This window comes from Sceloporus occidentalis, unplaced genomic scaffold (assembly GCF_023333645.1).
Source record: "Sceloporus occidentalis isolate IW3139 unplaced genomic scaffold, rSceOcc1.0.p SCAF_8, whole genome shotgun sequence".
In the NCBI taxonomy this organism is placed as follows: domain Eukaryota; kingdom Metazoa; phylum Chordata; class Lepidosauria; order Squamata; family Phrynosomatidae; genus Sceloporus; species Sceloporus occidentalis.
Window position 1 is genome coordinate 48,318,723 of NW_028316988.1, and position 101,887 is coordinate 48,420,609.

Genomic DNA, 101,887 nt, shown 5'->3' on the forward strand with positions numbered 1-101,887 from the left:
TTTCGTAACCCGGGGTACCACTGTATATAAAGGTTATATATGTGTGTGTATATAGTGATGGTGTTTACATAATGTTTATATAAGGTTATAGATATGAGATTGTATAATAGGTAAGTATAATTGAGAGTTCATTGCTCCATATAACCGTATGGCTATGTGTATCAATGAACCTATTAAGGGGGGAGGTGTGTAACGAGCTGACTGCCAAACAGCCAATCGGAGGGCGGATGGCCTGAGCCAATCAGGTGCTAGATGAGGAATTTGAACATTCCGCTTGGCAGTTGAGCTGGCAGTTGGGGTTTAGAAGGTTGAGGGGAACAGTCAAGTCCAAGAGGGGACTGGGTTCCAGACGTTCCTGAGGGAACAGTTAGATAGGGAACTGTTTTGTCCGGAGAGGGACCGTATTAGTTTTGGGGAGTCTAGAAAAGAGAGACTCAGGGTAGCCAGAATCTAAAAGAGGGGTTCGGTTACATTATATATTGAGAGATATTGTTAGCCTTGGTGGCTGAGGCCGACATAAGAATTGCCTAAAAAGGGACAGGAGAGTCCTGATGTAGTTGAATACAATCTGGGGGAAAGCAAAATAACAGTAGCAAAGTAAAGATGTAACACGTGCCTGAACTAACAGTTATATATTATCATTTAGTTCAAGGAAAATATGTTTAAACCTTTTGTTCAATAAAGTTTATATTTTAGTTTACCTAAAGACATCAATTATTTATGTAGCTACAACATTAATAACTACTCCATTAATTATGAAAATGCAACAGCTAAAGTTGCAAAACTCAAAACTAGCAGAATGGGGAAAGACCAATAATAAAAAGATCGACAGCGGAGGAGCAGCAGCAGCGCAGCCAGGGGTTGTGTTTCTCCCACCCTCCCTTTCCATCCGCTGACGCAGCGGCAACCCCGCTGAGTGAGGCGAGGTGAGGCTTTTTACTTCCACTACCATCAACTGCCTAGGCTCAGCATTGAAACACCTAGAAGGTTTTTGTTTTCTTCTACTTAAAGAAAGCCCACTGCCTTAGGGGTGAATGGCAGAGCGACTTTGCTGAAATTAGAATACAGTATTCCAACTTCAGATCAGAAGTAAGGTCTTTTGTTGGATTTCAAAATAATCCAACTAGTAATTCCATATAGGAATTCAAAGAACCTCTATAATTCCCATATACTACTCTGATCTTTGACAGTTTATTTCACTGGGTTTTTTTTCATCCCTTCTCCCTTTTTTTCTTTTTCTACTACTGGGAAAAGAGGATTGCCAGCCTTACTCCATTTATGCCCCTGGGCAAAAGTGACGCCCACCACTGTTTTAACGCTATCCTTTATATTAACTTCATAAATTCAAAGTTAATCTAAAATAAGTAAGCTGAAGTTTATTTTGACTTTTGAATTCTTGGCAATTTTTCTTTTTTATTCTTTGGCCGATATTCAAATAAGTATATGTCAATACTGTACCTCACTCAGGTTAATCTGTGATATTTAGCCTGGAAGAACCTTCTGTTGTTGGGTATACCCTAAAACTGACTGGTAGCGGCTGACATAAGAGGCAATCTTACCTCTTAATCTGGAATACGCAGACACTATCTAATAAAGGAATTTTGAATATGGCCGCGGAACCAGAAAAACAAGAAAATACTCCCGGGGAAGAAATATTTAAGGAAGAAAACGAAACAAATAAATTAGATAGTCCCAACCAAAATTTACTTATTCTTGAGGAGATCAAAAAGCTAAGTGTGGATATAAGAGCCAAAATCTGGGCCGAAATAAGACAAGAAATAAGGGATGGAAAGAGGAAATTAAAAGCGAAATCCACAAAGAACTGAATGATTTCAAAGAAAAATTGTCTAAAATGACTTTAGAAATGAATTTGACCCACAAGAAAATAACTGAGGTCGAAAAGGAAACAAACAATCTGGAAAAGAAAATTGACTACCTAGAAGAAATAAGAATACAGGAAGAGAAATACAAAACCTTATTAGAATTGAGACTAAAAGACACAAAACACTTAAAATCCGCAGCCTACAAGAAAAATATAATGAAAACATAAATTTACAATTGACACCGGCCTTAGCGCATTTTATAGGCTGGTCTACAGAACAATTAGATTTGGAGATAGATAAAATTTATAGACTCAACAGCCTTAAGAGTGAGCGCCAAGAGTTATGTCTCCTGCTGGGATTTTCTAAGACATTCTTTGGTTGTGCTTCATCCTTTAGATCCTTTACTATATGCCCCTACGTTTTACCCTCAACTTGTCCCTAGGTCATAGCAAAATCCATAATTTTGGCCCAAAACTTGTCCTCGACTTATACATGAGGTCGACTTATAGTCAAGTACACGGTAGTCTCAAAGGTGCTACAAGATCTCTCTCTCTCTCTCTCTCTCTCTCTCCATACTGTCCCTACAGTATCTGTACAGCCTGTACAGTATCTAACCTTTGTTCAGAGGCGGTTTGTCATTGCCTTCCTCTAAGGCTGAGAGTATGTGACTTGCCCAAGGTCACCCAGTGGGTTTCCATGACCAAGCAGGTCTATAAATCTAGTCCCCAGGAGTCCTAGTCCAACACTCAGACTACTATACCACACTGTCTCTAGACTAAGAAAATATTAAGGAGCAGCACAATGAGCTGCATAAAAAGAAAACGTTAGGAACACTTCAACCCAAATGAAACATTAAACATTATCCCACCTTGTCACATGAAAGGAACAGATAGAGCAAGTATGAGGAGCGCCATTTTTGTCTGACGGAAGGAGATCGGGAGTTTATTCTGTGAATATCCCAGAGAAATTTGTCAGGACAATGTGGCACACTTGGCCTGGAAATGACACGGATGTGACCACTAGATGGACCTGGAATAGAGGTAACCGCAGTTCAAGTGGCAAGTGTGCATGAGTCAGCATTTGGGAGCTGTGCATCATGGGGCATCTGATGCAACATGCACAGCTGGTGAAGTCAGTTAAGAGGTGCATCATGGGAAATGGTATGATGCAACCTGCCTTGGGGATGAAACCAGCAAGGTTTCATTGGTGGCAAGACGCCACAGGACTTCACACAAGACCACCAATAAAAGGGAGAGGGTGATTATCTCTGTTGTTGGCTTGTTGTGGTTGGTGACTGGTGGAGCACTTTGTCTATTTGTATATAGAGCTGTGAGTATCCAGACGGCTGTTGGGTACTGTGAGCGATACTGTAAATAGTTTGGAACAAGTGAATTAAAGCCCTCTTCTTTGAGTGAGAGCCTTGCTGTCCAGCAGTGCTTATTTCTGCAAGGCTGGTGAGCCTGCAGCGTGGGAGGAATTGTTCCTTCTCTGCTGAAGCCTTTGCAGACGTCTCTCCAAGAGCCTTCCTTCTCGTGGCGTCCTGCCTGTGTGGATTAACTCTGCACGTGGTCGTACGGACACAGCGCGTCTCTACGCCCCAACAAAATTGCCTAATGACGCGAAACGATTTCACACGACGTCACACAAAACCCGCCATTAAAGTGGTCACAAAGAAGCATTAACACGCATCTTTTTACTTTCGGGACTTCAGGGACAATGCATTTCTGATATCACTTTATTTGTGCAATTGCATGTGACAATCATTCGTGCAATTACTCGCCATTTTCACTTTATTTGCAGGATGCTTTCAATGCGCTTTAATCTCTCTTTAATGCCGAAATTAGCCCCAGTGTGATAAACCCCTATATAAAGCATGGAAATTGCCAATCTATATCTATTCTCCTTCTCTCCACCCAGCCAGTCTTCTTTCTTCTGGTACAAGAGCACTTGGACAGTTTAAGTTCTCCAAGAGGAAGAAAGCAAGCAAGGGATTCCTTGATGTAGTTGTCCAGGGAGATGGGTTCAGGGTGACCAGATGTCCTCCTTTTCCAGGCCATGTCCTACATTTCAACCTTTGATCAGGAGGAATTCCAAAATGTCTTTCATTTTGAGCATGACTGAGAAGTGTGCATTTATATTAGTGTGTTTTTTCCCCTTGATTATCCTACATTTTGCAGTGCCTTGTCCTCCTTTGCAGCACTGACATCTGGTCACCCTGGATGGGTTGCATTGCATTGTGAGAGATGTGGAGCATTCTCAGCCTTGTGTCCTCCGCAGCCCAAACAGAGGAGCGCCACCCACAGCCCCCCCAGGAATCCCAGGAAAGGGTTCTGTGATACATTCTCATGGAGGCCAAAGATGCCTCAGTGCTGAGCTCATTGAATGACTCACCCAGTTTCTGTTCCTTTGGGACCCATTTAGCTTGAGAGCCCATGGACCATTTTTGCCCCCTTCACCCCAAACGACATGCTAAAGATACAGCGATAAAACATGCCAGACTTGGCCCTTATTAGAGTCACTCATAAGTTATCTCTCACCCCCTCCCCATCTCCAGTTCTGATGCAACGTACCAGACTGGCACCAGCAATTGTTCAAGTTAAAGTATTGTCGGGGACAAGGCACTATCGCTATTTACTTACATGAAATCAAAGCAAAGGGTTGTAAAACCTACAAGCCCCACCTGCCTCTAAGTTCTTTAACATTAGCCATTTAGGGTCCCACTAAGCCACCCACATCAGGACTAGAGCAAAGCTGTGGAAGAGGAGGGTCTCAGTATGGAAAGGGGATTGCTGGAATGTAAGGACATATGGACATGATACAGAGGGCCCTTGTTACTGGCTATGGTTTGGTTCCAGGTGGATACCAAAATCCATGGTGCTCAAATCCCATTAAATACAACATTGAAGTAAAATGGTGTCTTTATATAAAATGGCAAAATCATGGGTTGCTTTTTGGTATTTATATTTTTTGAAGGCATACAACAACAACACATGTGGTTTTTAGATTATTTAAGATGTTTTTGTTATAAAGTTTGGCTTAATCTTACTTATAAGATGACCTTAAATCTTTTTTTATGTAAGTTGGGGTAGAAATAGCCAAACAAAACTAAACTTCTCTCCTGACAGCTTCACGTTACAAAAAACTTGTGTGCATACATTTGCATGTACACATGCATTGCCAGGAGAAGCATGGATGGGGACCCTTGATGCTCAGAGATCTGGGACACTTATTCCAGCTGCATCATTGATAAGCCGTTTTTGGTTGCAGGAGCTATACAATCCCATGCATTTTGTTGGTGTTTCTTTAGTGCCAAGCTAACATATTGTATAAAATTACCTTTGGGCTACATGTAAAAGGAGTATATGAAACCTAAATGAATTTTGTGTTTAGATTCGGGTCTCATCTCCAAGAAAGCTGACAAGACGGATCTCTTCCAGCAGACCTTCCCAGAATAGCTCAATATAATTTCTGTACTCTCCCTACTTTATGTAGCCATTGTCTCTACTAGAAAACTGCTGTCTTTTTAACAGGTTGAATTTTTAAACTGTATTGTATTTAATCCTGTTTTAAAAGGGGGGGCTCAATTTATTTATTGAGAATATATATTATCCCAATATATTCTAGTCATGTAAGCCGCCCTGACTGTTGCAGCAGAAAGGCAGGATATAAGAATAAAGTTTATATTGTTATTATTATTTACATATATGTAAATAGAGGTATAGGGGAAACTCATTCTGTGGTACAGACTGCTAGAAAGCAAATGGCTCCACTAGTCCACCTGCTGGTTGATCCACAGCAATATGATGAATGAACCAGCTTGAGAAATTGAATACAAGTCTATTCAGGCTTTGGGAAATGTTGTCTATCCAAGCTTAGACTAGGAGGACCTCTAGTGGGAAGGCATGCAACCTTCACACAGGCCTACTAGCCAAGGCTGCCCATTTGTCGGTATATGTTCCAATAGAGTTCTGTCAGCGGTTGTGGAGTGCAAGAACACAATTTGCCACACTGGTTGGGGGATTCTGGGAGACATTTAAAAGTAATTCTTCGAAGCTTAATGCAAAGGGATCTTGATGTATACCCAACTCTCTTCCATGCCAGCATTCCCTGATGTCAACTGATGTCAGACATCACCAAGCAAAAGGTTCAACCCACCCCAGAATTGCTTCTCTTGCCAATATTTCAACTTGACAATAAATTTCTCCATCATAAAGAAACTATATCCTTTTCAGTTGCTATAGCTAGAGATTAATCATTGCCAGAAACTGGAAAACTGGTCATCTCTCCATGGATCAATGGTGGACGAAGTTCTGGGAAGGATGGTTAATGCAGAAGCTTGCAGTCGATGCCAGGAGAACCTCTGAGGCAAGGAACTGCAACCAGTTCAAGGGAAAGTAGTTACCTCTTACAGAGTATGTTAACTCCAGTTCTCATGCTCATGTTCCACTACAGGAGAGTTTGTTCTGGAGTTTTGAATGAGACTTCAGTTTCATAAATCTGTATTTTAGCTCATGTTTTTAAAGTAGAATGGTGATGTAATTGTGTTTGTCCTTTTGTAAACAATAAATGCTAAATTAAAAAGAAACTGTTTTCTGTCTGTCTGGAGTGACAAGAGGATCTTCCTTTGTCTTTTGCAGGCAAAGCAACAAACCTAAAGGACTCCTACCACCACCCTCTTTGGAGCCAAGAAAGCAGAGTTATCCATCAGGGAGCAGCCATTTTCAGCCAAGGATGGATGCCACTCCCGGCAAGTGCCACCGAGGACATTGTCCAAACAACACCTTTATTGTTTCTGGGAAACATCCAGGAGGCCTCGGACCTCTGGGTCCTGGTGAACTGCCACATTACAACATTAATCAACACTACACGAAACATCCCCAGCAACCACTTCTCTGGGTACCGATACCTCTGGGTCCATACTGAAGATACACTTTGGGTTCCAATTGCTGCCTATTTTGATAAGGTTTCAGATAAGACTGGCATCACCCTTCTGCAATGCATCGCAGGGGTGAGCCCTTCACCCAGCCTAATGAAACATTGCCACATGACCCTCCAGGATGCCTACCATTTTGTTAAGGCCAGAGGCCATGTGGTACAGCTGGATTTTGGAGGAAGCTATGTGACTCTGAAAGGGTCCTAGCGAACTGCCACATTACAACATTAATCAACGCTACAAGAAACATCCCCAGCTGCCACTTCTCTTGCAGATATACCTTGAGTCCTGATTGCTGCCTATTTGGATGAGACCAGAGTGTGACCTCAAATGGTGGCATCACCCTTCTGCACTGTGTGACAGCCCACCCTCATCATAGTATACCTAATTAAGTATTGTCCACATCACCCTCCAGGACCCGTATTGTTAAGGCCAGACGCATGTGGTGGAGCCGAACCCTGGATTTTGGAGGCAGCTGTGTGACTATGAAAGGGTCCTGGAGAACTGCCACATTACAACATTAATAAATGCTACAAGAAACATCCCCAGCTGCGACTTCTCTGGCTACCGATACCTCCAGGTCCCTATTGAAGATATTTTGATGATACCAGAGCGTGGCCTCGAACTGTGCGGCAGGGGTGAGTGTAACGAGCTGACTACAAACCAGCCAATCAGAAGCCAGAGCCCTAAGCCAATCAGGTGCTGGCTTAGGAATTTGAAGATTCCGTTTGGCAGTTGGGTTGAGTCAGTTGGGGTTAGAAGGTTGAGAGATGAAGTTGGGTTTTTAGAATCCTGAGGATTGAAGCGGGAGTTGAGTTGAAGAGACAGTGAGGGGAAGAGTCGGTTCCAGAGGGGAACTTGGTTATAGTCTAGAGAGAGGGGGACTTTTATTCAGTTAGAGACTCTAATTGAAGGAAGGATTATAGTAAGCCTGAGAGGCAATACTGTGGTGTTTAAGCTTAGGAAAGTAGGCAATAAGGACGGTGTCAGTGTCCCTAACAGCTGGTAATAGAAATACTCTGTAGCAAGTTGAACTGTGGTACTGTAGTAACCAGTCAAAAGTAACACATGGTTTAATATCATTTAGTTCAAGAAATATCTGTTCAAACCTTTTGTTAAATAAAGTTCTTATTTTGTTTTATCCAAAGGCTGGTCTGGCATATATATTTTATCCACGCTACTGTATTATATAATACTGTGAAACTGCCACATAAGAAAGGGGGTTCGTTACATTAGTTGGCAGTGGGGTGAGAGTAGAAAACCCCCATAGGACTGCCATAAAGAGAAGGAGTGTGTTCATCACATAAATTGGTGGCAGCGTTGGGATAGTAAAAGTCCCAGGCAACTGCCACAATAGAAAGAAAGGAACTTCGTCACAGGTACAGGAGCTGATAGATAAGGAGGTGGAGGTTATGTTGGAACTGGGGGTAATTGAGCCCTCTAGAAGTCCCTGGCGTAGTCTGCCTATGATGGTCCCCAAGCCCAATGGGACTGTGAGGTTTTGTGTTGATTTCAGGCAAGTGAATAAGGTTTCAAAATTTGATGCTTACTCGATGCCTGGGCAGTAAACTTGTTGGAGCGTTTGGGCCGAGCTAAGTACCTTTCTTCTATTGATTTGACAAAAGGGTATTGGCAGATTAAGCTGCAGCCAGAGGATAAAGAAAAAACGGCGTTCGCCACCCCAAGAGCTTGTTTCAGTTTACTAGGATGCCATTTGGATTGCATGAGATGGCAGCGACTTTTCAGCGGCTGATGGATGTAGTCTTGAGGGATTTATCTTTTTGTGCAGCCGCCTATATAGATGATATCATTATTTTCAGTGATTCATGGGAGGAAAATTGGAACATTTGGGAAGGGTGTTAGTGGCCTTAAGGGAGGCGGGGTTAACGGCGAACCCCAAGAAGTGTGCCATCGCCTGTAGGGAGGTAAAATACCTGGGGCATGCAGTAGGACAGGGTAAGATAAAGCCCTTGGCTGACAAGGTGGTAAAGGTGCAAGATTGGGGCATTCCCCAGACAAAGAAACAAGTGCGCCAGTTCCTGGGGCTAGCGGGATATTATTGATGATTTATACCTCATTTTGCCCATATAGCTTGCCCACTGACGAATCTGACAAAAAAGGGGCAACCGCGGCGGGTCTGATGGAGGGAGGCGGAGCAGAAGGCATTTGAAAATCGAAAAGCATATTTGTACAGCTATCCAGTTTTAAGGGCCCCTGATTTCTCCAAACTCTTTGTGCTGCAGACCAACGCGTCTGAAGTGGGTCTGTGTGCTGTCCTATTGCAGGTTTGGGAGGATGGGGAACATCCTGTGCTGTACTTAAGCAAGATACTAACACTGGCAGAGCAGCGTTATGCAGCTATAGAAAGGGAGGCGTTGGCCATCAAACGGGCAATCACTGAATTGAGGTATTATTTATGGGGAGCACCTTTTCAGTTGGTTACAGATTACACGCCGTTAGTGTGGTTGGCGTCGATGAAAGACGCTAATCCCCACATCACTCGGTGGTATATGCTGTTGCAACCTTATGCTTTTACAATACAACACCGTCAAGGTTTACTACATGCTAATGCTGATTTTTTTTCTCGACAGGCCACCTGGAGCTCATCACATCCTCCAACTCTCTTGGTGGTGGGGGGGGTTATGTAGCAAAGTGGAGTCAGATGAGGGGAGAGTTGGGAGGGGTGAAGGCGGTCAGGTGGAAGAGGAAAAGGAGAAGGCCCGGGGGGAGGGGTTAGAGGAGGAAGAGGTGCGGCCCCAGGGGGGTATAAAAGAGCAGCATGAGAGGTGCGCGGGGAGAGGGGAGAAATGCGGAAGAGGAGGACGTGGAGTGGTGGTCGGACGAGGGTCAGAAAAGGTGACACGCAGCCCACGGAAAGAGGGGATGCCAGTCTCCCTGCAAGCGAGACACGGGGTGCGACGGCTGGGGCCGCACGAGGAGGTAAAGTTAAGAGACCCCAGAGAGGAGGGAGATTTCGCCTACCCTGGGGAAGGGGACTGGAGGCAGAAGGAAGAGGGAAGTTTGGAAGCCGACTGGTGGGACTCCAAGGGATACTGTTGGGAACAAGGTCCCGTACCCCTGTCTTGGGAGAAGGCTGAAAGAGAACCCCTGGAGAAGCACGCCAGGGGAACTCGGGCCCAAAGAAGAGAGCAGCGCCTAGTGGGCCTAAAGAAGGCCTGGGGAAAGAGACTGTTGAGTTGTTTGTGTTAAACTCGGTTTGCCGGGAAAGTTGACTGGTGGTAGGTGTTTGTTTGTTTCTAGTAAACGTTACAGTTACAGCAGTATCGGACTGAGGCAAGTTTGTTACGCATGTGTGTACCCTGGGCGGGTAGGCTAAGGACCAGGATGCAGCTGGCGGCCCAGGCCCCGCCCACAGGGGGTCAAATTATTTATTGAGAATATATATTATTCCAATATATTCTAGTCATGTAAACCGCCTTAACTGCTGCAGCAGAAAGGCGGGGTATAAGAATAAAGTTTATATTATTATTACTATTTACAATATGTAAATAGAGGTATTTCAACATCTGTAACTCCTCTGGTCCCGAGCTTTTCAGACATCACCAAGGAAAAGGTTCAACCCACCCCAGAATTGCTTCTCTTGTCAATATTTCAACTTCACAATAAATTTCTCCATCATAAAGAAATTATACCCTTTCATTTGCTATAGCTAGAGATTAATCATTGCCAGAAATGGGAAAACCGGTCATCTGTCCATGCATCAATGGTGGATGAAGTTCTAGGAAGGATGGTTAATAGAGAAGCTTGCAGTCGATGCCAGGAGAACCTCTGAGGCAAGGAACTGCAACCAGTTCAAGGGAAAGTGGTTACCTCTTACAGAGTATGTTAACTCCAGTTCTCATGCTCATGTTCCTCCACAGGAGATTTGAGTCTGGAGTTTTGAATGAGACTTCAGTTTCGTAAATCTGTATTTTAGCTCATGTTTTTAAAGTCGATTGGTGATGTAATTTTGTTTGTCCTTTTGTAAACAATAAATGCTAAATTAAAAAGAAACTGTTTTCTGTCTATCTGGAGTGACAAGAGGATCTTCCTTTGTCTTTTGCAGGCAAAGCAACAAACCTAAAGGACTCCTACCACCACCCTCTTTGGAGCCAAGAAAGCAGAGTTATCCATCAGGGAGCAGCCATTTTCAGCCAAGGATGGATGCCACTCCCGGCAAGTGCCACCGAGGACATTGTCCAAACAACACCTTTATTGTTTCTGGGAACAAGAGGCCTCGGACCTCTGGGTCCTGGTGAACTGCCACATTACAACATTAATCAACGCTACAAGAAACATCTCCAGCCGCCACTTCTCTGGCTATCAATACCTCCAGGTCGCCATTCAAGATGCATGGGCACCGATACCTCCAGGTCCCTATTGTGATACACCTTGCTGACTATTTTGATCAGGCCAGAGTGTGACCTCGAACGGTGGCATCAGCCCACCCTCGTCATAGTATACCTAATTAAATATCATCCACATGACCCTCCAGGACCCTTATGTTAAGGCCAGACGCCGTGTGGTGGAGCCGAACCGCAGATTTTGGAGGCAGCTGTATGACTATGAAAGACAACTAATCTGCCGGAACACAGGAGAGACCTGGAGTGTTTAGATTCAGGTCTCATCTCCAAGATACCTTCAAAAAAGCTTTAGTATCCTAGAGGTTCTTCTTGCAGTAAACATATATAATCTACACTCTAGATATTCTTGGAGGTTGATCGTTGTATCCATATGTTATTTATGCTATGTGTACATGAACATATTCCTTTGAGCTCTTGGAATACTTTTTATTGTTTTATGCTGGCTGTGTGCCGTAATAAATTTGATTTGATTTGCTTCAAAAAAGATGCCATGACCTGAAAGCGGAGAGACCATGTAGGCAGCAAGCCTTAGTTAGGAGATGCAAACAGCAAGATTCCTTCACACCTATGAGACAGATTTATGACTATGAGATGTTTCACAGATACAAGCCATTCCGGTATCAATAGTGTTCCCATGGCAGAGGATGCCTATGGATCAAGTGATGTGTGAATTTGGTGTTGCTCTGATGTAGGACAACAACCTCTGCTGACTACATGACTAGGAATCCCGCCTATTGACTGTAATCCCACCTCAATCCGTGGGGAGAGGCGGGAAAATACAAATAAATTTTTTATTTTATTATTATTATTATTATTAACCTATTTAAGGTTCAGTTTTTCTTTTGTTCTGGATTCCACATTGTCGGCAGGCAGGCACTCTGTCAGTCTGCTTCTCCTGGCATGGTCCATGCACCCCTTTCCCCATTTCCCTTCACTGTATTGCTGCATCTACCTTGATTCTGAGGGAAATCATCTCAGGCGAGTATCTACCATTAGAAGGCCTTGTGTTCTCTCTCCACTTTTCCTCCCTTTTCTTCTATTAGCCTTGAGTGATTCCATAAGTGAATGTATGTGTGTGTTACCAGCATCGAAGCCTTAAAATCCTAAATGTGGGTGATTTTTCTTCTGATGACCCATGTGGAGTGCCTGATGGGATACATGACATAGAGTTCTCCATCACTGCAAGACGGCCAGGTCACGTATGCTATTGAAACATAGATCAGAGGCCCAGATAGGAGTTGCCAACAGAAAAGAGTCATTCACACCTTTGAGGCAGATTTATGGCCAGGATGCTTTGCCAGGCCATTCTCACCTTGAAGACTTCTATAGATCAAGCAATCTTTAATATGTAGATTTGGCTTTGCTATGAAATGTGGAAACAACTCTTTGCCTGAGGCAAGATTTTGCCTATTTAAGGTCCCTCAAATCTTTTGTCATTGTTCTGTGTTAGAATCCAGACAGGCTTCATGTTGGTCAGATTCTGACATAGTTCCACTTCACTTTCCCTTCTTTCTTTCCTTCCTTCCTTCCTTCCCCTCCATGTTGCTGAGTCTTCATCAATCTGGACCTGGAGCACCGCCAAAACAGGTGACTATTGCCATTAGAAAGCCTCACGTTATCTATCCAACGCTAACTTACTATATTCCTGAGTTCTTGGGTGATTGTGTGAGTGTATGATTGTCTTATGTGCTTATGAATAATAAACAGTATTCGGTTTTCATAAAACTCGTCTCTGTTGACCTATTACCTTGGCTACCTTTGTAGACATAGGATAGAGACCGCGCCTCTGTTTGAGCTAATGATAATTAGCTCAATTATTACATGTGTGAGAGTGTGCCCTCTGTGCATCAATGTGAGATATAAAAATCCACTTTCCAATTTGTTGAGCTAAAGACAAGGACTTAAGAAAACAACCAAACAAATAATCAGGTGAAAGCACAATAAGCCATATTTATTTGAAAAATTCATCAATTCTGCAGAATAGGGTGCAATCAATCTATCAGCAAAATTAAGCAAAGAGAGAGATAGCACGGGTTTACACAGATTTTGCACCTTATTTATACAGTTCTTTATATCATCATTTTTATCATCATATTTTTCATTGGCCAGATCAAGACATGTGATTAGTCTTAAGACCTCCTTTGCATGTATGTAACATCACCACCCATACCATACATCTCATGACCATCTAAATTAGTCATTATAGACTCATAGGTGTGTTCTAATATCCATAACCCCTATTACGCATGGTCAGTTAGATTTTGGTGTGAACTTTAAGTCACCCTTTTATGAAAAATGTATTCTTGTCAATTAGTGAGAATAAAACTCCCTTATCTGTTGATTTATTTCTCCCTTGTAACATTGTCTTTGATTTGCAGGTGCAGATAAAGGTTTCTTTCCTTTGAAGCGTTTTGTCTAATTTAATTGCTATACTGTATTTGTAATGCAAGTCTACCTTATTATTTATTTATTTATTTATTTATTTTCTAAACAAGACACTAGCCATCTTAATAGTCTTGATATAGCCAAAAGTAACTTATTCAGTCTATATTTTATAAAATAACTAATCACAAAATCATAAAATAATAGGGTTGGAAGAGATCCTAAAGGTCATCCAGTCCAACCCCTCCTTCTGTCATGCAGGAACTCTCAATCAAAACATCCCCATTGACAGATGGCCTTCCAGCCTCTGTTTAAAGACCTCTAAGAAATGTGTATCATGTTTATTTATCAAAGATATAAACCCCCTTAATTCTTACAAAACAATTTATTTAATAGATAACAGTGTTCAGGTGTGTTATATATTTAATAACGTGAAGTCCAATATACTTTTATAAAGTGAGCATAATATAAAAAACTTATCTAAAAACTATTTCTTTTACTAACTTATTTTTTTTATAAAATTCCCCTTCAGTAAAAAGGCCTCAGCTGAACTTTATTCAATTCCATTAGATATATTGATTATAATAGTATACATGTATATATGTGGTTCCATACTATCTATATATGTAATCTAATTATAGCATACAATTATGTAATCCTTTCTACTCTAGTCATGTGTTTCTAACTCTCTTGTTAAATCCTATGTGTTTGATTCAAATCCATTTCTCTCAATCAATAAACTCTGCCTTTGCATCAGTTCTTGGAAGCTCTGGTCCGTTGGTATACAGGCTGGCATCTGGTCCCAAAAAGGGTATTTGTAAGGATCCCGATATTGGTGTGTTGAGCTAATTAATATTCCCCAAAATTTGAGCAATCATCCTTACAATGAGCATCAAAACAATGGAGGATTTCAGAACCTCCCAATAATTACAAATGATTTAATATTTGGACAATGGAAAAAAGACATACTCAAATTTATTTGGGCAAACAACAACAAAAAGAGAATAAAATGGAGCTCATTAATAGACAGCAAAGAAAGAGGATTTTTATCCGTACCTGATTTCAAATTATACTACCATGCATGCTGTTTAGATTGGGCTTGGAAGTGGATATACTTGGAGAATCATCATTTATTACATTTGGAGGGATTTAACTTACATATGGTTGGCATGCATATTTATGGTATGGGAAGAACAAAAATTTTAACGATCATATAATTAGGAAAGCATTACTGAGAGTTTGGAAAATGTATAAAGAAAAAATATATCGATCCCTTCTGGATTGTGTATCCCCACATGAGGCCTTGTTAAAAATAATTTGTTTAGAGGTTAGAGATTGGTTACGGTATAAAGAAATTCTAAAAACAGAAAATGGAAAAAGAATAATTAAAACAAAAGAAGAATTAGAAGGGAAAGGAACTGAATTACAATGGTTTTCATACTATCAATTGGCTGAAAGATATGGAGCAGGTAACAAACAACCAGGTTTCAGCAAAAGAAGAGACAGAACTAGGTGAAATCATTGTCAAAGGAAAGAGAAAAGGGCTCATCTCAAAATTATATAAATTTTGTCTTAAATTAGAATTGGAAAAGGAAATAATCAAACTTTGTATGGTTAGCTGGGCAAAAAAATATAGGACATAGAATAAGCTTGGGAAAATGGGAAAGGGCCTGGGGGGAAGACTTAAATTTTTCACTATGTATGGATATAAAAGAAAACCTAATGGAGATGATTCACAGATGGTATTTAAGTAAATAGATTAAGTAAAATATACAATGTTGGAGATATAACGGGAATGTTGGACCTTTTTACCAAAGTCAAAAAATTCTGGAGAGAGATTCATAAGATTATACAAAAGATATTCCAAATTGAATTTAATTTTGAACCTGAATTGTTTTTGCTAAACATGATAGACAGCAAAGAAGCAAGACAGAAATTAAAACCAATACTGTATTTAATAACAATTGCAAGGATCTCTTTAGCAAAATTTTGGAGAAATTCGGAAGTCTACAAGTCTCTGGAAATAGTGGAAATGGAAAAATATGACCATGGCATTAAGAGCTGAAACTGAACTGGGAACAAGTTGTATTGACTGATATAGATAAAATTAAAATTTGGCTACAATAAATTGTTAAAACCAAAAATCCAAATGTAAAAGAACAACAAATGAAAATGATTGGAAAATGGTGTAGGACACCATATCAATTAGCATTCACAAATGGCAAATTTCAATCCAAATGTTGGCATGGATGTGGAGTTAAGGAAATTGCTTAACTCTCCATTTAGGGGAAAATTAAAGATTGAACAATAATCAAAAATATGTAATAAAACAATTTCTAAAAGCTGCTCATGCAGTGACTGCTTATGGCTGGAGAAATAAATCAAACTGGAACAAGGCTTACTTATTTAAATATATAAAAGAATATATACTGGTCTGACTTCCTTAGGGAAAGAAGACTTAAATATATTGGGGAAAGCAATAAAAAAACCATGGGAAGACAAATGGGAAATTGTAATTAAGAATGTGAAAGGTAAAATGGGGTATGAAAAAGTTAATAATATAATCAATTATGTTTATTTAACTGTGTCTCAGCTAAGCACAGACACTCCACTTGAATGTCAAAGTCAGATTAATGATTCCTTACATTTACCACAGACATTTACCTCAGGAATCACTAAGTGTGCTTTTGTTGTTGCTGTTGTACTAGTCTCCTACAACTACCTCAGGATTTTTACCTATCTAGCATGGTCAGTTTCCAAGTAATCTCTTACAAATACCCTTGTATGAATACCTCAGAGATCACTCTACTGACACCATCGCCTAGATTTTAAAATATTGAATTTCCTATTTCCACGTTCACATATAATATTGGGTGTCTGGTAATTCGCACTCAGACCCCTATAAACAAAGCACACTTCTGGCCACTGGATTTGTCAAATCCTAGTGCTCTAAAACTGTAATGTTCCTTCCTACAGTCTCTTACAATTTACCTCAGCAAATTACCTCAGGGACTGATATTAACTCTCTTATCCAGCCTGGTCAGTACCCTTGACCATTACCTCAGAGAATCCCCCACTGACTTATGCCTCTTTGTTTTCACTTAGCTAGAACCTTCCAGATCTGAAACCAAATCCCTATCTCTTTAATAAAACTCTTTCACTTAGAGATTTATACAAGAACTAAGTCCTTATTTTCTGGACTTTTAGCCCTAAGAAACCCTCCAAAATACATCTCTTTCTGGACTCAAACAGACCCCTTTCTGAAGTTATTAACTGCCACAATGGAAATTTCAATCTCTCCTTGCTAGTATCTGATTGGCTGAGGGAAGCTGGCTCCTGATTGGCTGCCACTGTTGCTATGCTAATCCATCTTTTTCTCACAGCTAGTCTGATCACAGCTATGGCAATCCTGACTGAAATAAACTTTATTCAATGATGTTTAGAACCATCTTGTATGTTTGTGGCTTTCTTTTGCATGTATTAGAGCTAACTGGTCACTAAGGGCCTGAACAGATAGGCCAAAATAGATTGGTCTCAAATTTCCCTCCATATAAACAATAGTTTTTTGTGGGTTTTTCAGGGCTATGTGGCCATGTTCTAGAAACTCTTCTAGAACATGGCCAGATAGCCCAAAAAGCCCACAAAAAACTATGGATGCTGGCCACGAAAGCCTTCGTCTTCACATTAAAATAAACATGTTTCCTTTCCAATTGACTCCCTTGGTCTCCTTGCTGAATTCTGGTTAAAATTCTGGGTTTAAGATAATCAATAATCTATAACACTATAGAACCATGCGGTTCTGATCCAAGATATTAAACTTGCGCACTCAAAGGTGCCTGAACAAGGAGGGACCCAAATCATGTACAGGAAGAGAATCAGACAAGGAACATATCTTGTCATTTATAGGGATTGGCATTTTTTTCTTCCTCTTTTTGATTTGCATTTTGAATAGGCATTTTAGACTCCAACTCTTTAAACATTTATGTGGAAATAATTCCTGCTGACTGAAGTTAACAGGATTTGTTTCCCGGTAAACGTCATTGATCACAGTGGGATTTTCTTCTTAAGTAAACATGACCAGAATTAGGCTGCCAGGTTATCAAATGGATGTAAGCCCTAAGAGCTTTTGGACTTCAGCTCCCAGAAGCCTCAGCCATTGTGGTCAATGGTCTGGGATTCTGGGAGTTGAAGTCCAAAATCTTTCAAAGAGCACAGTTTGGGAACCACTGCGCCTAAGTGATTCCCAAACACTCCTTCCAGGTATTCTTTGGACTTCAGCTCCCAGAAGCCTCAGCCATGTTGGCCAATGGTCAGGGATTCTGGGAGATGAAGTACAAATAACCCTGAGGGGACAGTTTGGGCATCACTACTGGAGACGCTCTAGCCATCCATTCTCTATGGTGCCCAGTCCTTCTCGTTCTATGCCTAAAGGTTCGATTAGGATCCGGAAGCCTTTGTGCGTGGCCACTTCCTACTTCCGGAGGCCGCTCTACCATCGGGACTCTATGGTAGCTCTTTCTGCAGGGGAGGGCTGGGCCTCCAGGGAGACCTTTCCAGGTAAGAATGGGGCAAAGCTCTGGCTGCATAATAATAGCAACTATGGGGGATTTAGAGGTATTTGGGGCTTTTGTTATGGGACTTAGGAGGAGCACGTGGGCCTAAAGAAAGGTCCAAGACACACAGCGGAAATAATCTAGTTTGAGACTGCTTTAGCCGCCTTGGCTCAGTGCTAGGGAATCCTGGGAATTGTAGTTTATTGTGGCACCAGAGCTCTCTGACAGAGAAGGCTAAATGTCTCACAAAACTACAGTTCCCAGAGTTCCCCAGCCTTGAGCCAGAGCAGTTAAAGCACTCTCAAGATGGATTATTCCTGCAGTGTGTATTGAGATATAGCAAAAGTACCCAAAATCCACAAAACAGGGCTCTTCTGAACCTCTTTCCCTGAGGAAGAAGCCCAGTGGAGCTTGCAAAGCTTGCATCCTGTGTCTTCTGCATTTTTTGGTGTGCACAGTAAAGGTATCCCTGTTTGGTGGATTTTGGGTGTTGTTGTGCTTTGTAACACAGGGCCATAACATCCAAAATCCACCAAACAGGGCTAACCAGCGATATTCCTAACCCCTCTCTTGTGTAATCTATCATCCCTCATTACTGGCCCCGGTGTCTAGGGCCATTTTATTTGGTGAAAGGAAACCCCTCTTCAATCAACTAGTCTTCTATCATGGAACACAGACAGAGGACAAATTAAGTTTTGCTTGCATTACTATCCACCTCACAAAGAAACAGCTTCCTTGAGTATTTTAGCAGCAGCTTTGCGTTCCCGATCTGAAAGGAAAAGTCCAAACCCTTGGCTGAGCTCCTAGGAAGAGATTAAGATGCTGACCAAAGGGCAGCACTGGGCTTGCCATGAGTTGAGATTTTTTGTTTTTGCTCTGGCTTGGATGTAATGACAAGCAGACGCTAACTCTGCCCATTTTCCCACCATCTTCTTGATCCATAACTTTAACTGTCTTGCTCCCATTTCCTCTCTCAGCAATAGCGTCGTCTGTCCCATGGATGTGGAACAAAGCTGCTCCCTGAAACATTTAATCAAATGGATTTAGACCTCGCTTAAGTGTCAAGAACTGCCTGCTCCCTTTGGCCCAGTAAACCAAGCTTCTGTGTTTTAACAGCAAAGCTTTGCATCATAACCAAAGAAGTTGAGTATTGCAGACAGAACTACCATAATGTCCAGTTGCAAACATAGAGTAAGGAATGCAGCCGCCCTTTTCTCCCATTCCTTCATAAGCCAAAGCATGTTTAACAGCCAGCGTTATCACCTCTTCCAGTTCCAGACCCTTTCAGGCTTCTCACAGGGCTGGCCTTGGAGAATAACATAGCACCATCCTCCCCACACACAGACATCTATTCATCACCCAGCCAGGCAGTTATCCTTCTTTGCACAGGCACTACAATTCCCATCGCCTTTACCACCAAAACCCTTTTACATGTCCATAACAAATTCAGTTTACTGTCACTATGCTTATGTTGAGTTCTAATAATCCTATAAAGCGTAAACATTAGCATTACTCAAAAGAAATAAAATTGCAAACAACAAAATGGTAACCACTTTAATGCAGGATCTCTCAGATTCCTGACATCTAGTGGCTTCATGTCAATATTGAGCAGCATGGAGGGAAAGGTGAAACCCCAGAGCTTAATAGCCATGGGGTTGAACAGAAATCCACAAGCGGAACTGGCCTTATAGAGAGGAACAGAATCACTGTAGAACAGTAAGATATTGCAATCAATGGTATCAAAAGATGCTACCCATGTGTACAGTTCAGTGGCCAATGTAATTCAGCTGGAATAGGAAAATGTGAGTTGAAGAAGAGCAGGCTGGTTTGAGCCTCCAACAGATCATAGTTTCCCAGAGGAAGGCATGGTTGTCTGGTATTCAGAACCAGATATACTGCAATATAGTTGGCCCTCTATATCCATAGATTTTTTATCAATGGAATTAATCATCTATAGTTTGAAAATATTTTCTAAAAAATATTAATTCCAAAAAGCAAAGCTTTATTTTGCCCTTTTATATAAGGGACACCATTGTACCATGCCACTGTATTTAATGGGACTTGAGCATCCATGGATTTGGGTACCCACGGCCTCACTGTATTTTGCTACCAATTCTTCTTACTCAAAGCTGTAGCTGACTCTATGCAATAAGAATAAACTGTTTCCTCCCTGGAGACCTGAAGTCATCAAGACTTTTTCCCTTCGCTCCTTACTGTGCTGTTGGCTCCCACCCAGCCTTTTTTAAAAATAACAAGCCAAGCCAACCCCTTGACTAAAGCAGCAATAAGCTGTTCTGACCTCTGCCTAGCAGCAGGGAAGGAAGAAGTGGTAAGCCAAAGCACTGTTTTCCTCCTTAGCTTTCCACAGCAGTCCTGCTCTATTGCTGAGCAGCAGCCCAGAGGCTCTGGCTTTACTGCATTTCGCCTGTCTGCCTGCCCCTGGGATGACTTGGGGCCTTCTGCTCTTATCTCTGTTTGAGGATCAGATGAACTTCCTAGTTCTTCCCTCTGCTTGTCATATTCAGCCTCTTGTAGTTCCTTCTCTTAAAGACTCTCTTCTTGACACACGCTCCTGATCGTTTTTGAGCTGGTGTTTGGTGGGACTGATCTGCAGACGTTCCTTGCTCCTGTTTGGCTGAAGCTTAGAGGTAATGCTGCTTTCTGTGTCCTCTTTGACAGGTGACTTTTGCAAACCCACGGTAAGAAGAGAGTTCAGGAAAGTTAAGAATAGCAACAAGATACAAGAGGACAAGTTGGGACAGTGTAGACACTTAGGGCTGCTAGCTTTTTCTTCTGTTGTTTTTCTTTTAAGTGGATCTGTTTTTCTATTGTAGTGCTGCCTGATTTGTGGAAACCTCTCTTTAGGGAAACCAGACTGGCTCCATCCTTTTGGCGTTTCCAGTAGAAAGTCAAAACTGTATTAACCTGCTTTTAAATACTCCATGGATTCTTTATCCACAGATGCAAGCATTCATGGCTTGAAAATCTTTTTAAAAAATATAAATTCTCAAAAGCAAACCTTGATTTTGCCATTTTATATAAGGGACACCATTTTACTGTGCTGTTGTGTTTAATGGGACTTGAGCATCCACTGATTTTGGTATCCATGGAGTTGCTGGAACCAAACCCCAGCGGATACTAAAGGCCCACTGTAATGTTTTCTAATGTATTTTATAGTACAATGGAGCATAGGGAGTCTTGAAGATGTCTCATCTACAGGGTTGCCATGGGTCGAGATTGACTCAAGGTGGATAACAACAACAACAACAACAACAACAACAACAACAACAACACAGTGCATTGCTTTGGGGGCTGTAGTGGGCAGAAGAGTGAAGTTATAAATGCCACTTAGTACTGTATATATGTTTCATCTTTGGATCCTTAAATGTCTTGAATTAATATAAAAGTTAAAGGCACACAGAGAGATGCTATTTGGGTGGGATCTAAGATTGAAACAGGCATGCAGAATTGTCTTGATTAGACCAAAAGCTATGGTCCCTTTAACTGTGAAGTGTGCTCAGTTTCTCTCTGGCAACCTTTGATATTGGGAAGGGAAGGGAGGTAGAGTCCATGTGTGGGGAAGGAGATAACAGCTTAACACCTCCAGGACTCAGTAACAAGGAACCACTCCTGGCAGGTTTTTTGGAACACACAACTTCTTTCCTCTCAGTTTTTGCCTACAGAGTGATATCCATGAATTCTGGGAATCAGAATCGCTCAAGTTTCTCATGAATGCTTGGAAGAAAGTGTGCAGAAATTAATTCTGCTGCTCTTTATTTTGTGGGTTTGTTTGTTTGTTTATGTTTTGTTTTCTGAGCCATTGATCTAAGTTCTTTGACCATGGGATGAGATGCCTGAGAAGGTGGTAATTTGTTTTTTAGCCAGTGGATATATGGCCACCTCTCAGATGCGAATTCCTCACATTGCACTTGAGTTGGACTATATGACATCAGGAATTCTGGAAGCTGAAGTCCAAAACATCTGGAGGACCAAAGATTGGGAATCACTGGTTTAGATCATCTCAGTGTTTCTGCTGACGCTGAAGGTTGTTTGCAACTCCATTATCTTATGATCCTAAGGATGTACAGTCATCTTGGTTTCACAGTGTTCCTAGCTAAACTGAACAAAACAAAAATAGAGGGAATAAAAAGCAAGTGGTTGACAATATTGTGCATCTCCACTGCCAACAAGGTAATAGGAGGGGAACGCTGTGTCTCTGAGTGATTTGCAACAAGTTAAAGAATTTCTGTCTGTATTATTTAACAGTTTGCCAGAACAAAATTACTTTCTTCCACCCTATGTTATTTTCCTGACATTTTAAAAAATGTTGGCCTAAGTAGAGGTAGATTTTGATGCAGTCCATTTAATTCCCCTGTTCAAATTCCTGGACTCAACATTGTTTAATTTTAAGCATATGTACCAGCATGAAGTTTGTCCCTGCCTTATGAGTATAGAGGGGCCATCGTGAAATAAGTACATATGTGCACATCTTGATGTCTGTTTAATTCAGTCATTGACCAATATAAATTGGTCAGTGACTGAATAAACAGATTGATTGATTGATGTCTGTTTAATTTGTGAAGAGAGGTCTGTATGTTCATTATGATATAATTTTATGACATTGCAGTATTGCTGTACCTAATAGAATTTGCAGCCTCATCCTACATTTGTGGTGGAAATTGCAGTCTCAGATAAACTGATATCATAGTCCATACTGAGCCTTATTTTTCACTGATGTGCTTTACAACAGCCAGTCAAAAAAAAATGCTGCGTATGTGGCTGAAATCATTATCTGACTCTGTGTTCTGAGTCGCTTCACTGTTGTGAGCAACTTTACATGGCCAACCCTAACTCTTGAAGAACCTGAAATCCTTAAACAAATTGACAGGCTTCTTCTGTGCTTTGCTTGAATTGCTGCCATTCCATCTCTGGTTTTTCCATAAGCGGGACCCGTCAGTTGGGGCTTTGTGAAAATGCCTTAGGGATTAGAATGACCTCTCACCATCTCTGCTGTGCAAAGAAATTGTACACAAGTTAGATGGTTCGTGGTCTTGAGAAATCCACACTATTATTCCTGGGATTTGGGAAGAACCAGAGTGTTGCCTTTCCAAAAAGGAATTCCAAATCTGGGAACTGGAGTCAAAATGTCTGACAGAGCCATTGCATCAGCTGTTCCCCTTCCATGATAATTGAACTTAATTCTCTTCCTTTTTAAAAAAAGAAAAAAGAAAAGAAAAGGTCTCAAGGCTCATTTTTAAACAAGTGAATATGAGTTTAAAGTCATCATCCTTTCCTCCGGTTCTTAATTACTTTGCATTTGTTTATATTCATCTGGAATCTTAGGCACAGATAGTTTTTGACAAAGAACTATATTATATAAATTTCATCATCTTTAAGACAGTGGTTCAAGACTTGGGCTTCAGATGTTAGACTATTCCCTGCCACCTCCTGTTGGACATGCTGTCTGGGGATAATGGAATTTGTAATACAGCAGCTGCTAAGGATCCACGGTTAGGAACCACCATTGGACTCCGCATAAGTGATTATTAGGGCTGTTTTATAATTACAAAAGGCCTAGATTGAGCCATTAAATGGGTTTTAATGTATTGATAGATTACATTGCAGCGCTGCTCCCTGTCAGACTGTCCAAGGCTAGATCTACCCATCATCTGGCCTGATCTTGAGACAACTGCCCAACTCCCTTAATCCCATTTGTTAACTCTCTTTTTGCATCTGCTCCTGTTCTGTTCAGTCTCTTAGCCCAGCAACAATTTATCTGTAGCCTTACCTGGCTCTTCCACTCTGTACTTTGCGACAGATTGCCAGATGCATGGACTGATTGATGATGGCACTAGACAGTTTACGTGACTGTTGCCTGCGCTTGTCACAGAACCAGGGTATAAGTCTCTTTTCTGCTTCCTGCTCAACTGAGACCCAGAGGTGCTGTTTCTTGTTAGGAACAACAGACCATCAGACTCTGAATTGCACATTGGCTAAACAAGCATCTCCCTCTTTTGCTGCAAATGACTCTCATAAGTTCTAAACCAAGGTGGGAAAAGTGTGTATGCTGCAGGTAGCCTCCAGGGCTGCTTTTGTAGCCCCAGGTCCAAAAGTATTCTTGTCCCCAAATGCCCTCTAAGGGGTGTCCGAGTAACTTCACCATGTTTTGGGGCCCTAGGCCATTTTAGCCCCAAAGGCTGCATCCACACTGCAGAAAGAATCCAGTTTGATGCTACTTCAATGGCCATGGCACAATGCTATGGAATTCTGGGAACTGTAGACTCTGTCAGAGAGCTCTAGTATCACAACAAACTGCAGTTTTCAGGATTCCAAAGCATTGAGCTGGATTATTTCTGCAGTGCAGATGCAGCCAACGAGACTTTTTTCCTAACAGGAAGGGAACTGACAGGGCATTTGGAGGCAAAACATTGAATTTTTGTGTGTGGAAGTGGCTCTTTTCCACGTTCTTTTGGAAGCCAGTGTGCCCACCAATTCCTGACAGTTGCCCAGTCCTGTTCTAAAGGAAGCTCTTGAGATGAATGCAGTTAAACCTGCCTATTTAAGGGGTGGCTGAAACCTTATCTACAAGAATTATTTCCCCATTCAGACCAGACCACCTGTGTGGGAGGCAAAGATTGGTTTATTGTTTTAAGTTATTGAAGGTTTTTTCCCCCCATTAATTGGTTTGATTGCCTTTTGTTGGCATTGTAAACCACCAAAGGATTTTTTTAAAATGAAAAGTAATTCTCAGGGTCTGAGCCCCTAGATCTCCCTCCATGATGTAATAATGCTTTGCTGGCTTGTAGTGTTTTAATACTGTAATAATTAAGTACTGAATGTTGGGACGTATTGTTACAAATGATTGATGGTGTTGGGTGTCTACATTCCTTGGTTAAGGAGCAGGTTTATGAGGAGATGAGATTGGGAGCTTCAAGGCAGTCCCATGAAAAAGACTGGTTATAGGGTTTCTTGGCAGGTTTCTTCAGAGGGGGTTTGTCATTGCCATCCTCTGATGCTGAGAAAGTGTGACTTGCCCAAGATCACTCAGTGGGTTTTTATGCTCAAGCAGGGATTTAAACCCTAGTCTCCACAGCGTAGTCCAATGCTCAAATCACTACACAATGCTGGGCCTTATGAGGCCTTAAAGTTTAAATGGCTTCACACTTTAATTACACTGTCTAACCACACATGCTTCAGTCCTGACAACTTGAATTGTCTGCATACATCTTTGGTTTCTGAATCAAGTTTTCTTGGTTTTATTACTGGAGCTTGGATTTCTGAACTGAAGTGATCCTGTACATGACAGTAGTATAAAAATATACTTGAATAAAAATAAAAAGCTAATGCTTGAGAGAAATGACAGATCACATTCCAAGTAGCAGCCACAATGTTCTTTGGCGCTCTCTCAGGCTCAGAAGTTCTCCCTTTTCAGATGAAGATTACTCCAAGTGGTAATCCACAACCTGGTGCTCTCCCAATGTGTTGGGCTAGAATCCCACTATCTCCAGCCATGGCCATTGTCAGTGAGTACTCTTTTTCCCTCTCCCTTACAGGCTCCTTTTCCTAGAATGTGGGGTCATCAGCTGCTGAACCTGTTCTCTGGCTCCCAACGCCTACTGAAAAAGGGATCAAATTGCTGGATTCCGTGGCAGTTCAGATTGAGGAAAGTCTGCCCAGTTTTCACCCGCTGGCATCACACAGTTCCAGAGTCACAAAACTGTGCCTGGCAGTTAAATGATGATCACTTAGGTAAGAAGCCTGGGGCAAGGTACTTCGGAGGAACACATAGCTTTCTTTCTGCAGAAAAGCCTTGTTTTTGTGATACACTGATTGTACTTATATGTATGTATAGTAAAATCTCTGAGCCACAGCTGGGTAACCTCAGGCCTTCTGGCCAAATCCTGAGATCTCAGCCTTGTTCCCTGGAGTTCCCCAGACAAGCTGTGTCCTCTTACCTCTGATACTATATTCCAGTGGCTTCCTAATTTTTAATGGGACCTTTCCCCCAAAAGGTTAAATGCCTTTCCTAGAATTTAGAGCTTTTAGCTAAAATATGCTAGTATTTTTTTATCTCTTCCCAACCCCATCACTGAAACATAAAGCCTAAGAACAAAGAAGCTTAGATTTCTGAACTGAAGTGATCCTGTACATAACAGTAGTATAAAAATATACTTACATAAATAAATAAATAAATAAGGTAATGCTTGAGAGATGACAGATCATATTGCAAGCTACCATGTTCTTTGGAGCATGTTCTTTGATTCCAGCCCTGAGACTAAAAAGAGGTTCCTTGCCCTTTGCTCTAAAGCAGTTTACAGTAAAATACACACCCAGTCCAATGTCAGTATAACAGTTCATTAAGCTATTTAAACGATCCTGGCTCTGTTATTCTGTTCAACGATAAGTCAAGGAAGCTGTCTTGATCCTAAACCGGTGTCTGGCATCAGTAATGGACTGGATGAGGGTGAACAAATTGAAACTTAATCCAGACAAGATAGAGGTTCTCCTGGCCAGTCAGAAGGCAGATTGGGTAATAGGGATTCAGGCTGTGCTAGATAGGGTCACAGTCCCTCTGAAGATGCAGGTCTGCAGCTTGGGTGTGCTCCTGGATTCAACTCAGAGCCATGATGGTGAACCTAAGGCATGTGTGCCACAGGTGGCATGCGATGCCATTTTGTCAGTCACAGCAGCAGAGAAGAGGAGGAACAGGTGGGTGCACACGCGCCTCTGGCTCTTCCACCTGGCGTTTCCTGGCCTCCAGCTGTCTGTCTTGAGGCAGCTAGAGGCCAGGAAATGGGCTCCAAGGGCAGGAGCCAGGCACGTGCGTCTCTGGCTCCTCTCCCTGGCATTTCCGGCCGCCAGCTGTCTCCCTTGAGGCAGCTAGTGGACAGGAAAGAGGGGAAGAAGTGCTGCCCCCTGGAGAGTGGAAGTCCCAACCCCTAAAGGACGGAAACCCCACCTCCTAAAGAGCGGAGGTCCCTCACCCCAGATGACGGAAGTCTTGCCCCTGGCACCGGGCAGAGCCCAGTGCCGCAAAAAAATTCAGTTGGGACATGCGGCCCAAGTTCACCATCACTGACTCAGAACCTGGAAGCTCAAGTTTCAGCAGTGGCTAGGAGTGTATTTGCACAGTTAAAGCTTGTGCACCAGCTATGCCCATTCCTTTAGATCTGGCCACAGTGGTTCATGCTTTAATTATAACCCGTTTGCATTACTGTAGCATGCACTCTGTAGGGCTGCTTCTGAAGAGTGTTCTGTCCAAATAGCTGCAGCCAGATTGTTAAAGCTCTGGCTAAAGGGAACACTTAACTCCCTTGTTGCCAGTTCATTTCCAGGTGTAATTCTGAGTGCTGATTTTGACCAATAAAGCCCTATTTGGCCTTCTAGTAAAACATTTAAACAAATGCAAAAAAGAAAAGAAAAGTGAAGATAGCATTAAAAAGGAAAGGAAATCCCATGGACTTTCAGTTCAGCATAGCGATCCACTGCTCCATGGTTCTTTTTGCTGCTTTTTCCTTTTGCTGCTTGTTCTCATCCCAGTGGTGTGTGTTCCTTGTCTAGAGCTGAAATTTGAGGACACCCTCATGCGTTTTGATTATGTCTGGCTACGTGATCACTGTCGCTCAGCATCCTGCTACAACACTAAGACCAACCAGCGCAGCCTGGACACAGCCAGCGTGGATCTCGGCATCAGGCCTAAGTCTATCCGAGTGGATGAGACCACACTCTTTCTCACCTGTAAGTTACCGAAGTATTCTTGCTGTGTGAAGATAGCATGGAAGGATGTAGTTCTATGGGGAATACCACATTTCTGAAATCAGTACAGTGGGCCCTCTCCTTACACGGGGGATCCGTTCCGGATCCCGCCGCGTAAGGGAAAATCCACCTATGCTCGAGCTCCATAGGAAATAATTGTTTCCCTCCCCAAGCGGATTCTGCCTAAGCTGGAACCTGCGTAAAATGCATCCGTGCAAGGCGCGGGCGCGCTGTACTCTTTGAAATGGAGTAGAGATATTTTTGTGTTCCCAAGAACTGTGTTGTTGTTTTTTACCAGTGACTTGAATGGAAATTTTGTAGACTGTTTTTACTAAAATTGTTGATAATAATAATAATAATAAAAAACTACCTCCTTTTTTCATTGTATGCTTCCCCCCCCCACCCCCCAGGCTCTCTGTATGACATATATTGCTACCCATGTTATTGTATACCTTTAAATTGTTTCCAACCTACAGTAAATCTGTCATAAGGTTTTCTTGGCAATATTTGTTCAGAAGAAGTTTGCCACTGCCTTCCTCTAAGACTAAGAAAATGTGACTTGCCCAAACTACTCAGTAGGTTTCTGTGGCCAAGCATGAATTTGGATTGTAGTCTTCCAGAGTCCAGCACTTAAACCACCACCTCTCATTTGTTCTCATATTGCTAGCCATTTAGCCTCTTTAAACCTAGGCACATAGTGTATGATTCTTTGAGGGATGAGCAGAGAGCTTAATGACCGAGTGAGGATTTGAACCTTGGTCTCTATGATTCTAATGCAGTATGCTGTCCTAAGCCACACTAAATCTTTTTATCACAGGATATGTCCTGACTTAAATAGGTTTGATGCAGCCACTTTGACCTAAGAACCTCTAGTCCTCATCGCTGTTGCACCCAGGAGTAAAAAGAATGACTGCACTACTGAAAAGCATCCATCTTTCTCATAAGGGATCTGAAAAAGAACCCTGAGTTATTTAGACCAGAGAAGAGAAGGTTAAGGGGTGAAGTGATAGCCATGGTTAAATATTTCAAGGGATGTCATATTGAGGATGAAGCAAGCTTGTTTTCTGCTGCTCCAGAGACTAGGACATGGAACAGTGGATTCAAACTACAGGGAAAGAAATTCCACCTAAACATTAGGAAGAGCTTTGTGATGGCAAGAGCTATTCAACAGTGGAACATGGTGCCTTGGAGAGCGGTGTAATCTCCTTATTTGAAGGTTTTTAAACAGAGGTTGGCCATGTGTCGGGAATGCTTTGATTGTGTATTCCTACACAGCAGAGGATTGGACTAAATGGCCCTTGTGATCCATTCCAATTCTATGATTAACACAGTCTTCAGACAGGATCATGTGGTTGAAAGCAGTTTACTAGGTTAGATTGCTCTGTTTTTCACCTAAAACAAAAGTGTGCACCAAAGGCTGCTTGAAATAAAAAGGACATACACACACTCTTTCTGTGCCATCCATTGAAAATATAAAAGGTACAATATAGTTGAGACCTGTCTGATATTTTCAAGAACCTTTGCACTAATCCTGTCTCTCCTTCACTGTCCCCAGGGCCCGATGGCCATGTGACCAGATATGGCCTGGAATGGCTCCTGAAGAACAGCTACGAGGGACAGAAGCAACAGGTTATGCATCCACGCATCCTCTGGAATGCCCAGATTTACCAGGAGGCCCAGGTGCCTTCTGTGGATTGTCAGAGCTTCCTAGAAACTAATGAAGGCCTGAAGGAGTTCCTACAGAACTTCTTGCTCTATGGGATTGCTTTTGTGGAAAATGTTCCCCCAACGAAAGAAGACACTGAGATCTTAGCAGAGAGGATAAGCTTGATAAGGTAAATCTATGCTTGTTTTGGTGATAGCATTAACCTTCCCATCCCTTTTAAAAACCTTTTATCAGTTATATCAGTTGTATTTATAATTCACTTTTTTCTCCAGTAAATTCATGGTGTCTCTGCCAGAGATGTCTGGCTGATGGACAGTTCAGTGAGTTTCATAGCTCAGTTAGGATCGCCATAAGTCAAGAAACAACTTGAAGGCACACAACAGCAACAAATACCTTAAAGGTACCCAGTGCCATCTGATCTTGGAATCTAAGCTGGGTCTGCCCAGGTTAGTACTTGGGTTGGAGATCTCCAAGTGCTCAACAAATACCAAGTTCTGTAGGCTATATTTTAGAGAAAGGAATTCGCAAAATCACCTCTGAGTATTCCTTGCCTAAGAAAACTCTATAAAATTCATGAGGGTCACCATAAGTTGACCGACAACTTGAAGGCACATACGCACAAAACATCAATAGAAAGTGGGTTTGCTTGTTTTGTTATAAGAATAGCCCTTTTATTCAGGGATGGAAAATCCTTGGCCATCCAGCTGTTTTGATCTTCAGCTCCTATAATCCCTTACCATTAGCTATTCTGCATGAGGTGTATGGGTGTTAAAATCTGTACACTTGTCCCTCCATATTCACTAAGGTTAAGGCCACAAGACCCCCGTGAATATGGGAAAAATGCAGATAACAAAAACACTGTTTTTAGCTGAGAGCACACCTCTCTAGGAATCTCTAGGTCCTCCAGTGCAACTTTGTGGTCAATGTCCAACATACACTGAAACTTGTCTTTCAGTGCAAGTTTTAGTTAAAGTTGACCACAGAGTTGCATCCGTGAATAATCAAATCCGCAAATATGGAGGGATGACTGTATATATTGTACCAGTTCCTCAGAATTATTTACTGAACATTTGCACCACAGGGAGAATATAACCCATATCTACCAATAAAATTGCACACTAGTTTTACAAATCTAATGGAGACTTAATAGTATCAAATACCATTTGGTTCAGTAACTTTGACTGCATTTTCTCTAACTAATATGGACAGAGTTGTCAATGCTCTTGGCCTGGATTGCAGGCCAGGAGATTTTAGGTATCTTGCTTGCTAAACCTTTCGTTTTCTGATTGGAAAAGAGTGAAAAGTTGTTCAGATTGGTCAAATTATTGCTGTCTGTAGTGCCCTTCAGCAAACAAAAGATGTAGCACTCTGAAGTCTAGTTTCTGCAGTTCCAGTTGTTCCCTTGTTTTATGTGTGTTACCACAGAGGCTTTGGGGCAGACAAATATTTTCTTTTAGAAAGAATAATGTTAAGTGCCTTTTCAAGAAGCATCTAGAGCCAAGCAAAGAATGAGAGTGAGTTCTTTCAGCAGCCTGGGAATGTTTTAGAGTTCACAGAGAGCAATATTTCCTGTTTTGACAAGAACATTCAGGAGGGCAGCCTTGGTCTTGGGAGAATAAAAGATCAAACAGTGCAGGCAGCTCCAGAGGAAAGGGCAAGGGGATTCATTTTCCACCCAATTAAAATGAAATTGCCATGCTGACCTTGGTTTATCCTTGGGGATTAGGAAAGAAGGGATTTGCACCAGTTGTTTGCCTACTTCCTTTAAAAGTGGCCTGTTTAAATAGGTTCTGGGCAGTCTCCTTGGCCTGGGATTGTCTACTCCTTGTCACTGTTGCATCCAACTACAATCTGCTTCACTTCCTCTTAAGTGTGGCTTTTTAAAAATTACACTTGGGTTCTTTCCTTCTCTAGGTTTCTGACTAGTTTCTTCCCCAATTCAGACAAATGTTCTAAAATTTATAAATAGTTTTATTTCTGCAAAATCTACAAATAGATAAAAGTTGCAGTTCCTTTCTTTTAATCCCTGAACAGATGTATAGAGCTGAATTAAGAAGAGTGGCCTAAATAGGAAGGGGGCCAGTTTGATGGTAGAGTGTAAGCCCCATGTTCAATCTCTGACCTCACCATTTGTTGGGGTGCCCACTTACAATTTACCAGTGAGAAGAAATACAGTTGGCCCTTGGTATCGACTGGGGTTTGGTTCCAGGACCCCCATCTGTGGATGCTCAAGTCTCATTCAGTATAATAGGATAGTAAAATGATGTCCCTTACATAAAATGGCAAAATCAAGGTTTGCTGTTTGGAATTTACATTTCAAACCGTAAATAGTTGATCTATAGATATGGAATCTGTGGCTATGGAGAACTGATATCACCAAAAAGGACATGGATTTGGCCATGCCGGCTAAAGGATTCTGTGTTGATTTTCATTTATTTAGTTAGATTTTTATGTATCACATTTCCTCTAATGAGCAAGTGGGAAACATTCCTGCTTTCTCCTCCCTGATTTGTCCTCACAGCAACCCTGTCTAGAATTTTTAGTCAAAACATTGTACCAAAAAAACTGGATCAATTTATTCATGGCCCAATGTAACTGCTGAACTGTAACTTATCATAACAGAAACTATCTCATTCTCTGAATAGGGTGGCAAAAAGTGAGAGCTTAGTCCATCCAGGAAACACCTAAAAGAAGCACCAACCCCCTCTACCCTCTCTATTGCAGGGCCTCTTCTGGGCTTTTTGAATGACTAGGTGGGAAGATAGTGACATTCTTTGGCATCATTTTTCTTTGCTTTATCCTTTACATCCATTGTTGCATGCTTCTAAGTTTTATTCTCGGCTTATACACAGGTTATATCAAAATCCATAATTTTGACCCCAAAACCTGCCCTCGACTTATATATGAGGTTGACTTATAGTCAGGTATATACAGTATTTTTTAAAAGTGTCAGGAACTTGTGTTCCCATTGGCTCTAACTATTTCCTTCTTTCCTGGAAACTCTGCAGAGCAGGCTCTGATGGCTCACTGACCAGCATCATTTCAGAGACCATCCTCTGAGTAGCACTGCTCCAGCCATTACTGTGTAGTCTTGATAGATCATATTATTTTCAGTTATACCGTATAAGCTAATTTAGGAAATTTTTTGAAGGGGGATATATACTGATGTACTGTTACTTACAAATATAAATAGAATAAATAAATGTATTTGTGTGACCTGTCTGATATTCAGTTGATGCAGTTCTATGCACACTTCAGTTTAATTTTGTGGGCCCTACTTTTGAGCAAGCATCCAACAGTGTTCGGGGTATCTGGGTATTCTGGGGCATGATGAACTGGGATTGTATCATTGGGGCATTCATGTGAACAGTCATTACACCCATCTACTTGGCTTCATGAGTCAGGTATGATTTTGAATAGGTTTGAAACGTTGTTTTTTAGACTACAATTCCCAGAATCACCTAGCCAACATGATCAAAAAAGTTAACTCCTCCATGTGGATCCAGTACAGGCAAGCCTGTGTACAAATAGTGGTTTATGCCAGATCATTGGCATTTGTTATTTTTTTTCTTCTTGTAGAGAAACAATCTATGGCAGGATGTGGCATTTCACCTCTGACTTCTCTCGAGGAGATACTGCCTATACCAAGCTGGCTTTGGATCGTCACACAGACACCACTTACTTTCAGGAGCCCTGTGGGTATGTGCTAGTTTCCTAAAAAGCAGTAGAAAAGCTGTAATTCATATGTGCTCTACTATGCTTTGCTCCTTTTTGTCAGAATATTGATGGAATGAGCAGATTAGCAATATGATGATCATAGAGTTGGAAGAGACCTCAAGGACCATCCAGTCCAACCCCTTGCCATGCAGGAACACACAGCAGATGATCATCCCCAATCTCTGTTTAACAACCTCAGAAGAAGGAGACTCCAACACACTCCGAGGAAGTGTGTTCCACTGTCACACACTGTTAGGAAGTTCTTCCTAATGTTTATGTGGAATCTCTTTTCCTGTAGTTTGCATCTGTTGCTCTGGGTCCTAGTGTATGGAACAGCAGAAAACAAACTTACCCCATCCTCAACATAATATCCCTTCAAATATTTAAACAGGACTATCATATCACCCGTTAACCTTCTCTTCTCCAGGCTAAACATACCCATCTCCCTAAATCGCTGCTCTGGTCCTAATCTCCCTCCTCCTTTGGCCTTCCAGTCTTACTGAATCTCCTGGAGGAAGAACCATCCACTCTAATGAACTTTTAACATTCTTAAAATTAATCACTTTGTTAAAGTATGGGATTAACCTCCACATTAATCAGGAAACTCCGGCCATGTGCACTGCAGGAATTTTGTAATCTTGCTGTTGTGAAACATTTCCTGTATTGCCATGTGTTTTATATGTATTATCCTACTAGAGAGGCCCCTTCCCCACCACCACTCCCTTCTCCTTTTGTGTCGTGTCTTTTTAGATTGTAAGCCTGAGGGCAGGGAACTGTCCAATTAAAAAGATTGTATGTACAGCGCTGTGTAAATTTACAGCGCTTTATAAATAAAGGTTAATAATAATAATAATAATAATAATAATAATAATAATAATCCATTAAATAGGAGGCTCTGGGTAGACTGCAGCATCAACTCATCTCAGTTTGCAAGCCTAGGTACATCTATTAGCAAGTAGTTCAAACAGATTGTGATCAACACTTGGACGAGTTACATTTTTTGGATCGTAGCATGACCAGTGGTTTTGCCAGCCAGAAAGATCCTGGGAACACTGGTCCAAAAAGTAACTCTTCCAAATTCTGATTTTGATCCATATAGTACCTGTACTCTTACAGAGTTAAGCAGGCAATAAAAGCAAAAGCAATCAACCAGATGCCATCATTAATCTATAGACATTCAGTGGCTTTGTAAACAATATAAGGTAACTTGCTGTCTTTCTAATATAGTAAACTGCTTTATAGAAGATAAAAATTACTGCCCTGTTTAAGTCCTCATGGTCTACTCTGAGTAGCAGTAGCTTTCCAGTATTTTTCACTTCACCTGCTATCTTATCCTTTACGGGGGAAAGGAGGGTGGGTAATAGTCAAAGGACAGGATATTATAAGACATAAAGACAATTATCAGCCATGGATATCATTCTCATCTTTCAGAACAACATCAATAGGAAAGTTATGTGACCCTGCCCTTACAATGATGGGTTTGATGTTTTTCTGGTGATATTATATAAAATTTTAACAACTGGCCAAGATCCTAACATAACCATGTTCCAAAGAGCTCCAGTTTAGTTTGTTAATTCCAGTCACCCCAGCCCTGCTCAAAAAGCACACTCTAAACAATTGTCAGGCCTTAAATAACATTGACCTTGGACAAGAACATGGTACCAGGGGAAGAATCAGTTAACAAGTTGCATAGGAGAGGGATATTGCTCCAGTGTATTCAGAACTTCATGTGTTCTGTTATGTAAAATAAAAGCAAGTTTCTAGGCCTTAAGCCTATAACAGAGACATGAATAGAAATTTTGGTAGGGCCATGTATATGTTACATTTTCTGGTTAAGAACTGAACCAACATACAGTTTGTTATATGTAGTGCTTAGTGTTCTGAGCAAAAACCCCCAGAGTTTGGAAATAAGGTGTTAAACATAAATATTTGTTCTGCAAGGAGAAGGTTCTAGATTCAATCCCCAGCATATCCAACCAAGAAGGATCTCTAGTAGGAGGCTGGAGAAAATGCCCAGCCATGAAACTTCAATATGTGTAACTAAGCCAAACACACACTGTTGGAGGAGGGACTATAGCTCAGTAAAGGCTATTTGATTCACATACAAAAAGTCCCAGATCCAATCAGTTTCATAACTATCTAGTGGCAGAATCAAAGCAGAAAGAAATCTGGTGCAATTTTGCCTAAGCTGCCTTCTGCTGGTAGGTAAGGAGTAACAGTTGAGTGGATGCTTTACTTTCTACCACTTTACTCCCAAGGGCAGGGCAGAGCAGGGCAGGCCCAGAACAATAGGCTGATTGAGATATAGAACAAAGCATTACTCCTTTCCATTGCCAGTACAAAATTGGACTGGCGGATTAATCTTTCTTAGACCCAGATGATGGGGATTTGAAAGTAGCTAAGTAGTTAAGAGACACAGAGCAGGCCCTATGACACATGGGTCTTTTCTTTTTTGTTGCCATCTCTCAGCTTCTCCTACCATCCATCCATGCTCAGAAGCCAGGGAAATTTGAAAATAGCAGGAACCAAAACAGTGAAAAGAGAAGCCTCACCTAGATTACTATGTAGATCAAAGATGGACAAATTCCAAGTTCTCAGGGTCCAGTTTTTGGTCCCTGACACCATGCCAGCTCCAAAAAGCAAAACAAAACCAGAAGCGGACAGAAGTCTACTCCTGATTTTATATAAACTTCTTTGGAGAGAGCTTGGATTAAATGAAGGGGGCTGCATATTGTTTTAAAGGGAAATTGCAGCCTGAGAAGATTCCTATAGTTTGTGTTATGTTTTTATCAGGTGAGGTGTTGTTGGGGAGAGGTGATCCAAGGGGTGCAAAAATGGTTCTGAGGATTCATAGGATCCACAAATTGCATGATTCCAACTTCTGACCTAAAGCAAGCCCATGGTAAAGAATAAATTAGAGAAACCTTCCTAGACCTGTTAACTTCCCAGTAATTTATACTAGAACTCCCATCAGCCTTAGTAAGCATTGTCAGAGGGCAAGAGAAATGGGAACTAAAGCTGAAAACATCTCAAGAGTACAATTCTGGAGAAAGCTCAGATAATTTGGTCAACTCATTCTCCATCAGAGCTGCTCATAGACACTGTTAAGAGTGGTTTCTATATTCTTTCCCTTTCTTCCATTGGCCTAGTTTCCCTCTCTGCAGTTGACTCACTGGCTTCTCTCTTGCCTTCCACAGTATCCAGGTTTTCCACTGCCTGCGGCATGAAGGGACAGGTGGGCGGACACTGCTAGTGGATGGCTTCTTTGCAGCCGAACAGGTGCACCAGCAAGCTCCAAATGACTTTGAGCTCCTCACTAAGGTGCCGCTGAAACACGAATACATTGAAAATGTAGGGGGCTGCCACAACCACATGATTGGGGTTGGACCAGTTCTGAATATCTACCCTTGGAATAATGAACTCTATTTGATCAGGTGAGGAGCTCAGTATCCATCTAAACCATTTGCATTCACACTGAAAAGAAACAAGCCTTGGGAAAGTTACTTTTGGATTATGGAACAACTGCCCCTGGGATCTGAACCTCAGGCCTTTCTTCTTGGCAGCTAGCAGACATTCTCAATTTGATTTTAAAAAATATATCCCCCAGCTTCACTTGCAAAGAAAAAGGTTCACACTAGTTCAGTTTTTAAAAATAAGAATCTCATCCTTACTTATGCACACACATAGACTTTGTATTTAGCATAAATGTAATACTGTACTTTATTCTTGGTACATTTTTACCTGCCCTCCCCACAAGATGCTCACATTCACACACATGTGCACTCCATTTTATCCTTAAATTGACTCTATGTTAGATGTGGGGGAGAAGGAGACTGTCCACAGGTCAGAAGATAAGCATCAGGACCCAGGATCTGATGTACAAGCCACTTCAGCATGCTGGAGTTCGCTAGATACATTTATACAAGTGCCCAGATAATGGTGAATTCGAAATTGCTTGCTGTTAGATTTGCTTACAACTTTATGACAGAACTGAAGTAGCCATTGGGGAGTAGGAGGTATCTGATACTTCAAAATCCCCCCCCCCCACCCTGCCATGTGAGTAGAATGACTCCAGAATACATGCTGGCCACAGCTTCTTCCAAAAGATGCAAATGCATAACCATGGTAGCTACTACTGGTGGTATTATCATTTCTGTCCCACTTTTTTTCCAGTTCAGGACTCAAAGAGGCCGACAACATTTTAAAAAAAATATAAATCAGTTAAAAATTCACAAGGTTAAAAAGAGATTGAACTATCAAAATAATTAAAATCAGATTATAACATCTATCATTAGACACACATGTATGCAAACCAGCCCAACAGTTAGCAAGATTCAGCACATTGTTTAGGTGAGACAATCCAAACAATCACCAAATATCTATCTGCAAAAAGAAAGCAGAGAGGGTGCTTTGGGAATTTCTTTGGGGAGTTCCAGAGCAGCCACTCAAAAGGCCCTCTCCTTGTTCACACATGTATTTGTGAGGGTGTTGGGACAGTGAGAATGGCCTCCCCATCTTAAAGCACAGACTGGTTCATAAAAGAGAATAGGCCCTTCAAATAACCTGGGCCTGAGTCATATAGGTCAAAACCAGTACTTGGAATTGTGCCCGGAAATGGACCAGCAGCCAATGGAGGTTTTGCAACAAGGGAGTTATATATTCCCTGCAGCCAGCCTCAGTTATCAATCTGGCTCCAATTCACTGGACCAATTGAAGTTTCCAAACATGCTTCAAAGGCAGCACCACATAGAGTGCATTACAGTAATGCCTGTATGTGTCACCATGGCCACATTTGGTGTTCCAAGGAATGGGCACAGCTGGTGCAGAAGATTTACCGTAACTCTGCAAATGCACTCCTAGCCACTGCTGAAATCTGGGCGGAATCCCAGATGTACCCAAGCTGTGAACATGTGTCTTCAGGGAGAGTGTAACCCCATCCAACACAACCTGAATCCTTGTTTCCTGATCTGCCTTTTGACTGACCAGGAGCACCTCCTTCTTTTCTAGATTAAGTTTCAATTTGGTCACCCTATTACTGATGATAGGCTCCAATTTAGGGCCAAAACAGCATCCTTGGCTTCTGGTGAAAAGGATTAATAGAGCTGTGTGTCATCCACAAAGTATCAAAGAGATGGAAAAGACCACAAGGGTCATGTAGAGACATACTGATGGCACTGAACCCCAAATCTCCAGACAAGCTTCCCAGTGATTCCATGTATGTATGAGCCCTGAGGGACTCTACAGGCCAACAGCCAAAGCATCATGCAGGAATCTCCCTATACAACCTTCTGGATTTGCCCCTCCAGGAACCTTCCTTGGGCCACATTAACTTGGCTGTTGAAAGTCTTTGTTCTAATGTACCTGAAGCTTCTGCACTTCTTGATAGTTAGATTCTTGATAATAGACAGCACTACGTACTAGTAGTTTTTCCCTAGCAAAAGAAGGACATTATAAGAATAATAGAGATGAGCTTAAGCAGCCATGCTTTCCTGTGCATACCAATGAAATTTCTTCTTCCGCTTTCAGATACAACAACTATGACAGAGCCGTCATTAATACAGTGCCGTATGACACTGTGCGCCGCTGGTACATTGCACACCGCACTCTCACCTCTGAGCTGCGGAGGCCAGAAAATGAACTCTGGGTCAAACTGAAACCAGGCAAGGTAAAAACACAGTATGATCCATTGTTATTGATGTGATTAAGTTGTGCATTCATTCCATCCTCTACAGCTCTTCCCCTGAGGGTCTCAGGACAGGCCTACACAGTGCTACCTCTTTACTGAGATGCTCTCTCTTATGTCATTCCCCTCTCTTATTTCCTTTATTTCCCTGAAGGGCTGCAAAGTTTTTTGGGTATTTCTGCCAACCTTAAAAATTCACCTCAAATTACTGTGTTCTGTTACTGCTGTTCTGTAACGTATTGAGCTTGAAATACACACCATAGTAGCTGTTGGAAGTAGAAAAAGATGAAAGTGCATCCTGCTGCCATGGCCCCATATACTAGTTCTGAAAAGCAGGAAAAGATTTTTTGGCTGGTGTTTTGAGTGGAGGAGTTGCACAAAACTAGGCCTTGGAAATGTTACATTTTAAACTGCTGCACCAGACATCATGACTAGGTGGGGAGTCTGAGAGTTGTAGCCCAAATAGTGACTTTTCCAAACTCTGCACGAAACTGACAAGTGTGCAAACTTCTATCTCTTTGCTGCTGCTAGCCACCTTATTTAATTTCATGTAATGCCTGGGATCCAAGCGAACTGAGATAGCACAGTGAGCCCTTGGTATTTGCTTGGTATTGGGTTCAGGACTGCACATGGATACCAACATCTGTGAATGCTTAAGCCCCTTTAAACGCAGTGGCATAGTGAATTGGTGTCTCTTGTATAAAATGGTAAATCAATGTTTGTTTTTTGGAATTTTTTTATATCTTTAATATTTTCAAGCTGTGGGTGGTTGAATCCAGGGATAAAGAATCCATGAATCCAGTGGGATGACTGTACTGAACTAGGTGACCATATAGTTTGGCCTGGTATAGTTCTGCTTCCTATATTCCCCTCTTGTTTTGAAAATATGTTACCTGGCAGAGGGTTATATAACTGTCCCTCCCAATTTCATTTAACTGGTTCCAGTGGCATCAAAACATTTCTGAAGTATAGTTTTATGTAGACACTTTCTTCACATCTCTCTCTGGCTGCAGGCTCTGTTTGTGGACAACTGGCGAGTCTTGCACGGACGGGAGTCTTTCACGGGTTACCGGCAGCTCTGCGGCTGTTACCTGACAAGGGATGATGTACTAAACACAGCTCGTTTCCTGGGGCTGCAAGCTTAATGTGGTCTGAACCTCCAATGGTGGTTTCTGCTTCAGAAACAGGAAAGCATTTGGTTTACCTCACAGACCTGGCCTCTCTTTGCAAGAGGAGGAGAGGTCTCCACAGCGTTACTTGATTGTCAGTCAGCTGGGACAGTTCATTGCCTTTTCCTTGTTCCCACAGCTCCGTCCTCCCAAAATGCCTTACTCCCTTGGCTTTAAAAGCCCAACTGCTGGGCTCAGTGTGAGCATGGTTGAATTGGGAGCTGTGTACAGGCCTACCACAGCACTCCAGAGGCCAGATCTTGTGCCTTTTCCTGTTGAAAGCAGTCGTAAAGCTGTCCTCAGTTAATCGCTGTTCTGTACACAGATATTTGAGAGCACATTGGACATAGTGCAAGTGAGGTGTTCTTGGAAATGGGGGAACTGTGTTCATCTTTAAGGATGTGAAACTTCAGCAAAACCAGCAAGCAGGACTCATTTCAATTGTAGCTCTCTTCTTTCTACAAAAATACACAAGTGCCCACTGCTAAAAGCTAAGTTTGGCCTCTCAGCATCTTTTGCTCTCCACTGTCTGCTTTTTGCCTAAACTTGCCATGCTGGTGGAAAAACACTCCTCTAGGAAGCTTTATGGGAAAGAGAATGAGGAGAACTGCTGAACTGGAGAGGGAAGATGGTGCTACAAGTTCTTCCCCAGTTCTTCAAAGAGCAGTTTTGCAACTACAATACTTCTTTCCAATTTTTCTCCATTGTATGCCTTCTTTTCAACATCCCACAAGCAACACCTCAACTTCTCTTTCTGTGTTTTGTGGAGAAGGCACAGCAATTGAATCATGTCCCATGCTGTAACCTTTCCTTGTACTTGCTTTCTCTTTCCAAGGAATTACGCCTATGTTTTTCTACTGCCAATGCAAGACAAAGTGTCTGTACCTTTCCAGACTGAGAGGTGTTTTGGGTGGCCTGAAGTGGCTGGACTTCATTCTGGAAAATAGAATAGACAAGAAAGGAAGCAAGAACATTTCACTGAATTTTCTGCAAAGATCTGGATATCTACTGAATCAACTAAAAATTGTGGTGTTTTGACCTACCGCAGGGCGAGCAATTTCTCCAGATGTCATTGATTCGTCTGTCCCATCATCCCTTATCTTTGCTGTGCTTAAAGTTGATGAAAGTTTGAGTCCAACAACATTGGGAGGGCAAAAGGTTGTCCACTTCTAACTTGGTCTTCCCATAGTCAGTGACAACCTTGGTACCAGGCACTTACCAGGAAAAGCAGAACAGTTTGATTGGGACAGAGTTAGTGTCATGGACTCTGAAGTGACAAAACTGACTCTGATGGCCATTCTCATGGCAGCCTTGCTGCACTCCTAGGAAGGAGCACTGGGGATTGCTAACAGCAAGTCCTCCATAGGCCTCAATTACTTTGGATTATGTGCTGACATTCACCTGGAATACCTTTGCAAGAATCTAGCCAGCAAAATAGAGTCCTCAGTGCTGTCTCACCAAATAGACATGTCAATTGTTGTTGCTTGCATGGAAATGGGAAGCCATTTGCTATCATTCCTTGCAAGAAAGAGTCCTATGAGCAGCAACCAGGGACCCCTTTTCAGTCCTAGATTTGGACTAGATGCCTTATCTCCCTGTGTTAGGTTTATAAATAACCCAGTGGCCCCTTGGTTCCACTGGATTTAGTTCCAGAACCTTATGGGGGTACCAAAATTCATGGTAAAATGGTGTCACTTATTTTTAAAAAAAGGCAAAATCAAAGTTTGCTTTTTAGATTTTTTTTAAATATATATTTTCAAGCTGTGGATGGTGGAATCTGTGTATGCAGAATCTGTGGATAATGAGGGCCGATGGTAATAGTAAAACCCTTTCAGTAGAACTTGGAATGGTGGCTATTTGCCTACATCCTTGGTTCACGCAGTCTTAAAAATGGCTACATATGTGTATGTTTTTGCATTTACTGCCATAATGTATGCCATGCTCCAAAAGTGTTCTAAAATCTTTTAATTTTGTAAGCAAAAGGATGTAGTAGCATCACCAACTTAACTCCTACCCCCTCTGAAAATTACGCACTTGTCCCTCTGTATGGGAGTTTCTTGTTTTAACCATGACTGGGCTCTGTAACTTACTTTTCTGCACCATTCTCTTCCTGCCAATAATAAAAAGATCAGTGGCATTTCTTTTCAGAATAGCTGTCTTGTGGCTTAGTTACTGATGTGTGTATGGTTTTATGAAAACCATGGACTTAACTTTCTCATGTCCAGCAAACATGTTGGAAAAGAAAAGGATATTTTGAACACAAATTGCAACTCTGTGTCTGTAAAAGGGGGGAGAACTTGGGGTAAGGAATGTTTCTGTGCCTTGCATAGCATTTTGCCTGTCTCCCAACCAAATGCAAAAATAAAATGAATTTAAATTAGAGAAATTAGCTTTGGTTCTACTACAGGCAGAGGAATTCTACTTTTCTTGGCCAAAGACTTGGATTACTGCAATGCAGAGTCCCGTTGGGAGAATGTGTGGAGGGCTTAAGACTTGCTGGCTCAAACCAAAGTCCAGACCTTCCCAACCCAAGCTTGGGACCCTCCACATATTTTGGACTTCCATTCTCATGAGCCCCAGCCAGAGTTACTAGTGCACAGGGTAGTGGGAATTACAACTCCTTATCCTCTGGTGAATAAGAGAGCCAGCGTGGCATAATGGTTTGAGTGTTAAACTATAACTTTGGAAACCAGGATTTAATTCCCAACTTGGCCATGAAACCCACTGGGTGACCTTGGGCAAGTCACATGCTCTCAGCCTCTGGGGAAGACCATGCCAAACCTCTGACCAAATCTTGCCAAGAAAACCTCATGTCAGACATGTCTTGAAGGCACACAACAAAAACAACAAATTTTTTGGGAAAGCACCAATGGAAAGCTCACAAGGGGATAATGACATCTCTTTAGTTTGCCTTCCGGATCTGTTACCTGATCTACCTTTTGGCATGGAATGTCCATTAAGCCAATTTTCTCCATCCTGGTGTCCTCAAAAGATGCTAGACTGCAATGTCCATCAATTTCAGCTGTTACTTACCCGACTTGCAGTCTAACATATCTTGATGGTCCCAGGTTGAGAATGACTGTGTTAAGCTGTCATGGCTAATATCCAGAGCCTGGGAAAGAGTTATACATGCATCAAAAAGTAACTTTTTCAAGCTATCTGTCCTTTCACAGAAGTGTCTTCCCTACATTTATCTTATCCAGTTTAGAAGCCATCTAAATTTGTTGCCACCGTGCATTATCTTGATCCATGCCAAAACCACAATGAACAACTGTCATAGTGGACATCTTAGAACACCCTGGAGATGAATTTCCTTATCTTAAACCTCCAACAGTACATTTAGAAATGAGAAGGATGAAATCTTTGAAAGAGACTGCGTATAGCAAAGGACAGCTCATCTTTACTTCTCATATAAACATTTGGTCTTTTTTATCCTGTTTCTCTCCACTCAGCACCTTTGTCTGAATCAGAATGAGGAATATTTAGCCCTTCAGCTGTTTTGGACCACAGTCCCAGCAATCTCCTATCACTGAAAATAAGCATGAGGTGAGAATCCTGCACCCTCCAGATTTCAGGTCCCAGCAGCCCTAGTAGTCAATGGTGAGGAATGCTGGGAGTTTCAGTCTGACATCTTGAGAGCCTCCAGATTCCCACTCCAACTTAGAATAAGGACTAGCAACTGGTATTTATTCTAGTGTTTTGCAGCTGATGGGATTTAGTGTTACTTAGTCATTGCTCTTTGTTGTAGGCTACATGTAAAATTTTGACTGTTCCATACTTCAGGTGTAGGGCATATTGTGCCTTTATGTACATCCTGCTGTGTTCCATCCACAGTAGGCAATGCAACATTGCTGTGTGTAGTAGAAGAGCCATGTTATCAGCTCTCCATTTTCATAAGAAAAACAAACCCATTAAAATGTTAAAGCCACATCTCCAGATTGCCATGTGCAGAGACTTTTGTCTTTCAACTTCCCTTCCTCATCCATGGAATTTTTCAGCAGACTCCATCTGACATTTGTTTAAAGCTGTCCTTTGCTTTTGACTTTAGAATTTAATCTTAGTGTAAAAAATTGCCTGGGTTTAGAAACTTTAGAATTGAGAAGAAAAGGCAAGCTGCCATCAGCCAAGCAAGGAACAGCTACAGAAGCAAGCAAACCTCTCCCCATAGCCACCCACCAGATTGTCCTTAGCTTGCTGTTGTCTTTATGCATGGAAAAGTAACCACATCTTAGTGACATCTGAGTAATACTTTAAAGCTACTTAAGCTTGTGGCTGTTTTCACATCCTGTGACTGTAAGGTCTAAAACTGTGCCTTTGTGCTAACATTTTCTGTTCTTTCTGAACCTACTTCCAAATCAACTTTATTAAGGCGTTTTCAAAGAGTCAGTTTCACCTTAAAAGGTGCAGAAAATGGAGGGAGGGGAAGGAAATGGACAATGAATCTAGCATCATCTTTGAAACAGGTGTATCCAGACTGATTAAAAAGATGAGAAAGTCCCAAATTTTGTTCCTGTTCTTTCTGATTTTATTTTGGAGATTAATATACATTTGGTTTAGCCCAGAATATACAGTATGTCAGCTCCTACAACAATTGATGGAAATCCACAGTCTCATCCATCCAGCCTTAAGAGAGCGCAAAGAGTTGTGTCTCCTGGAACTTTCCAAGTTCTTTGTCTTATGTCTGCTGGAATTTTCTAAGACATTCTTTGGCTGTGCTTCATCCTTTAGATCCTTTGCTATATGGCCCTACATTTTACCCTCGACTTATCCATAGGTCATAGCAATATCCATAATTTTGGCCCTCAAACCTGCCCTCGACTTATACATGAGATCAACTTATAGTCAAGTATATACGGTAGTCTCAAAGATGCTACAAGATCTCTCTCTCTACATACTGTCCTTACCCATGAGTTACGCAGCACATAAGTATCTAGCCTGTACATTCAATTGCAATGCTGTATATAACTTACAGTGGAAAAGCATGACCAGGTAGCACTAAAAGACCCTTACTTTTCATTTCCCCCAGTGTTTTCCCAGGAATATATCCCATCTGGGGGGGCTCAAATGTAAAAGTTCACCAGTAATTACAGTCTTCACTGCATAGCCACTGTCTCCCAGTTGTATTTGTATCTTCATTGTATATCTTCCATAGACTCCGAGACTCAAGTTTCCTGTACATCATCTTGCACCTCAAGTTCCCTGGATCCTAGAATCTGAATTAGATTTCCTAGGATTTAAGACTCCCTGATTTTTCTGAATTGCTCCTTTCAGTTTTCCACGGGTGGGAGCCAACATTGCTCTCTTGAAACTGCTGGACAGAAAGAAGAACATCACAGGGTCAAAGCAGCAGTTGAGAGCAGAGATGCAAAGGACCAGTTCGTTCGCAAAATGAAGGGCCTGTCTGCTCCATGTGTTGGAAATGACCCCCACCTGGGCAAGGATATACGGCACTCGGACTACATGGTAAGGGGTGAAACACGTTATGAAGATGACCAGGACAACAAAGGTCTTCAGCATGGGTCTGGTGCTAGTCCTCTTGCTCTGCAGCTTAGTTTTCTTGAAGGAGACTGTGTGGAGCTTACGGGAAATTTTGCCGTAAGAATAGAGGAAAAATAGCAAGAGGAAGAAGAAGGTGGCGACTGCCACCATGTTGAATACTGCCCCCACTATGCTCCTCATCTTGAAATGGAAGCATTTGTGGCTGCAGGGCTCCCTCTCGCCATTCTCAAAAAGGAAAGGCAGCATTGCTACAGCGCAAAGCAACCACACAGCCCTAGATGCAGTTGTGCTGTGAGACACAGTGTGGATTCGGTATTTTTGGAAGGGCCTGATGATTTTGAGGTAGCGATCCAAGCTGATCAGGCTAAGAAGGAAGATGCTGACATACACGGTGACATAGAAGATGATGCCAACCACTTTGCAGAGGATCAAGGGACCACTCCGGTTTTGATAAGCTGCCCTGAAGGGCAGGCAAAGGGCAAGCAGGAGGTCAGAAGCGGCAAGGTTCTTCAAGTAAACTGTGATGGAGTTCATCTTCTGGGTGCCAAAATAGAATACCCAGAGGGCCAAGGTGTTGGTAAAGAAACCAATGATGGAGATGATGGAGTATGTTATGGGCAGAGTCTCTGCTAAGAAGCCATCCTTGATTTCACATTCTGATCCATTAGATCCATTTCTTAGGAACTCAACAGTAGAGGAAAGGGTAACCATAGCTCTGGAAAATAGAAAAGTAGAAAAGAGGGAGTGAGTTGCGTACGTCTCTTTCTCTCTTCAAGTCATCTCTTGAGCTATGGTTAATTTTCACAGGGTTTTTTAAGGCAATGAATACTCAGGCTTTTTTCCTGATTCCTTCCTCTGAAATATACCCTTCTGCCTTAGCATTCCATGGTGGTCTCCTATCTAATTACTAAGCAGTTAACCCTACTTAGCTTCCAAGATGAACCAAGAGCTGATGCCTTCACTGTATTAAGGCCCTGGTTAGTTAGCTTGTTACCATTATGTTTATCAGGTGAGGATGATCCTAGTCCCTGAGATTTGAGCACATAATCTGAGAACTAGTATGAGCCCTTACGGGTGCCACAGGAAGCAGACCCAGGTGGTATTACAAGACACAAACTGAGACATGGGAGAAATAGATATATACACACTTTTCAAAGAAGAGCTCTCACCTTGATAGTCCCACAAGACCAGAGAAGATAATCCAGGCCGTGAGGTCTTTAAGCCTGAGCTATGTACCAGCTTCCACCCAATGAGTTCATGGCAGCAAATAAGGCTTTGTTCCTCCCCTCCGTTGTCACAACAGTCTTGTGAAGTAGGTTAAACTGAGAAAAGGAGACTGAGCCAAGATCATCCAATGAATTTCCCGGCTGAATTAGATTGCCTACTTTAATCTTGTGCTTTTGAATGTTGAAGCATGCAAACTTTAGGGCTAATGTCCAGCAGAGTTTGGAGGGAGAGAGAGACTAACATGCAGGCAGGTATATTCCGATTTTGGCTATATGTCACACTCTGTATATGGGGGAAATATGATATAAATATATTCCTTACTGAAACAAACACAGTGGTAGAATTCAAAGATATAGCCATGTTAGTCTGTACAATCAGTATGTTGAGAGATCATATAGCTCCTCCAAGACTCACTGAAAGAAAGAAGTTGATAACATGAGCTTTTGTAGACTTAAGTTTAGTTCCTCAGGTGCATGTCTGCTTCCTCCAAATGCATCTGAGGATGTAGACTGAAGTCTAAGAAAGCTCATGCTGCCAACTTCTTTCTTTCAGTTAGTCTCAAAGGTGCTACAAGATTTCCCTACATACTGAAAAACACAAGAAGACTCAAAGCAGTTTTATCATTCACGATGTCTGAAACCTGATTTCTTCCCACTATAAATGTGTGCGTACTGCTCAGTGTCTGCGATTGAGAGCTACCCCACTCAAACCTACTCCGACTATACACCTGGTTTAGGGTCATATGGTTTTTCAGTTTGTCGCTAAATTAATAATTGAAACCAAGACTTTGCCAAACCAAAGCCCATCCATCATAATCTAGAACAGCCTTTCTCAGCCGTTTTACCCTGGAGGAACCATTTAAATAATTCTGTTATATGAGAACGTCTGCATAAAATTATTACATCTGCTCCTTTTAAAATAGCATCCCCCCTTTATCATGGAACTGCAAGGAACTTCTTGCAGAACCCTACGGTTCCAGGGGACTCTGGCTGGGAAACCCTAATCTAAAAAATACAGTACTGGTTTTCTGATATGTACCATGAAGCTCTTTCACCTACCTCACCAGTTCCTCAGCGGTCAACTCACCAGGGGCTGAATTCGGTACTTGGCTTCGCCACCCCTTTTAAAACCTTATGCCCGGATTTCCTGAAGCACACTTCACTTCCTTTCTCAAATGTCAAATTACCACTCTGTCACCAAAAATGTGGCTTGATACGTGGAACTTCTCACAACAATAAAGCTTCTGCTGTTGCTGTGGGAAAAGAACAGAAATGAAACTGGCTTCTTTCTGCTTACTTTAAAACAGAAGTAGCTCAGGGGCTGGACATATGGATTTGGGAGTGTGGGCTGTGAAATGAAGGCAACAGAATGCAACTTAGAATATATATAGTATCTGAAAAACCCCTTTCTGTTACTCTTTGCTTGCTCAGCCAGTCTCACCTCATTTTGAGATTTTATTTTCTTTACACTATTCCTGCAAGCCTGAGTTACGTATCTGTATTCTTCTTGGTGATTTGTCTTTCCTTCCATTCTTTATGCGTGCTCTTTTTTTCTTTACACTTCCACCTCGAGTTTACTGTGGAGCCACATCGACTTTTTCAGCTCTTTCCCATTTTTCTTCTTCCATTGATTTCTTGGTTGTTGTTGTTGTTTCAAAAATATCTAAACATTTAATATAACTGGGTAGAAATACATATATACAATACATGGTTGCATATTCAGCTACATACTCTTATCCACACTATTCCAATATCTATTATTCCTTTTTCCATATTTCATCTTCCCATATTTCTCCAATATTTTGCACATCATATATTTTCCTCTTCCTTATATCTTATATCTATTTCATTATGATTACATATTTCCCCCTACTACCTTCTATTTCGTATATCTTTCCTTTCTCCATTATCCTTTCCTTAGCCTTCTTCCTTTCTCTTTCCAACTACTCTATCCACTCATTCCTTATGTTTTTACCTATCAACATGTTTGTGTATCTTCCTATCTTGACCTGTTTTCTCAACACTTTCACAGACCTTCTTGTCACCTTCTCACACCATCTAAACACTTTCCTGTTCCTTCCTAACTTCTCACTAGTTTTCTTTCTTATCTTCGATTGACTTTTTTGTGATTGTGCTTTTAGCAGTTCCTTCATCTTAAGAAACCGCATCCGTTCTGGTTGTCTTTTAGTCATCAGATCCCTTGTGGTTTTTCACAACTAGATCAGGTTAGTAGATTAAATGTCTCTAGATCATGACAGGAAAGTGACTTTGGTCACAGTAATAAAGAACCGTTTCTTGAATTTCGTTGTCAGGAAACGGATAGACCCATTTAGGTGCATCTTCAATGCTGTTGTCAATCGTGGGATTGAATAGTGGGATAATCCTTGTCTTTCCGAATTAATACTTTGGTTCCCATAACAAATTCTAAAATGTTTCCAATTTTACACCAGTATTAAATTATAACTATTTCTTCTATGAACCAGACCTACATCCAAAAGCTAGACTTTCCAACAGGAAGCCACCTCTCTGCTTCTTTCACAGCAGCGTAAATGTCCCTCACTCTGGGCAGAGCATTAGTACAATTCCTGACACTTGCCTCCATTACAGCCAACACTGTTAACCCATGCGACTGGCTTCATGTCACTATGGCTTGTGCTGATCTATGACTGTAAGAAAGATGAACTGAACACATTGTATGGCCAGTAAACAGGATACATTATGTGGGAGCAACAACTATCTCACATCTACCCAAACTAGGGAGCTGTCACCTTGCATCTTGCAAAGAGGAAGGCAGAAGAGTAGTGACCAAACCGCTTTCCAAGACAGCAGATAGTGCATGGCTACCATGGTCAATGGCATCTGTCCCTTTTCTCTGCCTCCAATATTGCCAAACTGCTCAGATGAGTTTTTCTTTTCGACCCATTACCACTTTGGGATCACCCTGACTTCACACTGGGCCAAAAGAACCCCAATTACCATAATCTGTTTTTGGGGAGAAGGGTCCCTTTTATCTGTGCCCAGTGCTTTTAATGCTGTCATGATTTACTGCCTCCTATTTCTTGCATGTTTGGTTTTGTTTGCCATCCAGTTAGCAGAGGCACAAATGGTTTTCACTTGGTCTCTACCAAGATGTGCTGACACTCCTTTCCGAGAAGAATAAACACACTCCTCCATTGCAGAGGAGAGTGATAACTCATGAGAACTTCCCCAAGCCATTTCCGTAACGATGATCATCTGGAAGATTTGAGGTTGAAGGAGGAATGGTGAAAGGAAGGAAGCATCTATGCACATGGCTCACAACATCAAAGATATGAGAAGCACCTGCAAATTTTATCCACATACATCTATTTGTTGCACACATCACTGGAGACTCTGGGCCACAGAGAATGGGACAGTCAGAGACAAAGCAAAGGAAGAAGATACCATTACAAAATGCATTCACTAAGGAGAGAGAAAGGGAGGAGGTTGGGCTTGAGACAGAGGCAGTGAGCAAAATGGATTATCACATTGCTTGGTGTATGGGTGCGAGATACATGTACAGCAGCAGAAAAATGTAGCATGAGGCCACATATGGCAGACCATGGCTGTTTAAATGTAGTTTTGAGGGAAGTGGAGGGTTGGCAAAATGTACTTTGTCTAAAGCTTTTTTCCTCCTGTGGACTGGAGATATATAAAGGTGGCCTGTTAGAAGGAGGCACAATTGCTTTTCTATTGTGGGTATAGTATAGAGAGCTAAACATCAGGCAGAAGTTCTAGTAAAGATCAGCTACTGGTGCATTCATTTCCACTTTCAGACTGAAGTATAATGTTCTCCTTGCCTTCTAGAACGAAGGTATGGAGCGTCTGTTTCGAAGACAAAGTCTGTAGCTTCTCCTCCTCACAACACAGCGATGGCTTGGATGGAAGAGAGGAGGAACATAACATTTTTGCAATCTTAGGTGTTCTTGCTAAGGTGCCTCCCTTGTTCATGGAAACAGGATTAAGACTATTATTTAATTGCATCTTGACCATAACTCTATGAGTGCTTTTGACTGTATTTGTTTTAAATTCGTAAGTCTCCTTAAATCCCAACACTGGGCAAAAGGCAGGATATAAATGAATAAATGCTAAATTATACTATTCCTTTTTATTATTACTTATTATTCATATCTGGAACAATTCCAGACATGCCAAGGGGAAAGGAATAATCACTATCTCTTCAGCAGAGGTGGGCTATGCTGGCTAGGGTTGATGGCTGTTGCTGGCCAGTAACAGCTGGAGGGCCACAAATTGCCTATTCCTGCTCAACACTACAAAAACTACTTTAAAAATCCAAGGTATAAGCAGTTTATCCAAGAAACTGCTTTATTTCTTCTCATTTTTATGCTGAATGTCCTCCATTCTTTGCACTGAAAAAAAAAAACAAGTTCCAATTTAATCCATACAAACTCTAGAATGTATTTTAAAGAGATATTTTGATGTGTTTTAACCAAGTCAGTAAAGCAACACAACAAACCTAAACATCCATGGAACAATTCATTAATGTGTTCACGTAAAGCAATTTAAAACAAAACCCTTTTTGATGGCAGCTTATTTCGTAGTTAGGTTCAGGAACAGTATGCTTTCCCCCCCAGTGCTTAGCATCTCAGTCTTGCAGCTATTAACACCTAAGTTATTAGATCTTTAAACAAGCCACTATTTCAACCATTAACAATAGCAATTGCTAAAAACTGTTAGCCTTTCAGCACCACTGATTTTCAAGTAAATGGGTATAAAGATGTACACATGCACATTTCTCCTCACAGATATCCTTCAGTGGGCTACTTTCCCTTAGCAATCTCCTCTTTGGAGACCATTTATCCATCATAGTGATCTCAGACATCGTGTTTAATGTCTGCCATTTGTAAGAAGTCTGCTCAACCGAAGATGAAATACAAAAGGCCTTTATTTTGCATTTACTCCTGAACTCTCTTCATGCTACTTGACTGAGGAAAGCTGAAGTATTCCTGTTGCTCTTTCCTCAGCCAGTGTCACTGCTGCTACTGGAGCCTGGCTCATGCCTCTCACTGCAAAGCTGGACTCCCCCCTCCTCATCCGAGTTGTTAAAACACCAAATTGCCACAAAGATATCAGGTCTACATTGGCTAAATCATGTATATCCCTTGTTACAGAATGAGAAATCATTTCTACCACTTTTAATTTGTGAAGATACTTGCAATGGAAGTGTAAGCAGAGAAAGAGTGTATTTGCTTCTACTTAGGAAGCATTACCAGTGAGTAAAATCATTCATCGGAAATGCCTTCCTAGTCAACATTGCCTCTTCCTAGTGTTTTTGTTCCACCACTGAAACTAAAGAGCCACAAAGAAAAGACCTAAGCCCAGGATTTGTGTGTGCAAACAGGATTCTTTAGAAACGTCACTGAAGACCATGCTACAGTGCTAAGTGTACTCTGTAGTGACAGGATTGCTAAAGGTAAAAAGGTACCTTGCCTTTTTTTACCTTTACCTTTAGAAGACAGGAGACACAATTGGCCATTTAAACACAATTTCACTCTACTGGAACCTGTTTTAAGCCAAAAGGATTTTTTTTGCTGAAGCACAAAATGACCAATATATCTGTTCCTGTTTCGCAAATGCTCTTTCTGACCTAAAACAGGCGAAAGGAAAGGCTGAAGGAAAATTACATTTAAATGGGAAACTCTGGAGCTTCTGGGAGGGACATTTACAATTTGGGTGGTTCCCCCCCCCCCCAAGGAATGTCTTTGTCCTGGCGAGGTCCATGGAAGGGCCAAGTGCCTCCTAAAATCCTACCAACTGCCCATCCCTTCAATGCGGCAACTTGTTTTCATAACTTCTTCCCACTTTATTTCAACCAGAGGAGCATTAAGCAATTTATAGTAGCTACTTCTCATCCAACACACAAATGAAGTGCTGGGCAACAGTGGCTCTCCAGTTTTTGGCCTACAATTCCCATCAACCCAAGCCAGCAGAGCAAATGGCAAGGGATCATGCGTTGAAGTCCAATGACTTCTGGAGGGACACAGCTAACCAACCTGGACTGAAGCAATGAGAGAACTGGCTGCATTTCTTGTCCAGCAGGAAACTAATAGAAGAATACACCTTATAGTAGAGCTGTAACCACTCAAGGGTATTTTCAAAGAAAACAAAGAAATGTGTTTTTAAAATTTCCACAATGACTTTAAGGCAATTACAAGCATTTTTTGTTTGTTTGTTTTTGCTTACGTCTGTTATAAACAGTCTTTACAAGTAATGTAATGCAAGGGAGAATGTTATATATTTATTTGGAGTCTGTCCTTCTGAAAAATAAGTTGTCCAAACTGTTCTGGATAACACTCCCAACCAAAACGTTGCTGGATTTCAACAGTCTTCTGCTTTAACTAGAAAAGCCAAAGGTGTTTTTCTATAGGAGCTGGACTAAAAGTTCAGCCAAACAATATTCAGAGTGATGCATATTCCTGGTCAATAAAATAAAGGAAGCATTCTGATTGACTTGTAACAGCTTTGGGACAGCATTGCAATGGGATACAGAAGTCTTTTCTGAGGAGGAATGAAGTTCAGTGATGTATAAAGAGGGAGCCTCAGATTAACATTACAAGTTCTTGGCAGCCTCTTGTGGTTTTCTCAAGTTCTGAGTGATGTCCATGGAAAGAAAGGATCCCACAGACGGCAGAAAATGAGCCCTTTTGGCACATGTAGGAAAGGTGCAGCCATCCAGATGTTGCTGAGCTACACTTCCCAGATCTCCTTGCTACCAGTCAATGGTGAGGAATGCTGTCAGTTGAACTTTGGCAATGGTCCAAAACACACTGCAAAAATAACCCAGTCTGAGACCGCTTTAAGTTGCCCTGGTTCAATGTTAGGTATTTCTGGGAACTAGTTTGTGTGGCACTAGAGCTCTCTGGCAGAGAAGACTAAACATCTCAGAATTGCCTAGCATTGAACCAGGGCAGTTAAAGCAGCCCCAAACTGGATTATATCTGCAGTGTGTCATGGAGCTACGCTTCCCCAGCTTCCAAATGGAACCCTTTTGCTGTTCTCTGGCTGTAATAAAGCGAGTGGTGGACTGACTGAAGAGAGTCTCCCGGAGAGGGATGGGCTAGAAGCCGTGTCCGGAGGGGCTGGCCATCTCCTGCAGGACCAGGTGGAGGATGTGGTTCTGCTCTGGGCTGAGCAGGGGCCAGAGCTCCTTCTGGAGGGCCTGCAGGGCCTGGCCGTCCTTCTCCTGGGAAGCCATGACGGCCGACTGGAGCAGCAGGAAGAGCTCCGGAGGGACGTAGCCGGGGGAGGCGTCCAGGGCCTCCCAGGAGTACTTCTCCAGGGTCCTGGCGTGTTCCGGGAGCAGCTTGGAGGGCGGCGGCTGGAGCAGGAGCAGCAGGAGCACGCGGCTGACTTCGCAGTGGAGCAGCTCCTCCAGGAAGGCTCCGGGCAGCTGGGCCGCGGAGGAGGAGGAGGAAAAGGAGGAGGAAGCCAGGCTCTGGGCGCGGGTGAGGACCTCCAGGGCGCCGTCGTGGTCTCTGCCCAGCAGCAGGCAGGAGGCGGCGTCCCTCAGGCAGCGCAGGGCCTCCAGGGGCAGCCGGGCCAGAGCCAGCAAGTCGGCAGCGCGGAGGAGGGCCGGCAGGGCCTGGGCGGGCTCCCCGGCGGCGCGCAGCTCCTCGCCCAGCTCCAGCCAGAGCCCCGCGGCCAAGGCGGGCTGCCCCAGGTCCAGGCGGAGGCGGGCGGCGAAGGCCACGCAGCTCTGGGCGGCCGGCAGGTGCTCGGCCAGCCCCAGCCCCGAGGGGCCCTGCCGCAGCCGCGCCTCCCGCTCCTGCCGCAGCCACAGCCGCGCAGCCTCGCCCAGCGCCGCCGCCTCCCCCGAGGCCTGCCCCAGGCTCTGCGCGCAGCGGGCCACCGCCAGATGGCACCACGCCGCGTACGGAAGGCTCTCCTGGCAACGCAGCTCCCGCGCCAGCTGGGAGAACTGCTCCGACGCTTCCGACACGTTCGGCTTCCGCAGGAAACGGCGACGGAGCTTGGCCGAGACAAGGCGGTAGCGCGTCAGGAAGTCCCCGCCGCTGCCGCCGCCGGAACCACCGCCGCCGCCGGAGACGCCTTCCCCGGAGCCGAAGCTCGGACCGGAGCCCGGCACAGACAGCATCCTCCTTCTCCTTCTCCTTCCCTCAGGAGAGAGCCACAAGCGCGGCTTCCGGGCTGGACAGGAAGTGACGGAGGCGCGTCGGTGACCAGAATGTCTAAGCCTAGGACCAGGTCTCTATGGAAACGCGCCCTTAGCTCCGCCTCTCCACTCTCTAAAAAGCTAACTCTCCCGTCTCTTTAGGACGCACCTGCAGCCCGCCTCCTCACTCTCATCTCTATAGAAACGCGCCCTTAGCCCCGCCTCCTCACTAGGCCCTCCCGTCTCTATAGCCCCGCCTCCTCACTGGGTTTCTCATGAGGCTGCTTGGTTTTTTTAGCAGAAGTAGAGGCTTCCGGCGGCCGCCATTTTGTCTCTTCTCCCCTACTTCCGGGTTCGCGCGGCGTTGCATGTCGGGACGGGGCCCGGAAGTGGGCGTGGCGTTCCCTTGCGTCGCGAGCGTCGTGCCGAGGCGCGTGTCTCTCTCTCTCTCTCTCTGGAGCAGCGCGTGGCGGAGGCAAGATGGCGGACGGCGGCGCAGGTGGGACTTTGGCGCGCTCTGGGGCTTCTTTGGCGGGCGAGCGGGGCGTGCTTCGGCCTCAGGGTCCGTTGCGAGGCATGGGGAGCCGGGGCTGAGCCTTCCTTCGCCCTCCTGGGGCTTCTAGAGGCGGAGGTTGTGGAGCGTCAGGCAGAAACAGGCCCCAAAACGTGCTTTTTAAGGGGATTTTGGACTCCATCTCCCAGAATCCTGAACTATTAGCCAACGTGGCCGAGGCTTCTGGGAAATGAAGTCCAAAATCTCTTAAAGGGAGCCGTTTGGGGACCACTGCGAACTCCCTTCTCTAAAGAGACCACAAGCCTCTGAGTTGCAGAACTGATCACCTTTGACTTAGGCTGCATCCGCACTGGAGAGATAACCCGGTTTGGCACCACTTTAACTTTTCCTGGCTCAAGGCTGTGGAATTCTGGGAGTTGGAGTTCCTTGTGGGGCCCAGAGCGGTTTGGTTTTAGTTCAGTGGTCGCTTTTGAGTGTTTTCCCAATTTTGGGGAAAGAGTGGGATATAAATAAACAGAGGAAGATGGAAGAAGTAGCAAAGGAAGGCCAGGGTCCCTTGGCAGAGTGCTGGGGAGGAAGGCACTCTGCCTATGCTCAGAGGAAGCGCTGCAGGGGCGACAAAGAGACCTTTTTGCCGCCTTGCTCCAGACATCCTTTCCTTCCTTCCCATTAAACAGTCAGAGACTGTAAAGCAATGGTTTCCCAACAGTGGATGCAAGTGTTGCTCAAGGCAGGGCTCCAGATGCATGGGGCCCTGATCCTTCCCTCCTTCTCCTCCTCTTCCCAGACTTTTTAATGGACTTGTGGCAAGTTAAAATTGTAATTTATTTAACTAAAACTGTTCAAATTCAACTTTGATTGTAGCAGACCCCCTCTGAAGACACATGCCAAGAAAACCCTACGATAGGTTCTCCTGAGGGGTCTACTATCAAGCCATGCTTCTCCAAGGGTCCCTCCAGACCTTGAGGCCCCCATCCTTCTCTCCTCTTCCCAAACCTTTTTTAATGCATAAAACATGCACACGTCGAGTTAAAAATGTATTTAAGATGGTTCTAATCTGAACAATGAAGAAACTTGCCAAGAAAACCCCATTAAAAGGTTTTTAGAGAGTCCAAAATAAAGCTGCTTCGGGTCCCTTTGGAGGTATGCTGTTTAAATGATGCATGCGTCCTAAGAGACCGGAAGCCATGCCAAAGCCATGATCCAGTCCTAATTCATTTCATTCATTTAAATCCAAAGGTTTACTGCATGCTGATTTGTGAATCCAAAATGCCTCCCTATGCAAAAGTTTACTTTGTATTGATCCGCTATAAAGGGGACCAGAATTAACAGACTTAATGGACCAGTTCCTGTGTAAGCCTCCTGTTGTGTTAGTTACACAACAGCAAGTGCCTTGTAAAATGTTAAAATATGAATATACGTGAATGTGCAAATGAACACGCGCTCACTAAATAAGCAAAATTTTATTTGCGCACTATGTGCCACACATATATGTAAAAGACAAAGGTCCCAAGGGTAAAAAACAGAGAGCCACAGCTGTAAAATGTTGTAACCAGGCCTTGGGTGGAGGAGGAAGGAACTCTGGCAAGGAGGGGTCTTTCTGACTTATGGCGACCCTAAGGCAGACCCTTTCCTGGGGTTTTCTTGGCAAAGGTTGTTCAGAGGAGTTTTGCCATAGCCTTGCCTGAGGCTGAGAGCCTGTGACTCCCCCCTCCCCGTCACCCAGTGGGTTTCATGGCCAAGCTGGGAACAAACCCTGGTCTCCAGAGCCATAGTCCAATACTCAAACCAATACACCACATTGGCTCACAGCAGTGTAATATTAGAATGCATTCTTGCATCTAATAATACAAGAAAGAATTAGATAAAAATAAGCAGACAGCAAATTAAAAAGATCAAATATCAAATCGTTGGCCTGTTACAGACTGCCAAAATAAAGCTGCTTCGGGTCTCTTTGGAGGTGTGCTGTTTAAATGATGCATGCATCCTAAGAATTCGGAAGCTGCACCAAAGCTGCCCTCCAGTGCTTAGGAATGGAGTGTGGCTTTGGCGCGACCTCCAGACTCTTAGGACCCAGGCATCATTTAAATAGCATATCTCCAAAGAGACCCGAAGCAGCTTTATTTTGGCAGTCTGTAACAGGCCGTTATCAGATATTTTGTACAGTGTTTACAAATTGACCTCTAGGGGTGCTATATTTTACATTTGTCTTTTTTATAGGCTCTGCATCTAAGAAACACAAGAAGAAAAAAGATAAATCTTTGCCAGATGAAGAAGTTGCTGTAAGTTTTGCTTATTCTGCATATCATTTTCTATTTAGTGCAGTCTTTTTAAAACATACACTGTAGATATGCTATTTATTTGTCTGAATTACCTGAAGCTATGCTACACTGTCAAACCCAGCAAAATGAGCACTGGTAGTATCTTATCAGCAATTTTGGGTGGTACAGTCGGCCCTCTCCTTACGCGGGGATCCGTTCCAGACCCCTCCACGTAAGGCGAATTCCGCCTATGCTCAAGCCCCATTGGAAACAATGGGGCTCATGCACGGCAGTGTGGCAGTGCGGCAGCGCGCGGGGTGCAACGGGCGCAAGCGCCCATTCAATTGAATGGGACGCGCTGCCCCTTGTGCTCTGTGCGCGCCCCGCGGTTGAGCGCGTAAGCTCAAGTCCGCGTAAAGCGCGGCCGTGTATGACGCGGGCGCGCTGTATTTAATTTCCTGAAGTGACATCCAAACACTCATTGATAATAGAAGCACTCTTGTGCATGATCATATTTATCTCATATATATATATATATATATATATATATAATATTAACTTTTATTTATAAAGTGCTGTAAATTTACACAGCGCTGTACATACAATCTTTTAGTTAGACGGTTCCCTGTCCTCAGGCTTACAATCTAAGAAGACACGACACAAAAGGAGAAGGGAGTGGTGGTGGGGAATGGGATCAGGTCCAGCAGATCTTCTCCACCTCCGAGGCCTGGACCAAGGCAGATGGACTGGAGGAAGGGCTTGGCTTCTTAATGGATGCTTAAAAGGAGGCTTCCTGGGTCAGAGAGGGGCTCGCCTCTGGGAATGCTTCTCTAAACAATATAGTCTTTAACTCAGTTTTGAAACTGGGTAGAGAAGTGATGATGTGTGCATGTGGGGGAAGAAGGTTCCAGGAGTAAGGGGCAGCAAGCGAGAAGGGACGAATCCAGGAGGGGGCAGTGGTAGTCCTACACTGTGACAGGAGGCCCTGACTACCAGAGCGGAGGGTGCGAGTAGGAATGTAAGGAGAAAGAAGGTCAGATCAGTAAGGAGGGGCCAACCCATGGAGGGCTTTGAAAGTCAGTAACAAAAGCTTGTACCGGATGTGGAAGGGGAAGGGGAGCCAATGAAGGGAGGATAAAAGAGGTGAAACATGTTAAAAGCGGCGAGTGGTAGATGCTTTATTATGTGCATGCATTCAGTACAAGTGTTTATGTCGGTGATATTTATTTATTTATTTCATTTTTAAGCCGCCTCTTTCTCAAAAGGGACAATTTTTAAAAAAAACAATTAAATTACCTTGTTATAGCAGTGTAATATGCTAATATGCTCTTTTCAAGCTTTCAGCAAACTGACTTGCATGCTTTTACTGTGAAACATTATTTTATGTATTAGAATGCTTGCTCCACCATGTTTTAAAGATTTCTAACATTAACAATCCAAAGCTCTTAGGCTTTGATATGATTTATGTCTTTCAATAAAACACAATTTTTCATTTCTTATTATTTCTATTAAATGTGAATATATGTAGATTATACACGATAAAACATAAGTTAATGTTATTAGTCCTACTTATTGCTTATAGCAGTCTTAAACTATAACTATATAGGACTAAATCAGAAAATCAAGTAGCAACATACATTTTAGATGATGTAGCTGCTAGATTAAATGATAATTATTGTTTAAAAAGTGCATTTTAAAGCAAGCTCTTTTTGGCTGAATTTATGTTAATTGAAAGATTTGTTTCTAAGTGGCATTTTTTGCACTATAAAATAAGATGATTAAAAATAACTGACACTGGATACTGGTTTAAAAATGAACAACTGCCAACAAGCTGTTAAAAGTTAAAATGTCTAGCAGTCATTGTTGCTCCAATAAGCAGGTAAGAAAATAGTAATAATAGCTAGACATTTTAAAAATATGAATAACCAATTTTAAAAATCTGGAATTTGTTTTTCTTGCTTTAAAAAGTTATTTGATTTCATAACCAGTCAACCCTGGTTCCTCTTCAGGTTTAAGCTAGAGCATTTGTAATTTCTGAACTGGGCATGCTTCTACTTTATGAGCTGCTGTAGATCTATTGATTTTGCTCTTACTTGCCCCAGCCCCACCATTCCCTGGAAAGCAGCAAGATATATATATATGTTCTTATAGAAATGTTCTCTTGATGACTGTTTGCCAGAAAAGCACATTTACATTTTTTTCTAGGCTATACAATATTCAGAAGAATTTCTTATCAAGCCTGAATCTAAAGTGGCTCAGCTGGACACATCACAATGGCCTTTGCTTCTCAAGGTAAGGAAGACTGTTTACTTGCATTTTTCAAAATTCTGTCTACTTTATAAATATACTAGATAGTTGTCAATTAGAAAATAATAACACTAAACTGGAGCAATCATGTTACAGTTGATGTTCAGATTTCTGTAAAAACAGGTTTTAAAATATGTCCCTAGTTTTGTTTGCATTTTACATTTTGGATTCTGCTTAGAGCAAGTCCAAATGTTTTAAGAAGTGCTGAGCAACATATACTTTAGCAAATAGCTCTTACTTTGAGATCGCAATTTTTTGCAAAATGAATACAAAATCATAGAGAGAAAGGTTAGTAGCAAATATTTTCCCCAGTCTCAATAAGAACTGGATCCCAAAGGTGAACAGTTTTAAAGTTTCCAACCCAAGGACTCCAAAACAATTCTTAATAATGTAATCTTTTGTTTTGCTTTGTATGTTGTAGAATTTTGACAAGCTGAATGTGAGGACCACACACTACACTCCCCTTCCTTCTGGTTGTAATCCATTAAAAAGAGACATTTCTGAGTATGTGAGGTAAGGTCACATGAAAGTTGAAAGGAAATTTTCTCTAAGTGTTTATTTTTCAGCTTCATCAGAACTGAGTGAACTTTATTAGACACAAATTAGAGGTATCAGTCTCCTGCTCCCACTTAGTTCCTTGAAGCTTTCAGGCATTGGTCACTAGTATATTGTTATGAAAGCTTTGAGAACTTACTTTTTGGACTGCAGCTCTAAGAAACACCAGCAAGGTTGACCACTGGTCATAAGAGATTCTGACAGATGTAGTTTGTGGGGGGGGGGGGGTGTCAGATAGTGGGGAGTGTTGAGGGAAACTATCTTTGATTAATTTTAATGTATTTAGTTATTATGTTCAAAAGTTGGCCATTTATTGAAGCCATGGATACATTTGCTGCACAATATGATATAGCCTCTTGTGTGCCACATGAACAATTGATCAGTAATAAGTTGCTAATTGGTTAGAATGGGAGCAGGCTAAGTACAAAGGGTTAACACAGTGTTATAGAATCATAGAATCATAGAGTTGGAAGAGACCACTAGGGCCATCCAGTCCAACCCCCTGCCATGCAGGAAATCCAAATCAAAGCATCCCTGACAGATGGCCATCCAGCCTCTGTTTAAAGACCTCCAAGGAAGGAGACTCTATCACCTTCTGAGGAAGTGCATTCCACTGTCGAACAGCCCTTACTGTCAGGAAGTTCCTCCTAATGTTGAGGTGGATTCTCTTTTCCTGTAGCTTGCATCCATTGTTCCGGGTCCTGTTCTCTGGAGCAGCAGAAAACAAGCTTGCTCCCTCCTCAATATGACATCCTTTCAAATATTTAAACAGGGCTATCATATCACCTCTTAACCTTCTTTTCTCCAGGCTAAACATCCCCAGCTCCCTAAGTCGTTCCTCATAGGGCATGGTTTCCAGACCCTTCACCATTTTTGTCGCCCTCCTCTGGACACGCTCCAGTTTCTCAATGTCCTTTCTGAATTGTGGCGCCCAGAACTGGACACAGTATTCTAGGTGGGGCCTGACCAAAGCAGAATACAGTGGCACTATTACTTCTCTTGATCTAGACACTATACTTCTATTGATGCAGCCTAAAATAGCATTGGCCTTTTTAGCTGCCGCATCACACTGTTCACTCATGTTCAACTTGTGGTCTACTTGGACTCCTAGATCCCTTTCACACGTAGTTTCATTCAGCCAGGTGTTCTGTAACCATAGTCTGACATTTCTTTCAATAATATGTATAGCCTAAAGTATTGAATACAAAACTAACCTACAGCTTGGCATTGTAAAGGACCCTTTTGATTGATAAGCAGTGAGTAGAAGCATATACACATGGCTAGTTGAGTCACTGTGTTTCCTTTTTAGGACAGGCTTCATCAACCTGGATAAACCTTCCAACCCATCTTCCCATGAAGTGGTGGCTTGGATCCGCCGTATTCTTCGTGTACAGAAGACTGGGCATAGTGGCACGTTGGATCCCAAAGTGACAGGTTGCCTGATTGTATGCATTGAGAGAGCAACTCGTTTGGTCAAGTCTCAGCAGAGTGCAGGTATGCTACCTGCTTTTTCTCTTAAGAATGGAGGCGCATTATTTAACATTGAAACTACAGTATCACCTGGAAGTTACTGGAACAGTATACATTCAGATGGACCTTCCTAACTAACTACTATTCTGGTGTCTTGTAGGCAAAGAATATGTGGGAATTGTTCGGTTGCACAATGCAATTGAAAGTGAAGTTCAGCTTTCAAGGGTAAGTCTCTGTCAGGCAAGAAGTTTATCTTGCACCTGTTGACCTCCTTTGTGTGCAGATGAAAGTCTAAATATCAATAACTGCAGCCAAAATATGCCATTTAGTTCAAAATGGCAGTGTTTATGACTGTAGAAAAGAATGTACTGAAAGCTTATAGGGCACAGAAACAGCAGTTAATAATTTATGTTGGGGAAACACCACTATAAAGTAAAACAAGATTCTAGAACATTCGACAAAATTCTGTATCCAAAGCCTTGTTAACTTCAGCCTAAAGAACATATGCAAGTTAGACAGTCTGACCTGTAATATTTGGTCAGACATGTCTTCTGTTCCAGTAATAGGTAGAAGCTTGTACAGGGGGAGGGGATATTTGTCACTGAACTCCATACTTTTGTAGTATGAGCGAAAAATGTATAGACTACTTTCACTTTGTTTTCTTGGACTTAAACTTCATGAAATCACTGTTGTTGCTGTGATGCAGGAGGCAACCAGGAGGAATCAGAGCAATGGTCTTAAATCAATCAGATCAAATCTTACATCAGCTTTTCTTTAGAAAGGTGTCTTAACTGAGGCAATAATAAAAACAGGGCTTGGTGTGTTTGGGAGAGTAACTGAAATTCTGCTCTACTTTGATGCTGTCTGTTTGGTCATATGGGTGTGAGTTCTTTAACATGTTGTCATCTAATCTGTTTCACTTTGTAGGCAATAGAAACTCTGACAGGTGCCCTCTTCCAGCGGCCCCCACTTATTGCTGCAGTGAAGAGGCAACTAAGAGTCAGGACCATCTATGAAAGCAAATTGGTAGAATATGATCCAGAAAGAAGATTGGGTAATGAGACTTCTTTTTCCTTTCAGAACAGGGGATATAGTTTTACTTCAATTTGAGGCAGCCCTTTGGCAAGCCACAAGCCTTCTCTACCCACAGTAGATGTACCATCCAGAGGAAGATCAGCAGCCCATACCACCACATCTCTCTATTGTTACTGATTTCTTCCATTTTTAATCATGGGAAAGTCAACAGCTTGTTGAAGTAGTGCTGCCCTGAGGAAGCTGGGATTGAAATGAGGGCACACTGCAAACATGTGAGCCTGGAGGTGTGCTCAGTGATACTGATCTCTGGTGCCGTCCCTGGCCAGGTTTTCGGCCCTGTGTTTTCTTACTTAGTATGTCTTAAGATGTCTTCTGAGCCAAATGATGCAAAACAGATAGCATAGCACACAGTGCAAAGATGACTTCTATCTATCACCCAATACTGATGGCTCCCCAATTTGTGATCTGTTGAAACTCATATAAACAGTACAGCATTTAATTCTGGAATGTACTTTTACTGTATTTGTTCCTCAGGTATTTTCTGGGTGAGTTGTGAAGCTGGAACCTATATTCGGACACTGTGTGTGCACCTAGGCTTGCTGCTTGGGGTTGGAGGTCAGATGCAGGAGCTCCGGCGAGTGCGCTCTGGAGTCATGGGAGAAAAGGTGTGTCTTAGGGGTGTCTTTGGAAGCACATGGTAGTGACTTTCCAAAGTGTTGAGTTCAGTTCAGGGTAGCTTCCCCTGTTCTGGTAATTAAACTTTGGGACATTAAATAGTTGGAAGATGTCAAAGGTGGGAACTTTTACTTTTCTGTCCTTACTTCTTTCCAACCCACAAAATTAGCTGACAAAGCTGCATGATGGAATCCCAGACTGCAGTGGCTTAACAGTTGCAAGTGAATGGACCTGGGTCTATATTCACAGGTCCTTAAAGTTTTGTAGAGCTTGATGCTAAGGCCACCCATGTCTCATCTGGGAAAACTTTCAGGAGAATGTGGGCGGTAGGGCAGCCATATATGACACTTGGTTGGAGGAATGGCAAGATATTTAACAAGTAAAATTGGTATGACTATTGAATTGCAGGTTGGGATGGATCATAGCTCAGGGTCCAAAGTCCAAACATAGACTTCTTCATTCAGGAAGGATCCCTTCCTGAGATGCTGGAGGGTTTCTACCACTCTGTTCACAATTACCAATTCAGCCTGTTCTCGTGTTCTTGACAAAAGTTCTAATATATTGGGGGGGTGTCATCTTTCAGGACCACATGGTGACAATGCATGATGTCCTGGATGCTCAGTGGCAGTATGATAACAACAAGGATGAAAGTTATCTCAGGAGAGTTATCTACCCTTTAGAGAAGCTACTGACATCTCACAAGCGGCTGGTTATGAAGGACAGTGCGGTGAGTTCCCCAGATATGCATGTAATGGCATGATTGTCTGTCACAGATTAGCATGCAATGAATACTTTGTTAAGCATTTCAAGAAATGAGACAGTCTGTAGCCTCATTGTGAAACACCACTGACTGTGTTAGCCATCAGAAGGAATGAGAATAAATGCTGTTTTAACAGCATTAATGCTTCAGCTCTTCAGTCCAACTTTCCTTACCAGTGTGATATGCAAGTATAATTTTGTGGACTTGCTCACATAGACTTTGAGCATGTTAATTGAAGAGCAGTAAGAAATGTAGTTGTGCAGTGGTACCCATTGATTTAAGTGAGCAGTTGTACAGGGCAGTGTTGACCTAAATTCCTTGTTCAGCCCTCACTTTTTTGTTCAGGTGAATGCCATTTGTTATGGGGCGAAGATTATGTTGCCCGGTGTTCTCCGGTATGAAGATGGCATTGAAATCAATCAGGAAATTGTTGTGATCACCACAAAAGGAGAAGCCATCTGTACAGGTGAAAAATAGAAGCCAGGCTTACTTTTTAGTAGTGCTAATTCATCCTTTTCATGCAATAGCTCCCTGATTTAATCCCTGATGTCTTTAATTGGGGAGGGAAGCATGCCTGCCAAAAACGTCATCCTTCAAAATGCATGTCTTGCATCTCCACTTGCCTGTGCTTGCTTAGAACTACATGTGAAGTGATGATGAAGTTTATCCATTCTCTGAGTGTTGCTGCTCTGCCCCTCCTGCCACATTCAGATTCCTGTTCTAGGATCTTGGATGCTTGGCCTTCAGGCATGTTTCAGCCTTCCAGTGTTCTACTGGGGGCTGGAAGCATGTCTGTCTGGCTGCTGGCAAGGCATGGGCAGAGAATGCAGGGCCAGAGCCCTTTCCTGAGGGGCTCTGGCACAAACCAAGAAGAATGAAACTGTCTGATCACATGTCACTCTGCTGTGCTTTTTTTTATAATAGAAAAAGCACTGTGTATAGCAATGAAATTAATGAAATAAAGTACTCTTGTTCAACTTGAGATTCAGTTTGGCAGTGTGCTTTATCCTACTCCCTAAATTTGTATGCTCCTATGTAGTTCTTTCTCTTTTCTGTGAGAAGGATCAGGAAATTTTTTTTCCTGGTTTCTAGAACAAGTATCCCCTTAGAAATGAACAGAAGCACTTTGGAAAGGAGTGCAATAAGCTACGGCTGTGAAATTATTTGCACAAGCAGATGTTGAACTACAGTTCCCATTTACCATATCCAGGATAGCCAGTGGTGAGCAATTCCTTGTAATAAGCGTCACTTGAGAGAGACACGTAGATTGAATTCATAGGCTTGCTGCCTCTTGGCAAGTAGATTAAGAGTCAGAGTCAAAGAACCTTAGAGGTTTGCTAGGCCAAGTGTATAGCCCAGTTTTAAGTGACATAGAAACTTGTATCTCATTATAGCTTTTTCAGCTTTTCCTCTTATGTCTCCTTGCAGCCATTGCCTTGATGACAACTGCAGTGATCTCTACCTGTGACCATGGATTTGTGGCGAAGATTAAGCGTGTGATCATGGAAAGGGACACTTACCCTCGCAAGTGGGGACTTGGTCCAAAAGTGAGTTTTAGATGCACCTGGCCTTTACTGGGAGGGCACTCAGTTAGAAAGAGGAGAATTATATATGATTGTGCTCTTTGCTGAGGCCAGATTTGCATCCTGACAGTTCTCTAGCTCAGCAGTGGACTTATTGGAGTTTCAACCTTTCAAACATTTAGCATGTTTTAGCTTATACGTTTTAAAGACAATGCTTAGTTTGTGCTAACCATTATATCAAATACTGCTTGTTGAAGTTCTGGTCAGTTAAGTTGTGGCCTCTGTTTTGTGGGGAGCCAAATAATGTCAAAAAAGACTTCCATGAGCACTTTGTGCAGAGATGACACACATCTATCACCCAAGACTGATGGCTCAGCTAGAGACCAAGTGCAGTTAAAGGCCTAAGGGACTGCAATGCACTTGAGCAATGTTTGTTTTTGTTTTGTTCCCAAGTGTTGCTTGTGGACCTTTCTGAATAAGAAAAGGCTATCGGGGGCAATCATGTAGCCTGTTCTCACAGTGTCTTTTCTTGCAACAAATGTCTTTTGAACTAATGGCATACAGAATTTACTTTGATTACTCTTCCCTCAGGCTTCCCAGAAGAAGATGATGATTACTCAGGGCTTGCTGGATGCACATGGCAAGCCCAATGATAAAACTCCACAGGATTGGAAGAAGGAATATGTAGATTACAGTAGGTAATGTCGGCCGCTACAGTATCTTGAGTAGGGAATGCCACCTGAAAAGGTAGTTATGCCTGAGAAAGAAGGGTACTGGGGTGGCATTTTCACTGGGTGGGCTGAGCAGGAAGTTATCCCTTTTTAGTCTCCTTTCTGTGACTCTAGAGGGAGTCAGCCTGCTAAAGAAAATGCAGGAGAGCTGCAGCCTGGCCCCATGCATGTGGGCGTTTTTGCCAGCTTTCCATACATCCCAAATTAGAATAAAATTGATAGGGAGAAAAGTTGGTTTTGACATTGTTGGTGTGTTTGAAATATGTATGCCAAGCTTCTGTTTCCTTCCAGCCCTGCGGTAAATAAAGACATACAAAAGAAGGTTGTCCAGGTGGAGGTAGAGAGAACACCAAAGGTTAGTTTGTTTCAAACCTATATGTTAGTGTCTTTAATAATAATAATAATAATAATACGTTTTATTTATAGACCGCTATTCCGCAATGATCATAGCGGTGTACAGTAAAAATTGAATACAATACAAATACAATGTGACAATTAAAGCAGGGAGAAGTCTCGTCCTTCAGACAGTCCCTGATGTTGCTGGGTCTGCCTGATCACTCCCTCTGAGGCCAAGATGACAGTTGAGGAGGGAGGGGCCTCTTCCTTCAGACAGTCCCTGATGTTGCTGGGTCTGCCTGATCGCTCCCTCTGAGGCCAAGATGACAGTTGAGGAGGAAGGGGCCTCTTCCTTCAGGCAGTCCCTGATGTTGCTGGGTCTGCCTGATCTCTCCCTCTGAGGCTAAGATGACAGTTGAGGAGGGAGGGGCCTCTTCCTTCAGACAGTCCCTGATGTTGCTGGGTCTGCCTGATCGCTCCCTCTGAGGCCAAGATGACAGTTGAAATAGTCTTTAGTAGTCTCAGCATGAACCTGTCTTTAGTATTCCAAGTTGCAGCTTTCGGGAGCATCATGGAAAATGGAATTTGGTCTGGGAAATAGGGGAAATTGTAACTAAAATATAATCTGCAACTCTAGTTGCCAGATTGATATTTTTGTTGTTGTTGTTGCAGTGTTGAAATAATTTTCATAGCGTAGCAATAATTGAGCCACAATAAAAAAATATTCAGTGAAATTTCAGTATTTATGTAACTCAGTGCAGGTTTAGAATAGAACAAAAATATAATCTGTCATTGTTTAGAGCAGTGGTTCTCATATCTTTGGTCCTCAAAAAGGACTAAATTCCCACAGTCCCTGCCCACTGGCTGTGCTGACTAGGGCTTGTGAGAATCCAAATGTTGAGGACTGCTGATTTAGAAAATACTTTTACTGAAGTTTCTATCTTCAGAGTGTGGCCCAAAAGACTTCTCTAGCCCTACAAGAAAAATGCTTTTAAAAGTGTTGGGGGTATTTTTGGTCAATTTCTTGTGCCTAAATAGATCAAAAGTGCCTTATAATGCATTACTCTAACCCTAGCAAACCCCCCCCCCCCAGCCCTTCCCAAAACCCCAACAAAGATAAAATATCAGCCAAAATGGTGGCCAGAAGTGACATTGTGTCACTTTTTCCATGCTGAAACTTGCTAATGTAGCCCACTGAAGGGGTGCTGGGAAGTAAAATGCCTCCTGTGTTGTTGTCCGCCCCTGAAATAGGTGTATGTCTTCACTTAACAATATTCAAAGAAGCTCGTTGAAGTTCCTATCCTGCAGTTCTAAAGCATTTCATAAAACCTTCAGTTAACTGGGGTTTTTAAATCATGGATTTCAAAACAGTGGAAAATAAAACTTTTATGACAGTCCTGGTATTGTTTTGGATCTCAGGGAGGGGATTGTTTACAGATCATGTATTTTAACATAGTTGTGGGCATTAAGACTATATGGTCCTCTTACAATTTGCAACAGTCTTTAGCAATGTATTAGTTTCCCATCCCCTTTCACCAGCAAGTCAGCTGTGAGAGATGATGAGAGCTGCAGGCCAGCAATATCTGAAGCGTCGCATATCCCCTATCCCTTGCCTGTAGATAAGTCAAAGTCGAAAATGTCATTTTTGTCAAAGATCAAAACTTTTCTGTTGAGGGACCACCTTGAAATCTTTGTGTGTTCAAACATAGCTATAGCCTCTCTTCCCTGTTACAATTTGCCCATTGAGGAGAGGGACCAAGGTTACTGGTTGATCCTCCAGTCTTCATATATGTTTGTTCCATGCTGCTTCAGTTCTCCACATATAACTAATAGATAAACGCTGCAGGCTGCTTGATCTGCACCCTTGCTTTTTCCTTCAAGCAGCACAGTATCACTGACGCTAAGACAGTATAGGTTATAAATGTTGTTTACATGGCAGAGGTTACTGATCACTATAAATTGTTTTGTACTCAGAGCTAAACCACTTTCTTTTGTGTGTCCATGCTTTTAGAAACAAATGTCAAATGCTTCATGCATTCTGCACAAGCTGTAGTTGACCTTTATTGCTTTAAAGCTGTAGCAAGAACAGAACTTTAAAAATATAGGCAGAATAAAGCAGAGTATCCTGACCTGGTCAGAATTCTTCTGAAGTTGGTCTGTGTTTCTCTCAGAGAAAGAGGGACGTGGAGAGTGACGGAGAACAGGGCGAGGCAGCCTCATCCCCCCAAGATTCTCCAGAGCCACAGGCAGAGACCAAGAAAAAGAAGAAGAAAAAGAAAGAGAAGAAGAAGAAGATGGAGTCTGCTGAGAGCAGTGGGGATCTAACTGAAATGGTAGGGCTAATACCTGTTTCCATAAATTGGGTGTAACTAGGAGTCTGGCATATGTTAAAAATATAGTTCCTGTTTTAATACATACCTTGACTATAAGCTGATGAGGGTCTGGCAAAGGTGAGAGTTGAGCCCACTGAAATACGACAAGTTTCATCTTTGAAGACCAGCCACAAGGCCAAGTTGCAAATATGAGTCATTGTTAGAGATCAACAATCGTGTGAGCCAGACCTGAATTTTGTCAGTTGCAAAAGGGAAGGGGTTAATAATTATACAACTATCTTGTCATTCTGGCATACTGAAACTTTTAGATGAATCAGTCTTCAGTTTGCTTTGCGTATTCTGCAGTTGGCTTTTTCCCCCTGAGAAGCTGAGTTTCTGATTCCTTTGGGGATGTGTGACTCTTATGGTCCATTGTTTCTTTCCCAGGTCAGTGACACAAGTGCGAAAAAGAAAAAGAAAAAAAAGAAGACGAAACAAGAAGAAATGGATGAAGGTTCAGAGTAACCAGACAGATGTATCCAGAGCAAGCAGCCTGGATCAGTTGAATAAGGGAGTGCAACAGACTGAAAGAAAGTACAGAGTGGATCAGTGAGCAGAGACCTGTCCTAATTGCTGTGCAAAAAAAATAATGTACTGCTTGCAGGGTAATATGGCAAGTCCTCCTTTGTCCTGTTCTAAGGATAGTTGGAGGTAACGGGGCAACAAAACTACTTGGCCCTCAAGGACTTCTCTATGAGTAGTTTCTATGAGCTTGCAAGATTTCGGTCTGGGAAAAATGCAATGTTGCCCTTGATCTTGGCACATGTAGAAGATCCCCATCTCTCCTGCCATTATCTTTTTGTTGTGATATTCTGCTTGAATATCTGAACGCCGCTGAATGACCGCTTCACTTGTCTGCTCATGCAGCTGAAGAGAAGGTGAAAATGTTGCTGGTTTTTACACAGTGGCTGCATGATCAGGTACTTAATTTTTTATTCCCATCCCTTGTACTTGCCTTGACTCTTCAGTGAGTAAATTCAGATACAAGAGTCTTAGGGCACCACTTCCTTCTGGCATTTTTTAAAAACAAATGGCAGTTTTGTTTTACAGAAACGAGGTTTTCATTCTGAGACTGCTGATGGTCTCATTTCCCTAACCCGTTCTTTACAAGCTCAACTTTTCTTTGTGTGGTCTAAGTTTTTCAGAACATTTCCTATCTTAAAAGGGACATTAGCCACATGTGCCATCCCAAGAGAATAGTTGGGGGAAAACATCTTGAGGCAGAAGTCCTCAGAAAGTTGAAATCTGTATGCTTTTGGTCACATATTCATGTTGGGAGCTGTGCACATTGCTCTTGTGTTTTGGGGTAATGCAAATCATTCTTTTTCCCTCCCATTTTTAGACCAGTGTACCAAAGTTGATTTTAAAAAGTTGTTACTTTTTTACATTAAAAGATTGCAAATCTAATTGTTTGATTGTTGGGTTTTTGAACCACCACAAAAGCTGTAGGCAGGCCATGAAATTTACAGCTTGGTTGTTAGTGGTTTAACTTATGCAGCTTTGCTCAATGAATTACTCTGCCGTCATTTTGCTGGTTTTACATTTTGATTGTCACATGCCCAAGGTGACGTGGTATAAGATATATGTTATACGGGGGACAGGTAGACCTTCTGGTGGCAGGATGCAGTTTCCTAGATGGAATACATATGACTGTGGAAGGGCCCAGGTTATAGTTGGGGATGGAGGGTACAGGCACACTGCTTCAGATTTACCCAAGTATGCAGTGGGTAATATTCACTAACTAAGTGGTATTCTTCTTATGCTTGGCTACATTTCCGTTCAAATTCAGCTTTTTAATTTCAAACTAGAGCAGTGATGGTGAACCTTTTATGGGCCGAGTGCCCAAACTACAACCCAAAACCCACTTATTTATTGCAAAGTGCCATGTCCCTCTGTCTTTCTGGTAACAAACTGGCAAACTCTGTGCTGGGGCGATGGCACATGTGCCCACAGAGAGGGCTCTGAGTGCCACCTCTGGCACGTGTGCCATAGGTTCGCCATCACTGGACTAGAGTATGGTGTATAATGATGAAAAAAACACAGAAATCACATAGTATTTTAACATACTTTATTGCTGCTTGTTTTTCCTGTAATAGACTCAACCAAAGGTCCCTGCTGCACACCACCAGATTTTATGGGTGGGTAGCCTCAAAAATATGAGGCTCATTGCATGTCAAGCTTGCTTCCCTTCACCATCACTTCGAGGTATACAAAATAATCTTGTGTTAGAGGTGGATAGCTATTTGAGGAGTCTCCGCTTTGAGTTGTGCTTGTGGGTGAAGGGAAGGAAGTGTAACAGTGGAACAAAGTCACTCCTAATTTTGGGGGGAGAAATGATGATGCCGTTTTCTTGCCTATAACATGAGCTATCCTAAGTCATGAGACTATGCCATAATCATTTCTACAGAATACAGCATGCAGGTGCCGAAAGGGGTCATGCCATGTCCTGACTGAATTGTTTCTTCCCTTCATCGTTTGCCTCAACTGTAAGAAGTGTAGCACCTCCCCTGGTCTCCAAGAGTTTTCACAGTTGGAGTTAATTTGGCTTAGTCCAAACATTCAAATGACTGTACATACTTTGAAAGGGGATGTTAAATCACTTCAGTCCCGCACACACACCCTTTTTACGGGAGGAGCAGAGATCAAATAAGGAAACTGAAAAATCTAAAATGAGGCAGAAATTCTTAATTTTAAAAAGGAGCTCTGCTCCTCTGAACATTCAGTTTATGGCTTTCACTATGAGTGTACTCTATGAAATTTACAAAGACATATTTATGATCTTAATGGTTCATCCTCCTTTTTTGCCTTTCCTGGTGCTGCAATTGGCAGGTGTCTGAGAGCACAACCACACAGTTGCTATTTCAAAAGTGCTTGAACCAGAAGTATGAGATTCTTGCCCTGGTAGGGACAGATGGACTGTTTATGGGACAAAGCACTGAGCAGGGAAGTGGGTGACCCTTCTTGTTCTCCACATGCTGTATTGAGAGGGTTCTGGGAGTGACTCCTTCCAATGCCAGGGCAGCTCAGTAAACCCAGGAAACAGGAACCCACTGCGGAGAGCTGCAAGCACGCTCAAAAGCCGCCTGGAGCTGCTCAAGGCTCTCATCAATGCCATTGTTCACTAGTGAGAGGTCAAAGTAGTGGGCATATCTGCTCCTGATAGCCTCTGAATCCTTCTGAAGCTGTTGCAAAGTTTCTGTCTGCAGAGGAGAAAGAAGAGGGAAAACGTAGCATTAATGATGTGAAATGAGCAATCTGACCCCAAATTCTTGTTAACTCTATGAGGGCTTGGATAGATATGGAGAAAATTAGTGCTCAACTGCAGTCTTCCGATTCTACGATGCCATGTACAAGGAAAATCACATATATTTTTTAAATTGTGCAACCACTCTTCTTTTTACTCAGTGATTTAATTTAAAATTGAAACAATCACATAACATTTAAGGCAAAATTAATTGTGTATTCCTGGGTTGTGTCAAGAGTTTTCAAGACTAGTATTCACAAGAATTGAAACATCCAGCAAGTGCCAATTTTGAGACCAAGAAACGAACATATTGGACAAAGCCATATCAAACTGTTTGTCCCAGAGCCAAGTGTTAATAGTGTATATGTAAATACATAGATATATCTGTTGTGTTAACATGTACCGGGGAGCACATCTTACCTCATTGGCCTTGTCGGTGGGAGCAATAAACACGATGAAAGGAGAAAACTCAGCTGTGTGGATAATCTTCAGTGTCTATTAAAAAGGAGACAAAGGTGTCACATACATGCAGATACTTTAAAGATAGAGGCATGAATGTATGCATTGTACTGGGTCAGTCCAGGATGCTACAGGCTTGAGTTACCTTATTGCAAGGGAACATAACCCTGCAATAGCTTTTTCTTTCACTTTGGTCCTTAAAGAAACAAGAGGCTCCCCCCATCTAAAATGGGACTACATTTCCTTTTGCTTCCTTAACTATGATATAATTATAACTTTATCACGAAAACCTTTATGAATCAAAGCTCTTTTCTAAATATCCAACAGGGTTTATATTAACAAATTCCATGCCTCATGAACTAAAACAATGTATAAATGAGGCAAACGAAGAGAACACAAAAGACTAGGTGCAAAAGTGAATCCTTATTTGCCTCAATTAAAGGAAATCATTTAGAATTAGATGGATCTGCAGAGGAAAGTTGGAGAAATTCCAGACTATAAAAGATCAGGCTCTTTTGTGAGTTTGGTTTTCAGCACAAGATTGTGGGAAGCATGCCTCGGTCAAAAGACTTTCCTGATGACTTCAGTAAAGTAGTTTTTGCTGCTCAGCAATCTAGAAGGAGTAACAGAATTCCAGGGATGTAGGTCTCCTCTCAATTCACTGTCAAACGATCCACAAATGGCTACCATAACACTGCTCAGAAGCTGTCATCCTACCAAAGTTAGGCAGTCACAATAATCTTGCTCTGAATAATGTGAATGTTCATGACAGCGCTCAGAAAAAGATGGAATAAGAACAGTCTTCGTGAAAGGATGGCCAGGAGAACATGACTGCTTTCTAAAAAGGACATTGCTGCTCAACTGAGAACTTCTTGGGCCTCAAGAGGAAATGTTATGTTTCCAAATTTCTAAATTATGTTTCTAAATGTTATGTCACTATATTTGAACATAAGAACATTCTATAACCTTCAGGTGAGGTGAGAATGTGATGGCGGCATGTTTTGCTGCCTCAGAAACTGTTCGGCTTGCCATCATTGACCAAATAAAAAATCTGTTGTGTATCAGGCATTTCTAGGAGAACGGCAGACCCATCTCTTCAAGAACTGAAGATGAATCGAAAGTAGACCATACAACATGACAACGATCCTAAACATTTCAAGCAAAAAAAAGGCTGCAAAGGAAGAAAGTCTTTGTTTTAGAATTGCCTAGCCAAGTCAAGACCTAAATCCCATCAAAATGTGGCAGCACCTAAAGCAAGCTATTCATGGCAAGGAAGCCCTCAAATGTAATCTCTGAAACAGTTCAGTAAGGAGGACTAATCATGTTATCAGTTGACCATCACCTACGATTTGGACGTTAGATCAATATTTATTAACATTTTACGCTGTAAATACTTGACACCCCTAGTATGTGCTCAAACCTTTCTTGCTACCATGCTGCACTGCTGAGTTCCCTAAGCCAGTTTCCTAAGTTATTTGGGGGGAATTTTCTCTCAAGTACCTTTCATTGCTACAGGTTGAGTATCCTTAATCCAAGACGCCGAAAAACAATGTTTGGGAGCTGGGATTTTTTTGGATTTGGAACATAAATAGCATAGTACGTAGTGTAATTTGTGAGGCTGGAGAGACATGATCCATGAAATGGTGAGAATCCAAATATAATGCTTGCTGCAAATCCAGGCCTCCTGCAATTTCACAGACCCTCATGTCTCCCCAGTCTCACAAATAAAATAGGTACTACACTACTTGCAAAGAGAAGATGCCAGCCACAGATTCTGGCAAAATGTCAGGAATAAGCCCTTCTAGAACATGGCCACATAACCCGAAAAACCCACAAAAAACTATGGATGCTGGCCACGAAAGCTTTCAACTTCACATCTTTGTTCTTGTTCATCTGCCTACTTCTCAACTTTTGTGTGCCTTTCTGGTTATCTCCAACTTTCCCACCTCTAGTTCCTAAGCATTCATTCTTTCTCTGCTGTACATAATTCCTGTAAGTATAAAGATGTTCCCAGATATTGCACCCAGAAGTAGGGAAGACAACTGTGACTCCCTCTCCTTACCTGTGGTTCGATGTCCAAAATAGCAATCTTGTCCTGTTCATGAATCTTGTGCACAGTCTCAAACTTTGTGCCAAACATGTTGCCCTGGTAGCTCCCGAACTCCAGGAATTCATTGGCAGCAATATCTTTCGTCATCTCCTCTGTGGAAACAAAGTGGTAATCTTTCCCATCCACCTCATTCTTCTTCTGAGGCCGAGTGGTGTCTACAGAAGAAAAAGACAGGGGTGAGAGGGAGCTGGGGTACTGCAGGCTGGAGGCAACCCAACACACACTACCAGTAAACCTGGAGGAAAGGGACAATTTAAAGCATGTTTCCCTAGTCTTTAGTCACTCCACTGGTTCCTACATAGAGTTGGAAAAAACCTCGAGGGCCATCCAGTCCAACCCCATTCTGCCGTGCAGGAACTCTCAATCAAAGCATATCCGACAGATGGCCATCCAGCCTCTGTTTAAAGACCTCCAAAGAAGAAGACTCCACTACTCTCTGAGGGAGTGTCTTCCACAGTCAAACAGCCCTTACTGTCAGGACATTCCTCCTAATGTTGAGGTGGAATCTCTTTTCCTGTAGCTTGCATCCATTGCTCCGGGTCCTAGTCTCTGGAGCAGCAGAAAACAAGCTTGCTCCCTCCTCAATATGACATCCCTTCAAGTATTTAAACAGGGCTATCATATCACCTCTTAACCTTCTCTTCTCCAGGCTCCCTAAGTTGTTCCTCATAGGGCATGGTTTCCAGACCCTTCACTGTTTTAGCTGCCCTTCCTTAGGGCACACTCCAGCTTCTCAACATCCTTTTTGAATGACAGGCTTGTTTAAAAACAATGACACATCTTTAACAACACAGATGATGATCGCTGAAATTTGGTATGAAAATATTGCTTATCAAATAGAAGAAAGACTACAACTAAAATTTTACACTTTGGGGGGGGGACCTTAGCCTTATGAATGACATTGGACTTCCCATTTGCAACAGCCTCTGCAAGCAAGGCCAATGCGAAGGTGTGACTGGAACAGTAATGCATCAACATCTGATTTCTTACACATCTGATTTCTTACACTTTGCACACTTTAAACTTCCCAAATCCTTGACCATATTTGAAAACCTTAGGAAAATATAGGAAAATACAAGTGCAATGTATGAAAGCATCATACTAGTTTATCTGTTGTTTACAGGGGAATATACAGTCTGACCGTGCCATATGCAGGCTTGCCACCCACAGCCTGAGCTCACATGGACAGCAAGCCCCGGCGGACAAAATGGTGCAGGAATTAACTAAGGAATTAATAACTTGGTAGGTTTATCATGTAGTTATCCCTGAACTCTGACATGGACCATACAAGCCACAGCAGAGAGACCTGTGAAGGTTTCAGCAGAATTCTTCCCCAGTCAGGAAATGCTAAGAGAAAGAGTCTGAGAAAGCAACTTCTTGAGGCAGGACAGAGGATCAAAGCCCCAAAAGAGGAGCTGCCATAGAAAACCTGGTTTCTGGGTACACTTACATGGAATAGGATAGCCAAACTTCTCTGGGTTTTTGCTGAGCAAGGCATTCTTAATGTGGCTTCGGCCAACACCACTGGCCCCTGGTCCAATACAAACAAAACAACAAAGATCAATAATTGGAAAAACAAACCCAAGCCGTTCTCTCTTTCCCAAAGAAGCTCAATTTATGGTTGGTCTTTAGTCGCAGGAGAAATAATCCTGGGTTCCAGACCCCATTCCACCTTCCTTCTGGGGTTGGAGAGAAAGTTCACATTTGTGAATGCTTTGTGTAAAAAGGTCTCCAAAAACTCTAACTGGCTGTAATTGCTCTGATATTCTAGTGGCCCACCTACAGGGAATTTTTTTATGTACAATGGAGTTTTAAAGGGGGTGCGCTGCATGTGGACCCTGCACCTCATTTTTGTGTCCTCTGAAGCCCGCCCAATGCATCAAAGCATGTAAAAATACCCCATCTCACCCCCACAAGCAACCCAGAACCATGTGTTACTCCAAATACCTATTTTCCTTTCAAAGTTGTGACAGAAAGTGATGCAATTCCACTTCCTGTCAACATTTTGAAAAGGCTTATAGAAAAAAGTAGAGGTATTAGGGCTTGGTGCGCAGCCTTTGGGGGGGGCACCCTGGGGAAAATTGGCCCTTGGCACCCACAGTGTTTTCCCATCCCTGTTTTAAAGTGACGTTCCCCATCTACAGCTAGAAGTGTTAATAGACCATTTCCCTTTCATTTTCATGCATAAAGTTACCCACACCCAGTGATGGAGGACCTATGGCACACGTGCCAGAGGTGGCACTCAGAGCCCTCTCTGTGGGCACATGTGCCGTCGCCCCAGCACAGAGTTTGCTACTAGAAAGCCAGAGGGACATGGCACTTTGCAATAAATAAGTGGGTTTTGGGTTACAGTTTGGGCACTCGGCCTCTAAAATGTTCACCACACCCATCCTTCCAGACTGCCACCTCCTACTAACAGCCCTTGCCCAACAAATTAATTTCACAAGAGGATCAGCATGTAGAGAGCTCTTGTAGCACATTTGAAACTAACTGAAAGAAACAAGTTGGCAGCATGAGCTTTCATAGACTACAGTCTACTTCCTCAGATGCATACTGATTCTACAGACTAACATGGCTATGTCTTTGAATTCTACTACAAGATGATCAGGTAGCAGTCCTTTGTATGACTGGGTAGATGTGAAGCTAAACCTATTTCTGAAGTGTGACACTTCAGGCTGTTCAGCTGCTCCAAAATAATCTAGGATTGGACATACAACTGTCTAGGAGAAGCACAAGCCCAGCTTGCTCTGTGGCATTCTGGAGAGAACTTTGTTTGGAATGCCTGGTTAGTCTTACTATAGTCTGGTTCGATTTTGGTTCCTGTTGGCTGGACAGGAGCTTCTGATGGGTAATTACAGCCTTATAGAGATTGGACTGTAGTAAGCACAGCTAATGGTGGAGGATGTCTGAAAGTGTATTCCCAACATCTGGAGTGCCACATGTTGTACGCCCTGCCTGCTGCACTGGAAGTATATTTTAAGGGAATGTCTCTGATGTTTTATTATCTCTTCATTAGCAAATCAAAATTAAATGTTTACAAACTGCATTAAGTAACAAATCAGGTACCTATAAGCACCAGGGTTTTCCGTTTGAAGGCTGGCAGCCTCATTACCTCTTCGTAAGACACCACATCCAGCTGGTCAAAAACTGAAATGAGAATTAGAGGGGGGGGGAATTAAACGAGTTGAGGAGGTCCTCCAAATCTTACATGTCACCACACATATTTTATAAGTTCCATAAGACTTGGGAAGATTCTTTGAGGGGGCGGGGGAGAAGGAATAACATAATGTATGGAGCTGTGTAGAATTCATTAAGTCATAGAATTTAGTTTTTCCTGCTGCAGAACTTGAAGTCCAGCAGTATCTGGAGGCCCACATATTTCCAATTGTGCTCAAAAGAATCAGAACAAAGGCCGATATAGCCCAGCATTGTATTCTTACAGTAAACAACCATATCTCCTAAGAGAAATCCCACTATAGTAGGAAATGAGCATCCTCCATCCTTCCCCTCAGCTTCTCAGCAACTGGTATTACTGGAGGAAATAGATGCAGCCATCATGTCTAGTAGTTCTTGACAACCTTCTCCCCCTTGAAGTTGTCCAGCCCCCTTTAAAGTAAGCTGCAGTACAACGTATGTATTTTGAAAACTGTACTTTATGCAATACCATTTATGGCGTGCAAAAGAAGCCCTCCTGAAACCCAAGTAGACATATGTGTTACAGGAACAGGGAGGAATTGCCTATCAAGGGAGGCTAGAAAGCCCTTGCTCCTTGTCTTTAAGATGGCAAAAGGTGTTTTTGTTTTTGTTTTATCCACGCAGCCTTTTGGTAATGAACATGTTCCTAAAAAAAATGAACGATGCCTTAGAGCAAATGTAATGAAGCAAACCCATCTACAGAGTGACCATAAGGCCCACAAGGAGGCTGTGGGAATACCTGCTTCTACATATATGTATACTTTGCCCTCTCTAAGGCCCTATTTGCGCATAACAGTAGCAGCCGGGTTAAGCATTCTAAATATGATGTACAGCACAGAGGCATGCACTGCAGCATGATATCTATATGAAGCACTTTGCAGTGCCACTCTGTCCTAAACCACTATGGAAAAGAATACAGATTGTAATGATGGAGTAAAAAAAGGCCCCTACAGACCAATGTCTTTTTGGTCCTTTGGAGTATAACTCCCATCAAACTTTGCCTGAAACCCTCTGGGTGTGCTGAACTACAACTTTCATCATCAAGTCAGCATGGATAGCAGAGAAGGCTATGCTAAAAGGACAAGTCATCTCCCATGGATATTTGTTGCATGCACAGTGCAGCTTTCAGGGAGTTGCACTGTAAGGTGCCATTATGCATGAATTGCTCCTCAACATACAAAAGGAACTGGCAGCTGGCAGTCTCTTGCCAAATCCAAATCTTATCAGTACATTATAGAGCTCACAGCTGCTTACAATGAAGCAAGAAGGATTATTGTGGGAGTTGTCCTCTGCAACCTAAAAATGACTCCTTGGGAAAGCCAGGCTGTATGGAAAACAGAAAGTACATATGTGCAATGCAGCCCAGCTGCTTTCTATACAGCCCGGTTTCCCCTGTGATTTAGTTATCCCTGTGATCCTAATGAAAAAGGAGAGGTGCTCACTTGAGCTATGTTTTGCCAAGTACTTGTCTTTGCATTTCTTCTTTTTTCCAAAAGGACTACAGCTTTGGGCTTGAGTGGGGTTCCCCTGCGTCATGCTTGCAACGCGCCTGCAGGAAAAGAAAAGAAAATATATTGTAATGGAAGAAAGTACATGTCAGGTGAAGCTGGTATTTACCATATCTATCAAGTCGAGTAAAGATATACAAATGAGAACTAAAGTTAGAATCGTATAAGACATAGTATTCCCCATCACTATGTATGGATGTGAGAGCTGGACAGTGAAAAAAGCAGATAAAAAGAAAATAAACTCATTTGAGATGTGGTGCTGAGGATGCCGTGGACAGCAAAAAAGACAAACAAATAGATCCGAGAACAAATCAAGCCAGAAATATCCCTAGAAGCCAAAATAATCAAATGAGGCTGTCATACTTTGGCCACATCATGAAAAGGCACGGCTCATTGGAAAAGACGATAATGCTGGGAAAGATTGAGGGTGGCAGACTCATTCTTATTTTGAAGAGTCAACTGCTGATCCAAAACGTGCTCCCAAATAAATAAAGCCCAGCACATTTTGTAGCTGGGCGCACCATTTCAAATTGTCAGGAGGATGTGCATTTCTCCATTAAAGAAAAATCCCTAATTTAGAAAACTAGCACTTTTGTAGGAAAGCTAATGAAGAAAGAAGTCTTTCTCAACCAGGCTAATTTTCCACATTGAGGGAAGTTTTACCTGTGAAGGAACATTATACCACACAAGCACTCACTTGCAGTTTGAAGGAGCACAGCCCAGATATAGGTTAGGAAAGGGCTTGGAAAGGTTACCTTTTGGACTACAACCACGGTCACTGGTTGAAGGCTGGGGAATCCTGGGAACTAGGCTAAAAAGTAGCTTTTCCTAAGAGTGGGCATTCATTTTGAAGGGTTCTTGCTTGTGACATACAACCTAGAGCTAAGCTAAATAGTATTATGAAATCCAGAATTTTGTTGATACAATATGCTAGTGTAAAAATTAGTGTACAAGCAGTTGTGCTTTTTTTAGAGAGTGTACACACAGTCTCCAGTGTAGCCAAGCATTCCAGAAGCACCAAAACAGACCTCTCTCTTTGGGTGACTGTGTATACCCTGCATTTAAGCTGCTTTTCCAATCAATGACAACAGGATTTACTCAGACTTGCACATTAAGCCATTATTTACCTTCCAACGGGTAATCAAAAAATGAAGCATTCTACATTCTAAATGTGTAGAAGAGGAGGGCAGCATGCAAGTAATGTAACCATGACCTCAAGGGCCATACCACTCTTGAAGTTCCAGGGAAGGGATGAGTCCAGCAGATCCATTGGAGGAGCTTTCCACCCGGCCTTGCCACCAGTTACTGTCATCCTTGTTGATGATTTCAATGACATCTCCTGTCTGAAACTTCAGTCCAGCTTCTTTGCAAGGTATCAGGTTGTCCTTTTGTGGGTCGTAATCAAACTGGGCTCTCATGAACATCTGTAGGAAGAGAGGGGTCAAGATTGGCCTAGGCAGCAAATTTCAGTTTGCAAAAGGTTGCATAGCTCAGAGGGGATGCGGACTGGGCTACATGGAATGAAAGACTGAGGGTTTACATCAAACTATGAAGGAAATGGTAGAGACTTTCACGAAACCCACAGATTTCTCCCCGACGCCTCCCTTCTCCAGATTAAGACAAGTCATGCCCCCAACCTCTTCAAAAGACAGCAAAGGCAGAGCCCAATAGAGTCATGATTCTACATACTCCTTCAAGAACTCAGCCCCAAAGGATTCCAGTGTGCCTCAGTTCTCAGTTCAGGGGCCAGACCTTTGGTCTCAGGCCTGGTCCTAAAGAAAGGGGTTATTAGAGGGGCTAACCCAGTTCCTGCCTTCAGGGCCAGCATCCTCAAACTGTGCAGAGAGAGAAGTCCATCTGGGTGCACAGACTTGAATATAACGAAATCACCACAATCACTCCTTGGGGACAATGTGCCTCGATCCATGCAAAGGATAATTCCTTTTACATTATAAACCCACTGGTGCAAAGAGCCAGAGAGATCAGACTTTTGCATGAGGACTTGGGAGATAACATGTAACTCACTGGGTGACCTTACACCAGTCACTCTCTCTTACCCTGACCTTGCTGTCATTGTGTGCCACCAAGTAATGTCTGACTTATGGTGACCCGAAGGTGATTTCTTGACATATTTCTTCAGAGGGGATTTGCCACTGCCTTCCTCTGAGGCTGAGAGAATGTGACTTGCCCAAAGTCACCCAGTGGGTTTCCATGCCCCAGCAGTGATGCCTGTATCCAGAGTTGTAGTCCAATATTCAAACCACTTCACCATGCTGGCTCTCTACTCTGACCTACCCCACAAGGTAGTTGTGAAGACAGGATTGCCAAGTGTCCCATAATAATAATAATAATAATAATAATAATAATAATAATAGGATTTATTTATATACTGCCCAATTTATTATAAGAATGTCCTCTATTAGATGGTTGGGATTAAGCTTGTTCTTTTGTCTAGACTGAATAAGATGACAAAAAACCCCTTTCCTTTGGTATTTAGATAGAACGCAAATTTTTTTATAGGGACTTCCTCAATGTCAACCATGCAAGTCATAAATTTCAACTGTCCCTTGCTGCTATTTTGAAAACCTGGCAACACTATGTGAACACTATGTGAACACTATGTGAACACTATGTGAACACTATGTGAAGATAAGAACTATATCTGCCACCTTTTACCCACTGGAGGAAAAAAAACTCATGTCAAAGAAAATATTAAACAAAAATAGAAAACTGCCTTATACCAGATCTGATTATTTGTTTATCTGGCCCAATATTGTCTGCTCTGATGGTCAGCCAGGGCCCCAGACTGAGAAGCAACTCTCCTACTGCCCATGATCTTATCCTTTAAAAAAGAAAATGGTGAGCCTGAGATCTTCATCATATGAAGCATATTTTCTATCACTGATGCAGAGCCCCTTCCCTGTTTCTTGCAGTACTTAATGCAAGAAACGTCAAGCCATGTGAGTCCAGACAGATATTCTTTGCCATGTGAGCACAGCTCCTCTCCTTTATAACCATCACATATACATTACACACACACAAATCAGCTGTTGATTCAGCCTTTTCCCCTCCATCCTGATCTTGTGCATCTCTGGTAGGTTTAGATTTCTAACAGGTTTCTTTTCTCTGTGCATCTTAAAAGCTGCAGGCCAAAAGGATATAAAAGCAAGGAGACCGTGCTCATCACACAATTGCCCAGCGATATTAGAAAAAGCTTTCCACATTCCAGATTTCTGCTTGTTACCCAATAGCTAAAAGGCAAAATTAGCTTTGCCATCCACATCTCAAGAACGGGTGTGTGAGAAACATCCTCTGTGGGTGTGTATGGGAAGAAACATCTTGCGAAAACTCAAAAAGCCAGTGGCCTCACAGGATCCAGTTCTAGGTGGAGTTTACTGGCCTGGATACTAACTGGCTCATCCCCAGGTGGAGAAGTAGAATGATAAAAGTAATTCAAAAATCACTTGCATCTGCATTTGCATCTGCTACAACCTTGGAAAAGTGAATTTTTGGACTACGACTCGCAGAATCCCCCAGCTTCATGTTGTAGTACACCAAGTAACTTTTTTCAAGCTATGAAATAAAACAACTTTCGCAACTTTCGGTGGCCAAGATGTAGAGCAGTCTTCCAAGTGAGCAGCACTTGTTTCCAGCACTTCCAGAGAGGCTACAGGATGATTTTCATTCCAGCAAACCTCTGCAGGATTTCATTCTTAGTGTGCTTTTATGCAATTGTTGTCTTTTAGTCTTTTTTATTGTTTGCATTGATTTGGGCTTGTTATTTTCAGATTAGAAGTGGAACCTGCAACAAAATGTTGCTGTATGGAGCACGCCAGTTCAGTGATGTCCCCTTCCCAAAATTCAGTCCTTTTTCTGAGTTTCCCAGGGGTTTTCTCCCAGATGACAGCCAGCATTTCAGGCCCACAACATTATTCAAGTTTTTCCCCTAAAGGTTTTAAATATATATTTCTATAAACCTTGGAGTTCCTGTAAGCATGCCATTGCCTCCCTCTTGACTACATATGCATGGCATCTTTCTGACTACTGGCATTCAGAGAATATGGCTAGCCACTAGTATACTAAAATATACATCGTTATTCCGCTTGTAAGCCTATATACATAGGAGGATACAATCTGTATTACAGTCGGCCCTTCTTATACACGGATTTTTTATACACGGATTTAAGCATACACGGCTTGAAAATGTTCCAAAAAAGTATAAATTTACCTTGATTTTCCATTTTTTATAAGGAACACCATTTTGCTATGTCATTATATGCAATGGGACTTGAGCATACACGGATTTTGTTATACACGGGAGATCTTGGAACCAAACCCCAGCGTATAACAAGGATCCACTGTACTATCATTATGTAGAGAGATGTTGTACCACCTTTGAGACTAACTGAAACTAAGAAGTTGGCAGCATGAGCTTTCATAGTCTTAAATACTTCCTCAGATGCATATGGGAAGTAGACTTAAGTCTACGAAAGCTCATGCTGCCAACATCTTTGTTTCAGTTACCCTCAAAGGTGCTGCAAGATCTCTTTACATACTGATTCTACAGATTAACATGGCTATATCTTTGAACTCTATCTTTATTACTATCATAAACTGAATATTAATGATAATGCATATTAATAATACACTAAAGCATGCAGATGCACCTCATTTTCACACGTTGCACAATACAGCTTACAAAATGGATTCTTTTAGCACTGGATTTATGATTTTTCAAAGCAAAGGATACCACAACTACATACTATAGCTTCAGACATCTATGTTCTTGCAACGACAGCAAGCGCAGCCCTACCACTAGGAGTGGACCACATCTGAGCAGCACATGCTCAACCTTTCCTCCTGTTCATGGTCCCATGAAGAGTTAGCTAGCAACAATAGGAACATGAAAAAACAATATGTGTGTCTGCCAGCAATATGTGTAGGACCCTTCCTAGTGATTAGAGACATCCAAACACACTGAGAGGCACTGTGCTATAAGCCTATCAGTAATAGGCAAAATTAAATGGCTATCTTCATTATTATACATTATGTGAAAATAAGCTGATATTCAACCACTTTATATATTAGCTGCAGAATGCCTCTTTCTTTGGTGCAGAATGTCAGCTCAAAAGTGCAGAATTTAGATTTTTATTTTTAAAAAGTGCACATAAAAGCCATTCTCCCACAGACTGGGGCTGTTCTAAAGGTGGAGGCCCCCACCTACCTGAAGGGCAGGGATGCGATTCTGTTGGTTTGGAAGGATCTTTAGGGACACTGTTCCCTTGGTTTCTTTCTAGTGAATAAAAGGAAAGGAAGAGAATCAAGCCCTGGAATGAGAAGCAACTCATGGCCAAATACAGAGTGAGGAGTTGGAAAGAATATTGTCCCCCCAGAATCCCACACCGGCTGCTGGGAGTTTCTGGGAACTGTAAACTAAAAAAATAATTTTGTTTCAAGCCCCCACAGAATCAGCTTCAAACTCTTCTGGTTGAAGCCATCCAAATTACAAAGATAGCTGAGATCCTGGGGTTGCTTCCAAAAATGCTGCAGAAGCAAAGAGCTGCAGGATTTCCCCAAAAGCTGAAAAGATTGGCTTACAAACACAACCTCAAGAAGGATCCCATGGCAGCCACTTTCCAAGACCATAACCAGGATTCTTTCACCCCCTTCAAAGGCGTAAATGGCTGAACCAAGTCTAGAGATGCAAAGTTCTACTTGAGTCCATTCTGTTCTCCTTGAGTCCATGGAAGGAAAGATGACTCAAAGCCAAAACAGATGTGACCCTAGCAAATCAAATCTGGATTTACCAATGTCCTCTCCTTCCTTTCAAGCAGCTTTTGGAGGCTCTAATTTTAACTGGAACAGGTATTAAAACCTCTCATACAACCATCCCCATATTGCTCCACCATTCCATAAAAGTTGGTATCTCACTCACACTCATTTATAGCTTAAAGAAGGGAAAATCTAATCACAGATTGCCTGCATCATGTTTTTTATTCTAAAGGATCCTGGCTTGGAATGATGAAACCTGCAGTGAGCAGCACTTGGAAAAGTTATTTTTGTGATTATAACTCCAAGAATCCTACAACTAGCACAGTGCGGGATTCTGGGAGTTGTAGTCCACGGGATAACTCTTCCTAGCTCTGAGTCCAACACATGAGGGGATTACCAGGCAGAAGACTGATCACAGCTTCCAAGGTATTCAGTATCCATACAGAGTCAAGGAGAATTGCAGCTTTCCTTTTCTTACTGAAAATCCCAATTGTATATGAGTACCATTTCGAGCTGTGAATTCACTACCTTTCCCACACCTTCTGTCCTAGATTTTTAGGGAAAGTTGGCCTACCAGTAAAACAATGTAACCTTCCACCAGTTTGTCAGCAATGCATAACATTCCAGATACTGTTGGAATCCTTCCCCAGCACAATTAAATGGCGAGGGATGACGGGTGTTACAGTCCAACATCATCTTGGGTGGAAATGTATTTACCATTCCTCACATACAGAGTGAAATGATTCATGCTTAAATATACATTCTCTCTAAAGCTTGAAGAATCCACCTTCTGGAATGCAAACCATAACAAATGCTGACTAATTTATTCAAGCTCCCATTTTCTTGATCTCAGAAAAATATGTTAACCCCAGATTTCTGTTTACCCCAGGGAAGCTCAGATCCCTCCTCTTCTTGCCTCTGTACCTACCAGTATCTTCTGCAGCTGGTCTACTGAGTGGTTGGTGACACTCTTCCCATTGATTTCTAGGATCTCATCCCCAACATGAAGGGAGCCTGCCAGGTAGGAGAGACAAACTTGTGAGGCATGAAAAAAGGCAGACTGTGTCTGCGCAGTGCCAACAATAGGGGCTGGCCCATTACTTATTACTCCCTGAGGATTAAATGATACCCTCCTCTACTCTATGTGCAGAAGCCAACTAGATTAGCAGTTGAACCTTAGAAGCAATGGAATAGACACCTGAAGAAAGGGAGGACAATACAGCTTCATCTTTCAAGACATACAAATGGTCTCAGGAGGAACTACTAGGGAGCTGCCAGGCTCAGCATCTGCCAGCTAAGGTAGCTGCCTCACTCTGTGAAATGGCAGTCTGGAGAACAACAGTTATGACCCTCTCTAACTCATTCTGTGACTTCAAGTACAACAGATATCCACAGTTATTGCTTTCCAGCAGGGTCAGCTCTGGATTTGAGGACACGTTCAACAAAGCACCCTCCTAGGCCTGGGCAGCGGATTTGGTGGTGGAAGCCCTTTGATATTCAGCACTCCTTATATCCTGGGACAAGGGCAAGAAAATGCCTGCTTAAACTCTGTTTACCTTGCCTGTGAATCATTCCTCCGTGGAGGATCCTGCCCACCACACAGCTCTTCTTTTCGTTCAGCTTCAGCGTGATGCCCTGGAACAGACAGCAAAGCCTGTGACAATCGGCACTGAGAAAAGGTTTGGAAAGGTTGCTTTTTGGACTACAGGTCCTATTGTTCCCCAGCCACCATTGCCAGTGGCTAGCAGACTGTGGGAAGAGTTGTTCAAAAAAGTAACCTTTTGAAGCTGTGAACTAAGACTGCAGTATGGAGGCTTAGCTTATCTGCAAATAGCCCTCTTGCCCTCATAACAGCCCTACCTGGCTCATCTATGAGAGCAAACTCCCTGCCAACTATCCCCTGGTCCCTCTCCATTTACGTAATGGAACTCTCTTCTCTCTAGGCCAGGGTAAGCAAAATGGCAGTTCTCGATACTCCTTTTAGTCCCAGCTAGCATGGCCAGTGTTCAAGGATGAGAGGGGACCTGTGCCTAGCCTATTTTAGAGGTTGCCATGGGACATTCTTTCCATGGCTATTGGAGAATCAGGCATGGAGTCAAAAGAAACTACTAGCCCAAGGCACGATGCTTCAGCAAAGCAATGGCCCTGGACTTCATCCAGCCAGACCTAAATTCTATTGTTGCCTAATGTGGGAAAAGAATTGCTCAGGCTGTCCATCCTCAAATATTTCACTGCCTGAGGCAGGCACCTCACCTTGCTTAATGGACAAGTTAGCTTTGACTTCATCCAGTCCTCCTTGCTCTTCCAGCCCCAGAAGTTTGCCTGAAGGACTAGAAGTGCTACTTGTCCCCAGCACCTAGAACCGCAAAGGCTAAGGCACTCTCCCAGCAGCTCACCATGGGCTCCTCCGTGACCTTCTCAAACTGGATGAACCTCATTTTCCGCACCTCCCGGTCATTTGCGTGAGCTGGGCTGCCCAGCATGGCTGAGCCATTGGTGTAAATATCCTCAGTCACTGCATTCAGTGGGCATGGAACTGCCTGCAAAGGCCAAAAACAAACCCAGGTTTAGGAACAATGTCCAACAGGCCCTAACTTATCTTAATCTCTCCCTAGGAGACACACTGAGATGAAAGCTTCAGTCTAAAAGACAGTCCTTCTCTCTTCCCCACTTCCACCATTGCAACCAGTGTGACTCTCTTCACAGCAGCTGCTGAGACCTGAACACAGCATGCACCGCTGGGCCTGACTGCATAGTTGTCCCATGGTCCATCAAAAGAATACAGTGGACCCTTGTTTTATGTGGGGGATCCATTGCAGACTCCCTCGTGTAAAGCGAATTAGGTGCATGCTCAAGCCCCATTTAGATGAATGGGGCACACTCCCAGGGGCATGCGCCATTCATCTAAATGGGGCTTCCCATCTGCGTGATCTCAAGTCTGCGTATGGGAAGACTGTGTATGGGGTGAGCCAACTGTATAAGGAAAGCAACCCTAGATCAGATCACAATTTTGTTTCCATAGTGGTCAATCCAGTTCCCAAGCATAGCCTGCTAGCTGGATTTGAGTGCAACACCACCTTCCCACTTCCCTAGCAAGAGCCCTGCCTCGAAAACTGGAATTAAGCCACCATAACTAGTAGCCATGAATAGGCTTCTCCTTCAAAGATGATGACCATCGCTAAATATTTTGGAAGAGAATTATATAAATCCTTGGTTTTAAGAAAGTGTTCCTTTTCTCTCTTTGGAATCTCCCACTATCAGTCCCAGTGGTTGACCCAAGTTCTAGTGTTATGAATGGAAGGAAAATGTCTCTCAATCATTTTCGTTACACTATGCATAATTTAATAGAATCATAAAATCTTGCAGATCCATGCAGAAACACACAATTACACATTCACATAGCAGCCAGCTTTGGGAGGCATTGGTGGCTGCAATTGTTGCAAGGGGAAGGGGGGAGTAGAATCAAGCCCACTCACACAATATGACTGTCTGAGAAGTGGAACTGCAGTACAAGGGACCTATTGCATGAAGGCAGTAATGGAACAGCGGTAAGATTGAGAGCCTATTGATGGGTTTTGCCCATCAATTAAAATGTGCACTACGATATTGTGTGATATATATCATCCAAAGACAGTTTTATCCCATTAAAATTCCACTTTTTAAATAGCCTTTTAAGTCCAGAGCAAAGGAGCAGGAAATGTTGTTAATCAATTACTAGAAGGGCCTTATCTCACTCCAAGGTTGCCTGTTAACTTGCAAGCTGGTTCTAAAACAATTGAGCATGTTTAAGCAGTGTTTACTGTTTAACATCTTGACCTCAAGATGGAAAAGCAGCTGTGTTTATGGGCTGCTGCCAGCTTGTGGAGGTATCTAGAGACACCATCTTGTCCACTGCCTGTTGTTGCTAAAATGGCACCATAATCAGCCAATATGCACCAATATTAGTCTTTACAAGAGTCATAAGAGCAGAGGACTTTCTCTTTTAGATCAAACCAAAACTCATCCAATGTGGTGTCTCGGTTAGAGTACTGAACTGGGATTTAGTAGATCCAAGTTCAAGTGTCCCAATGATCTTAGATCAGTCACTCAGCTCAACCAACCTCACAAAGCTGTTGTATAAATAACATGGTGAGGAAAGCCATATGGACTCCCTTGAGCTCCTTGGAGGAAAGTGGAAATACAAATGTAGCTAATAAATAAATTAAACAACACAGTTCGGTTCCTAGCAGTGGCCTGTGTGATACTGCATGGAAACTCACAATCTGGGCCCAAAAAGCATTATTTTATATTGCCTGTCAGAGGTGAATGTTCACCTCACAATCATTTCTGGGTCAAATGAAACCACTGTTTTCCCCCATATGGCACAAAGTCAACTGAGCAATTTTTTCAATAGCTTAAAAGCAAGCAAGCAAAACAAACAAGAACAGCAACTATTGATAGCTTTCTATAGCAAAATCTTAAAAACATTTGGCGCTCCCAAAAACTGCCAGAACTGCATTACTTCAGGATTATATACAGAGATTTGTTGATTCAGCTAATAGTTCTGTTGCTACCATGAGAGAAAAGTCAAGTCAAGCGGTTCTCAATAAGAAACTAAAACACTCACTATTACAAGCAGAATATCTGCGCATTGCAATGGGAACCTTTTGTTGTTCACCCTCACTACATAGATGCCTTAAGGTTTAGAGGGAAAACATGTAACAGATTTACTACAGTGGTAGAATTCAAAGGTACAGCCGTGTTAGTCTGTAGAATCAATATGTAGAGCGAGCTTGTAGCACCTTTGAGACTAACTGAAACAAAGAAGTTGGCAGCATGAGCTTTCATAGATGGAAGTCTACTACGCTTCGATTTTTCTGAATGAGCACACACACAAACACAAACACATTATATATACACATTTTGGTTTTCCAGGTCAAGACATTATTCAAAACAATTGTTTTGTTCATCTTCCTCAATCCCATTTCTGGCACACCTGATCAGCTACTCCTGCCCAATGTTCTGCATGCATCTTGCCAGACTCATTGCCTTTTTCCATCATTCATCCCAATTCATCTCAAGAACAATATATCTTTCCAATCAGAGCTGCCCTTTACTGTCGCAATTATAAATGCAGGTGCTCCTGTTAGAGATTAGCCTACTGATTTTACTGCTTCATTTAACTGGAACAGTTTGGCACAGTAGCCAGAATATAAATCAGAAATGGCAATCTGCAGTAGATAAGGAAGGGTTTCTCAATCCCAACGGTTTAACAACAGCAGCAACAAAAGGCCTTCTTTTCCTCCAAAATTAGATTGCCTAATTAAGAAAGCTTCAGGAAAAAACAACAGTAGATTTGTGTATGAAAAGATAGATGTCTGAGTTTCTGTTCTGATACGGAAAACAAATTCCTAGGCTGAGCATGTCCTCAGAGACACCTTGTTCCTCAAAGCTTTCTCCACCTTCCTGAGCTAACCTAACTCAGATTGGTGGTGAGGATCTCTCAGTTAAAAAGACCCCACAAGCCTAAATCCTACCCACCCTTGATGTGGAATATGATAGTTGGAATATTTACAGGGGGAAAAGAGGTGCCCTTGCAGGCATCATGAAAACCTGGGGAACTTGGTGAAGGATCATGATGGCAGATCAGCTGCTTTCCATGTAGAACACCCCAAGTTCAATCTGCAAGATTTCCAATATAAGCAAGCAGTGGCCCTCCAAATGTTGATGGATGGACTGTAAATTCCCCTTTATCCTTCATCACTGGCTACCCTTGCTAGGGCTGAGGATGGCCAACATCTGGAGAGTATCTGGATTCTCTGCCCCTAAATTCAAAGGATCGGATAGGAACAGGGAATGGGGGAAGGCTTCTGTTGTCCACAGTGGACAGGTGCTCCAGTCAGAGTGTACAATATCAGTCTGCATGAACCTATGGACAGTACAATCCCATTTCCCAGATCTATAAAATCAAAGTAGAAGTTATAGGGAGGACCCTGATTAGAGATGTAATAATAATAATAATAATAATAATAATAATTTTATTTATATTTCCCACCTCTCCCTGCGGATCGAGGCGGGATTACAACAATAAAAACAACAATTACAAGATTAAAACTACAATGTCATATAAAATACACGCAATAAAACAATATACCATTACCAATGCAATGTAATGGTAATGGTATATTGTATGGAGTCAGAAGAACAAACTATAGCAAAGGACACATGTTTGAAAGTGGCTGGCTGGGGAAATCATGAAATTCGTTCTCCTTTAATGGCTTTCAGATGCAGCATGCCTTCTAATCAGACCTTGGAAATGCTACTCTGTTAGACTGCATCTGTTGCAAACTCCCAGGAAACATGGCCAAGGAAGTTGTCCAACAAAATAACTTTCCAAACTCTGCTTCAAATACCTATTTATGAATCAAACTGCAAAGGAGGGCTGGTTTGGGTTTTGTTTTGTTTTTGTCCTCCTTTGCAACCTCAGTGGTATGGCGTTTTGAAGAGAAGGTGAACAGCATGCTAGTGCTCCATAGCTAGCCCCACAGTCAGTTCTAGCACTTCTCATCTTCACCAGGGACAGGTCTGATTAAAGTGTCTTCATTTATTCATTAATGGGAAAGGAGAGGAGGGGAGGGGAAAGAAGGAAAGTACGACCTGATTCACAAACCTGGAAAGCAACAGACAGAGCCAGGAAATATTTTTTTATAAATACACTGCAGCTATGCACACATGTACAGAGAAGGGGGAATGATTAACTAATAGAGCTTAATATTTCAGTTAATAAGCAAAATGTTTTGGTGTCTGTCCTCAGTTGCTTAAAACAGAGGTATAAGTGTGTGCGCGCGCATGGATTTACTCTCTCTCTCTCTCTCTCTCCCTCTGCACTTCAATAATGGCCACTGAAACTGAAGAAGACAGCAATGCCCAAATGCATCTGGTGTTTGCTCTTCCCTTCATTTGTTTAGACCTATGGTCATTAATCTTTCTCCAGTAAAACATTTCATGCCCAGTGGACCTATTGTGTCTTCAGTACTACCAGACTGTGAACACTATGTATTTAGGGATTCTTGATCTACTGGAAATTGAATTTTAAAGTTATATAGCAGGCTTATGGGATCTCCCTCTCTCTGTCCTATGGATATTTGAGCCATCCTATTCCCCACCAGTGGTGGTAGTATTTAAGCTTGTGGGATGTACTTTCAGTTGTGAGGTCCACCAGTGCTCCATTCAAGACCCAAATACTGTGCATTGTAACAGAACCCATTCATTACAATATGTTCTTGCTTGGGAAACATCTCTCTCTCCCAGGTATTGTGATCATTGCAGATAAACTCAGAGGGAACAGGGAAGTCTATGAATTCTGACACAGGACATCCTTGCCCCGGTTCATCAAAAAGTCCCAACAATTCAGTTCCCATACTATAATCCCACAAATCCCGACTCCACTTTTCTGAATTACCCAGTTGCCCACTGTATGAAAAAGAGCATGCTCCAATCCCACATGACTCTTACTCTATCTGTGCATAAGTGAAAGAAGTGAAAGAGTCTTGTGTGCCTGGAGCATGCTATAAGGCAAACCCAAAGATAGGGAGAAAAGATTGCCAGAGCGATCTTCTGTTGAGCTGCATGAGCTGGCTGCCCTGTGTTGCAATCGCTCTGAATCAGTGTTCTCCAACTGCTGCCACCCTTATCTCTTGCAGCGGAGATGCTGGCCTGGGTTCAAAGTGCCCATCAGGATAGCTGACTCAGCCCAGCCTCCTCTCTTATCGCCTATTCTTTCCTTGAAGTAGCCCATGACGCAGCTCAGGGCCAGATCTCTGGACTCAGCAAAATTTCCCCAAAACACAGCACATTCCACCAGCTGACGGACTGGTCTGGTCAGGCTTTTCTCCAGTCACCCCCTCCCCAGCCTTCTTCCAACCTTTGCTTTTGGCTGAGGGATGGAAAGCTGAGTCTTGTGATAAGGACAGACAAGGAGCAGGAAGAGCTTGATCCAGAAGAAACATATTAAAAGTACCCATGCGCAGCTGTATGCCTTAGCTCTGTACAGCTACACACTTGAGCTGTGAATACATGCTGGGCTTCGGAGGTGAATGGACACCTAACCCAGCCCCAAGTATATCAAACTATTTTCACATGTTGGGTGCCAGAGTCTGACAACCCAGAACAGTGTTCAGCTTGAACATGGAAGCTTTGGAATAGCTGAACACTTTTATAAGAGTCCTCTTCAAACCTTTATGCTCAATGCATGCATGTCTAACTTTTCATCTGCACCCTCTTTCAAAAGGATTCCGGTACCTAGGTACAAATCAGGAATGAGCAGGGATATTGATATTCTCAAACATCTGAACATGTTTACATACACCCTAGTGGTATAGCCCTTTCAGAAGTAAGACCTGGGACTCATTCACACTAGGGAAATAAACCAGTTTGGAACCGGTTTATTTTCGTGACATTCGCACTTACTCCAATTGCAATCGCAGTTTGCAAGGGGGGCGGGGGGATGAAAAGGCCACTTAAACCAGTGCATTTGACACCAGATCCTTTAGTGGTTCTTTTTTTAAGAACTGCAACGATCTGCATCTCTGATAGTGAGAATAAGCTATTGGATTGATTTGGATTTCACTGCCACCATTCCGGAAATGGAGGCGCCTCCATTCCCATCCAAAATGGTGGCAAATCGGAACAGTGACCAGGTTTAAATGCAACGGAGAGTTAAAACGTAGTGGGAACACCGAACCGATTCTGAACAATTCTGAATCGGTGCAGAGATGCGAATCTTTCCATTCAAAAAGTAAGTATGAATGACCCCCTGGAATGGTCCATAAATTCATTATACTAATTAAGACCTGTTTCTGAAAAGGCCTTCCAAGATCAAATACTAAAGTATGCACAGTCTGAAATTTGAGTCCTGTCTCATGCTAAAGCATGACAGTCTGCCACTTTCTCAAAAGAGGAAGCATCTGTAGGAAGTTACAACCTCCACAGACAGCTACCAGAATGTGCCACCAAATGAAGCAAGACGCACCAGGCCAGCTCAGCAAAATTCAGCAGCAATGAAACCGTTATTAAATCTAGGAGGTGGCAAAGGGTCAACCAGTTCATGTTGTTCTGCTGTATACAGGGAAATCCTACATTGAAAACAAGCTAGCAGGCCTCCTTTAACACTCCTGGCTCCTATAGTCACATGCTACAATGGAAAGGTGAAGAGAGTGAACTGTTGTATTCCTACTCATTACAGGTGCCCAGGTAAACTAAGCTTTGGCAAATTAGTGGAGAACCTTTGCCCCTCCAAATATTTTGGACTGCACCTCCTCAAAGTCTTAACCATTATTGCTTTAATGGATTATAGGAACTGAAGTCCTATATTATTATAATTTTAATTATTAAAAATAATAATTAAAAATAGCCTTGACACACTACAGTTTGGAATGGAAGTACAACAGGTGAAAGATCATGAAAAAGTTACTAGAGTCCTCAGAAGCTCCCAGCCAACTCCACTATTCTGGAGGTTATAGTCCCAAAATGTAACCTTTCCAAGTTCTTTGCTTAACCTTAAATCCGTTTTGGCATGGCAAATGCCAACTGAGAAAAAAGATCCTTAATCTTTTCTAGCTTGACATTTGTCACTTGCATGTGTTTCTGCCCCTGAACTCTTTCAACTCTACTGTTGTACTAGATATAGGGGAGCAACAAGTGTGTTTTCCATTTTAACATGTTGGGGCTTCGTTGCATGCATCTACAATTAATACTGTATGCCGTTTGTGCCTGAAGAGCTTCCATTCGGTTTTGACAGCTAATGTGACATAGCAGTGTTGGATCAGGACATAGGAGACCCAGGTTCTCATCAACTTTGTGCCACGAAACTCCGGGGCAGACCTTGAGTTAGTCTCTCTCTTTTTCTTTCTCTCTGTCAGTTTGGTCTACTTTACAGGGTTCTTATGAGGATAGTTATGGAACAAGAAAGCCAAGTACACTGCCACAACCCCGTTGGAGGAAAGGTAGGATATAAATCTGCTAATTACCTTGAAAAGATATGATTTCATTGATACAAGCAGCCCTTCCACAGATGCTGGTCTCAATTAAGCCATGGTTTATTACAGTAGCCAATTCATCCCCTTGTGGCTATCCTTCTGGCGATGAGTGGCTCTGTACAGTTTACAGTAGGCCCCTCTTATCCACAGATTTTCTATCCATGGATTCAAGCATCCACGGCTTGAAAATATTCCAAAACACTATATTTTGATTTTCTATTTTATATAAGGAACACCATTTTACTATGAGCATCCACGGATTTTGTTATCCACAGGGGTTTTTGGAACCAAACAAGTGCTACACCAGTCCAAGGATGACAGATGCATAGTCTACTTCTGGAACATGGTACAAACTGCCAACACATACACTCTAATTGCCATAATCTTCAAGCATCCAGGGTCACATCCATGCCATGTTAAGATGGCAGAGGAGGACTTTATGGATGAAGCTAATAAATGAGCAAGTAATTCTTAGGCATAGAAACACAATCACTGTTATAGAGTTCTTTCCAGCATCTGAATGCTCAGGTATATACCTAACAATCAACACATGCAACCTGCTTCCAATTTGGGACTGCAAAACAGCAGATTATATGTATGGTTTTGAAAGGAAGTAATCGCTTCTGTTATTACACAAAAAGAGAGAGCAAGATCTCCTTTAACAGCTGCAGTAAAATGCAAAGCAGTGCATTAATAGGCTCAAACATTAACAAGACCGTTCATTTCCAAGTCATTAGTTCCTTTTAAAAGACATCTTCCTGGCCCAAAGGTCACACTTCCAGAGTTTTTACTGGTGTCTCTAACAAGAGACTAGAAAGCGGGGAGGGCGGGGGGGGGGGGGATGCCCTGATCTAGAAACAACACTTCTGATTTTGTTTCTGGCTGTTTCCACCTATTTGTACTCACAAGGTAAAAGTGCACCACATTTTCCAATACCAGTGGGTGTTTTTTGTGATTTGCGCCCCCAAAATGGGCAGTTTTTAAACTGGAGGTTCAGGGTACATGTTGTCCATGGGTTGCACTCACCCTTGCTCTACTGACTGGTGCAAGGTCAGGCAGAGGGATGTAATTCTTCACTAAGTTTCTTCCTGAATGAGCAATTCCAGCAGTTTTCTTCCCACTGTGAGAAAGTTGTCTTTCAGTCTTTCAAAGACTATTCACAATTTGGGACTTTCTGAACAAAATCTGCATGTGGTCGTTTTGCACAGAAAACTGCATTTTTCTGTGTGGAAAACAGTATCTCAATGCAGAAATGGTAATTCCTGTACAGAAAATCCGGGTTTTCTATGCAAATTGACCATGTGTGAACTTTACACAAAATAAAGCCTCAATTGTAGCATTTTTTGTACAGGAATTAATATTTCTGCATTGAAATATTATTTTTCCATGCATAAAATGCTGTTTTCTTTGCAAAACAACCATGTGCAAATGTTATCCAGAGTAAGTCCTGAACTGCAGAGATTCTTCTCAGTATTCTTCTTGTCAGGTTTTCTCACTCTTTGTACAAAAAGGGTTTTTTGACCATTTTCTGAATATTTTCAAATAATTTTTCCATCTCTAATTGAGACATTAATTTCTGTGGATGACCAATGATTTGGGACAGATTTCTTTATAATAGTCTGATGCTCACACCTGCTCCCTGATATGACAACTTTCTCCATGTGGTTATTGAACTTGTTTTTGTAAGGGGAGACATACCAATCTGTGCCCAACAGAGATGCAGACTGGGTACCTTGATAAAACTATGCCTACACTGTGCAGAAACAACTTGGATTCCAAAAATAAATGCCAGCAAATGTGGACAGAAAAGTAGTTCAGCAGGAAGCAACTGACTGCATGCCAGTGTCTATAAGTGATGGCCAAGAGAAGATGCTGTGGCACCTCCCCAGCTACTATTCTCAAGTCCCCTGGACATTCCTCTTTGTTCTGTTGGCACTATGCATGCCACAACGCCTGCACTATACCCCCTACTGCCAGTTTTCAGGTAAGAGTCAAGCACCAGCCCAATTTGGCCTGGCATCTTGAAATAGAATGGAACAAGGGAGGTACAATCTTTTACTTTGCCTCAGACAGCAAAATGTCTTGGGTCACTCCAGATCCCTTTAAATAGTTCTTGCCACTGCATTAACTACAGACAACTCTTCACATGATTGCCATCCTCACACAGGAAGTCTTTCAGCCAAGTGTTTCATTCAAACAGTCATCCAAAAGCATACAACACTCTGTGATCAGACTAGACGTAAAACAGTGATATGGAAATGGTGCACTAACAGGTGCATCATGCACAAGACCTGACAAAAAGATGAACAACTCTGGCAGGTCCCTCTTACATCACTGCTTTCTGATCTGTGTGTGGAACACACCACTCAAACAAGGCACTGACATGTCAAAAATGCTTCAGCAAAGAGTAACAAAGATAGTAGTCTCCCCAGGATGCCAATCGTCGTATCTTTAATTCAAAAGAAAGAAAATTAGACATGATTGCCAAAACCAGTCCATAGATATCCTACTGCAAAGCCATCAGAACTAGATATAATGAGATATAAACTACACATCATGCAGAAGATTTCTCTTCTCAGCTTCCAAACAGTATCAAGACCAGGAATAAAAAACTGGGATAGTGATGTTATCTGCACATACCCTACACACTTTCCTGTTCTCTCTGAGCTTAGTTGCAACCTTCACAATAGCTGGAAGGATGGATTTCTGCAGCAGCAATATACTGTTGTGAGTAATCCCAATTGCAATAGAAAGTATTTTGGAGGTGCTGGGGCTTAGATAGGCAATAGAGCAAACCCTTTCCCATCCCTCCTCCTGGCCCTCATGTTGTCTTGCCTGGCTCTGCAAGCAGCTGAATACAGCAACACTCTGCTGCTGAATAGCAACATGGATGTGAGAACTTGAAGAGCTTGTCATTCATGGATCAGGTCCAAAGCCTGAAAGGACCAAGACCCAATGCTTATTTCCCTCTGTTTTCCAGAGAACCATTCTAGGGCGCTGGAAGACTTTTCGGAACAGCTTTCAATCTACACAATAAGCAAGAATTGGGAGGAAAATGCAGGTAGTCCCAGAGGACTGTCAGGTGCTATTGGACCAGAGCAAGGGAGACTTTGGATCTCGGCCATAAGACTGACATTGACCAGGGCCTCCATGGACCATCAAATGCAACCCCTTTGGGATGTTGTCCTCCACCCCTTGCATTAAAACGCATCAGTCTTGATGGCACCACATCTGGGGAAATCAGTGAGTTATCCAAAAAACCACTGCTGCCATTATTAGATCCTGCAGAGAATCCCAGCTTGCCAGGAGACTTGCCGACTTGCCAGGTTCTGCCCCAGCCAAACGTCTCCCACATCTGTAACAGCATCGAGATTTCAGGTCCGTTGGATCCTTAGAAAGCCAACTGATCAACTTTCTGGAGAACACAGGAGAGCATGCAAACAGTCAAAATCCCTCTCTCTCTCTGCTAAAACAAGAGTGAGCCCCATGTGAGTATGGTGCTACTATGTGTGCGCTCTTCTAGTGAGCATGTTTTTGGTTCATAACCCAAAACATTACGTATGAAAGCGCTCCAGGTCAGCTGGAGCGACCGAGGGTTGTCTACAAGGGATTTGCCTAACTTAACAAATCAAGAATGATGAAGAGCCAACGTGGTGTAATGAACTGAATGTTGGACTCTGACTCCGGAGGCTGTATTCGAATCCTGGCTCAGCTATGGGAACCCACTGGATGACCTTGAGCAAGTCACTCTCTCTCAGCCTCAGAGGATGGCAAGGGCAACCCCCCCTCTAAACAAACCTTGCCCCCCCAAAACCCATGGTAGCCTCGGGGTTATTGCCATAACTCAGAAATGACTTGAAGACACACAACAACAACAATATGGTGTGGTATGGGTCAATGCAGGAAGGAGGATAACACCATGAGTGACCACACTGGGCGACACCAACCCTAGAGACCCCATTGAGTGACCACTGGGCCAACTCTAGTGACCCCATTAAATGATCACACTGGATGAAGCCAATCCTAATGGCTCCATTGAATGATCACACTGGGTGGCGCCAACCCACTGAGTGACCACATTGGGTGATTCCACCCCTAGCAACCCCATTGAGTGGCCACACTGGGTGACACCAACCCTAAGACCCTATTAAGTGACCACATTGGGTGGCTCCACCCCTAGCAACTCCATTGAGTGACCACACCAGGTGGTGCCAACCCTAAGACCCCACTGAGTGACCACACTGCATGACTCCACCCCTAGTAACCCCATTGAGTGACCACACTGGGTGACATTAACCCTAGTGATGCTATTGAGTGAGCACACTGTGTGATATCCCCTATTGATCCCATTGAGTGACCACACTGGATTAATGCAGCCCTAGCAATCCCACTGAGTGACCACACTGGGTGACACCAACCCTAGAGACCCCATTGAGTGACCAAAGTGGGTGACATCAACCTTAGGGACCCCATTGTGTGACTCCACCCCTAGCAACTTCATTGAGCGATCACACTGGGTGAAGCTATTGAGTGAGGACACTGGGTGACATCACCCCTATTGATCCCATTGAGTGACCACACTGGATGAATCCACCCCTAGCAACACCATTGAGTGACCACACTGGGTGACACCAACCCTAGTGATGTCACTGAGTGACCACACTGAGTGACGCCAACCCTAGAGACCCCATTGAGTGACCAAATGGGGTGACACCAACCCCAGTGACCCCATTGCCCAAAGGGACTGCGTCTCAGTGATGCCCAACCTCTGGCCTCCCAGGGGTCTTGGACTCCATCTCCCAGAATCCCCGGGCATTGTCCAGGCGTCGGAGGCTCCTGGGAGCTGAAGTCCAGAGCCCCGCAGGGCTTTGCCTGTGGCCCCTTCCCTTCCCTCCCTGCGGCCACTCGCCTCGGCCTTGGGCCTGTTGTGCAGCAGGTGCTCCAGGTAGAGGTCCGAGAGGGCGGTCCGGAGGCTGCTCTGGCTCCCGCTCTGGCCGGCCTTCAGCGTCATGGTGGCGGCTGCCTTCCTTCTCTCTGCTCCGCTGCGAAGGAGCCCAGCAGGGAAAGGGCTGCAGCAGCAGAAGCAGCAGAAGCAGAAGCAGCAGCAGCAGAGTGACTCGGCGCCTGGGATGGAGAAGAGGAGGGAAGGAGGCAGGGCTTCAGCTGGGAAGGAAGGGAAGAAGGACGGCCCTCCAGGAGGAGACCCAGACTGCAGTGAATGGGAGGCTGTAGAGCATCAACACACACACTCTGGCTATGCATGCTCTGTATGTGTGCTTACACTATACACACACACACACAGGTTCAGTATATGTACACTCTGTGAATGTGTCTGATTATATATATCTATATGCACACACACAGTATATGTATACTCTGTATGTGTGTCTCTGGGTGTATACACACACACACACACACACACACACACACACACACTATATATATATATATATATATATATATATATCCTATGTGTATATATGCTGCATATAAACACATACCCACACAGCTCAGTATATGTCTGCTCTGTATATGTGTTTCTTTAAATACACACACACACATACAGAGTATATGTATACTCTGTGTGTGTTCTATATGTGTGTGTGTGTGTGTGCAGACTTTATATTTACACACAGTATATTTATTCTATGTATATATGCACGCACAAAGAGAGAGAGAAAGAGATTCAGTATATGCATATTCTGTGTATTCTCTCTCCATATATATGTATATATGTATATATATATATATATACACACACACACACACAGAAACACACACACAGTATATGTATGCTCCCCTTCTATATATATAAACACACATAGAGTATACAAATACTCTGTGTATGTTCTATATATGTGTGTGTGTGCACACTGTATCCTCTCTCTCTCTCTATATATATATATCTATATCTATACACACATATAGATAGATAGATATTTATACTCTCTCTCCCTATCTGTATATGTACACACATACACACACACAAACATTCAGTATATGTATATTCAATGTGTGTGTGTATATATATATATATATATATATAATGTTTATATATACACAGACACTATGTATACTCTGTGTGTTTATATGTCTATGTGTGTATATATATATATATAGA

General features: G+C 42.5%; 5 protein-coding genes and 4 non-coding genes across 13 annotated transcripts; 6 read left to right on the forward strand and 3 right to left on the reverse strand.

The window, feature by feature from the left end:
* Positions 1 to 17,997: 17,997 nt before the first annotated feature.
* On the forward strand, positions 17,998 to 42,432 carry TMLHE (trimethyllysine hydroxylase, epsilon). 4 transcript variants are annotated; one of them, XM_089536581.1, is made up of 8 exons: positions 17,998 to 18,059; positions 25,609 to 25,804; positions 27,617 to 27,793; positions 29,367 to 29,646; positions 33,057 to 33,176; positions 36,392 to 36,628; positions 38,721 to 38,859; positions 39,891 to 42,432. In XM_089536581.1, exons 2-8 carry the CDS (start codon positions 25,624 to 25,626, stop codon positions 40,020 to 40,022), a joined length of 1,266 nt encoding a protein of 421 aa, XP_089392707.1. In that variant the 5' UTR covers positions 17,998 to 18,059; positions 25,609 to 25,623; the 3' UTR covers positions 40,023 to 42,432. The 4 variants fall into 4 exon arrangements, with proteins under 4 accessions (XP_089392707.1, XP_089392710.1, XP_089392708.1 ...); XM_089536582.1 differs by lacking the exon at positions 17,998 to 18,059 and adding an exon at positions 20,597 to 20,703; XM_089536583.1 differs by lacking the exon at positions 17,998 to 18,059 and adding an exon at positions 21,959 to 22,100.
* Positions 42,433 to 44,567: 2,135 nt separating this feature from the next.
* On the reverse strand, positions 44,568 to 50,601 carry LOC149308857 (putative G protein-coupled receptor 34). 2 transcript variants are annotated; one of them, XM_089536587.1, is made up of 3 exons: positions 47,831 to 50,601; positions 46,715 to 47,054; positions 44,568 to 46,260 (listed from the first exon to the last, which is right to left on the reverse strand). In XM_089536587.1, exon 3 carries the CDS (start codon positions 46,254 to 46,256, stop codon positions 45,237 to 45,239), a length of 1,020 nt encoding a protein of 339 aa, XP_089392713.1. In that variant the 5' UTR covers positions 46,257 to 46,260; positions 46,715 to 47,054; positions 47,831 to 50,601; the 3' UTR covers positions 44,568 to 45,236. The 2 variants fall into 2 exon arrangements, with proteins under 2 accessions (XP_089392713.1, XP_089392714.1); XM_089536588.1 differs by lacking the exon at positions 47,831 to 50,601 and having other exon boundaries at positions 46,715 to 47,113.
* Positions 50,602 to 53,023: 2,422 nt separating this feature from the next.
* On the reverse strand, positions 53,024 to 55,268 carry LOC149308858 (40-kDa huntingtin-associated protein-like). The gene has a single exon (XM_089536586.1). The coding sequence runs from the start codon at positions 54,903 to 54,905 to the stop codon at positions 53,868 to 53,870; it is 1,038 nt and encodes a 345-aa protein (XP_089392712.1). The 5' UTR covers positions 54,906 to 55,268; the 3' UTR covers positions 53,024 to 53,867.
* Positions 55,269 to 55,325: 57 nt separating this feature from the next.
* On the forward strand, positions 55,326 to 70,869 carry LOC149308859 (H/ACA ribonucleoprotein complex subunit DKC1-like). Its single transcript, XM_089536585.1, has 15 exons — positions 55,326 to 55,422; positions 57,658 to 57,719; positions 59,904 to 59,990; positions 60,427 to 60,518; positions 61,870 to 62,054; positions 62,191 to 62,255; positions 62,958 to 63,084; positions 63,600 to 63,730; positions 64,324 to 64,467; positions 64,846 to 64,966; positions 65,929 to 66,047; positions 66,615 to 66,721; positions 67,046 to 67,109; positions 69,262 to 69,423; positions 69,850 to 70,869. The coding sequence occupies exons 1-15, from the start codon at positions 55,404 to 55,406 to the stop codon at positions 69,925 to 69,927; spliced, it is 1,563 nt and encodes a 520-aa protein (XP_089392711.1). The 5' UTR covers positions 55,326 to 55,403; the 3' UTR covers positions 69,928 to 70,869.
* LOC149308860 (small nucleolar RNA SNORD83) lies at positions 63,442 to 63,516 on the forward strand. The gene has a single exon (XR_016282251.1). It is a non-coding gene; the product is annotated as a small nucleolar RNA SNORD83 (small nucleolar RNA).
* On the forward strand, positions 63,772 to 63,905 carry LOC149308861 (small nucleolar RNA SNORA36 family). Its single transcript, XR_016282258.1, has one exon. It is a non-coding gene; the product is annotated as a small nucleolar RNA SNORA36 family (small nucleolar RNA).
* LOC149308862 (small nucleolar RNA SNORD17) lies at positions 65,146 to 65,392 on the forward strand. Its single transcript, XR_016282262.1, has one exon. It is a non-coding gene; the product is annotated as a small nucleolar RNA SNORD17 (small nucleolar RNA).
* LOC149308863 (small nucleolar RNA SNORD83) lies at positions 66,319 to 66,396 on the forward strand. Its single transcript, XR_016282250.1, has one exon. It is a non-coding gene; the product is annotated as a small nucleolar RNA SNORD83 (small nucleolar RNA).
* A 655-nt stretch (positions 70,870 to 71,524) lies between the features above and the next one.
* MPP1 (MAGUK p55 scaffold protein 1) lies at positions 71,525 to 100,857 on the reverse strand. The gene is made up of 12 exons (XM_089536590.1): positions 100,676 to 100,857; positions 88,147 to 88,290; positions 87,307 to 87,385; positions 86,679 to 86,764; positions 85,203 to 85,271; positions 81,206 to 81,402; positions 79,913 to 80,019; positions 78,342 to 78,422; positions 76,726 to 76,806; positions 75,228 to 75,430; positions 73,127 to 73,201; positions 71,525 to 72,662 (listed from the first exon to the last, which is right to left on the reverse strand). Exons 1-12 carry the CDS (start codon positions 100,775 to 100,777, stop codon positions 72,486 to 72,488), a joined length of 1,401 nt encoding a protein of 466 aa, XP_089392716.1. The 5' UTR covers positions 100,778 to 100,857; the 3' UTR covers positions 71,525 to 72,485.
* Between the last annotated feature and the right edge of the window lie 1,030 nt (positions 100,858 to 101,887).

Coding starts and splice junctions, on each gene's coding strand:
- TMLHE (XM_089536581.1), top strand. CDS start 25,624: ATGTGGGGTCATCAGCTGCTGAACCTGTTCTCTGGCTCCCAACGCCTA. Junction 29,647..33,056: donor GAGAGGATAAGCTTGATAAG/GTAAATCTATGC, acceptor TTCTTCTTGTAG/AGAAACAATCTATGGCAGGA. Junction 36,629..38,720: donor AATGAACTCTATTTGATCAG/GTGAGGAGCTCA, acceptor TTCCGCTTTCAG/ATACAACAACTATGACAGAG.
- LOC149308857 (XM_089536587.1), bottom strand. CDS start 46,256: ATGGTTACCCTTTCCTCTACTGTTGAGTTCCTAAGAAATGGATCTAAT.
- LOC149308858 (XM_089536586.1), bottom strand. CDS start 54,905: ATGCTGTCTGTGCCGGGCTCCGGTCCGAGCTTCGGCTCCGGGGAAGGC.
- LOC149308859 (XM_089536585.1), top strand. Junction 59,991..60,426: donor AATGGCCTTTGCTTCTCAAG/GTAAGGAAGACT, acceptor TGTATGTTGTAG/AATTTTGACAAGCTGAATGT. Junction 66,722..67,045: donor GAATATGTAGATTACAGTAG/GTAATGTCGGCC, acceptor GTTTCCTTCCAG/CCCTGCGGTAAATAAAGACA.
- MPP1 (XM_089536590.1), bottom strand. CDS start 100,777: ATGACGCTGAAGGCCGGCCAGAGCGGGAGCCAGAGCAGCCTCCGGACC. Junction 88,291..100,675: donor ACAACAGGCCCAAGGCCGAG/GCGAGTGGCCGC, acceptor TGGCCTTTGCAG/GCAGTTCCATGCCCACTGAA. Junction 73,202..75,227: donor TTTTGGACATCGAACCACAG/GTAAGGAGAGGG, acceptor CCTTTTTAATAG/ACACTGAAGATTATCCACAC.